The 144,179-nt window shown below is 42.3% G+C and overlaps 3 protein-coding genes across 7 annotated transcripts in view; all 3 read right to left on the bottom strand.

Moving 5' to 3' along the window:
* Positions 1-78,666: 78,666 nt before the first annotated feature.
* Positions 78,667-108,946, bottom strand: KLKB1 (kallikrein B1). The gene is made up of 15 exons (XM_044455810.1): positions 108,834-108,946; positions 108,011-108,069; positions 101,470-101,629; positions 101,143-101,246; positions 97,804-97,963; positions 92,965-93,074; positions 92,348-92,507; positions 90,281-90,390; positions 89,985-90,144; positions 89,755-89,870; positions 83,563-83,734; positions 82,915-83,090; positions 82,606-82,701; positions 80,694-80,833; positions 78,667-79,408 (listed from the first exon to the last, which is right to left on the bottom strand). The coding sequence occupies exons 2-15, from the start codon at positions 108,066-108,068 to the stop codon at positions 79,253-79,255; spliced, it is 1,878 nt and encodes a 625-aa protein (XP_044311745.1). The 5' UTR covers position 108,069; positions 108,834-108,946; the 3' UTR covers positions 78,667-79,252.
* A 2,976-nt stretch (positions 108,947-111,922) lies between these two features.
* Positions 111,923-135,366, bottom strand: LOC123036294 (cytochrome P450 4V2). 2 transcript variants are annotated; one of them, XM_044455435.1, is made up of 11 exons: positions 135,105-135,366; positions 128,617-128,729; positions 125,395-125,480; positions 122,645-122,835; positions 121,781-121,850; positions 120,721-120,847; positions 119,646-119,837; positions 116,134-116,236; positions 115,261-115,395; positions 114,993-115,172; positions 111,923-112,485 (listed from the first exon to the last, which is right to left on the bottom strand). In XM_044455435.1, the coding sequence occupies exons 1-11, from the start codon at positions 135,331-135,333 to the stop codon at positions 112,313-112,315; spliced, it is 1,599 nt and encodes a 532-aa protein (XP_044311370.1). In that variant the 5' UTR covers positions 135,334-135,366; the 3' UTR covers positions 111,923-112,312. The 2 variants fall into 2 exon arrangements, with proteins under 2 accessions (XP_044311370.1, XP_044311371.1); XM_044455436.1 differs by lacking the exon at positions 135,105-135,366 and adding an exon at positions 134,519-134,669.
* A 6,225-nt stretch (positions 135,367-141,591) lies between these two features.
* FAM149A (family with sequence similarity 149 member A) overlaps positions 141,592-144,179 on the bottom strand; it is a 19,828-nt gene continuing 17,240 nt past the window's right edge. For all 4 annotated transcript variants that reach the window (XR_006417144.1, XM_044455687.1, XM_044455684.1 and 1 more), the window contains one exon: positions 141,592-144,179. This exon is cut by the window's right edge and continues 44 nt beyond it. Coding sequence is in view for 3 of the 4 variants with exons in the window: in XM_044455686.1 (XP_044311621.1) it covers positions 144,143-144,179 (37 nt within the window). In the remaining variant the exon portion in view is untranslated.

Here is a 144,179-nt window from a genome sequence, read left to right as displayed (position 1 = left end):
TAATAACAGCATACACAGTTATAAAAGTTGGGGTCTTAAACCCAGTAGCCAATGGCCATTTGATGTCCTGTCAATGTGTTTTGTAAATTAGAAGCATACACATGCACACTCCAAACCTTGCAATTAGCTCTGAACATTAACTCTGATGGGAAAATAGGAAGGAGTGGGAGGGGAGAGTGCTTTTTAAAAAATCATTATGGTAAACAAGATTCCCTTTATGAGCATCCATCCAGACCCAAGAGAGTTATTCGCCTGATCAAGGAGAGTGAGATGAACTGCAAAGAAAGCATGCTGAAGGCTCCTAGATTGGATATTCAAATATAATTATTATGATTTTAAATTGCACATAGCTGTGTGTAAAAATATATCACCAGATCATGCTCTTGGCTTTTGATACTAAACAGTCCAACACAAGCAATAATATATTCTAGAGCAATCTTCCCCCCACCCTTGTTTAACATATTTGCTTGATATTTTACCATTTTTATAATCACGCCCGCCCACATGCTATTCCCAAACCACCCACTCTCACTGTCACTTTGTCAGATGTTGTTCTCCACCATGTGTGCTGCCATGTGCCTGGCAGCCTTTATACAAGAGAGATGTCCTCTTTCTTGATTCATTGCCCTTGAGCATAACATTACAGAGACTTCCTGGTAAGGGGACTTCTCACAGCCTCCATGTTGGTCTATGACCTCAGATGCAATGTGAGTAACTATATTTGCAAATGCTGCTTAATGATTTCTCAGGTGCAACAAGTTACAACCTGCTCCTCATGCGCTTGTGGTTATTGATTTGCTGACTTTTTGCATGCAATTGGGAACACTGGATGAGGTTGCCCACACATGGTCATGTGCGTGGCCCACCAAACCAAAGCTAGCCCAGCACCGACATTCCAGTCAGTGAAGTGCGCACTGAGAACAGAAAAGTTTCTTTCTGGGGAAACATTCATTTTGCCAAGTAGCAGGGAGAGAACATAAGGACAAGCTATAGCAGAAATCACAAGTGCCTACTCATAGTAGACAAGCCTGTAACTTCTCAGGTAGTGTTCAGAAGGAAACAGAAAATGGGGAGTAGCAGTTGCAATCCCACCAAAAGGAAAGGAAAAATGGCCTTCTGGCCACCAAAAGCAAAATTCACTTTGTGGATCCCAGCTGAGCAACAACCATGTCAGAAGCAAAAAAAAAAAGGGGGGGGAGGAGGGGTTGGAGGAGAAAGCAAGATTAGAAGTCATTCCTTTACCTAGATATTCACACACTTTCCATCCTCAGGTTCATACAGCCCAGCTGTGCAGTTTGTCACACCACCAACCCAAGGGCTGCGGTGGCCAGTGGACAAATAAGATGCAGGCTGTGAACCATAGTTGGAATGGATAGCATAAAACCTCCTACAAATTCCATCCTGAGGATAGCCAATCAAACAACAAGCAGGATGCGAGTTAGTTATGAGCTTTGTTGAGCTTTCTGCTTAAGATAAAACATTCTTTAGAGTTGTTCTTCAAAGGACAATCTTACTTTCATGCTGGCACATTTTCTTTTGTTGTTGCTTATATTAGGGTAGTCCCTAATGGATGTTAAGTAAAGCAATCTGAGAAGCACATGGAGCAAATATCACAGTAACCTTAATAATTAAAGTACACATCAGGAGGGAACTTTGGTGAGTCATGCTGCCATGAAAACCAAGAGGTTACATGAAAAAAAAAAAATAGCCAGTACTCTTTGAAGTTCATAAAAGACAATTCAACAAATATTTTTTTCACAGACACAAGTGTGTGCTCTGAATTCCATTCTATTCATACCATGTGTGTTAATTTTGTGATGGCTTACGGCATATCAGCACCCAACAAAACTCTAGATCCAGTGAGTCCCTATGTAGTATGAGATTCATCACCGTATCTTATCCATTGTGGGTGGTTAGTTGGGCTATCAAACCCAGTGATACTACTTCGTTGATTCTCCCTTTCCTGATAGTTTAGGTTATCTGTCCTCAATCTGAAGGTGGAGAGGGAAGATTTTACAGTTCTTACATGAACAATCTTGTGGGGAAATGAATCATTCCAGCAACAAGAAAACATTGAAGGCCACCAGGCTGGGGAAGGCTGCTATAAATCAAAACTTCAGCACCACTTTTGGTAGCCAATATAATTTTAACATGAAACTTACATTGCACCAATTTGACGGAGATGGATGACAGGGCCTATTCGGATGATGCCTGATGAGCAAGGAGACTGTAGTGGCCTGGCTTCTTTCCTACACTGTTCAAGTAATGCCAGCAGCTCTGGACCAAATGGAGGCAGTCCCTGATGTGACTCTTCCCTGGCTTCAGAAAAGCTGGGCTGCTGCCAGAAGGAGCCATGTGGTGGAATTCTCCCCCATGGACCCAGTAACAGAGCTCAGCCCCTTTGGACGATTCCTGACAGAGCCCACTGCCAACCCTGTGGCCAATCCAAAATGCTGGGTCCTGCCACACCAGGCCAGAAGACCCTCCTCAAGGGGCATTTTAATTTCCTCCCCATACCACTGGGCCCCTGAAGTAGCTCCAGAACAATGCTATGGTGGAGCCCCAGAAGCATGGTGAGGTGATTATGTAAGAGTCTCTGTCAGACTTTTTGTGGTGGTGTGGTGTGGTGTGGGTCGGTTTGGTCCAGGGGGGAATTTTTAAAGTCCAAAATGGCAGATTTATCTTTGACAAGCCCATTTCTCTCTTTGTTGCTAATTAAATTTTTCATTCCTTCAGCTCTAGACTCCTATTACAACTGTGACATTACCTACAAATAAGGCACACTGTCAGATATCATCAAATCAGTGCTTCTTAAAATAGTGAATCTGTGTATTAACGGGACAGTAGCCTTCTTAGGCCACTTGCAAGAAAACACTTGCAGGAAGTCACAATTATGCTTATATTTGGTCACCTAATTTTGTACAGTTAGAAACAAAGTGAGTCAGAAGGGGCCTCCTGGGCCATCTAGTCTGACCAGTTATGAAAATCAAGACTATAATGCATGCCTTCATTTATAGCCTGGAAAAGTTAATGGGAGGAAACAAATCAGCTGCTGAGAAATCCAATTACATTTCCTCTTCTAAGAGAGGTATCCTCTGAAAATTAGAAGGGAAGCAATGTAAATATATCCTCTTTCTCTCTCTCTTAACAAACACTTGGCCCTCCCTGTCAATGCAACATTATGCCCTTCTCATAAAAATTGCTTCCTGACTAAAATAGCTGCAGGTTTGTAAATTATATATCAGGCAGCCTCTGAATATGTCCAGTTCTATGTCTGTAAAGCAGAACTTACAGCTTCCATGATAGCTGGTCCATGATACTAAGCAGGAAAAGATCCATATCCAGTGATTGGGTCTGGTTTACAGGATTGGCCGTGCAGGTCTTAGATCTTCCAGGGCAACACAATTTAGCCAACCCTGCAACACTGACATCTGATACTAATGTCATATAACCCTTCAGTGTTGAAAGCACTTCTCCTAAATTATCAGTCGTTGAAACAGCTCTCTAATTACCAAGTAGTATTACTAGTCCCTTCAGAAATACAAAGTACAGCATAATCTGTCCCCCTACATTGTTCACTTGTACTTTACCAAAAATGGAAGGCATGGTGGTTCTCCAATACTGAGACCCAGTAGGGATGAGAGGCTTGAACTTGTTAAGATTCTCTGAGTTCCACCTTAAAACTCAGTTCCTGTATGTGAGATTTTCTCCCCAGACCCCCAAACAGAAAAAATGTGCACACTGACCTGTGTACTCCCCCCACCCTTGACTAAAGCATGAAAATGTGCATTTGTTCAAAGGAGAGAATGTTGTACTGCCACTCAATCCATTCTGTGAGTGAGACAAGACCTAGCATTTGCAGAATGGAGATTTAGCACTTCCAGGAGAAATGGAAATGAATGCAAATGCTCCTTTCTAGATTACGGCAGTCAGCAGACCACATAAGGGGGCTCCACTGACCTGTCCCAGTCTAGAATGAATATTTCCACTCATTGCAGAGTTTCCTTTAGGAAGTGCTACATTTCCATTGTGCAAGTGATGTGTCCTGCTTGTACGACCCACAACTTGTGCAGTAGGATTGGTGGGGTACAGTGGAATTCATGGGGGTGTAAGTGCCCTATTGGGTACTGCCTCAAATGTACTTTTTGAACACTTTTTTAATGAAGCATTTTGTAAATGCGAGTTCAGGAATATGCACGCTTGGCCCCCAAAATGCACTCACATTCGGGCATAAAAATGCGGAAAGTTTGGGCGCTTAGCAATACGAAACAGAATTTGCTGACATTCCTAATATCCCATGCCTCTCTTCCCTTGGAAAGGTGCACATGCTGTTTATGTTCATGAATACTTGGTATTTTTATGCACTCCGGGGGGGGGGGGGGGGTACTGCATGGAGCTATGGCCTCCAACTGTAGCAAATGCAGTACACAAGCACTAAGTATATGTGACCAAAGGCCAATGGAGCAGGAAAAGTCAAAAGGCCCAATCGAGCCCAATAGGCATCCACTCCCATGTGTGCAGCATGATGTGCATATAAAGTTGCATGCATGGAGGGGGGTTATGCTGGAAATCACTGGAGAGCCAGTGTGGTGCAGTGGTTAAGAGCCTGGGACTGGGACTCAGGCGACCAGGGTTCTAGTCCCCGCTCGGCCATGGAGCCAACTGGGTGACTTTGGGCCAGTCGCAGACTCTCAGCCTGACATACCTCACAGGGCTGTTGTTGTGGGGATAAGATGGAGGAGGAGAATGATGTAAGCTGCCTTGAGCCCTTTGCAGGAAAAAGGCAGGCTACAAATCGATAAATAAATAAATTATCCCCATTACTAGGAATGGGTGAGAATACTGTTTCAGCTCGGTTTTGAGAAGCATATGCCAATATTCACAAACTACCAAATATCCAGGCAGCAGAACTAGATTTTTAGAAAATTCCAGAGAAACTGAAGCTGTTAGTCATCTATCCAGGCTCAGGGCTTAGTTCTTAGAAATCTGGGTTTGAGTCCTTGTGTATTCAATCATGTGAGTCATTAAGTAATCAAGGTTGCCCTACACACACACACACACACACACCCTGCAGACTCCTCAATTTGAAGAGTTGTATGGCAGGTTGATACCTGTTCCTCTCTAGGCTGGCTATAGAAATTGAATGGCACAAAGGGGGGGGGGGGGCACAAGTCAGTTCATTGTCATAAGAATTTACAAAAGTTCTTCATATTGTCATAGTCAAGGGGAAAAGAACTTGGGAGAGGGTTACAATCTAATTCTGGAGACTGCAAAATAGAACGGCTCAATGATTTCTTCCCATAGTAAGATAACCTTGTTCAATTTCCCAATAGCTTTATGTCAAAACATAAATGTTGAATTCATTTGCTACAGAAAGTGGGGAGTTCATTTAAAACAAAGACAGTCTTCTGAGGGCAATAACTGTTTAGTGACCAATATAGATTATTTGTATAGAAACATGAAGTAAACTTATTATTACATTACATTTCTATACTGGCCATAGCCAAAACTTTCTCAGCAGTTCACAGCCTTTTAAGTCACCCATCCAGATTTCAACCAGACCTGACCCTGCTTAATTTCCAAAATTAGGCAGGATCAGGCACTTCAAGCTATAAGGAAGCTACAAATATGACCCATTTGACATATCAAAAGGCCTCTGAAATGATCAAAACAAGAAGTGGACAAATTGGGGTGGAGTGAGTGAGTGAGATAGGAAAACCTGAATGTTATGTACTGAGTTTAAAGGAAAATATGTTACAAAGGGAAATGGTGAATGCCTTTGAGTCAGGGAAAAAGTGAGATTTAAAAGATGCGGTGCTGAAAGTGGAGATATGGTGTTGCTAATGTAATGAACTTTGGAAAGCTAAAAGATTTACAGCGCATCACACACGCACACTGTCTTCATAGTAAAGCCCCTCCTCTTTCAGAAAGCACCATTGTGGTGATAAGTACTTTCTAGCATGGCACCTCCCATAGGCTGTAAAGCAGGGGCAAGCAACTAGTGGCTATCCAGATGTTTTAGCCTACAACTCCCATCGTCCCTCACAATTAGCTAGTATAGGCAGTGATGCTGTAGTCTCTTAGCCCACAACTAGCCAGTGCTTGATATCAAGTAGAGAACGGAAAGGAAAGGGAAAGAAGTATCTGTGGATTTCACTCCGCTAACCGAACAACTACAGGGGTGGGGCTCATCTCCGTTTCTACGGCAATGAGCCAGTGCAGTCCACAGATGTTGCTGTGGGCATGTTGCCAGCATGTTGTTCCTGTGGACATGTCCTTCCTCCAAATGTTCTCTTGGCTTTTCTCTTCTCTTTCTCTTACAGAGCATCCTGGGAAGCATATATGGCCAGGCAAGAGAAATGCTAAAAGTACAAATGTCTAAATACCAAGAAGAGAGCAAATTGCAGCTATTCAGATACAACACATCACATGTGAACCAATTGAGGCATCCAAACATGGAGGAAAACTATCATTAACCAAACCCTGGAGACCTCAATTGTAGTGCTACCCATTGGACCAATACGCTTCTCCCTGGAAAGGATTACAATGGATCTTCAAATAATAAAGTCTACAGCAAGGAAAGGAAATGGAACAGTGTATTGAAAAAAATCAATGTAATCTTGCTACACTATCTCTGACAGTTTTGCTCCTTTAATAAAATATATTTATAAACCATTGGCTGTGTACTGCTTGGAACACAACACAATGAGTGCAGTCAACAATGATAACAAGAGAGAACTAATCCATTCCAAACAGTGAACACTAATACAATGCTTCAGATTCCAAATGTGCCCCTTCAGACAAAAAATCCTGCATGCACACACGCATGCAAGCACATTTGCACACCTCCTTTTATCTGTTTAGCAGAAATAGCTTATTTCTGGCAGGCAGGCAGCCAGCCATTATCACAGCACAGCAGCACGCTGAATCCCAGCTGAGATCCCAATCATGACAATCCTTGTTCCGAAGTACTTACAGTTTGCCTGGATGACACACTAAGATGATGTAAAAATTACCTCCACCGCCACCATTGTTTCTGTATTCATGTACTTATCTTAGGTGAAGCCAGCTTAACAAAGGTTGCTCTACAGTTTGGGCACAAGAGTTCTGAACCGTGTCATGAGAAACTCAGAGGACACAAGAGTCAGGAAGTTAGTCAAGAACGGGATTGTCTTTCGTTAAAGAATGGAAAAGCGCCAAGAAATGCCTTACTGCCCCCATCTGCAACTCAGAGCAATGCCATCTAGTGACACTTGGATCCCAAAGAGCAGCTGCAGTTACTGCTTTACCAGTGCTTATGGTAGCAGCAAAGCAATGATCAGGCCATGGAGGAAGGGACTAAGCTGACCCCAGTGCAGATATGGGAGAGCAAGTATGTAGCCCACATGTGTGTAGAGGGAGTGCCCGACTCCATTGCAATACCACATTTGCTCCCAGGACCAAAAATGCTCTGCACCTCTCTGGTTTGAACAAATAGTCAAATAGATCTGCCAAAGTTTGGTACTTCCGGCCATCCTTCTCTCATCTCAAAGGCACAAAAGTTCTGAAATAAGTTGACTGGAGTATCTTATGATCAGAGTGGTAACATGGTTGGCAGTCTTGTGTGCAGACTTGGGCATTTGTTGACTGTACCTATGTTCTCAGTAACAGGAAGAAGATGGCCTTGATTTCTGTTCAGTATGGGATAACCAGCTCCAATGGAATATGATCCAGGTGGCTTTCCTTGGTCTTCTGTTCCATCATCAAGTCTGATATTAACTCTGTTTCCTGAGGGAGGGGTCTCAGCCAGGGCCATAATGGGCTGGCTGGTCTAGCAAGCCAGACACAGCCCACAGCAGAGGTTTACATCACTGATGTCCTTATTTAATATCATATTTTAATCCCACCTTCCTCTTGCATGGAACTTGAGGTGGCTTGCACCATTCTCTGCCTTCTGTTCCCTCTCTTTTCCCCACTACAACAGTCCTGTGAGGTGGGTTGGACTGAGAGTCTGTCTCTGGCCCAAAGTCACCCAGTTGGCTCCATGGCCAAACTGGGACTAGAACCCAGATCTCCTGAGTCCCAGACCCTACACTCTTGAGTCCCATGGATGGAAAAAGGCAGGATATAAATATAATGATAATAAATAAATACATAAACAAATAATTTCATAGTAAATAATAAATAGAGGAGAAACACACACTCCCAGGCAGCACAACTGACTGGGTTCTAGTCTTAGCTCATACATTCCTGACAAGCACTTTTGAAATGCCTTTCTGAAATGGCCATATCATGAACAGCCAGATATTATGTTTAGTTGAAGCAGCAGTCAGCAAGAGAGCATAATTTCAAAGCAAAAAGTCCTACACTCAATTCCTGGCATCTCCAGGTAGGACTGGGAAAGGTCTGAGACCCTGGAGAATGCCATCCAGACAGAATAAATATACTGAACTAAATGAACCAGTGGTATGACCTTGCCAAGGCAAATTTCTGTGTTCCCATTGTGAAGTGAAACATATTTCTGAACAGGTAAAGTAACATCTCAGCATTTATTCTAGGTTGCTAGCCATGTGTTGCTTAATATAAACTGCATGGTATAGGCAAAGAGACCAGATTATACAATTGGTTACCCAGAAACTTTAGTTTTTGCATGATTTTAAACGTTAGAGTCCCATAAATATTAAAAGGAAGGTCAGCACTCCAATATTTAACCTTTTCACCCTGATCCTTTGAGATCCATCTTTTTTTTTCATCTGTATTTGCTATTCTCTCCTTGCCTGTTTGCTTTTGCACTGGTGCAGTTTGCTAAATGAATCTTTTATGGGAAACCTTTGTAGTTCTCCGTCCTTCTATGAACTCAAAATGGGCAAGTTCAGGATTGCCACCAGCATCATGAAATGTACAAAAGGCAAATTGCAATGTGCTGTGCAGGCACGGTAAGCTGAAAGCTGTAACTCGAGGGAAGAAATATGCCCTGTTTGCATCCTCAGTAAGCATTACTAAATGTGCCTTCCACTGCCCAAAATTCTCACACTGAAAGATGTTCCTGCTGGAACCAGTGTCAGATTTCTTTAGCAGGCTAATGTGAGTGGAAAATAGGTGAAGGACATCATTCCTTCAGGGAGGGAATGACCAGTAACTGCAGCATTATATTCCTTCAGAGAAACAAAAGCAAACTTTTTACCTATTGCCTGATGATGTTTCAGTCTGATCTTTCTCAAATATGAAACTGTTCTAAATACTGCTGCATGATGGTTTGAGTTAGGAGATCCAGGTTCTAGTTGCTGCTCGAATGTCTGTTTGGGCAGACATTCACTGACTCTTGGCTTAACCTACATCAGAGGACTTTTGTTGTGTCAATAAAATGGAGAGGATTGTATAAGTTGCCTCGACTCCCTTGGAAGTGGAAAAAAGGCAGGGTATAGATATGTTAAATAAATACATTCAAAACATTGTTAAGTTTGTTTCAACAGTATTTCTTTTTTTGTACCCCTTTCCTAAAATTATTAGCAAATTAGCTTGTGTTCCTCTTATGACGTCCCCCCCCCCCCCGATGGCTACCTCTTCTATACAAGATAAATAGCATAGACATTTGCATGCTTGCTTGCTAGCTGCTAAGTCATGGCCGACCCATCGTGACCCCATGGACAACACTCCTCCAGGTCTTCCTGTCCTCCATCATCCCCCGGAGTCCACTCACGCCGACTAAACTCACTCACGCCGACTGCTTCAGGGTCTCCATCAAGCCACCTCATTCTCTGTCGTCCCCTTCTTCTTTTGCCATCAATTGTTTCCAGCATCAGGGTCTTCTCCAGTGACTCCTTCTTTCTCATTAGGTGGCCAAAGTATTTGAGTTTCATCTTCAGGATCTGGCCTTCTAAAGAGCAGTCAGGGTTGATCTCCTCTAGGACTGACTGGTTTGATCACCTCGCCATCCAAGGGACTAACTAACATAGACATTAGAAGAATATTATTATAAAAGCTGCTTATTCTAAAGGATTGAAATGCTTACTGGATGCATCTGGATCTGTACTACCTTAAAGGATTTCTGTTGTTTGTGTTGGGCCTAAGGCAGTGCACCCTTTTCTCTAAAACTCGTCAAATATATTCAGTAAATGAAATACAGAATGATATTCGAGGAGGCTTAGAACTTGGATTAATCCTCACCTGTTGTTTTATTTGACTAGCAACCTATGTATATTTAGTAGAAAGCAGGAAGAATTGAATTCATTTGGATTTATCCCCATGTTAGTGAACATAAGCTTGCAAGAATGGCTGTGATTGTAGATTAGTATTATTGGGAGCTAAATTGCACATTAGAGACACATTCAATATTAAAATTATTACTGAAGGCTAAATCGCACATTAAATTGGAATGTGTGTCAATGCAGACTGAAGCACAGTTTGTAGCAAGAAACTGGTGGAAAAGGAAGGAGAAACACATTTCCATCCAGTACACCACTGTTCCTGATTGTCCCAAATGGCTTTCCTATTTAAAAGGGATCACCAGGCTACATTTATATCTGCATTTATATGCCTTATATGTAGTTTGGTCCTAAAATCAATGCACTTAGTTCTTGTAATATTTTAGGGTTACTTACTCACAACTAGAATGATTAAACAGAACTTTTGTTGTTGTTGTTAGTTGCGAAGTCATGTCCGACCCATCGCGACCCCATGGACAACACTCCTCCAGGCCTTCCTGTCTTCCACTATCCCCCGGATTCCACCTACGCTCACACCAACTGCCTCAGTGTCTCCATCTAGCCATCTCATTCTCTGCCATCCCCTTCTTCTTTTGCCATCTATTGTTCTCAGTATTAGGCTCTTCTCCAGGGAGTGCTTCCTTCTCATTAGGTGGCCAAAGTATTTGAGTTTCATCTTCACTATCTGGCCTTCTAAAGAGCAGTCAGGGTTGATCTCCTCTAGGACTGACCGGTTTGATTGCCTTGCGGTCCAGGGGACTCACAGGAGTCTCCTCCAGCACCAAAACAGAACTTACTGTTAATTAAACATTAATTCCCTTTAATTTTGAAGTTTGCTTTCAAGGAAATATTCTGATGATCTGGTTGCCAAGAATATAGGAATATAGAACAGAGAAGGGATGTTTAATAATTCTGCAAATTTTCTTTATGTTGCTATTGATACCAGTGACCAAAAAGAAACAAAAATCACCCTTTTTTACATGTGGGAGCGGGTGTGCAGATCCTGATGACACCCAAGATTTACTTGTATTTATTTTAAGATCACCCCTGACCTATTTGGCCCATGTGTGCATGTGTACCTCCATCTTCCAAAGACTTCCCTGCCTGTTTCACCTGACAGACAATTATCTTGATTACCAAGAAATTCCAGCCCTTGGAAAGCCTTGGGCACATTGTAATCCCCCCCCCCCCACCGTGAAAGACTGAGATCTTAAATATATATATTAAATGCTTTGGGCCCTTTAGATGCCTCAAGCAAACATACATTATGCTTTTATCACACCTTTAAAAAGATTCAGCTTCTCAAATGGGCTGGCAGTTGATGGAGGAAGCTTGCACTGGAAATGTCAAAGAAAAATCCAGCCCAAGGCGTAGCTGCATAAAATCAATTTGTCTGATTACTTATTTTTTATGTATGTATTTAATTAATTAATTTCTGTACCACCCAACAGCTGAAACTCTTTGGGCAGTTTACAACAATTCACTAAAACACAGTCTAAAATGCACTATGATATAAAAATCATTTTAAACACACACACACAGAGAGAGAGAGAGGGAGAGAGAGAGGGAGAGAGAGAGAACCCTCAGGTACTAACCAGTCTTTTTCTATCACCCTCCTTTGCCCTGCTTTGAACTCAGAACCCCATACTTAACCATGGTGTATATCTTAGAGTGTATAAAGAAGGTTAAACAAGAGTTACTGCCTACAAAAGGTGATAAATTGGGCTTTCATTCACTAATGTGAATGAATGACTTAGAGAATATAGTCAGAGAAAGTATAGATAGAAAAATACATATGATTCTGTGTCTTAGGGAGCTATACAAAGAGCATTCTGTAAAAGAATACTGCTCAGTGTATATCAGGCACAGGAGTAGACAAAAATGTGCAGATTAGGAGAACTAAAATAGATAGGATTTTTCATGTATAAGGACAATTACCCAGCTCGACATTCACCAGCAATGTCTGGTCAACAAAGGCTAGTAGTTGTAGGATTTCTTTTCCTGCCTAAACATGCATAGGATCACACACTTTGGAAGAACTGATGGAGGAAACTGGGTTGGGTTGGTAGCACAGCATTGTACTTATGCTGCTATTAGCTTTCCCCAAAAGCATATTGAGATTTATCCAACAATTCTTTACAAAAACTAATTTGTTTTATTTAAATCTGCAGCTCTACTGCCACATCAAGATCAAGGCTGCCTCGGTTCTTCCAATATGCGATGAGCTCAAAGGCCTGCAAACAAGATGAGTCATGGCATTGTTCTATTTTCATGAAACAAGAGATATCTATGCTGAGGGTATGTGCACTTGTGCATAAGAGAAAGAGAGATGACCCCAGAAAAAGTCAGAGGAAGATGAAAGAAAGCCACATACAGATGAAAACACCAGCCTATCTATTCACATGGCTCCCTCATTCCTAAAGTGTGGATTGTAATCTATTTGTCCTTTCCTTTCAAATGTCAGATCTCATTATAATAGCACAAATTTCTGAGGAATTAGCTCAGAAACAAAACCACTGAAGTGGTTCTCCAGCTTTTTAAATAAATGATGTCACGTTATGGCAAATGTTAAACAAACTATCTGTGCATTGTTTATGCATAACTATCTCTACATTTTGTTATGGAACATAAGGGCCAAGTGAAGAGAAAGTCTTCTTTGGTCTTGTAGATTCTGTTAGCTGCAGGCGAGGAAGTAATAGGTTCTGCTCTGGGTGAACAGAAGTCATGTTGCAAGTGTAACTATCTTTGTCCTGTTGTGTAAGGCTATTCTACTAACCCAAAATGAAAATCTGAACCCTTTTGAAATTAATCAGGAAAAGTAGGCATAAATGCCTAGGTCTTCAAATGCCATTTGAAAACACACACAAGGATGAAACTAATGGATTTCCACTGGAAAGAAGTTCCACAAGGACTTTCTCATGTTTCTTGTGCTTGCCAGTCTGATGAACCACACTGGAGGTTCAGGTTGGTTGTTAATCAAGGGCCCAGAAGCCACATTTAATAGCCAAGCTGACTCCCATGAGTGCAGGTGGGGATGCAGGAGGAAGGGGCTTTAACATTTTTGCAAATATTAACATTCCAGTCTTATGCGTACTTGCCCACATGTAGAAGTGCATCCTATGCATTTTTGCTGGCTAGGACTTACAGGGAGTTGTCGGCCTTTTCTTCTGTCTAAACCTATAAAGGATTGTACTTTCAAGCTCATCAGACACAGCAGGATTTTAGGAGAAGCAAACATCTAAAGCATTACAGTTTAAGCAAATGGGCATTGTTGGAAAATAAATTAATAGTTTTAAAACAACAAAAATTTGGACAAAACTAGTGCTGTCATGCTCTCGACATAGCAGCTTTTCTCCCTGACATGAAGGCTCTTTTAATTAGTTTATAATTATGAGTCCTAATGGGATGCTTCAAATTTGCTGTTATGTTGCCCTCTAGATGTTTCCAAGCAAAGGCCCGAGAAATAAATACTCAACAAATGGCAATTGCATTTGTGAGACAGATACAACAATGGTTAGAGTTGTATTTTCTTCAGATGGTGGGAATATTTAAAGAGAAATCCCCATGATGGTGAACGTGTGTTGTTGGGGGAGGGGGTTGTTTGGTTTGTTTGTTTTTCAGGACAGGAAAGTTTTACCAACTGGATGACATCTGCCAAGCTGGAGTTCAGAACTGCAGGGAAACCAGGCATTCTTTTAGCTACAGGATACATTTGACATTCATTATTTTTGGCATTCCTCTCAGTTCCTGTCCTTTTCAAAGTTCTCTGAAGAATTTGTATTGGTAATGATAGCCTGCGCAGCCCCACAATAGAAAGAAACAACGCAGAAGAAGCAGCAATGACATCATGCTTTCAATGAAAATTTCTCAGAGTAGAATATATATTTTATAAATTGATATAATGTATACCCACAGCTTCTGAAATGGCTAGAATCTCTAAGAAGCAAAAGCTACCCTGTGTTAATATGAAGCACCACTTGCCATTGCAGCTCCAGAAATATACATTTGATTAGCAATGATAAAATGTTTCATCAAATGTGTTGGGCTGGAATTTACTAGAGATCAGATGAAAGGGTCTATTCTTTAAGAAACTGATGTTTTCCTTTACAAGATGGATAATCCATACCTTACCTTTGTGGTGTAGGTACTCATCTCTTTTGTGGTGCTGCAGCATTTAATTAAAACAATCAATTTTCTGTTCATTCTCTCAGAGTCATTGGGATATCTATAGAGATGCTTGGCTCTAACAGTGTCATCTGATATTACTTTTAAAATTGACCAGGCTATGCATAGATGCATAAACCATTAAACCACATTAATATGCATAAATCAAAATTACATTCCAGCCAACAAAAGCCAGGACAATTTTTTTAAAAAGTCTTGCAGCTGAAGGTTTACAGTACAGAGAGAAGATTGTGCCAATGAGTTCATTTAGTTCTCTAAGTTACACTGAGCTATCTCTGGTTAATAATAAATACAGCCGCTGACCTTCAGATTGGATTTGGACCTGAGGCTACCTTTTCAGTATGTTTACTTGGTTGCTTCAGCAACAGATTCCACAAACAGGCAACATTCTCACTGAAGAAGGATTAGAATCTGTAGGAAATAGACTCTAGCATTATCAGTTACAAGGAACCATTGCAACATTTGGTATTGACCAAAAAAAAAACGCATCATGGAAAGAAAGAAAAAAGGCTAAATAACAGCAACAACAAGTTGGTTTCAAGAAGGGAAGGGAAGACAAGTGATTTTATAATACATCCAGAGATGCAAGTACTCAGCAACAGAGTGACGTGATGGAATTCTATACCACTTCAGATCGCCAATATTGCATGGGTCATAGTTTTGGAGACCCATTCATGAACTGTTCTGTATTTGAAATCTGGAGAAGTGGAGAAAGAGCTGCTCTAAAACTTTCTTTTGTTATGGTTTACCACCTGCAGACAAATCAATTTGTACAGGTGAACATTCTAAGATGTGATCTCTCCATTTGTGCAAACCTGCATATGGAAATCAATGTCCTCTTCATCTTCTTTTTGGGTCTTGCATTTCCTCTATTTTCGAAATTCATAAATGGCTATTTTAAGGAAGGTCTAGTCAGGAATATTTAACTAAAAATAGTTTAATTTTCACACACACATATGTATCTCACTCACTCTATCCAAGAAAATATTCTGTGAAAAATCAGAGTTGCTAAGCATGCAACCCACCAAGTTGCCAGGGGTGTTCTTGGAGCTTTTAAGATATTTTTACTGCTGGGTTTTTGTGCTGTTGCTGCACTCATACACAAAAGAGATGAAAGACACAATTCTTTATTTCCTTATTCCCTTTTAGGGGCAGCTGGAGGGAATAAAAAGAGCCCCTGGTGCAGCTAAATAACCATGCTTTTCCTGTGCTTACCTAAGGAGAGAAAGCATAATAGACATTGAGTTCAAAATATTGCAGAAACAAATGTTTTTATAGATTTGCACACTGTAAATGATACTTTGAGTTTCAACAACTTACATCATCATCAAGCTTCCTGTGTTTACAAATGAGAAATAATCTTTTCTGACATAACAGTCTAGGAAGATAATGTCAAAGGAAATAATAGATTAGTCATGCTTTAAAAAAGAGCATATATTCTTTAATTGCTACCTTGTGGTAGTAATGTATTTATTATCCCATACCACTGGCTGCCTAAATTCATAGCACTGCAGAATATGCCACAGGAATGTGATTCATGCTCTCTAGAATACTCTCGTTTGGCCCTTATCTCAATAAACACATGGCCCTGTGGGAAATCCTCTTTAAAATAAGCTAGCAGCTTTATGCAGCTTGTCAGAAGATATACACCTTGAATAAACCATTTGTGGAAGTGGCTGGCTTATCTGTAATGTACTGTAAGGGATATATGGAAGGCAAAATGTTGGTTTCATCTTCCGTTTCAATAATCATAATACAAATGATCAAATGTCTTCTTCCTGCTGTGCTTTCCAGAACATGCTGAAACTTGGTCCTGTACATCCAAAGAATGTTATAATGTACTGGAATAAAAATGCTAATGATTTAAAATGAAATGTTCTTAGAAGAAGTGTTTGTGCCAATCATGCACTTCTGTAAGGCATTGAAAAGGAAGTGAATCATCAAAAGCCTTCCATCGAGTAAATCTGCAAGAGCAAAAACTTCCAAGACTTATGTGGCACCTTATTGTCACCTTTACTGTCTGTAAGGTTTGTGGACTAAAGCCCACAGTCTCCAGTCCAATTTAAAGGGTCAGAGTGCAGATAGATCCACCTTTCCAGCAGAAAGGCCACAGGCTGAAATATTGGACGGCTATTGCCAGTCAGAATACACAAGACTAGACTTTATGGACAAGTAATTCAAATGACTATGAACCAGCCTTCTGTTTCATCCTCAACTTTCTTCAGATTCTTTGTTATCCTTCTCTAGACAAATTATCACCTTGAATACAATGCTTTTTCTCAATAGATTCATTTCAGTCATTCAATCTGTGTACAGATAACAAGTGGAATATATGAGCCAAGTCCCAAGAGCAAGTAGATATGGGAATGGGTACAAGAGGAGACCAACTTATCCCGTGAAGAAGACTCTGCAATTATTCAACTGAGGACCTGTGGACAGCAGCATCTCCTCATTTGAATTGGTAAGCCATGGGCTGCAATCCAGCACAGAGTTAAGTATGCCTTAATTCACACAAACCCACGGAATTTTCTTTGGTATGACAGCAGGAGGGGACCACTTAAATCTCCCCTCCTCTTTGCCAAGGTCCAGAATTGAGGCAATGGATGCTTACACACAGATAGTCAGATACACAGTTGTGGTAGAAAAGCAACGGGGGGTCATCCCTGGCTGCAAGAAGCAGCCAAGGAGTCTTTTTTTTAAGTATCAAAGAAATAAGATAGATAAAACTCTCAAGCACCTTGTCATAAAAAAATATGGAATGCCCCACACATGTACATTTCCACTCCAAAAATTAAAACTCCAGAATTTTAAAAAGTATATATTTTACACATTTTATATTTTGTATATATGTTGTACGTATTTTATATGTGTACAAATTTTATATGTGTATATTGGCATTTGTCAATGCAGGTCTTTTCAAGACAAGAAAGGGAGCAGGGATGGCAGAGAATCTCATCACAGCAGAGGTATAGATGAGTTGTGTTGCAGGTGTCTCTGGGATAAATCATGGTAACAGGTGAGAGGAAGAAGGGAAAACAAACCATGGGAAGCCTGATCATCCATCCACATCTTTGCAGCTTCCTGTGCAATTACCCAACACACCATCAATTGCTCTGAGTGTGAATCCTTGCGATTTGGGAACACCCTCCCAGCAATCGTCTCATGTATGCGCAGCACTGTGTTTCATTTATCAGCAGTGATCATTCTCTTCAGCTTGGTGGGTCACAAGCTGCATTGGAAAGAATTTCTTCTGCCTTTCATACCCTCGACCCTTGTCCTCACAGATACAGAAACAATGTGCCCCTGCAAGACACTGTTTGTACAATAAATAGCCTACAGACTTTGTCTGTGGTTTTTAATCTTTCTTAATGTTACTCTGCTGCCTGTTGTTAAACCTTTTTAACCTTTCCTTCCTAGTTTTGAAGTTTGCTCTTTTAAAGTTCACTGCTATTGAGAGACTCTTCAAGAGACTCATTCATTGTTAGCATATTTAATCTAATTGTGCATAGAACATCAATAGCCTCATGTTACCTCTTGTCCGTACACTAGCTGTTCAAGGCGGGGCGGGGGAGTAGAAGTGGTACTATTCAGTCCCTGTGCTTCTACCTTTGAGTCAGGCACACAAACACACACCTGCTATGTGGTCTCTTCTTCCACTGCCAAGCCTGCCTCTCCCAGAGCAGCAGCAGGGAGGGGGAATGTCATTCTGCTTTAAAACAAGGTGTGCTGGTACCCTTCAAAGCAAGGTGCTGCTTCCTTGGATGGAAGCACAGTTGCATCTGGGGAGTTTATTTTGCTTCCAAAAAGGTGTTCATTTTGAAGCAAAAGTACTGCTTTTTTGCCACTACCTCTCTCCTGAGTTTTGATAACAAATTCAGCAGCAAAACCAAAGGGCAGGGATGCATTTCCCAAGCAGATATGCGGGGCCAAGCTGCTCCTGAGTGCCAGAAGCTTCTCATTCCTGATTGTAGTGATCATATCAGTATCCTGCCGTTCCTCCAAAGATGGGGTTAATCCCTTCATTTTCTTTTTCACAATTTTCTTGTGAACTAGGTTGGGCAGAGAGGTGGAGGTAGACCCAGGGTCACCCCAAGTGCTTCACGGCTGAAGAAGGAACTTGCTATCCATGTTACCACATTCATGGGGAAAGCAGCTGGGTGAGAAGGCTTTGCACACACATCATGGTATGTGATGGTTCCAATTCACATAGGGCCTCACACAGGTGGATTTTTTTAAGGTTGGTATCAGCTATGTTTTACACATTTAATCAGCATGCAGCTGAGTTTTGCAATGTGTCTGCAAAAATGGATATATATTTCCCCCAAAAATACCAGAATGTGGAGAGGAGAAAGGAGGAAGGGCACTGATAGCAGGTCCCTCCTTTTTATTTAGGGTAAAAACAAAGAAGGAACTCATCAGAGGATATTCTTGTGCAAACTCCAGGCAAGAATATGTCTGAAATTTTTCATGCTTCTGCTACTAAGAAGGAGATACTATGTCCTGTACCCAGTATTAACCCTTCTTATAGTAGAGTAATTGAAAGGAATAGGATTTAAGTTAGACAGGCTTCAGATATGGCCTTGTACCTACCAAATTAATCCAATTTTGTCATAAAGAAAGAGGGAAAAGAAAGCTTATAACTGCTTGTCAGTTTCCCAAAGACTGCAAATGGGGAATCACAAAGCTTTGGATTTTTGTTTTCATTTGAATCCAAGGTGATTTCTGAAGTTGTCTGAGCCATACTGGACCATTTTTCAAATCATCAAAGCAAGTCCAAGCCAAATCTCAAGATCACTGCACACATCTGCAGTACATTGCACAATAACTACTATATTGATTTGAGTCTCATTCATGATGGCTGAAAAAACAAAGAAAAGCCTGTTTTCAAGCCCATGCATGGAAGCCATAAGGAGAAAGAGATCAAAGTGTTACACGCAAGGCTATCTAGCACACTGTGCTCAACGTTTTGCAACAGTTCACACATTTAGCTGTGATTCATCAACTGCTACATCTCCAAGTGCGAAGATGCCAAGCAACCAAAATGCTTGTGTGTATCAGCCAAAGAAAATGACTTCAAGAAGCTCTGTTTACCCATTTGCGAGCTGGATGGCCTGGAAGCTCCAGTTACACCTTTCTCACCAAGAGCTCTGCCTCCACTTGCAAGACCCAAAACCATCATGGCATTCAAAATATGGCGTATGAATTAGCTTGGGTTCTGTCTGTCTTCCCCTAACCCTTCAAAGCCAGTCTTACAGAGTCTTGACTTATGCTTACAATAACAAAATTTACTACTGCTACTCTCATACAACTGGGAAAGAAAAAGGCTTTCTCCTTTGATCAGTGATCAATACCTATTCTAAGAACCTGGTGGGAAGCATCCAGCATCTACCTTCTAGAAAAGGAAGGAACCTACTTATGGAAGGTCCCTCTGCCTGAAATTTTAGGATCCGCATCTCCCAGCACACCACTGCCCACACCATTCAGCACTGTCTCCTAACTCTCTATATGAGTGTTTTCACTACCATCACTTCATCCAGCACAGTAGAGCCAGTCTATATCTGTTCCAACCCCACTGACCCTGTGAATCAAATCGCAAGGATATTTTTGCTTTCCATGCTCCCCTGGAAAGATTTATTTGCCCAGTAGAGGAGGACAGAATAATAGTACTGAGCTAGGAAGAGAGCAGATTCAACAAATAGTTCTCTGATGTTGCACTTCTCCTACCGAGCACACATGTTTTCAATTATTGATATTTTATTAGTTGTTGGGTTTATTTGCCTTACAAGTTAATGTGAACAAAAGTAACAATGGATGGATGTCTGTTTCTTTGTGTTTCTCCCACATTCCTTTTTTATTTTTTAATTAGTTCTTTCTGTTCTGTTTATGAAGAACTTTGCACATCTTGCTGAGTTATCAAAAATGAATAGAACAAAAATCCATTTCCTGAGCTAGGACCCTGTGTCTGTTTTCCAGCTGTGCAGTGTGGATGGGGTGGGGTCAGCATCAGCAATAAAAGGTGTCCACTAGGACCAAATACTGATACAAGTCCAGCCTCTTCAACAGCAGAAGAGCATCCAAAGCCAACAGCCAGCAGTTGGGGGGCGGGGGGTCCTTCCTCAGTGCAGCCTCCAGATTGCAAGAGTCTTGCAGAGTGCAAGAGAAGCTCTTATAACAGAGCTTGTTTGCATGGGTTTATCTGTCTAGGTTCCCCTAACTCTCAGAAAGATTCTTGGGATCTGTGATGACTGCTAGAGTTCTAAACACTGCATAGGCTTTCATTTATTACAGATGAGTTTCTCAGGCTGAACCATGGCAGAAGCAAGATTTGAACCAGAGACATCCTGTTCACATCTCTGTTTCTTAGCTATTTTCTTCAGCCGAACTCTGAAAACACAAATGGGAAAAGAAGACATTTTGGATTTAAATTTCTCAAAGGCAAAAGGAGGAACACAAAAACTAACAAGCTGTGAAGCAACTGTCTAATACTAGTGGAAGTTTAGCACTAACATGCAGGCTTGCACATGGAGAAGATTTTAATGAGAAATTCCATTTTAATACAATGTATCCACTTATCCAGATATAAAAAGGAAGTTGGAGGAGAGAAGCAGCAAGAGGGTGGGGAATGAAGGAATGGTTTCAAGATATAAGCAGAGTTCCTTGGATAGGTTATGGTCTGACAGACAGCATCTTTAGCCACCTCATTAGCTGTCATTAAGAAAGCCAGCCAGAGATTAAAGTCACACACTTATGGGACAACTGAGATCAGCAAATGCAAGCTTCTTGGTGTAAACTGACATGTGTTTTGCTCAGTGGGACATTTCAGATTTTAGTGGTCTAGCCAGAAAATCAGAATATTACTTAGTTGAGGGGCCCACCTTTTAAGAGACCTGCACTTGAATGATAGAAGTGAGGGATGTGTCTAGCTGGACAAAGCATTCTTCAACTGCCCTGAATTTCTTGAATTGCGCTATTCAAAGCAAAAACACAACCAACAAAAAGAATGTGTGCCTATCCAAGTGCCTCAGCAGGATGCCCACGCTCCAGATTCACTAGGGAGCACTGTTGAGCTGCGTCAGAATATACAGGTTTGTCCCTGGAACCAATGAACAGGAGGAAAAAAATCTGAGTTTTAGACTGGATTGGAGGTCCCTGCACATGCAGTGGTTTGCTTTCAGAGGAGGATACATTTTACAACCTTGTCTGAAGTACTGTTGAGTGAACTGACATTTCAGATGAGCCCAAAAGTCATGTAACATGCAACTGGAAGAATAAATGCTGTCAGCCATAGGTGACTGCCATGAAGAAGATGCAAGCTGAAATTTACTGGAAGTGCAACTGAATTCCTCCTCTGAGTCATGCTTATGAGTCATGCCTTTTCTGGAGGGGTTTAAAGGTACACTGAGGTTGTAAGAGGACCTCAAACTGCCATTTAAATAACAGAGTAAGGCACTAAACTAGAAGAGTCAGGGTGGAGGGGGATACACATTCTGGTCTGGAATGGGAACAACTGACTGGAACACTGAACGTATTCATAACTCTTGACATTATGTGGCTGTACAATTCGCTTGCACCATGTGAGTATGACGGAGTTAATAATCCTAAATAAGGAGACAGAAAAGGTGAAACACTTTTCAATCCCCGTCTTTTGTTCCATTCTTACTCTTTGCCTGCTGTTTTTCCGTACTGTATGAGTTTGGCTTCTGCACCGGGGTGGGGATGATGGGGCGCTCTGGAATGTTCTCCTACACATGTTGAAGGCTTTTTAAAAAATCACTTTGACTTATAAGTGATTCCTGTCATTTTGACTTTCTGTTGGTTTTCGGATAGCCACAGTTTGTTTTCTTATGTTTTAGGATTGTGCCCTCAGTGCTCATTTGTCCCCAGACTGAGAGGCTTACAAGCATCCAGAAGAGAGTGGGAAACACTGCGAAGGTGATCTCTACCTCTCCACTCCTCCTACTCTTGTATTTTTGCAAGGATATCCACCATTTTCCATTTTCCACCATCTAGCTGAGGTGCTTCAGAAAGAAAGGAAAGAAGGCTGGCATGTCCACACACTACCTCGTATCCCGGTAGGCTCAGTCTCCTCCCTTACCCTCAAAACACTACCTTTGCCACCCCTCCAAGGTTGATTTTCCAACCTCAGTGAGGCAGTCAGCACGATTCTTTCAATACTGGCTGTGGGTGGGTGAAGGACACTGGAGACTGGAGCCCTGTCTCCAGCCTCAGGCCTGGGGATCTGAATTATCCTAGGCTCCTCTAGGTGAAGCCTAGGGGCCATAGGATCGCTTCCTCCTTTACATTGCATACTTATATTTTCAAATTTTGATTTAATCTGATATACCATCTGGATATATTTTATACTACCTATGGACAGAAGGAATAAAATCTCTGTAAATAAATTAAATCAATAAATGCATTCCCAACTATCAGCTCAAGGGGGTGATGGAAGTTGTGGTCCCATAACTTCTGGCAGATAACAGGCTCCCTGGATCTGGATGGGAGGTTCCTTAGGTGCCACAGACAATAGCAGCTTCTCTGCAATGTCCCTTCCTCTGCAAGCTGGTGTTCTCCTGCTTCTGAACCATTTTTCTAGTGCAAATGGAAGTAGCAGCAGCTGAAAAATGGGAGGGAAGCAATAGACCTGCAAACTTCTTCCTTGTAGTTGGAAATCACATCTGCTCCCCTTCCTCCTTGCCAGACTCTCTTTCCCAGAAACTGCATTAAATAATATGATCGATTGCTTTCTCCTGCTCCAGAGAGTGGAGAAAGGGCTTTTTTAAATCTATTTGCTTGTTATTATCTTTGCATTTGTCTTTCCTCTGAGGAGCCCAAAGGCACATACATGATTCTACACCCCTCCATCAACCCTCTGAGATAGGTTAGGTGGGAGAGACTGGCCTCAGGCTTCTTGACCAAGTGGGGACTTGAGCCTCTGCATGCCCCATCCAACATTCAAAGCACTACAACATGCTGGGTCACAGCCAATGTGCACTGGAGCATAGGATGACAGGACAGGCAGACTTATTTATACCATTCTGGGAATATTGTGGATTTTAGGAATTTTCAAGTTATAAGGAGGGTGGATCCATTAGCAGTGTCCATCATAAGCTATGCAAAACGGAAAGTATCTTGTGACCCCATAATGCATTTTTTTTTCTTGGTGTTCACTCCAACAGATAAACCGATGATGCTCTAACAACACCCATGAATTCTTTAAGCTATAATTGAAACAAATGAGCCATCTTTGTACGGATTATTTTGCTGGGACTTAGTAATTAATGCAAGGCATCCAAGCAGACAGGCTAGTGAAGTATTACTAATTAAATGCTGGAGTTCAACTTTTTATTATTTTGTTCCAATTATTAACATTAAATTAGTTCAGCCTTCATAAAAACCACCTTGTTTCAACAGATATGGAAATGAAAGTATTTCACAGACCAGTTCAATAGGGCTTCTGCTGTAGTTTAACTGTTTGCGTTTCAACTGGTCATTATATGCACTACTATTTCATTTTAAGATGACTTGATTTGCTTTTTTGCCCCTTTTTCTTTTCCCTTCCTATCCCTTTTTTCCTTTTGTGCCATGCCTTTTTATGATTTTAATCCTGTGGAACTGTCTTATTTCCATTGATTACATACAAGCTGCTCTGGGATGGGCCGCTCTGGATCAAAGAAGAGGGGCAGCGCTAAATACAGAAAGAGTCCCAGTATACACCTGTTTTCTTTTTTAAAATATCACAAATTAAAATGGAGCAGTATTGGCATAGATAGCCATGCTCACAGCTGAAGTCAGCCTTTAGGCCACTTAGCCTAATCTTTTGCGATGAGACAGGGTCCTTTGTACCCAAGCAATCAAATATTCCAGCTTTTACCAGAAAGGGCATAGCTAAATCTCCCATAAACCACAAGGTTAGCATAAGAAATCCATTAGGATCAACAGGACACACTCCCATTCTTCCATGATGCTGGCCTGGATCTAATGGGCAATACAGCTGGGCAAATGCCAGCATCCCAGAAGGGACCGCTCCTCCAACACATCAGTACTGTCCGCACTCCACACCTTAGCATCACCGTGACAATGATCTGTAGATCTGCAGTTAGGGTCAACACCAGCGCATACAGGGCTGGCACGTGGATTTGGGACTCTACTCAGCACTGCCCCCATGGGCAGGCATCAAGGCAGGTGCAAGGAGTGGGCCCTGGTATGAAGGGCCCACCAAGGGCAGTTTGGGCCTGCTAGAAGCTAGAGCCATGAGGACTAGTCTAACTGAGAGATGTGACAGCCTGACTAATAATAGGAATCAGATGGTCTGATCATATAACACCAATTCTGGCCCACCTGCACTGCCTGCCTGTATCCTTCCAAGCCCAATTCAGGGTGCTGCTTTTAACCTATAAAGCTCTGCATGGCTTGGGACCACAATACCTGATGGAACACCTCTCCCAACCTTCATCTACCCACACACGATGATCCAGTTCTGGGGCTTTCCTCCGATTGCTGCCTCCAAGGGAGGCTTGAATGGTGGTAACAAAGGGTAGGGCCTTTTCAGTCGTGACCCCCACTCTTGGAATGAGCCTTCCACCAAGGCCCACCAGCTGCCAACTTTACTATCTTTTCAGTGCCAGGTAAAGACTGTCCTCTACTGCAGGGCATTCAATTAGTTACTGGGCCCTGCTAGTTGTTAGACAAGGTTTAATCAGGTCTTCCCAACTTATTATATTTTTTCTGCTTTAAACTTGGTTTTAAAACTTGTACTGTTAACTTTTATGATGTTGTAATGGCGTATTTTATATTGTTTTTAAATATGCTGTTGTGAACCACCCAGAGAGCTTCTGCTGCCAGGCAATATAGAAACAAAATAAAATCATTTTCATGATCCGGTATCTCGCATTTATCCAGGGTCACTAGATATGAAGGAGAAAAGCACAATTCAAATAATCTATCCCAAAGCATTTTGCATGCCAGTGTTCCTTGTAGCAAGATCAGACTAATTTCATCATGTCTTGTGCCAAGGCACGGCTTCTGCGTAGTTCAGAAGGGCCAGTTGAGAAGCAGTTCACAATATTCCTATCAGCAGCATAATATGATTGAGTAGTACAAATGACAGAATTAGTTTGGGCTTGATTTGGAGTCTCGCAAATGTGTGTTTCTTTTCTGAGGTGGGGGAAGAAGTTTTAAACTGCATTATAATCAGTAAGCCGTATGTGTCAGCCAAGAAGATGACTCACTCTTCTCTATTTGCTGTCTGGGTTGCATCGATGGTGATAATATTGCGTGAAATTTTGTGACCAATTCCTTTGCCTACTTCCATGTAGCCGAAATGTCATTCTTCATGACATTTCCAGAGCCCACACATTTTTTCACATATTAGGCTGTAAAGTCTTAGAGTAAATAAGTTCCAACATAAACAGGAAACTCCCCTTGAGTGAACCGACTGGTTGGGAAGCAGAAGAATTGGGCACCCTGAGCATATGCTTTGCCATGTGCGTCTGCCAAGTAGCAATTTTGGAGTTTTCTCTGATGACAAAGGCAGTGAGGACATCAGGAGGCTGAGAAGCAGCTAGATCATGTAATATAATTTCACTGTTGATTAGTGTGAACTAGAAAGTGACTGCATTTTCTCACACTGGTGGCAGCCTAATCCTTATACTGAGACTATGTCCTTCCCAATGTTGTTGCTTCTATGACGCATTATTGATACTTGCAATCAATCTCTGGGCCTTGCAGGTTAGGAAGGAGTGGGCAAACTGGAAAAACCTCAGAGGAAGGCAACAAAGAGCACCAGGGGACTAGAATCAAAGCCTGTGAGTAGTGACTGAAAGAATTGTCATGTTCAGTCTTGAGAAGTGAAGACTGCAGGGAGGGAGGGCTGGTGATGGGATAGCATCTTCAAATAATTGAAAGGTTGTCACACTGAGGAGGGCTTGGATTTCTTCATCCCAGTGTGCAAGACACAGAATAATGGGCTCAAGAAGCCAGATTCTACCTGAACATCAGGAATAATTTCCTGAGTGTTAGAGCAATACAACAAGCAATACAACACCTGCAACCCTTCACAGAGTAGGTGGTTGGACCTTATTGGTCCCTTCCAACTCCACTGTTCTATCATTCTGTTTCCATTACATCTGCAGACCTGTCATTTGTAGTATATGTACAGCAGAAGTGCATACCTAGCCAGATCTAGTTCTTCTGGCGTTCCCCAGATGGCCATGATCCCTTTCGCTGCACCCTCCCCTTTCCCCCTGACTATCTATTGTTGGTTTCTTGACTTCTGTGAAGCTTTTTCCCCATCCTAAATGGTTCAAATGCCAGGTCTAGCTACTGCCAGTAGAAGAGGTAAGCTACAATAAACTACTGCTGCTGGAATTTTAGCTTTGCCCCTTTTTTCTTGTGGAAAAAGGTTTCACCTGCCACCTGAATTGCCCCGACAAGTTCTCCAAAGTGAAATTTGGCCCTTGGACTGAGAGCTGTTTAACATCTGTGGCATGCATCTTCTTTCTGGCTGCCTTCAATTCCCTTCATTCACACTATTTTGTCAGTATAGTATACATTAAAGCCACTGGAAGCAACTATTTTGTCAGTACATAGACTATTATTCTATTTATTTCTTTACATCAGTTACTTTGGTTTTATACTGTAGTTTGCCTTAAATTTTAATATCTATATGTTATACTTTATCATGTTGTGCTTTATGATTTTGATTCTAGTGCACTGTCCAGAGAGTTTCAGGTAGGTGCTATTTGCTGCCCTAGAATTGGATGGTGGTATATCAACGTTTTAAAGCAAGCAAGCTGACATGTGCTAGATGAAGGATGGTCAAGCGTCTATCCTTGACTATCCACAATCACCAGTGCATCCTCAGGCACCAGCACATGTCCAGGAACTTTTCTAGACATGCCCTTTTTCTCACTTTAAAATATTTCTTTAATAACACAGTTCCTTGCTGTCAGCTGGAATCACTTCCGTGCAAAGTGAGGACTTCTGATGGCTGCCATCTTATTTTCCCATGAATCCCTCCAAACACATGGGGCTCAGAGATAGTTCTTTATCCATGAAGGGGAAGTCAGAGATCTGACTCAGTCCCTTTCCCATCACAGCTGATGGGCAACCTTGGAGGAGAAGGAAAGGGGATATTCCAGAAAGCAAGGACAGGAAGAGACCAGAAAGGACAGGACACAGGTTATCCTGAGCTTCCTCCAACTCTTTTCTCACCTCTGAAGCACCCCATCTAGAGGAGCTGAAAAGCCTGTCTGGCAAAAAGATCGGAGCCTGAGGAATCAAAGGTTGTCTCAGATGCTCCTTGTGGCTTGCCAGAGAGCACAGGAAGCTCAGATTTCACTGGGACAATTCCAGGTAACTTTGCAGCCTTTGGTGACTTTTGCAGCAAACCTTCTGCAACTGACCTTTTCTTTCTCCTTCCTTATGTTAAGAGTTTCTACTTTGTTATATTTATAGGAAGTATATAGGGATGAAGTGTGTGTGTGGTGGGGGGATTTGTTGAGTTCCTATTCAAATTCTAATTTAACTAATAGCTTTTTTTGAACCATCATGTGATCCAAATCTCACTTATCCTAAGGATAACCCTTGCTTTTCAACTTTTCCAAACGTGTAGTTCTCCAAATGTCACAGTGGGGATCCCCAATCAAACACTCCATACACAAATGCCTATATTAGGGGAAACAATATTCAGGAAGCATTTCAGTAGGAAAATAACATGCACGAATTCACAAAAATATGTATAAGAAACAGAAATGAGCACACACGCAAAAACTTTATGAAAGTTCTTGTAGCTTTTTAATCCTCTACATTCAGGAAGAACTGAACTTAGATCTGGGAAACTAGGAAATCAAGAAAAATCCAAATGGACAGAACAGACCATCTGCAGAATTATGGAAGAGATAGGCTGAGCAGAAACAGGCATTGTTCTGAAAGTCCATTCCAGATTTCCCATGTCAACTGATGTCTTCTCCTTGTTGAGGAGTGAGAAGCTGAAAGGATGTTTCTTCTTGCTGAGTGGAGACTCTTGTCCAAACAGCAGGTTAGAAATAGAATAAGTAGGTATTCTGTCCAAGGGAGTTCTGAGCAGAGAAAATTTGCAAAGAGAGCTATCCGGTATCTGTCATCTGAGAAGGCTGTGCCCAAGAATGCTATCCCTTTCTTCAAAAACGAGCATATGCAAGTGAGATTCTTAGTCAAACTCTGCTCAAAGTTTATAATTTCTTTGTACAGAAGGTTTTGTATGAACTTTGGATGGCACTTCAGTACCTGTTCTTGGGATTTATTCACACACTCCACCTGTTGTTATTTTTATTTATAATGAGGAACCAAGGGTGGATTCTGGATCCTCTTTCTGCAAGAGGAAGGACACATCCATAAGAAGAATGGCTATCTCCATGGACGGTCCATCAGCCTGAATTTTGGAAATACTCCACACAGCACACCTCTCTCCATTCAACAGAATTTTCTTACTGCCTGTGTAGAATTTTCAGGAAGGGAAGAGGCTGCAGTGGAAGGGAGGATAAGGCAAAATCCACTTCTACCAGCAGATTTGATCCTGGATAAATCTGGATCCAAGTGCAAGTGCTTTAAAATCACACTTTTAAACATGCTCCACACAAGCTTGCTATGATGATTTTGTTTTCATGCATATTGCCTTGCACTGATGTATGACACAAACCTCAGCACACAAAAGGTGTGCAGTTTAGATAATCACTGTGAATACGAAAACATTGCTACTACAAATTGTTGCCTGGAGCAAACTGCGTGGCATGCAATGGACATAAACTCTCCTCAATCCAATCAGTTGTCCCCTGAAGAATTCCACTCATCTATATATCTCTCTGTGCGCAGTTTGTAAAATGACAGGGTTAAGTCATCTGGCATCACTTCCAGTTCAAACTGTTGGCTATTTGAAGGAAATGCAATATTGACAGGAACAGATCAGTTCATAAAATTGTCCTAAAAATTGATACTGCAGTGTAAACCTCAATTTTTCTCCACTGACAGGGTGAGTAATGTTCCAGAAAGGATCTATGTAGAGAGTTCCCACATTAAAGAGATCTAATCCTACTGATTATAATTTTCAGCAGACTAGCAGTAAACTTTAAAGTACAGGTACTCATAATGACAGACATGCCCTCAAGGAGAGTCCAAAATTGTAGGGATCTATGTTGATCTATATCAACAAACCACTTCTAGCAGTGTTCACCTGTACCAAAGCAGATAAGGTTAAAACATCATAAATGCCCATTCAAGGCCAAGTCAGCCACAAATACTTTCCATTCCAACAGTCACTAATATTAAGTTGTTGGGAAAATAAAGTTCCACCCAGCTCCTATAAGAATTTCAAATAAGCCCAGAGGGAACAGATAATTCAGAGGGGGTTGGAGCTGGCATTAGCATTCCAGTTGAAAAAGAAAAAAGAAAAAGTGCCTGGGCAGCAACTCTGAAAGTCTTGACTAGGCTACAACATGGGTGATTTTTCCAGCTTGGGCTGGTAATTGTCAGACTAGATGCAAAAAGTTCCTAATGAAATGGGACATCCAGTATGCAGACATACAACGAGGATGCAGAAGTAAACTGCATATGCATATGAGTTCTGCATGTTTGCAATCTCCCCTGAGTAAAGATTGAGATAGTTAAGCCCACAGAAAGCAGTGGTTTAAGAGTATCTAACCAAAAGCTGAATTTTGATAATAAAACCCTAATTCAATTGCACGAAATAAGCAAAGGAATCCTATTAGGAGGGCCGTGATGAAACTCAGTGGAATTCCTCTCTCTAACATTCACAGACTTCCTCTTGTGCTCTGCCTGGCCTTAGAAAGAGAGCCAAGCCAAGAGAAAGCTTGTGAATGCTGTCAGATGAAGGATTTGCAAATGGCAACCTTCTTCCACTTCAGGTGCAGCAGCACAAAATGGTGCAGAAGAGGGGTGCTGCTTGCGCAGCGGTCGTGGGGGGCTCTATTCCTGGAGGGCCCCTCTAAATGCTGGGCACATTCACGAGGAACTTGGATTCAGGGCCAGGACAAAGTAGATCCAAGTCCAGGAAAATGAGCTCAGGGCATCTGTTGGATTCCCACCCCCAAATAGTTTCCTCACACATCCCTACATAAGGGACATTTTAAAACGCCAAAAGCCATAATCGGTGTAATACCTCAAAGCTCACCACAAATGTGCACACTTCTTCATCAGACACAAAATAACAGTTTTTCAGATAGTGGAGGGGGGGTGGGAAAAATAGAGTTTTCCCACCCCCACCCTCCATTAATGCAAGAGAGAGTGTGACTGGATGTTGCATAATGCTCTTTGCATCATGGTCAGAGTCAGAAAATGAATGAAGAATGGATGCTTCCCAACATTCAAACTGAAATGTACCCAGTTGCATGATGTTTTTGCCTAGCGCTTCTCCTAAGATTGGTGGGAACAGGAAAGAAGTAAACTGTGGTTAATGTTTGAAAATACAACATCCAGCTGTTACTCAAGTTTGGGTTGTTTTACCTAATAGCTGGAAGACATTACTCCAGTGGGTAAATGGTTTGATCGTGAAACTCACAGTGTAATGTTGCATCTATACGGAAAGTAAACACTAACTCTGGGCTGCTGATATTTATGTTGGATGGAATTAACATGGCTTGAACCCAACCCACAGTTGTTATGCTTAAGACCTATTATTTCAATGGTTCCAAAAAGTGTGTTTCAGGGTGTGTTGGATTTAGGGCCATGTTCATTTATTGCCAGTGTGCAGAATTGTTATTAGAAAATGCATACTTTAAAGAAGCATTCTAATACAATGGTTTTGCTCCATGGTACCTGAGGCTCCTCTTCTTGCTGTTGTCCAGGCTTTCTACTGGGGTATTACTTAAGATATTACTTTCTAACTCAGAAGTGCTATCCCCTAAAGTTATATTTTTTGTGTGCCAAAGAGTGGTTCTGTGCTTAGTAGATCTGACTTCACCTCTGTCTGGTACTGAAGATCTCGGGCGAGTTATTTTTCATTTAGATTGCTTTTTTGGAAATGAGTACGAGTATTTTATGTTAAGCCAGGCCCCCCATCCCCAATTACACACTGTCAAATTTCCAGATGTGCACAGCAGCACAAACTATTTGAAGACCCCTGTTGCAATGTAAAGTACCCATCATATGACTTTGCTAATCAGCTCATGATGGATAACACTCAAATGTGTTGTCACATGATGAGGGAGCTGCTGTTTAACATGCCTTTCTGCTGCTGATTTTGGTGACAGAATAAAATACATAGTGCTGAAATAAAACTATTCTGATCAAGAATTCCCGTTCACTTTTAATTTTAAAAAGTGATTTTGAAAACAAATCAAAAGGCAAAGAAAAATTTGGTGAAATCCTCATGGCCAGGATGGACGTTTCTTGTACTTAGCTTTTTTATAGGGTGGCCAAGGGAAGTGTGTGTCCAGCTTTCCTGGTACAGTCCTATTCCTGGCCATTGCCCATGCTAGCTTAGGTTTGTGGGAGATTGACCAAAACATCTTGAGGGTGCCAGGTAGAGTTGGGATGAATCTGCTCAGAAACCACCCTTCCAGCACTTGCAGACTTCCTCTCATGCTCAGCCTGGTCTTGAAAAGCAAGCAGAGTCCAGAGGAAGTCCACAAACACTTGTGGAATGAAAGCTGTCCCACAGCAAACCTTCTTCCACATCAGGCTACTGCATGAAGGCTGTCTCACATCATGTGGAAGACGGTTGCTACTTGTGTAGTGGTTGTGCAGGATCCATTTCTGCTGAGCCTGCAAGAACAGTCTTCTTCTGTGCCGGGGAAGCAGCACAAAGGTTGCTACACTTGGCATGGAAGGAGGCCTCTGCTTGGGTAGCACATGGTGCTCTGTTCCTGGAAAGCTGAGCACACTCTCCAGGGACTCGGAGCGGTGACCAAGCAAAATGGACCCTGGGGAGCCAAGCTGAGGATTTGCAGCCCAAGCCGGATCCTTCACACATGCCTAGTATCAGGCTGAGGAAGGCTGCTTTTAAGGGCAGGTACATCCACAGAGTCCAGCAATTTGTCCACAGCCTTGTGCAGGGATCTTACCATGTCCTGTGACAGGGCTGGCCCTCTTATAAAGCACAGTGAAGCAGCTGCATCCGGCAGGAGATGCTCGAGGGCAGGGAGTAGCAGAGCGGAGTTGGAGGAAAGAGCATTGTGTGGTCATGTGGCCTGGCCTGAAGCCCCTTCACTAGCCTGCTGGCTCCTAGCTGCAGCACAAAATGCTGGCCCAGTGCCAGTGTCAAAGGGAGATTCAACGGCCAGTCTGGTCAGCTTTTGGACTGCAAAGGGAGAGAATGTCAGTATGTTCCATTTTGACCTCCACCTCCGGTTGGAAACTGCTTTGGGCCAGATCTGCCCTTCATGAAAGCAGCAGTTTTTGGCAGCAAAACCCTTCACTTTCTTCAGCAAACAAAGCAGAGCTGTACAGGTTGCAGGCTGGCCATATCATTGGGCAAAGTGAAGCAGACACTTCAGGTAGCAGATCCTGGAGAGGTGGTAGCAAGATACCATGAGAGAGACTTTTAGACTCTGCCACCCCTAGCTTAGTTTTCTGTCTTTGGGTGCAGCAGAAAATATTATCCCATCATCATTGTTGAAAATAGCTTCGGCTGTCAGTCCATTCAGGCTCTGCACATGGCATGAAGGATGGTTCTTCACCTCAGACCACAAAATATTTGGGCCAGAATATCTTGGGAATATCTGCAAAGGTTGGTGCTTCAGTCTCTGCTTTACTGGAACCCTTGCAGGGAGGAACAATCCACGTCATAAATATGAAAACTCTCTGTATCATTTTACCTGCACACCTGAGCAGCCAAACTCATAACACTTGCTCTTCCTAATGTTACAGAAGTCTGCCTTTATGGGAAGATTTGTTGTGGCTGCAGCTTCTAGACTTGGACTAGACTGCTGTGCATTGCTAAAACCATTAAAAAGTTGTTTCACGATGAATCACATTAAAAGTTAATCATCATTTAACCTTTCATTTATCGAACTCTAATGAACCTGATCATTTTGATTAAAAGGTTTCCATTTACCAACACCATTTGCAATATGTTTATAATCCCAGAACAAAGTATTTGAATAAGCATCTGCTTGAGTTGCACTTCATCAGGAAAATCAAATTTAGACCATTACACACCAATTTAAAAAAGACAGTTTTGCATTAGACCGGAATAGAACACCAGCTCGCTATGTCATGTATTAATGTCGTGGTTAGCTGAGAGATGAGGTTAGAAATGTTGCACTAATGAAGAAACATGTCCTGCACAGGAAGACTGGAAATTCCATTGAAGACAGAGTTAGAGAGCTTTCCGTTTACTGCGATGTGTTTATCAAAGTGGAGTTCGCTTTTACCTTGACATAATATTTAAATAAGAGGCTTGTTGAACTGAAAGCTTCATTTTGGGAATAAAAGACAGACTGACTGATTTCACAACAGAGGCCTGCAAAGTGAGGCAGCCTTCCTTGCACATGCGTTCCTCTTGGTGGCTAACACTGGGATCATAACCTCAGTCACACCACAATGGTAACCTGAACATATTTTAATTGATACTGGATGCAGTTGTGGAAACGTATCTACTGACAAGGCTACCAGCTGCCACATTCAGCTAGTAATGAAGATGTGGAAACCATTCAGCAAAGAGAATTCATTATGAGGCACAATCCTTACTAGGATGAGTGATCTTTTTCTAAATCCTTGATTCCCTCAGAGCTAAGGATACATGAATACTGTTAAATCCCATCTATGCTTTGCTGATTGTCAGGCACCTTTCATTTTCTCAGTCCACTCACTGCAGGAATTGGGTTGTGTGAAAAGGCATTCATCTGCATTTGTGTAAGTTGGCACTCCCAAAAATATACAAATCCCTGAAAAATGCACATTTTCATACATTAGTATATGAGGGAATGCACACTTTTGGTTGCAATTTATATTACTATATTATTATTTTTCTACAACTAAATTTTTAAAATAACCGTTCACAAGACTGAGGAATTTATGTGACCTGGAAAAAGTCAGTCTATTGAAAACTGATCGGCCACATTCTGAGACATTCAAACTCATTGGAGTCCATTGTGGATTTCCACATCAGTGCTAAGGAAAGCATTAACAGAATTGCATTTTCAGACTACGTCTTTTACATATCTGAATAGGAAATAAATAAACATTCCATGCCTTGTATGTGTGAGGCACTTTAAATAGACCTCCTCCTTCTTTTTCCTCTTCGTCTTCATCTTGAAATGTATGCCAATCACAGGAAAAGATTTCTGGCAACTCTTCTGCTGGAAATGTCTAATAGAACTTTGGCTGAGCCAAAAATGTTTGTAGATACAGATTTTCACGCACCTAGTCAAGTAACCATATTCTCAGTGGCTACTAAAAAGATTAAAGCAAAGTTCCTAAGCATCAATCACTGCAGTCTGAGTGCATAATGAACTAATCTGAGTGGCTTGTTCAGCTATGTTTCTTTTTTGTGACAAAATCATAAGAGTGATTACATTCAATAAAATCAACTAACTATCTCTATCACAGACAGAGAGTGAGAAATGCTCACAACTGCTGATATATTGTTGGACTACAGATCCCATCAGCCCTAGCCAAAACAGCAAATGGTGAAGACTGATGGAAGTTGTAGGTCAAAACATCTGGGGGTTCACATGTTCTCCACTTGGTCTAAACTGTACCTGACAAATGGGTCTAAATGATGTCTGGCAAGTATCTGTACCTATGGACAAGAACAAGCTATTAATCAGCCTGGAACTGGGGTTGAAATTAGTTTGCTTTGCATGGAAATGTAGACTCCACACTTTTGAACTAATACATGAATCAAGACCCAGCTCTCCTCCAGTATTTACATTTGTCTGAACTTTGGAATGAAGCTTCCCAATCAAAAAATTCATACAAATCGTATGAATTACAATTTGTAATTTGTAATCAATTTGGAATTTGATTTATCATTTATCAGGGGATCAATGAACGCAATAATATGTATCAGGGACAATAATGTTAAACAGTCATAAAATTGGGAAAATGAATTGCAAACATTTGTATATTTGGCAAACTTGCATTCAACAATGTGTGTCATAGAAATTTATTTATTTATTTATTTAGCAGGCTTATATGCTGCCCCCTCGCCTAAGCCTTGGGGTGGCTTACAAATAAATAAATATCAGTAATACAATAAAATACAGTTGGAGACATCCTGGCCAAAGTTGTTAAAATCAATAAATAAAATCAACAATTAAAATGACGTTTAAATAAAAAGGTCTTGGCCTGGCGCCGAAAAGCAAATAACAACTGCGCCAGGGGGACCTCTCTGGGGAGCACATTCCAAAGGTTGGGCGCCACCGCAGAGAAAGCCCTCCTCCGGGTGCTCACTCTCCTAATGTCCTTCACGGAGGGCTCCCGGAGAAGGGCCTCTGCCGCCTATCTCAAGGGGCGGGAGGGCACGTATGGACGTAAGCACTCCTTTAGGTAACCAGGACCCACAATAGTGCACACAAATTTTCGTGCTGGCCCTTTTTTACAAAAATACACAACAATCAGGGAGAAGTGAATGTAAAGTTGGCAAAATGAGAAACAGAGAAAGAAAAATCAGTAGAGATGTCTTTCCCTAAAATAGCCAAGCCGTAGAATGTTTCTAGAAAAGCAATGCTTCCCAGATTGCTTACAAGGTGGGGATGGGTGGATAAAACCATGGCGTTTAGGGTGCATTATACCTCTAATTAAGGGATGCAGGTGATGCAGTGGTTTAAACTGCTGAACTGCTGGGCTGGTTGATCAAAAGGTCGCCGGTTCGAATCTGCACAACAGGGTGAGCTCCCATGCTCTGTCCCAGCTCCTGCCAGCCTTGCAGTTTGAAAGCATGCAAATGCAAGTAGAGAAAAAGGTTTCACTTCAGTGGGCAGGTAACAGCGTTCCGTGCACTTCAGTGTTTAGTCATGCCAGCCACATGACTACAGAGACCGTCTACAGACAAACGCTGGCTCCCTCGGCTAGGAAACAGAGATGAACACGGCCCCTTAGACTCAGACGTGACTGTACTTTAATGTCATAGGGAAACCTTACCTTCTTTACCCTTTTATACCTCTAATTAGGGGACAATTCCATAGAATTGCTGTGTTTGCATTGCCTATCATTTCTTCTCATGGAGATACAGGTCATCTTCCATGATTACAAGGCACGGAAACATGCAAGTGGGACTGCAGCATTCCCTCTCCTCACACTTTTGCTCTGTTCAGGTCGCTAATGTCTGAACTGTACAAGAAAAGGTCCACCTAAATAATACTCTAATCACGTCATATGTGGCCGAGGTTTGTCTTTACTATGAGCACAAGCATTCATCAGCTCAAAATGGATCAGATCCATGATGCTTGAGGAGAGGAGAGTTAAATTTTCCATGCCCTTTTTCCCCTCAAATTATCTCCCCCAACCCTATAGAGGGAAATGTTTAGAGAAAAGGAAAGAGGGTCTTGTCATTACTTGGTGTTGTTGTTGTTAACACATGCACAAACACATACACACTCACTATGTTGGAGGAACTTTAAGAGAAAACTTCCTGTCTGCGTGACTCTCTTCTGTATGCAACACAAAATGTGCTTAGCAGTTCAAAGTTAAAATAAAAAATAAAAAAGGACTCAGCTCAGAAGAAATCACGCTGTATGCCCTTAATGAAGTAATGACCCTTTGCAGCAGAATCTTGATTAGCTGTTCAGCTGTGTTGGAAAAAATACTGCCTCTCCTATTCCTTTTCCCATTTCCATTATGTAAGTTTGACACCCAGCATCTGAGAGAAAATTAGAATGGATATTTTTCTGGGGGAGGGTGGTGGACATACTATTAGAATATTTGCTTAACCTCAAATCACCTATCATAGAGAGCTGAGGTTTTGTGGAGGGATTTTAAGTCCAAGGATTGTTGAAATAAATATAAATGGAGGAGAAGATTTGAATGGTAAAAGCAGCCAATTTCCCAGAAGCTATCAAAGAAGTTGCATGACAGGGACAAGAAGAGGAGCAGGGAATGCAGAAACGTCACTGCCTGGGTGACCACATGACTGACTGACCAGCAAGTCGGGGCCAGAATCTGTGCCATGGACAGAACATGGGGTTGTTCACCATTAAATGTGAACCCAGCCCCTGTGTTCAGCTCAGACAGCTACTTGTATTGCTTGAAAGCTTTGCTTGACCAAACTAAGGGCTATTTCAACCCACATGAACCCAGGTCCATTTGCTAGCATATAATCATAGATCCACATAGCCAGCTGCCTTTTAAAAAAATTCTTCTTCAGGATGTGGCTATAGGAAGGGTCATGACAAACACCTGCATGTCCTAATTTGCTGCTATACCACTTAACAAAAGTGTTTCCTCTTCCTCTTTCTGAAGTTTAACAATGTAATCAAAGATGCCTAAAATGAGGCTTTCTTTGCTTCACAGGCGGACTGGTTAAGATTCTCCACATGTTTCAGAATCATGTGAAATTTTCTTGGAAAAGGATAGTGAGGGGTGACAGCCCAGGGTGATGCTACAAGAGCTTTTAGCAGAAAGAGGGGATCCAATTTGCCACTCAGTCCTTATTGAGCTGCTTTTGGATTCCCTCTTTCCATCAGGTTTTTTCCCAAAAAATATTTGAGCAAGCAGATTTTCCCTTCCTTTCTTGCATGGATGATGCCACTTTGACTACATAAGAACACCCACTCAGGAAATGAATTTGCTCTTAATACAAGAGAACAACACTTGTCTGATGTTAATTATAGACATACTCTCTTGATAGTTACCTGGGAGTAACCTTAATTCACCAGCACATAATCTCTCAACATGAAACCTGTGTAAAAATTAAAAGCCAGCACAACTTGTAAACCTCTATAGTGGAACTCTGGGGCCAAATGAATATGGAGACTCTGTTCTGTTTTTATTGTTCTTTTTCTGTGTGTGCTGCACAGGATTGTATAAGGCTTTGATTAAAACCCACTAATTTTAAAAAGGGATCTGCAACAATTAATAGTCCTTTGATTCTCATATCATTCAGTTTAACAGCACCAAAATAAACGCATACTGGGGAGAAGACAATCCAAAGATGTGTGGTTGAACATTGGGTGATGGAGCTGTCATTTCCCTGATAAGGGCTACCGTCCTCAATTAGTGTACGAAGAAACTATTCAATAAGTGAAGGAAGTCAGTAAGGACTCCAGCCAAAAGGTGGCCATTGTTGCCTAAAATTTAAAAAGGGAGAACCATTTGAAAAACCCCAAGCAGGATCAGAAGAACAACAAATATATGAACAGGTGCAAAATCCAGATACCATTCTGTTATTTGCAGACTGTATTGACTAAGTCATGGGCCACTGGGAAGGCAGGGGATGGCACACAACAATAGCACTCTTCTGTTTTTATTTGTGGACTGAGCCATTTGTGGCATCATTTAATTCACATTTGCCAGTCTTGCCTAATCCTCCAGTGGGGGGAGAATGCCATTCCCGAGAAGTGCTATTGTTCTGGTGTTCAGCTATTCCTTTTATGTCAGTGCACAGACAGCTTAAAGAAAATAACAATGCAAAAAACGTTCATCCATTTTTTTGCCTAATGCACAGAAAAGTCAAGAAGGTTGGCATTTGGCACCTTAATGACATTGGTTTTAATCCACAAACTGGTGTACAATTTTGCAAAATAATATTAGGGACTAGTAGTCAAAGTAGCCTAAGCATATGTACTCAATGAGCTATACTGAAGGTATCTTCACTGGAGAGCCAGTGTGGTGTAGTGGTTAAGAGCATGGGACTGGGTCTCAGAGGATCTGGGTTCTAGTCCCCACTCGGCCATGGAGCCAGCTGGGTGGCTTTGGGCCAGTCACAGACTCTCAGCCCAACCTACCTCACAGGGTTGTTGTTGTGAGGATAAGATGGAGGAGGAGAATGATGTAAGCTGCCTTGAGCCCTTTGAGGAAAAAGGCAGGATATAAATCAAAAAATAAATAAATAAATGCCTTAAAATAGAAGATTCTGTTTTCAGTCCAGTACTTACCTGGTCTCTCTCAGTCATACTGGTTATGAGTTCCGTTGCTTTGCATGCTTGTTGGAACAGATGGAAGGCTGTGTAGGCTGCTTTGCATTGCTTCCAGAAGGTTATGTTCTCCTTAATAAGAAGGAAATTGTTTATCCTTCTGCCCCCAAAAACAGGAGCTAAAAAGGCAGGAAAGTTGGAGTAAGTTCTCCACACTTGGGACAAAAGGCAACTCAGTATAAGTATTAAAACACTGAAAGAAGACTTCATGTTTTAAAAATGGGTATAGAACGTGGAACATTAGTTCTTGGATCCTGGTCATCTGATTTGTTCTGCTCATCCTTCACAAATTTTAACAAGAAGCAAATTTACTTATACTTAAAAGGAGCATATAGATGCAACATCTCAAAGGTCTTCCCTTTCCAGCAAGAAACTTTGGCTTGCAAAGCTTCGAATCTGAAAAAGATAGATTGGTAAGTCAAACATATTTCAGAAGTCCCTGCTCAAGGGAATTGTATATGATTTAAGGCATAGAACAAATGGGATAATCAGAAAATGAGAGTGAAACACAATCAAATAAAAAACCTCCTGTAAACAATATTGAAGCAAAATTGTTCCAACTATGTTTGCAAAAAGATTTAAAACTGTAGATCAGGTAATTGCATTGTTGCTTTTACTGAAAGCTAACAACATGAAACTTACAAAACAACAGTGTTTAAAGAAGAAAATTTCTTAATATAAAGCTACCTTTAAATAAAATAATTTATTTAATTTATTTAAACTCCTCCCAATTTATTTATTTAAACCCCACCCAAAATATATTTACAGGATTCAGATGTATTAAACTTCATCTAAATTTGAATGCACTGAGGTCTTCCTTCCACCTCTTTTGATTCTAGCAGAATAACATTTCCCCATAATGCACTGTCTAGAGTCTGCAGAAGATTTGCATAGGGTGAATATTCTGAAATTTGATCTAAAAAGCCCAAATAGCTTGAGGCTGGGGGCAAGCCACCAAGGAGGGGCGGACCTGCCCGTCTTGGTGGAGGTGCAAAGACAAGATGGTTGCATTTCTCCATCTAGTTTTGTTCCAGATTCTCTGGGGACAAACTTTGGGTTTCTTTTATCATTCTGCTTCATTGTTTACTTTAAAATGTCCGTCATGCTTTCCTTTATTGTGGCACTATTGATTTCTTGCTTTATTTGTTAACTTGTAGAAAAACTGCCTTCTCCCAAGGGAGACCATTGGTCCAGCTACATTAGGACTATATATACCAGATGAATCCTTTTCAAGGATTCAGACAGAAGCCCTTCCCTGCCCTACTTGACTGAACCTGGTACATTTTACATAAAAAGCAGGTGCTCCTGCTAAGCTGCAGACCTTCCAACATTTGACTACCAGATGTTCTGCCTTCAGTGAAACACACTTTAAAAGGATGCTTTTTGATCTTGGTGTACCTCGTACAGGTGAAGGAACAGATTTCGCATGACTCATGATTAAAAATCCGAAGTTAAAGATAAGGTAGACTTTTTTCAATATTTTTTCACACACACACAGAATATAAATATATTAAATATAATATATAAATAGATACCATTTGTTCTTTATCAGAATGCAGCTTGCCTAAGATAAGCAATATTAATATTTTTCCTCCCTAATGATTTTGGGCTGGTCATGCTGCCAAGCATTACTTAAGCAAGAAATTGATTCTCCCTAATGGAACTAGGTCACTGTCAAGTGTATTTTTAGCATTTTTAATTTTCTGTCTCTAATAAGCATTCAGCCTTTTTGAAAGTATGCACAGTACGCACATATAGAGTTTAAGCACTCCCTAATATTTCAAGGCTTCAACTAGTAAAAAGAACCACATCTAGCCATACCTAGGAGTTGTTACTTGAATATTACAGACAGTGGAAAAGAAATTTAAGGCTCATGCATCACTAAGTTGCAGCTGCTCAGAAGACTAGTACCTTCCCAAAGAGAGGACCTGTTTGTACTTCTCCTCACTCATTTTGTATTTTCCCTCCCATTGGATAGGACACCGTATCTATCATGTTTAATATACCATCCCATTTATGTGTTAAATTTCTATGCTGCCTTTTTTCCTCTTGCGAGGAACCCAAGGCAATGTGCAGGGTTCTCCTCCTCCCTGTTTTGCCCTCACAGCATCCATGTAAGGTAGGCTGGGCTGAGAGTTGGCAAACACAAGCTCTGTTGCCATATGAAGCAGGAGAGAACTTGCACCACTGAGTACCTTCCTTCTTGTTGCTGCACAATCCATACCTTTGCTGGCTGTAGGAAGCCTCCTCCCGTGCCGGACGAGGCCTGGCTCAGCTCTCAGCCTGGCATCTCACAGCCTGGCCAGCCTCCTGCAGGATCAGCTGGAACAGCTTCCTTGGACCAGGTGGTCCTCACGGCAGACCTCCCGCTGGCTGCTGTCTTGCTGTGGAAAATGCCACACTGGCTGATGGGCCCACCACCCCACACCTATTCTAGCCATCACTCCCAAAAGAAAGTGCCAAAATTTTTGGCAGCAAACCATTAGAAACAAGCACTATTTGGATATTGCAGGCTGCTTTCGCAGTTTGGCATCAGTTTTCAGCAGCAAACCAGCAACAGTTTTTGCCATCCCAGGTACCCCATGGGGTGAAGTTCACTCAAGGAAGAGACTGAGGCTGAAAATGGCCTCTGAGTTGTTCATCCCAGATGGATAGATAGATGGTTTTGGTAGTTTTGATTGTTCCTTTGTGGAAACTGACTATTTTTGCCAATAAAATATAATTAAAATGACATTTTGCAAACAAAAGCTTGCTTGTAAGAATGGTCCATTAAATACAAAGCAATCAGAGAGTATTGACTCCTCTATTGATCATATTTGTGATTCTACTGAAACTCCAGAGCACTAATTAAAAAGACTTTCACTTGACTCCTACTTTCTCTTGATTCGTTTTATTTTTGTACACTCTTTGAAGCAGCATGGGGAGCCAGAAAAACATTTAAATAAAGAGACTATATTATATATTATACGTTCAATTAATTTGCTATCTGGTGACTCTGGAAAGAGGCGATCTAATAGAAATGAGTGGTGATATTTGAAATGAGTGCTTGATGTAAAGTTGCTTAAGGAAATGTTGTTCAATGTATAGTCCTTTTGTAATGGAAAAATCTAATACATTCATGCTAAAATGGCTAATGCTGGGAAAGCAGCATCCAGTACTAGCTTTATCCTCTAAACCTCCATTCTCATATCGGTATTCTTGATTATTTTTGGAACTAAAGGGTTGAACATGTCAAGGCCCAATCCTATGGCTTCCCAACATTGTCTAGGGGGGCATAGGACTAGTCGGACTGTCAAAGATTGTGAGATCATGGAACTGGGACTCTGGGTGCTCAGACCCCACCCTGTCTCCCTCACAGTTGGTGCAGAAAGAAACACATCAGCTGCTGCCTCCAAGATTGCACATGTGCCTCCAAGGAGAGAAAAGGGGGCATTTTGGAGGTGGTAGGGAAGGAGGCTGAAGCTGGGGACTTACACAGATTCCTATCAGTTCTTCAGCCTCCTCTTTCCCCCTTCCCTGGCTAGATATCCAAACAATGGCCTTCTAGATAAAATTCAGGGTGTAAAGCACTGTAGTGACAGAGATATCACCATGCCTCATTCAAGTGTAGGATGTACAGAAGCCCCCAAGTTCAGAGGCTTGTGTTTCAAGGGCAGGGGTGATAGGTTTGCACCTTCAGCCTCTGATGTCGCAGTCCTACATATGCCTGCCTGAAGAGTAAGTCCCACTGAACACAAAAGAACTTACCTGCAAGGATTCATGCTTAGGACTGCATTTCATTGCAAATTATGTTGACTCATGCTGGGTATGTCTGGCTGAGATGCATTCCACTGATATATGCCCGGTGATGACCAGGTATTGTTAAAGGTAAATGTTTAAATATGCCTTGTCCAGGGATAATATGACATTGTATTTCTCCCAAGCAGAATCTTCCTTGATTCTTGGTTGTCATCAGAGAAATGGAGGTGAAATCCCAAGGTAAATAACAAATGATTCTGTGCAAACAAAGGTGGCTCACCTGTATGCCATCCTCTTTCATCCTTTTTCTCTTCTATATACATTTTTATTGATTGATGGCATTCTTATTACATTGCCTGTATGTCCAAATTAGACTAAAAGCTTGCTTGAGGAGTAAATCTCACCATTTTCAATAGATCTCTAAGTTCCGCACAGGCCTTCTTATGGCACCATCCAGTGGAAACCCCCAAACTCCAAGGATTGCAGGCATCCAATAGAGGACAGAAGTTGCTCAGAGGCAAGCACTGCTCCTGCTCTCCTGAAGACTTAGATGGCTGATTTTGGTGTAAGCCTGGGCAAGTTTAGGCAGAAAAAGCCCTGCAACTCCCAGCATGCCCTAGCCAGGCATGTATCTCTTACACTTCCATACCAAGGATTAGTGGCCAAGGGTTTCTGGGCAGTTCACAGAACAAAACTTAAAAGTATCGAATGCATTATAGCTTAGCTCTGCAACAGCTTGGTTTAATAAAATCAAGATAAGTAAAAGCGAAATTTAACAAACAAACCTGGCAGTCTTATACAGCGAACACTTTTCCTGACTCAGAAAGAGACCAAAATTATATGAGATTCCTGGTATGATTAAGGGCACCATTTTGTGACTGTCTAGACAGTGTCTCAGCACCCATAGGATAACACAGTGTCCCAGCTCCAACCTTGAAGGAGCGCTCCAGGGTCGGAGCTGGGGCTCCACATTCAGAAACCCTGGCTTCACTCTCACCATTGCTGCCCTCCTGCGTCTGCCAGTATGGCCTTCATGCTGGTGCTGCAAAAGCTTTCCAGCCACTGGGAATGGAAGAGCAAAGTGCCAAAGTGACATATGAGGGAAGACAGTGGCAGAGGATGTAACATGGCTGCAACAGCAAAAAGGGTAGTTTCCAATGAAACCAACAATGTTTTGAAGCTGAAGCAGTGAACTGAACAAAGGCATCCCGACCCAAGTTGCTTATGGCACTGTGTTATTGGCTTGGGTTGCCAAATTACAATGTGGAGATCCAGGATAGACTTATATTCTTTCATCCCAGGGGGCTCTCAAGTAACTGTCACAGTAAAGCAAGGATATAATGCCATTGAAAATAAAGATCATAGCTAGCAGTGTTGCAAGAATACAGCAGCAGAACAAAGAGTGCAGTGGGACACTCCAATCCAAGCATATGACAGAGCACAAGGGCTTTGGCTTTTCCAAGACTGTCACCAAGAATTTCGCAAGGCAACATAGAGAACAAGCCACTATAGAAATGCTGTGCTCCCAATAAATGGCAGTATAACTTCTGCTGAAAAGTTTCCTGTTTGGAGTGGGAAACTCCTGAAGGGGGAAGAAGGGGCCCTCTTGAGCATTCCAATGAAAAACATGAAATGGACCACAACAGCATCTTGATCTTAGCATATTTAAAGGGCCTAAGAAACTGGAAGCAACACAGCCAAAGTTGCTCACTAGTCCCTTCATCCTTCAAATTCTCTTGCCTGAAGTGAGGAAAAACTGGGGTCCTACATGCACAACAAGCAAGCACAAATGAAGAGGCTGGATGAAATGATGGAGCAGAGGAACCTATTCTAATTCATGTTCCCACTTTCTCCAAGAGGCATGGACAAAGTAGTCTCTGGACTGAACCAATTGCTTCCTGCCATCTACCTTGGTATATGAAATATGAATGGTCTGTACAGTATGGGACCCACCAATCTGAACATAGCTGATCTATGCATTGCGGACTTCTAGGGTCCTGCTCACCTCAACCCTGCCAGGGTGCATTCAAGCAGGGACACACTAGTTGTGTCATTACATGCCTATCCTGCCACCCCTCCTTCATGGAACTGAAGGCCACAGATGCAGCAGTGCCAAAGATGGCCGCCCAGGTACTCAGCAGACCTAAACACCCACAGCTTCAGCTGTATCCATGGACAAAAAGGTGGGATGGAAATTAAATAAAGATAAATAAAATAAGCTCTGCTCAGAAAGCCTGTGACAAATGCAGCACTTTGGTTTTGATAACTACCCAAAGATGGGCCTTCCAGTTGCATTCAGCAGGTACATCCAGTTCTATTCAAGAAATACCGTTTGGGAGAATTTGCCAGCCAGATGAAGAGAACACAGCAACAGGTCCCGGTGATCTGTGTGATTACATCTGAAAAGCAATGTTCTAATTTGCCAAGAGTGAGGAACATTCTGTTTAGATAGCTTGGAGATGGAGTTGGGTTGATGTCTTAGCACAGCATTTAGAGCTGTCACTAGACAAAGACAGCTGAAATACCTTTCCGTTTGAATTCACTTGCAGATAGTACTGTTTGCGTTTGTCATCACACTGTGTCCCAAAGGGCAGATCATGCAGCGAAGAGTGCATGCACCAAAGGTATCAAAGCGGCCGTCTGGGAGGCAGAACTATGGAGCACCCATCACACCTGGAGGGGCTGCGAGAATTGCAAACAGACATGGCCTAACAATGAACAGCCTAAAAAGTCCATTGCAAACAAAACAGCAGTTCAAGGAGAGAAGTTGATTCAAATAGAGAAGGAGAGATGCAAATAGTGTCAAATTTGACATCAGGCTGGGTGGGGGCATTTCTGTCAAATGACACCATGAAAAATAGAAAATATCTTCCCAAATAAGGCTTTGTTATTGGGAATAATGTGTGTCTGAGATGGGCCTTTGAGGGCCGGAATGCATATCTAACACGGAATGCAGAATGCAGATGCAGGAATGGGAAGGAATTTCTTTCAGTTTGGCTTTAATAAGAATGTGCAAAGTCAAAACATACCCAAACATGCATTGCTGTTTATTCTATTTTTTTTTAATGCATGTGAGCGAAAACCAAAACTGACCAATCTATTCAGGGTTAGAGATTGAGTGCTTAGCTCTGTGTATGCAACTATTTCAGTGCTTAATTGGGGTTGCCAACTCTTTTTTTCTGACAGGTTCCCTACCTTTAATAGCAAAACATCTAGGATCCTTAGCCTCATCAGTCCAAGGGCTGGATTCCATTGCAAAGAAGCTCCCAAGGCCACTTTCTTGTGGTAGGTAAGGCCAAAGGCAAAGGGCTGGGACCGAAAGCAAAAGGGACACTGTCAAAAACGCTTCCTGCTTGCTTTGCTCGCTCACACTTAGAAGTAGGCAAGTTCTTCTTGGCTTAATTTAGAATCAACATATTTATGAGCCTTTCTGTTAAGCATTTAGAAAATGAACTTCTGAAAGATCTTTCGTGTCTCATTAAATTTCCAAGTCAATTTACCTTACTGCATTCTTCCCTAGTATTCATAGTTCCCAGCACCAGCCATGGTAGGAAAAAATCAACTGCCACTACTCATCCTGACACTACCACCAAATCAAAGCTTATCTGTAATCTATCCAGGTATTAACAGCTGAATTATTTCATATCCCAGCCACAGTGTTTGGCCGTGTATCTCTTTGCACAATACCTGATCCCTCAGTTAAAGGACTGCACTGGGAAAGCATTGTACCTATCATCCATATCTGCAAGTCATCCATTGATACAGATGTCAAATGGTCCTTAGGTAAAACATGAGTACCACCACTGAGACTTTCACAAGACGGGAACACATATTTCTTTGGTCACAGAGAAGCAGCCAGAGCTGATCTCTCCATGGGTCCTGATCCTTGAGAAAAACATGTTGAAACCATCTTATTGCAGGTCTTTATAACCTCACCAACAGCTGCTGGAAATCTACTGTGGGACATGAAAACTTACAGTGGCATGGTACCAGAAGTACTCTGTGTGGCAAGTATGTCTACATGATGGTCAGCAGGACTGTCGGTCAGTACAGCATTTTAAATCCTGGGCTTAACGGAGTTACTGTAGGAGTGGGTCTCTCTTTAGACAGTGGCATGTATTACTTCACAATGTTGTAAGTCAGCCCTGCTGTGTCTGGGAGCTCTCCAACATATTCTGTTGACAACAGTCTTGGACTTTTCCTTCCCTGGTGCCACCATTGGAGATCAGTGACCAATGGAAAGCCATTTTGAATCAGCTCTGCACAGCAAAATATGCTCTAGCCTCCCATTATCTGCAATGCATCATGCTTTCTTTTTTGCAAAGTAAAATGTGAATCTCACATTACTGGCTTGGTGGTATCCGAGGCAGGGGGCAAGAGTCCAGAATTGTCATTGCTGTGCAATATTAATGCACCAAGCACATTAGCAGCGTGAGCATTTCATTCCAAGATTGCCTGCTAGCCAGACATCCAGTTAGTTAGAAAGGAATTAATGAAAATAATTATGGACTCCATTCTGCTTGTAACTTTCATACGTGCCCTCCCTTTTCTGGGATTCTAAATTTGGTTGAAAGCTGGTAGAAATTAATAATGAGCTCATTTACATTTCAATAGGTTCATTATCATTTCAGCTGCTGCTAATTTGTAATTCACAGCAAACAAAGTCTTCCTAGAAGCTTGATCATCTTCTTCCTGTCTGCATCACCCAAATATTCATTAAAATGCTCTATTTTCATTATTTATTCATTTATTTTTGCTGCCGTATTAAATTTGCATTTGAAGAGCTGCATTGGCTTCCAAGCTATGTAATAATAAAAAATCCTTGCATTGTTATTATTTCAAAAGAGTTTTGTGCCCAAGTGTTATTTTGAAAACCAGTGTATCCTAAAAGCCAATTATCAGGTTAACTACCAATGATCGCAGGCTATACCAATATCTAAATATTATTAGTGTTGTTAATTCTATTATTTTTATATTATTTTGTGCTCAGAGGGTCTCTTTATTGGAAACTCCCATGACACCTTCCCTCTGGAGTTCACCCTCATATGGCTTAGAGAAAACAAACAAAAACTGATGGTTGATGCTGCTGAAAGAACCCAGGACTGTCTCTTCCATTAGATATCATGAGATATCATGAAAGGGTGGCAGATTCTTGGTCATTTAAGAGCATATTCCTTTCAACAGGACAAAATGAGCTACGATTAAAGAGAGATGGGAAGTATTAAAACAACAACAAAATGAATAAGCTTTTCTCCTCATGCTCAGTGATTCCTACCTCTCATTCAATGGAGGTAGGTTTTCAATACTGGAATTATGAGAATGCAAGTGAAGCTTCCAAGTGGATTACATAAGCAGTTATTCCATAATCATTTGAAATGTCTGTTTTCAATGAGTGGGCTTGCTGCTTGGAGGAGGGCCTTTTCTGCAGCTGCTCCCCAAATCTGGAGTGCTCTCCCCAAGGAGATCTGCCTGGCACCTTCTATGCACTTCTTTCTGCACCAGGCAAAGACCTTCCTTTAAAAAAAAAAGTTTGCTAAGTAATGCCATTTGGCCTTTGTTTTCTAATTCTGCCTGTATGTTATTGATATTTTATTTCAATATGTGGTAACTGGTTTTATTGTGTTTTCACCTCATGTTGTGAGCCACCCAGAGGTGCTGTGGCATGATTGGGCAGCATACAAATGTTTTAAATAAATATTTTTTTCTTTGTCAGAGAAAAGGTGGGATGTAAATTTAATAAAAATATGATTAGATGTCTGCTACTTTCTTGCAGGCATGCAGCCCATTCTAGTAAGAAGCAATTAAGGCAACAATGGGAAGCAACTTGTGGCCCTCCAGATGGTTCAGTTCAGCCTTCCCAGAGTCTCACAGCCACGGCGATCCTGGCTGGGGATGACGTAGGCTGAAGGGCCGTAGGCTGCCCACAGCAGCCGTACAAGGAAATTCCATGAACCCAAGGGATGCTTCATAAGTTGTTCAGACTGCACATGAAGATGTGACACTGATCCGAAGATCAGCTTTTACTAAATACTAACTGACAGAGGCTCACACTATCTCTAAATCTCTACCCTATCTTTCATGGTCTGCTTTGTAATAGATCAGGTTTGCAGCTAGAGCTGCACCTGGGGACCAAATCCCAGACCCCCAAAGCTCAACACCACCCAAGCAACAGCAGGTGATGAGGGCAACAGAAGCAAATTGCATGTTATTCCTGAAATCTCAATGGTGCTATGATTTAAATGAGCTTAAGATGCAGAACTACGCTTGCTCAGGGTAACCAGGTTTGACACTGTTGTTATTTAACATATTTATTTATTTTATTTATTAAAACATTTTTATGCCGCCCCATTCGCCGAAGCCTCGGGGCGGCTCACATCAATATTAAATGAATATAATTAGTAGTTTGTTTCACAGCTACACTAATACATCTGGCTGTCTAAGCACCCCCCCCCCCCCCCGCAAATCCTTAAAATTTAGCTAGCTTGACCATTGAAGGTTTGCATTCAAATATTTTTCAATTGCTATAATACATGCCCATTTTAGAAGGAAGAAAGCCAAAATTAGCATAATGTGTTTTCATCTTTTGAGCAGTTCTAGAAAAAAGAGAAAGCTTTGCTTCTAGATCTTTCAGTAATTCTATAATTCATTAGTATTCTGAGTAGTTATAGTGAAAATGCAATCTGATTTCTTACTACACTTTTAACTTCAAAGGCAAAACTTATCACAATAATGCATGTGTATAACAGAGATAGAATGAGTATTTTGAAAAAAGGCTAAATGTAAAGTAATTTCTAATCATGTTAGAAACAGAGTGGAGGAACTGTTTCTCTGATAATTTTCATTTTATTTTAAAAATGTTTAGTAATACTTTCAGGGAAGTTTGCAAAAACATGATGATATACAAACTATCAAAATATTGTAAATGGTAACATATTACAGTAACTATCCATTAAAAATTCTGGGAAAGCAAAACAAAAAAACTAGTCATGCTGCTGCTGAAAATAAGCATTACAGCTGCCACATTGGAGAAGACCTCATTTCTGGTCTCACCTACTTTACTCCAATTGGCAGTAATTCTGTCAAGTATTCAGGAAGGTTGAAAAAGGAGCAAGGATCCCTTCAGCTGCTGGTATGTCCCAAATCCTAGGGTTTCACAGGTAAGGACCAGTGCTTTCAATTGTGCACAAAAAGAAACTGGTCAAAAGTTAAGTTCTTGGAGCACTGCTGTAATATGTTCAGAATGACCCATCAGAGCTCATGACTTAGCAGCTGTATTCTCAACCGGTTGTGGTTTCACAGGCAGTCTTCTGTTTTGATTGTATTTTTCTTGTTTTCACTCTGCTTTCACCATTTGTTAATAATGCTTGGTTTTTATTATGGGTTTTCTTATTGTACACAGTGGAAGGTCCCCTACCTTGAAGAGCAGTCAAGGAATATTTGGACTGTCTTTCTGGGAGTTCCACCCCTTTAAATGCTATGCTTGGCTTCCTAAGAGCAAGTGCCCTTTTCAGAGCACCAGGGATGTTTTGGAGGAATGGGCTCTGAGTAATGTTGATATACTTGGGAAATACTCCCTAGGGCCTTCCAAGGTCCATCTCCTTGGAGTTAGAGATTTCCCCAGGATTTAGAGGATGGATGGTGGACCTCCTTGAGAGCAACCTGTTCCAATCCCTCCTTGGAGCTATTCCTCCTGCTGAAGAAATCCTGGCTCATGATATTCTGTAATTTGAGCAATAGCTGAATCACAAACATATCTTTTCCCCTTCTTCAGCCTACTAATGTATTTCTTCCCACCATGGTGTCCCCCTAGTTTCCTGCTTGCTGCACGGATTTGTGGACAACAGCTCCAGCTTCAGTATTGTGGGCTAGAATAAATGACCTTCAGGCAGATCTTGGTCCTACCAGTCCATAACTCAATATCAATTATGAATTGAAATGTATAGAAAGGGGATTAGATTTGAAGCTTCTGGCCCAGTCGTCATTTACATGTATTCTTCAGAACGCATGGAAAGAGCTTTATGCCGAAGGAGGTAAAGGCTTCACCTTGCAACTAGGACCCTTAATTTCACATCATTGCTGTTCTTGTTTATTTGAGCATAGAAAGGAAATACGGAATCTGCTTACATTATCCAATCTCTTCCGATTTTGGCATTTCCCAATGTAAGCATCTTGATGATGCAAGCTGACCTCTGTGCAAAGGAATAGAACTAGCATGGCAAGCTGTGGATCAGCTGCCATCATAGTCCTCAATAAGGAAGGTACCAGAAATGATTCTTCATTGAAATGATTTTGTTCACTGTCTGTTAACCAGATGATGTGCCATTTTATGGTATTTGACTCAGGGAAAGCATTCACTCAGCATGGCTGTCTATCCCCATCTAGTGCCAGAAAACATGCATAAGCCTTAGGAAATGAGTGTCAAAATTTGATGAATAAATCAACCCTTAAAATTAAACTCTGCTGGGTCATTTGCACAGATGGCAGTTCCTTGAAATATACACTATGGCAGTGGCTTGCAAATGATTCTCCAGGGAGCATGGGAGTTCCACTAAAGTTTATCAAAGGATTTTCATTTAGTAAATCAATAGTGAAAGATGTGCTTCCCTAAAGACCAGCTTGTCTACTAATCCCAACCTTCCAGTAGACTATACAGAGAACGATTCTACAGGGTCAAACACACATCTCTTTTCATGCGGCACAATAAGGAAGTCCAACAGAACTGGCTAGTACTGATTTGGGATGCTGGTTAGGAGTGATGTAGTGATACATTTTGAAGGGCAGTCACTCTTCATTCGGGACATCTGAGAATTTCATTTCTGTCTCCAAATTATCAAAACTTGCCCCATTCACAACCCCACACCCAAATGTGAATATAGCACTTTCATTTTCTTTTTGGAAAAGCTTGCAGACTCTGAATCTTGCAGTCATGTTCAAAACATAAGCGGGGTGGGTGAGTATTTATTTTAATTTTGGCCAATGGCAGAAAAGTGGACACTTCTCCATTCATGAAGAATGGCTTTGGAATGAGAAAAGAAAATGCTCGCTTTCCTCATATGACCCAAAGAAAAACTGGTCACAACCAAAAATAGGACTGAGGTAAACTGAACTTTGAAGTGGAGTTTGGAGAATCACATCAAGCTGAAGCATCCCTGGTTCTCCTAGCTGTACTCATCATGACAGTCTCCATAGCAACCTGAAGCCAAAACTGCAGACAGCTGTGTTCATCCATATCAACAAACCAGTTCTAGCATTTTCTATCAGGAGCAGGTCTTTTGTACAGCTAACGGATCTTAATTACTCATTCACCACCAGGCCACACCAACTTTCTTTGCATTACAACAGCGAAATAATCATAGAATTGTATAATGGTAGATTTGGGAGGAGGAAATAAGGTACTGGGTCCAAGCCCCTGCTCAATGCAGGACTCCAAGTTGGTGAAACCCTTGCCAATGGCTGTCCAGCTGCATCCTGAATGGTTCCCATGTGGAAGAACGCATGACCTCCTTAGGTAATTGGTTCCATGTTGTATTGCTCCGCAACAATAGCTCACAACTAGGTATTGTTGAGGGGAAAATCCATTCTCCTCCCTTTCAGCCAGCACACGCAGCCAACAGCTACCATGATAATTACTGCTCAGCTCAAAAGGAACAGGGCAGCCTGAGGGATGTGGCAGATGGTATCACTGTCCATGCCAGCAAAATTAATTTTTGGAATCCCAGCAGTAGTCCCTGCAGTTCCAGCTCCATGATCCCACCACTGCTTAGAATGTCAGGCCTAGTGTAGGGAAGGGCTGGGTTCAAGTCCCCACTTCAGGGCATGATCCTGAGCCAGTCATTATCCCTCAGCCTAACCTACTTCACAGGGTTGTTCTGAGGAGAGGTACTTCTCCCTTCTCAGTCAACTGATTCTAGTCTGCATATGCTTCCTGCTAACACCTTGCCAGGCCATATTAAATCAGCCAGGGGTCCAAACTGCATTTAAGCTAAGCTGGGGGAGAAAGTAACCTTAGAGGGAAAAGAAAAGGAGAATCAGCAGGGCACATGAAGAATTAAGAATCCTTTCCTCCCTCTAATTCTCTCCTGTCTCCATTTTGGTTATTGGAAAAAAGCAAGAACTTGGCAATCTTTATTTGCCTATAGAATATGTTGGTGAATGCAGTGTTCAATATGGATGTCAGATCTTATAATCTGTGTAATCAGATCTTTTACAGAAAAGTTGAAAGAACATGGAGATTTTATGCACACACCATGCATGGTAGGTTTTATGTCGAGGGGAAAAAAGCAGGTACATGCAAATAGCATTGATTTTTGCTGTTGGGAAGAGAACCATACAAATTATCTGTGACCCTTAGTATGGGAAATGGCACTGAAAGATGATTGAATTGCAAGAAGACAGTTGATGTGAAACAAATTGTTTTTCTGACTCCGCTTCTGTTGTAGAGATCCCATCCCTGGAAGCCTAAACAATTTGCAGGTGTTGTGTCTTATCCAAAAGAACGTGCTTTCTTGGAATGTAGGAAGATTCCCTCCAGCGGCAGCTGGCCTCTGTCCATTTGCCTCAGCTTCTCTTAAGAGAGGCACAAGACAGTATACCTGCTATCAGGCTGATAAGTTGACCTTCACAAATAGGCATGTGCAACTACAAATCCAACTTAGCCTTCCAGGGTTGCTAGTATATAAGTCCTGAGAGTATCATGAGTGCTGAACTTCGATACAGACCAGAACTGCGGAGGTGCTGTGGGGTGGATGCCTTCCGCGTCTCTCCAATGCTGCTCTTCAGGGAGTCCCAGCAACAGAAGGAATTGGACAGCTCTGATCAACAATACTGCATCTTCAGCTATAGCCTTTTTGTCTGCTAACATCTAATAAGATGATGTACTGTGTTGTTCAACTTCGTGAATTAACCATTTAATCTTCATCCACTGGTGCATTTATTCCTTCTGGATCCAAATAAAAAGGGACACTTGCCTCCTGGCAAGGTATCATCTGGCAAATTGTGTGTTCCCAGCATGGCCACTGGTCTCACCATTATAAATACAGTTCATACAATAGGGCTTGGTTGAGTTTCAAAACATTCTTGCTAGTGCTTTTAGAAACTGTAGTTCAATTGCATTTGCCTTAATGTTATCAAATGCTTTTATGGTTTGATAGTACTTTAGTCAGGCTACCTATAATAAAGAAGTAAAATATATATCATGTTATTGTAATTATTATAAAATAATTATATTATATAAACAGTATTATGAAATAATAATAATAATGGCAAGGATGATGCTGATAAAGCTATGCCATCATCGGTTGACTGTCCCAGGTGTTGCCATCACCTCTTCAAGTACTTGCTGCGCATTGTAATGAAAGCAAACTTAAAAGCCTAGCAGATATAAACGAGCTTGCTGGCTGGCTGGCTGTAACAGCAGCTCAAAGCATTATTGATTGTGAGTGTACCCCATAATCTTTTTTACCATGCACTCTCAGTAGCTGTAGCCTATTCCATCCACGAAGACTCATCCTTTGTTTCTGAGTGCCCATATTGCTTGGGAAGCATCACTGCAGGGAGAATGCAGCTCTTTTCTCCTTTCAGCAGATTGTCCTGATGGCTTTGAATGAAATCCAGCACAGGAAAGGAAGTGGGGGCAGGGAAAGCTTTTACAGCTATTAATCCAGCTGCAGCCACTCTAATCATCTCACGGGCATCGCATCGTTGGTCACTGCAGCGACTGCGGATGTTTTCTGCTGCTGCAGCAATCCCTTTCCCAATTCATTCCTCCACTGCTGTGACGTTCGTCTGTGACAGCGCTTGCGTTGCACTCAAAGAACTTGAGTTTGAGAAACCCTCGCATGCCTTCTAAGGTCTGCTCTCACAAACTAACCTTCCTCTACCTGATGGGCTACAAGTTTGCCTGTGTCCTACTTTCATCCCTACCTAGCCAGTCTAGTCAATGGCAGCCCAACACCTCTGCCACCCAAAACTAAGATGGTGAAAACTGTGAAGGAATGTAAGGAAGGAGAAAGCTTATGGGCTGCTCTTAGAGGAAAAACCACCACCTCTATTTCTTCAAGAAGGTTAAGACCTTTTACAGAGTCAAACCATTGATGCAGCTACCTCAGTGTTGATGATATTAGTATTCCCCCCCCAACCCATTTTAGTGCCCTCCAAATATTTGGCCTAGTTCTCATCTGCCCCAGCCTACGTAGCCTATGCAGTCTAGAACTTCTGGAGGGCACCAAGCTAGGAAAGTTGGGCTATGTTGATAGTCACCTGTTTGCTTGGTAGTAGCCCCCCAGTGAAGACAAAGGTTAGTCCCAGGATGAAGGACTGAAGGTGGTGTCTCCATTCAGCTGTCTCCCCCATAGCAAAGGGATGCGTCATTTACTTCAACAGAAAAGGTAGCACTGCACAGACAACCCTTTATGGGTGCAGCGGCACCCTCTCCATTGTAGCAAATGGATGATCCATATCACCAGCAGTTCTATGTAAGTATATAAGCACACACACTGCCAGGACAGGGTAGCTCTCTTCTTTTATCCTTCTAGATGAATGTTTCAAAGGACCACAGAGCTCAGCTGCTGGAAATTGCCATCCTGAGAGAGTGGCCATGGAAGCATGTAAATTCATATTGAACCAAAAGAGAAATGCTTTGGTCACAGTACAGATGGGAAGCACAGATGGGAAGCATGTGGTAGCTACCTAGTCAAATGGCCATTGTGATCAGAGTGTGCACTGGGTTACACTTCTGCATTTAATCTGCATGCGTATTTACTGACCCCTAAACAGATCCACATAGAGAAAATTCCTTCCATGTACCAGTCATGTTGGACAGATCTGGATGGTGTTGCATATCTCACTCAGTTTCTGAACAAAGCTTTTTAGCAGTTCTTTCCAGTGACATGACCCAGTTTAGTGTTCTCTGGCATTTCCATGCTGCATATTTTGAAATCTCAATCATGTTTCAGCTGACATGATTTTTACCAGCATGATTAATAGCAGTCTCAAGAGTGGTATCAATTGCTTTTCTGCTCCATGTGCTTAATATTGCAGGAGTATTTTCTCAACATTCACTCATACATCTGCTGTTTGTGAAAGACTTGACAGCTAGCATTATATCAAAATTACATGCCTGTTTGGGAGTCTGTGATCTTTTCTTCCCATCATTGGCTGCTGTAGTTCTGATTCATAGTCTTGTTTGCTGTCAGAGGCAACAGTGCTGAGCAGGAACTAGGCATTTACTCATCATGGAGGAACAGTGTTGCAGTGATAAATTTTCAAGTGCAGGAAGCACCAAGGCTGTCCCCATAGCCTCCCCCTCAAGAGGAGTCCTAAAATTAAACTTGCTGTGTTGCTCTCCATGAACAAACTAGTTCCGGTGTGAACAAGTCTTTGGGTCTTTCCAATGAATTGCCTATTCGCAACCAAGCCACCCCTAAATATTGCTACATTACAACTGGGAACAAAATCTTGTTGCAAAAATGTATTTCCTACCCAGTTACATTAAGGATTGCACTAAAACTCAGGGCAAACAGGGGACTGCAATGGGGTTGGCAGATGGTCAGTTTTCCTGCTAATAAAAATGTGCTGGAAAATGTGCCACCTCCCTACAAGCCCAGTTTCCACGACCACACGGAGGAGGAAGCAGCTGCTGGAGCCAGGGTGAACAGCAGCATGGGATCCAACCTCAGGGTCTTTCCATTTGTCTTTAATGGCTTCCTGCATAGGAACTCAGCCATGCCAAATTACAAAGGTGCAATAATGAGTTGGGATCAATGAGGCATTCCTTCACATGTGTCCGTTCATAAATGAAAAATAAGTGGAAAACAATGCAGATGCAATGGCATGCCTTTACTAACATCGTGATACTTTTGCTGGCCTAATCCAAGTGAGATTCCAATATTGCCCACACAGCCTTGGCAGTAATTCCCACTGGAAATGGTATGAGCTAAAAATGCACTTGTGTGATCCTGCACTGTGCCAGGGCAAAACTACCTGATACAGAGGAGCTCCTGGACTGGAACTTCCTACGTGGGTTTCTTCTTCAAAAATCAGCAGCTCTGGAGATCCCAGCCAGAGTCACAACATGTGCGGGCAACCCTTTCCCACAGCAACCCTTCAAAGTGCCTCATTAAGCTTCTGGAGAGCAAGAAAACAGAGACATCAATTGTCCTCATGTGCTTTCCCCTTTAGAGCTAACAGCACCTTCAGGGTGTAATTAAGGTCACACCTTGACCTTAGCAGGGACAAAAAGTTAACTCAAACTCACCACAGCCCCAGTCCAAAGTGCAGCTCTTATGCCTATCCCCATGACAGCTTTTGGGAAGAGAAAATCACATGGGGAGTTCCAGTACAATGCATACGTTGGACCTTAGATTGATATCAGCCCTATATCTATGGCAAGGTTCAGGAACATTAGGCCTGCAATGACTCTCCCAAGGTTTTACTACTGGCAGCAAGTGATGTCATTTAGCCAATTCATTCAGAAGTAAACTATCCAGGTGCCTGCAAAAGTCAGACACTCCCAGATTCTGGGAAGAATTCTTAAGTCAAAGCTGAGAATAAGCCATTACCAGTTGGCATGTGAAAAGCAAGCAAGAGATTCCTCAGAATCTTCCATCCAGACAAGAGGGAGAGGAGGCATACTCCACTGAGAAAGAAGTAGGGTAGTGACTTTCTCTTCCAAGAGGGCCATCAGGATCAAGTGTCTCTGCAAGCAGGGGAATCTGAGACAGGCCCAGGAGAGACTGCCAAAGGTTCCTCCAGGACAGGTACCCAGATGCATTTTTTCTCCAAAGGGTATGGGGAAGGAGCCCTGATACAGGCACAAGAAGAGCTTCTCTGCAGACATAAGTGAGTCATTAAGGAACCAAATAGGCAGCTCAGCACAGATCTGTGCTAGCTTGAGTGTATTTTTCCCTTTTATTTGTGTTTGCCACTGCTTTGCTGCTTTGAACTGCTGGTTGGTTTGAGCAATGAAACTGATTTGCCTCTTTAAAGCGCTTATTGGCGTGCTCTTAGAATCTGGCCAACCTTTTTCCCATTCTGAGACCCACAGCCAGTCATTTGCAGTGGACCAAGAACTGAGGAGACTAAAGAGGTTACCTGCAGGCACAGGTCACCACAGAAGTCCTCAGGCGGTATATGAATTTAGTAGTCATTTGCAGCAACTAGCATTTAAAGGCATTCTTCCTCTGATGCTGGAGGTTTGGGGAAGAGAGAGAGAGAAGCCTTGAGACCTTTTCTTCCAGCACTACTTGAGAGAGGTGCTCTCCAGCACTGGTATCATAGACCTGGAAGGACCCTTGGAAGCCTTCTATTTCCATCACTTGCTCAACCCAGGAAAATTCAGAGCTAGTGAATCCCCAGCAATGCTGCCCATCCTCTGCCTGAAGAAGTCTGCTTGAATGTGACTGCTATTCGCTTGCTGCTTCTGCTGTCCCTGTGTCTTTGATTGAGTCTTTCAATGTTTCTTGATACTTTGGTATATAAACTGCTTGGGGAGGTTTCAAGGACAAGTGGTACATAAATGTTTTATTCCTTTAATGCAAGCCATAGAGAGCTCATTAGCCCCAGTGATGCTGCCCCACTCCACTCCACTCATTTCCTGCATTATCAAAGCTCACCACTAAGAAGTTTCTTCAAACGTTCAACTGAAATCTAGGGCCCTCTAAGCTGAGCCCAGCAGATCTTCTGCTACCCTCTGGGGAAGCCGAGAACATTTTTCTGATTGATTGCCTATCAAGGATTGGAAAATGCTGTCAGGTCTTCCCTCTCACTTTTTCTCCAGGCTAAGCATATTCTGTTCCTTCAAACTTTCCCGACAGGACATGTTTTCTATTCCCCTGGTACTGAGTACCTTTCTCTAAGTAGAGATCCCTAGAGTGCAGGACCCAGACCAAATTTGGCGTCCCTGTTTTGCATCAGTGCCACGCTGCTGACTTGAGTTCTGCTTGTGACCAGCTACAACTCAGAGATCTTTCCATGTGTGCTGCTGCCAACCAAGATATCTCCCATTATATACCTCTGTGTGTCATTTGATAAATGCAGCAGGACTTTGCATATCCTGCAATTTATTTGGTTCCTATATTCCTGCCTCCTCAAGAATTAGCCACTGCAGGCCTTTTAAAGATAATTGAAAACTTTTAAATTTGTTTGTTAAAAGTGGTGTAGAGAAAATTTTGATGCCCAGTCCCATTCCTGGCTGCAGATTCTGGGTAGGCCCACTGCATCCATGCATTCCACTGCCACAGAAAGGCTTCTGCACATTCAGACACAAGGAAAAGGGCTCCTGGTGTATGCTTTGGAGCTCCTCCACATGTGGGAAGGACTATGGCTGAGTGGTAGAGGACGGAGGTATACCATCTCTCAGTCAATGGAAGTTGCAACTATATGTGTTTGTATGTGGCAATGGAACAATTGGCTTCGCAGCTTCAGCTGTAACTGTGGTTATCAATCACATGAGCACCTTTTGGTATTTTTGCTTTTGACCTTTGTATGGCATTACCAGGACAGTGTTTATAACTCTGGCCAATGATGCAGGAGAGCTATCTTGCTGTTAGTGTGATTTAAGGTTCAATTATAGTAAAAGGTTGTGCACAGTTGATGGTACACAAATGTTGCAGATACCTCAGAACTGTTTGATGCTATTCAGTAATTCGGTAATTCAGGATCAACATGGATTTTATTTTGATTTTATTCATTAGATTTCTATCCTGCTTATTTCTTATAACATTCTCAAGCAGCTTGTATCATTCTCTTCCTGCTGCTCCCAAAACAACAACCCTATGAGGTAGGTTGGGCTGAGCATCTGTTGGCTCCCAGGCTGAGTGGGGACGAGAACCAGGATCTCCTGAGTCCCAGACCCACACACTTTACCTCTGCACCCCACTGGATCTCTCACCAACTCGGATGTTTAATTCTTTAGTAAAACTTTGCCTTTCTAAAGCTTTGCACCAGATTTCTCTAGAACAGGTCATTTTACACCTCCTGTTAAGACCTGTCAGATTATTTTGATATCCAGTCAAATCTTGCTTTGACCTTTTCTCTCTGTATACAATGGGCTACTGCATTATGTTTCTGAACGCAATCAGAATTTATCAGAATAATTATTCCTGTCAAGTTACTTTAGCATTACTTAAACTAATGTGTGATTAGACTGCTAATTCTCTGCTAATGAAATGACCTTTTGATTTTGTTTCTTTCATTACTCTTTATGGAATCTTAAATGCCTGAGATTGAAGTTTGAAAGACAGGATGAAAACTCTAATTTAAGGTAATATGGCAATGGGAAAAACATTTTAAACAACTGGAAGGATGCTGCTTTTGGCACTGTTTCTAGAGGTTCTGATTAGCCACAGAATAGGTAGCAATTAGGTAGCAAGGAAGTAGTTTTAGTCTTCCCATTGGAATTGATGTTTCTTATGAGAAAAAATGAAAATTATTTCACCGGTGATGTTGCCCCAAGCTAGTAAAAAACTTTTCAGTGAAATTCATGAGGTATTAGGAAAGGAGTCATAGGAAGGACATTTTCAGTGGGGCCAGATAGCCCCCATTTGGACAATTGCCCCACATTTTGCTAATCATGGACCTACCGGGTCACTAAAGCTATAAATAAGGCAGCTATGTGTGTGCTGCTCTTCCTATAGCACCTTTTTATCTCTCCACTGTTTAACACCACCAACTTTTCCGTATGCCCCCTTCAAATGAAGCATGATGCAATGGTAGTTTGGAAGCAGGCTTTCTGAGATAGCCTCGCATTGCATACTTTGGGGGAATGCATTCCGCAAGGAACACTGCATGGTAGGAATCATTTCAGCACCAGATAGACATATACTTATTTTCACAGGTGCTGGCCCAACTGGGATGCATTGCTTCTGTGCTGTCTGTTCTGGATTGTGTGGCCAGCCAACTATTTGGTTACCTCACTTTTACTACCATGGTATACTTAGATTGTTTTTATTGTATCTATTCGTACTTTTGTTATATAGTCCTGTTCTTGTCATGTGCCATCAAGTCATCTCCAGCTTATGGAAACCCTATGAATGAATGTTCTCCAAATTGTCTTGTCCTTGACAAGTCTGCTTAGCTCTTGTAAGCTCAAGGCTGTAGATTTTTTTAGGAAGTTAACCTTCTCATGGTTGGTCATCCTCCTCTTCTTCTGCCTTTTACTTTTCATTGTATGATTGTCTTTGTTGGGAATGGAAGGGGCAGTTATTCTTTGTGGAGGTTCCAAGGTCAGGCAGATACAGACCCATCAGATGACACAGGGCCCGGGGAACCAGAAGTCTCAGATGATGAAATGGTAGAAGCAAAGGGGTTGCCTCAAGGGCATCCCCAGGTGATCAGGTGAACATGGACAATAGTCAGGATTTACAACTGCAGGGAGGGACATGGGAAAGGAGTCCACCTGAGCTTGGCACAACTCTTGACCCCATGGTACAATGTTGGGAAAGAAGGGTCAAGCAACTAGAGAAGTGATGGACAGAGAAAAGGCTTGCCTGTTTCCCAAAAGGACAACCCAGAGGGAGAAGTCTCAGGGGTCCTCAAGAGGAGAATGCTCGGAAGTAGTTGTAAGATTGTGTTCTACTAACCATGCTGTGCATGTTCAGAGACTCATTCTTTGTTGGTTCTGACTACTGGAAGTGCACTGGACAATAAACTTTTGTCAATTACGATCTGTGTTTTAGAAGTGTGAATGGGGGAAACCTGGCTCATGACAATCTTCTTCAGTGACTCTTGCATTCTGCTTTGGGTGGCCCTGTAGGAGGCCAGCCTAGTGAGAAAGCCTGGCTTCCGGTGGCATTGCTCTCAGCTCCTCAGAAACTCTCAAACCCCCTCAGACGCCTTCACAATTGAGTTATATGGCTCACAGGTTTATTGATTTTGTTTTCTTTGTTATATTGATTATAAATGTTATATACTTCCTTGTGCAAAGACATTGTTTTTGTAGTGAGAAGCAAGGCAAGATATTAATCAATGATCGTGAGGAGGGAGACAAGGGAGCTGCAATACACTTGTGAGGAAGACACACCAAACATGCCTTGCAAACATAGATGTCAGCAGACTAGAAAGCAGTGAATAGGCAGATGGTGCCATCTCAGGGATCTCCTGCCTGACTGGTTGATAGATAGGAGTACCCATTCTCAGGAAATAACATCTTGTTAATAAAGGTATAAAAATAGTTTCATACTAAAAAAAAAAAAAAAGAATTTCAAAGCTGCATTTTCCAAGATCACATTTGCCATATGTACAAAACATGACACTTCCAAATTATAGAGTTCTCTCCATAATTAATTTGTCCTTTCCAAGCACTGGAAGTAAAAGAAAGAAAATCATTTATTAATAACCTCTGAAGTGGATGAAATGATGGGACAAAATGCTCCGCCTAACAGCATTTTCTCTCACGCAAAATGAGTGGCATCAGCTCATCTGCCAGCTGCAGGCAAAATGAGGAGCAATTAAGAACATTAATCATCGCTCTGAAAAATGGGTCCCTTCTTAGGCACACAGCTTTTAGTAACATGCATATTCTGGTCTCAGTACTTTCCCCACAAGATGCCGCGTGCCAGTTTTGTTTTTAACTGTTCCATACAGCGCAAGAGACTTTCCATTCCGTATGCAGTGTGTATTAGCTTCCTAACAATGGAGCATGTATGTGGTCATAGTATGGAAAACTCCCTTCTCTCAGTTCAAGGTTTTAAAAGCTCAAACAAAAGCTCAAGCCAGCTAGGTGAGGACATTTCAGAACCCACCCTGGGCTCCACAGGATGGCTGCCATCTACATTTCCTTGGACTGTCCCTGAGCCTCAATCACTGGCTTGAGGCTCTCACTTTCTTTTGAACCAATCCCAACTGCCAATGAGAAAAATCCTTGGCAGACACGAGATGCAATGTCCAAAGGGCATTGATGCACATGGGCTCAATATTGCCTACCTCTGATTTAGGAAAATCCCTGAAAGATCCCATTATATTTCCTGCAGAAGAAAGCTGCCTTGGGTGTTATGAGAATGATAAATGCCATATTACTCATGAGTGCTCTGTAGGTGGCCTTCTACTCACAGCAAGGAACAAACAAAATGTCACAAAATACTGACAAAGCTTTTGATTTCTCCACAGTTCTTTTTCAAGCAAAGGTGTCCAACAATGTGGGGGGGGGGGGGGCGTCCAATGAACAGTTGGCAACCAAATTTAAGAGAGTGTGCCTCTTCCTCAAATGTATTAGAAGGAGCTGGAAAAGGTCATAGAGAAAAGATCATAGAGTGATCCAGAGTTGGGAGTGCTACATCTTTAGCAGTTGCATAACAAGCAGAATTCATCAGATGATGCTTTTGTCCTCATAGCTTCTTTGTAAACAGCTACGTGATATAAAATCCTTCAAGGAATGTGGGATAGAAAAATTAGGAGAGGGATGACTGATATCAAGGAGTGAAGGACTGGTGGGTGGAGCCAAAGTGAGTAATTAAGTCACTTGATTCAGTTGAGAAAGTCACTTAGAAGGTGGAGTTTGAAGAATTGGTGGGATCAAAGGGAAGCAAGAGAGAGAAAAGACCTAATGGGTAATAGATGATGATAAGAATACTTGTTGAAGAGGGGGGTCAGCTATGTTAGATCTATTTCTCATACTTTATCACAGTATTACTTTTTTGAAAGTTGTGTTCCATAAATACGTTCATTGATTTAACTACTTGTGTTCCCATCTGTTCACATTTGGAAATTAGTATACCTTACCACACATTCTAGCTTTTACTTTCACAGGAAAATATAAAAGGGAAAGAAAAGATTCCAGCCAGTTGATCTGCTCACACAGAATTTATAGGTGAACCTCAGAAGAGGCAAACACTTTGCTGGGGAAAAATTGTTCTTAAAAAATGTCATTGTGTCTAGCAGCTGCCTACCACATCAGGGCTGCAGGCACAAAATGGAAACATAACTATTGTTATTTGATAGTTGGGCAGAATTTATTTTATTTTTGTACTCAATGTTCTCTAGCAATTTATTGAGAAAGTACCAAAAGCTGTATATATGTAATGCTCATGAATGAATTACAGCTTTCCACAAAAAGAGGGAAACGCACTGAATAGCCCATTGAAATTAATTGCATCATCTAGGGCTTGTATTGCATGCCCAGTGTTCAGATTTGTATCCTGCTGTTGCTTGATCGGTTACCATTTTGCACCAAGAGAGAGTCCGATCTTTAACAGGAGTTCTTCACAGATGTCCAGATTTGCATGTCTACATGCTGGTGCAGCCTCTGCCCATGTGGGGCCCATGGGTCTTCAACTTGGCAACTTAAAACTTAGCCAAGACGACTCTTCCTTTCTCAGAAGCACATACAGAGAGAGGCATGCACATAGAGCGGGTCATTGCTGACAACAAACAGAGCAAATAAATATGCTGTTAATACAAAAATGATGCAGGCCATAGTCCCTCCTAATCTGAAGAGAAATGTCTAATTCTTGCTTGCAGTATGGTACTTAGCCAGCCTAAAGATTCATCTGGTTCACCAAGTTGCTGGGCATTTCACTTGCTCCTCCACAGTCAGCTTTCATTCCAAGCAACAGGACAATAACAGCAAACGGCAATGTATAAAGCATGGCTTGGAGGTGCTAGCCCAGCCATAACAATGCAAATATAACGAATTCCAGAGCTACAAAAATGGATTCCCTGTCCCCTAGCAATTAGGCCATGCATTCGACTGACTTTATGCAACGTGATAAGAGTCCCTAATTATTCTGCTTCCTAGCATTCAGGTTTCCCATAGAATGAGATTTGATTCTATTCCCAGTTCTTCCAGAGGGGTGATTCTGCCCTTGAGGACTAATCCAACCAGTTCAGAGACATTTGAAGAAAGTCAGACTCCCAGTTATGGGGAGTATTGTCCTCATCTCTGCTAGCCATGAGAACCTGGTCAAAAATTGTGTTATTTGAAAGCTGTAATCCTAAATGCACTTACTAGTGAATAAGCACCAGATGAACATATGTGGTAAATGCTGCCACATTCTCAGGCATGTTTTTTTCTATTGTCCATTCACCAATCAAAACAGATGAAGATGAAGAAATGCTTTCTACGAATGCCAATTTCCATTAATTAATGGAAAAATTCTCCCAAAATACTCTCCTTCAAATACACAGGTTAGATTCATTAAAATTTGAACTCATTTGAATTCTTTGCAGATTTCTCTAAACTCATTACTCCAGAGTAAAGATGTGTAGGATTCCGTTACATGTAACCACTGGTCCACCATCAAACTGAGAACCTATTTTCAGCTAATGTTAAATGTCCAACTCTAAGGGTTACTAGAGAATCCTTTATATATGGTGGATGAGGATTTAATCTGATTTGATTTGGAAGTAATGGCTAAGGGAATTGACATATGGGTGCATATGTATGCTCAAGGTAACACATGATATATGAGCATTGAATTGATTTTTCATGGCACAGTGCTCTACCACATATGCAGGAAGGGTTGAGTATGTGGCTGGGGCTATAGGGAACAGAAGCAAAATCTAAATTATTACTCTCTGAAATTTGCCAGCTCATATGCCCCCACATAATTCCTGTTTGGAGTTATCTCGATACTGACTTGTGCATATGCATATAGGATGGATCTTGTTTTACTCTGATTAAAGATGGGAAGGAAAATTGTACTTGAAATACACGTCACAGGGAGGGGAGGTTTCGCATCCCCCCCCCCCCCCGTGAGCTTAGAACATCCTCATGTGCAGCTATGTGGCTTGAACTTGTGCGTAAAACTGGAAGGAGAAAGCCATTGATTCACAATCTTTCCATTTTAAAAAGGGGCATGTGTTGCTGTTTTTGCAATTTTTGTGAAAAGGAAATTGCCCAAAAGAGATGTTAATGACAATTCAGTTTGATCTCTCTTTAGAAAAAAGTTCCTTTGATGGGTAAGGCAAGGCAGCTTCTTTATTAGGGGAGAGAGAGAGAAGCAATTTCACTAGAGCAGAAAAGACAAGCTAATTTAAAAGCCACAATACTTTATACAAAGATTCTTTTTAGATATTGGAAGTTTTTGTGGGAAACAGGGAACAGAAGATACTATTTTAATAGTGTTTCTTTGTACAAGTGTTGGACAAAGTATGCCTTTAAAGTATAGCAACTATCTTATTAAAATCCTTGCATGCTACACCAGAATAATGTTGTCTTAACTTGCCAGCCCTTTAATGTTTAGCTTCCTTTTTAAACATTCTTCTTAGGTAACTCAGCCTGAATTGCAACATCTGTGCAAATCTAAAGAGGCTTTGGCCTTGTGTTCTTTGAACAGTAGTCCCTTTGTTGCAAAGCATCCACTTTTTAAAAAGACCACCTTTTATGTGCCTGTATCCTTTATTTTAGCTTTCCCTAACCTGTCACCCTCCATATGTTTTAGACCACAACTCCCACCATTCCTGGCTATTGGCCATCCTGATTTGGTGTGATGTGATGCATTTGCTATCCTATCCAATTGCACTTTTAAATTACCGTAAGTACTGTTGCTTGTCACCAAATGAACAGCAGACCCAACAGGCCCACCCACAATTCATCTGGTCGCAATTTTCTGTGCTATCATTATTGCTATTATATTTCTATACTGCCCAATAGCAAAATAGCATAGCTATAACTATAGTGAGGTCTACTACATTTCTATTTAAATAATTTAGATAAATTTAAATTATTATTTAATGTAAACATTATTACTTAAATTATTTTGAATTATTATTTAATTATTTTAAATTCTTATCTGATTATTTTAAATTATTATTTAATTTAAACATAAATAATATTTTGATGGGGATGCAGGTGGTGCAGTGATTTAAACTGCTGTGCTGTTGGGCTGGTTGATCAAAAGGTCGCCGGTTCGAATCTGCACAACGGGGTGAGTTCCCGTTGCTCTGTCCCAGCTCCTGCCCACCTTGCAGTTCGAAAGCATGCAAACACAAGAGGCTAAAAAGGTACCACTTTGGTGGGCAGGTAACAGCATTCTGTGCACTTCGGTGTTTAGTCATGCCGGCCACATGACCACGGAGACTGTCTGCAGACAAACGCTGGCTCCCTCGGCTAGGAAACGGAGATGAGCACCTCCCCCTAGAGTCAAGCATGACTGGATTTAACGTCTTCTTTGTTAGACGTGTTTAATCAGAAGCTTAATAGCTAGCTGTAAGTTATTCTGTAGTGGTGGTATCTCTGCATTGGTAGGAGGTGCACTAGAAAGCATATGAAGTCATTCCAACTACAGTATGTACTGTATATTCAATTATCTAAATACATTTTCCTGCAAAATATGCATTTCTAGGCTTATTTGCTGTCAAAATGAATTTCAAAACATATTTTAACTATTTTTGAGCAATAACTGCAGTGCAAATGGGATCTGTTTCTCTGTCCCAATCCATATACTATTTGGGGAAAGATAGATGACAACTCATCTTGGAATTTGCAAAGATCACATTCTTCTAGCTTTAGTTCCTAGTTGTGAATCTGCACAACGGGGTGAGTTCCCGTTGCTCCGTCCCAGCTCCTGCCAACCTTGCAGTTTGAAGGCATGCAAATGCAAGTAGATAAAAAGGTACCATTTCAGTGGGCAGGTAACAGCATTCCATGCACTTTGGTGTTTAGTCATGCTGGCCACATGACCATGGAGACTCTCTGCGGACAAACACAGGCTCCCTCAGCTAGGAAACGGAGATGAGCACTGCCCCCTAGAGTCACACACGACTGGACTTAACATCAAGGGGAAACCTTTACCTTTACCTTAATATTTTGATAATATTATTTATTATTTAAAATTATGAAAATATATTTGAATTATTTACGCTTGCATCTATACACATGAAATTAGATATGCAAATTCTATGCAATCATGTGCTCTCTGTTTTGGTTTCTCTTTTTTGGTGATTTCTGAATGGCTACCCTATTTGACTCTGAAAAGAAAGCCAATAATATGGAAAAGAACATGGTTAAAAATAAATCCACTTGGCATACCCAAGCCCTTAGGCACACCAGGGCAGCATTTTGCATTCCAGAGGGTAATATTTTTGCAAACAATTCTGACAACTGCAGAAGATTAAATAGGAGCTGTTGTCCTATTCAGACATTAGGAACCTCTGGAATGCTTTGAGAGGAGGGTGTCCTTCATTCCTCTGCTTGTCAGCCTCCATCCAATGATAAAGGAGGCTCTCCCCTTCAGAAAGTCACCTTCAACACATATGGCTTGATGAAAACAGTGATGTGGAAGCAGGGCAAGTACAGGGCTGTGCACACACTTTAGCTAATGAGAAACTCCCTTGCTGGAAGACTATTATCCTTGGGCCTGTTCAAACCAGCTTCCTCTGCTGGAAGGATACCAAAGTGTCCCATATCACAATGCTAATGAGCAGCCCAAACCGTTAGGGGCTTGTTCAAAGGAAAAGAAACGCAGGTAAATTCCCAGTGAAGGCCACCCAAACTTCTCCTTCCCCATTTGCAGGCTGCCTCTGAGGCCAGGTCAGGCTCAGCAAATTTAATGTCAAGCCAATAAACGGGCAAAGCACGGCAGGAGGGCAGCTGCGGGCAGGGTCATCAGTAAAGAGAAACTGGGCAAAAGCTAGGCAAATGGAAGAGCTAGATGAGAGAGTTCAGGGCATGGGCAAGGTCCAGACACAGGCAAGCAGTTACACAAGCCCAGGAAGCAGAGTCAAGCAAGAGTCCCAAGGTCAATAACATCAAGGATCAGTCACAGAGCAAGGTCCAGGAAAACAAAGATTCAAGACTCCAGAGCTGGTAATAAAATGTTTCCAGCAACTAGTATTTTTTATCAAAAACAACTGTATATATACTTCCCTAAGCCCCAAGAAGCTGCATCAGATTAGAGGCTTCTGTAAGAGTTATCCTGATAGTTATTATATATTACATTTATACTGCAGCTTCCTTCCTTTTGCAAGGAAGCCACGTGACTTGTATGGTCTTCTCTCTATTTTATAACAACCCTATGAGGTGGTTTGGACTGAAAGTATGCGACTGGCCCAGAATCACCGAATGAGTTTCATGCGTCTTTCTCATCCCAGTCTAACTTTCTAACCACTGCACCATGCCGGCTCTCAAGAAGCTCTCCTGATGTGAAGGGTCTGGCACACAAGGAGTTCTTTACTCACAAGAGCTCTCCTTAGCAAGCATGCACTGCTTCTCCTAGCCTATCCTAAGGCACCAACAGAGGTAGAGAGTGGTTGGATGATCCTGTGTGCCCCAGAAGCTGCTCTAACCCAGCCCAGCCCAGCCCAGCCCAACCATGCAGGGCTTCAAAAACAGAAGTGTGGAGACAATGGAGTGGGAGCTTAGCTTTTCCCATGAGACAAGTCGGTCCAACTAACCATCAGGCATGGAGGATGGAGTTTTATATCGCCCAAATCCTGGGTTCACAGAGTGCTATGCAGGTACCCAGGACTTCTTGCAACAAAGATGGCACCCTTGGAGGAAAAACAATTGAACTAAATTTTCAAATCTCCTATCTTGGTGAGACTTCTATTTTATTTTCAGGACAGCTCTTTAGAAGCCCTCACCTCATACTTTCTGTCTGCACACTCACTTTTGAGTAGAAGATTGCCTAACACTATTTTAAGTAATCACAGCTGACTAAACCTGTAACTGTAGATAAGAATCAGAAGCTTGTGAAAAGTTTTTTTTAATGCTATTGCTGGGGAAAATGAATAATCAGAAAACCAGAGCCATAGAAAAGTGAAGTGTCAGTCCATCCTTATTTTCAATTTAAAGCTGTTTCCCTGTTTAATGTCAATTGATAACTGAACAAAACTGTGCAAACAGTTCTGTACAAGAAGAATGTGTGTGAGGTTTTTTTTTACGAAAAAAATCCTTTGTCATAAATGCCTGAGCAGGCAAGCATAATAATGTTTCTCAAGAGACAATCTGTACAATCTGAAAAAGTACATTCCATTTCAGTTTTTAATGCACTAGAGTTAGTATTACTTTTTGCCCATGCTTGCCTCAGTCTAGCTAGGGGCTATAAACTAATGCCAAAACCATCTTCAGAGGGCTGTCTCCCGGTTGTCCTGCCTATGGTAACTGAAGGGCACTTTTTCTGTTGCATTGCCCAGCTGAGAAATGCTTTTTCTTAGTAAGGGTCACTTGTCATCCATTTCGCTGTCTTTTCTCATCAAATTAAATCCACTTTATTTTCCACTTTGTCATCTTTTAGGTCTAATTTGCTGGGTTTTATTCTGTGTGCTGCTGCTGATTTGATTTGTATTGATATGGATTGTGGTGAGGCCTTGATTTCCTATCATTGCAAGATGCTCTGAAAGTCTTCAGACTAAAAGACTTAGTTTGCACATCATGGAAGGAATTAATTAATACTATCGGTTTGTTTAATCCATAATCATAGGGATGAGTGCAGAGCATTTGGTATGCATTTATTGTTTCTGTTTATAATCCATAATGCAGGAATGTGGCCCATTTCTGGACTGTTGTGTAACATGCAAGTTCAGGAACTCTGAGTTGCTTAAGAGTTAAACAATCCAGTTAACCCAACTATGGAAATTGTATGATTAATTATTATTGATTAATGATTAGTGTGGAGCTTACATGTTTCTTCATTGCTACAATTCCTGGATTAAACAACCCAAGAATTGCCACTATGGCATATAAGCCAGGCCAGTGTACAGGCTATTAAATGAACAAAACAAGCTAGTATACTGTAGTGCCTTTTTGCATTTTGATTTAAGGTCATCTAAGTAACCTGGCAAACAAACAATATGGACATGCAGGTAGCTATCCAAAATAATCCCACATTATGTGGTATTCTGAAGTAATGAATGGCTCATCATGAATGCCTTAGGCCCTCAAAACCATCATCATCATCATCTATCTGGGTAGCCACCATTTTTATTTCCAATGATGACCCAGGGATTGACACAACCTGCAGAACATGGTGTAGAAATGCCACAACTACTCTCACACTGCCATGATTTGTGGTGGTAACTGGGTTGTTCCACACAATTCCCTAGAAATCAACTCAATTTCTGGGGCATTTTTGACAAAACATATGGCTAACCCCACAAAAACACCATGTTTGTGTGGAAGGTCCATGTAATCAATGCTCAAAGTGTGGTGGGATACCATCCCACATCCTTTCAGATGACTATGCCATGTTGGTGTTACTTAATTGTCCAGCTCATACCACCATTCTATGGTAACAATGACATGGATTCTTTTTTTTTTTTTTTTTTGGGGGGGGGGGTAAGGTAAGGAAATATTTGTCTCTTTACCAGCAATGATATGCATGATTTGACACCTGCTACTTGTTGTTTTTGTTTTTATACTGAATAATCTATGTAGTCAAAGTTGCAGATTCCCATGCAGATCATTCAATTATATGAAATTCCAAAATGAAGTCAAAGGGCTCTATCCTATGGCTACTAGACCCTGTCTAGATGGTCATAGGATAGGTCGGAGTCACTGGTCTGAGCTCAGAAATACGTTTCAAATTCAGAGATGGCACAGAACACCCTTCCTTTGCTTCCACAGCCAGTATGGATCTTTCCACAGTTCCGGTGCCACAAGAGCAACTTTGGAGCCTGCTACAAGTGAGGGGAATTTCAAGGGAATAGGAGGGGAAAGGAGTAAGGGTCCACCAGGATGCAAGAAAGCCTGCTAGTGCCTCAGCTTCTTCTCCTTGCAAGCCAGAAGACACATGAAGGCAATCCTCACATCCACGCTCCACTCGTGCTTCACTGGATATCCATAATCCTCTCAGTTTGGAGGATTCAGCACAGCCACAGAAGAAGGCAGGGTGAGGAGTCGAGAAACCAACTACAGGATCCCTTCTGGGTTCATAGAATCATGGAATAGTGGAGCTGGAAAGGCCAGAATGGCATCATGTCCAGCCAACTGCTCAGTGCAGGACTCCCAGTTGAGCCATCTCTCTCACTCTCTTTTGGCCAGCAAAAATTCCCATTGCCCACCTGAAGTGTGATTCATCCCATTTCAAGTGGCACAGTTTGTCACCACAAAAGATATGTGTATCGTCTTCATGTGTGCTTTAGCAGCCAATAGTCTGGAAATGACTGAGCTTACACAGTAGCACAACTGTCTAGAAAGCTGCCTTACGCTGAGGCAGACCAGGTGTGCCCCTGCTGTTGACCTGGACTGTCAACAGCTCTCCAGGCATTCAGGCACAATTTCTTCCTAGCCCTGCCTGGATATGCAAGAGATTGAAACTCAGTCTTCCACAAGCAAAACACAGGACACTCCCTCTGTGATATGGCGAATATCTCATTTCTGCCCAGCTGGCATGCGCTTGCCCTAACCATCTATCATGTGGCGGTTTCCTGGCTTACGTGCAGATTTTCCACCATTCTAAAAGATGGAAATGCCTCCCCTATGTCCAAGCTAGGAGCAGTAGGAATTCTAAGCTAAAACATGCTGGTACTTTTGGTATTGTTGCCCTTGACCACTTTTGTCTTCTGCTCCACTCCAAGAACATCTCCAAAATGGAATTTGACAATCAGGCTGAAAGAGGTTCTGCACCTTTAGTTTAGGGGGCTGTTCTCTTACTGCTTAAACAAATGGGACTCAGAAATCCTTGCTGATCTACTTCAAACCATGCATCAGTAGATTTATTCTGCCCATGCCTATTTCACCTGGCTCTTCAGCTTGCAAGAAAGTGTCTGCATGCCTGCTTGAAAATACAGAGAAAAGCTGGAGTGAGCCCAGTGGGATTATGTCCAATCCTCTGCAGATGTAGTAAGAGGTTTATATTTGTGATGTTAAATTGCGCCAACCTTGAAAACAGGCAGCTGCAAGGGAAGAGCTCTCAGCTCAGCTCTGTGTGGTAATATCTAAATGAAGTTCTGTCAGCTCAGCAGCATGAAGGCTGCATAAATTGTTTTCCCCAAGATAGAGGTGGAGAAAAGGAAGGGAGGCAGGTAGGAACAGAGCAGAGGGGCTGAGTGATACCTACCATATTAAATAACTTTGATCTCCTGTGCATGATAACTATTGACCTTCATTAAATGGTCCAAGAAGGAGACAGCATCTTCCAAGCTTATCTACATCTCTGGGTTTGTCAAATCTCCTTTAGGAGACAGCATAAGACTGCCCAGGGTTGTTCTTCTTTCTTTGTCTCTCTCTTTTATGCATACTTTTGCAAACTGTAAAAATAAAACAGAATAACTAATTAGAGCAAAAGCACCCTCTAGTGGCAACAGGATAAAAGAATGCTTGTGCAGAGAATGTGGGAGAGAGAATGAGAATTTCCCATTCTTTTGTTATTTAATTAGCGGTTGTGACATACCACTAACCAATAATGAGCCACTTTTCTGCCTTACCATTTAAATCTATTATCCTTTCAGTTCTCCATGTTTTCTCCTAGCTTTCTCAGTGTCTGTGCAAATCTGCCTGCATTCTGAGGTTTCCAGGAAAGGCCTGCATATGTTCCTCTCCTCCCTGGAAAGAGTGACATGAGCTGGCCTTCTCATAGGAAGAACCATAGGCCAGTACTTTGTGGGCAGAAGGTCCCAGGCTGAATCCCCACAGTCTCCAGGTAAAGCTGGAAAAGGCCAATTTCTGAAATTCTGGAGAACAGCTGCTAGTCAGTGGAGACCATATTGAATGAGATGGACCAAACATCATGTTAAGTCCCCCATCCAGATTTCAACCAGGCCCAACCTTGCTTAGTTTCCAAGACTAGGCAGAATCAGGCCCTTCAGGCTATACAGAAGCTTATCCAACATGGTAAAGGCTGCATGCTGTTTCTATTACCCACACTAGTTATAGTATTCCAGGCTCTAGGAGTTTTAGCTCTTCTCATTTTTGAAAGTGTGCATCTGAAAGTCCAGCACATTTTTGCTTGAACTTGTGGCATTGTCAAAATATATTTATTTTTGCATTGCCCTTCTCTTTCCAGACTTCTATTAGTTTTGCACTACTGCATCTTGATTTTTGCAAGTTTGACCACTTGTTCCATTGCTGCTGTTCGGCTATTTGATTGGTTTGGTTATTAGGCTTGATGGCTTGTAAGTCACTCTGAGACACCCTACTTGGATGGAAGATGGATGATAGGAATATAATAAATATCACCATTATGTGTCTGCTACTGCAGAACCTGAAAGACAAATCTGGTTCATTCTGCAGAAAAGTGGACTTGAGAAATAAAATATAACTGCACAACGTTGAAAGGGCAAAGGCTGAATTCACACATAATGACGAGACATGCTGGAAAGCATGCAGACACGGCTTGGCATTATCTGTGTATTCAGCACCCATGGTGAAGTGTGCCATGTCTGGTTCCAGAAAACCACAAAGAGAAACAATGTTTGCTGTAAGGTAGAGGAATTCACTTTCCTGGGATCACTGATTACTCACAGTAGTGAACACAGCCCAGAAATAAAGTGATGAATTTCACTAGGTGACAAGTGTAAATCAAGTGTGAAGAAACAAGAACATCAGCTTAGCAACCAAGTGCAGACTGGTCTGAGTGATCGTTTTCCTATTGCAACCTAAGGTTGTGAAAGTTGGACACTGAAAAAGCTGGACAAGAGGAAGATTCACTTATTCAAACTGTGGTGTTGGTAGAGGCTCCTGTGCATTCCATGGACAGCAGGATTCGGGCCAACGAGGGAGGCAGACAATGCAGGCAGGAACAGTGTATGCTGGGATTGATTCTGAGCTGCGGAGGCTGATGAGATACATGCCACCATTTGGAGGGAAGATGGAGAAGCATGGAAACCATGCATGCATGGAAACCGCACAAATGTGTGAACCTGGGGCACAAGGTGTGATACCATTAGCATTGCTTAGCATTTATGCGAATGCAGGCACTGAATTGGAGACCACTACAGCCTCTTGATTCATGACTAATTTGGTGCACCACTGTCCTTTCCAGACTATTAAAATATATTTTTTTCTGCATACAAATGTAATGCAAAGGAGGACATTCAATAAACTATGAAAGGTTCATCCTGTGCACACATCCAGTTCCACCAGTACCCATGGTCACCCTATCTGTCCATGCACTTGGTTCATAGTCTGCGTTTCTGCACACAGACTAATGTACACAGTGTATGAGGGAGGAGCTTCATGAGTTATGTCACTCCATAGGGAATGGCTCTCTGCAATGTGCGCTAGCAGGCTTGGTGTCATGGTCCTTCTGGTAGCTGTTGGTGGACTGCTCTGTTGTCCTGAAGGAGCAAGCAGCTGCGTGCAGTCATTAAGATTAAATTACAGTTGTAAGGCAAACATTTGTAAATTTCGTAAATATGTTTCATCTCTCCCTCTCTCCTTCCCTCCCTCTCTCTCTCTCTCTCTCCCACACACACACGCACCATTGTGACTTTCTACCTGGTTTCATCTTGGAATAATTATGCTGACAACAGCCAGGTTCCCATGATCATGGAGGAAAAAGAAGCTGAGCTGAATTTTTCCCCTCCCGCAATGCACCAGCCATGTGCTGCGCTATGGCCTCCTGTGTCATCTGAACCCAGTGTGATATGCAGTGGGTGGGGGCACTTCAAAGCAACCTCAGCCAGCACATCTTCCTAGTTCAGACAACCTAGTTATCCACCTTGTTGCTTTTGCTTTTCCTGCACCTCTCAGCAGCTTTCGGTGCCATTGATCGTGGTAGCCTTCTGGATAGGTTGGCTGGGCTAGGAGGAGGAGATAGTAGTTCTGCTCCTACTTGACTGGCCGATTCCAGAAGGCAGTGCTGGAGAATTATTGCTCTGCACCATGACAGTTACGCCATGTGATACAGCAGGAAGCTACATGAAGCTGCCACATGAGCATCTGCATGAAGCTGCTGGGGGAGGTTATCTAGAGGTATGGCCTAAGACAGCTTCAATATGCAGATGACATTCAGGTCTACCTCTCTTTTTTTATCAAACCCAGGTGAGGCAGTGGCTGCTCTGAATCAGTGCCTGACCATGGTAATGCGTTGGATGAGGGCCAACAAACTGAGACTCAATCTAGACAAGGCAGAGGTGCTGTTGGTGGTGGTTCATCTGTCCAGATGGGTGATATTCTGCCTGTTCTGGATGGAGCCCCCCAAAATTACAAGGTTTGTAGTTTGGGGGTACTCCTGGATCCAGAACTCTTACTTGAGGCACAAGTGGACTCAGTGGCACAGAGCACCTTTTGTCAGCTTAAGCTACAGTAGTCCATGCTCTGGTAATCTCTCATTTGGATCATTGCAATGTCCTGTATTGGGGCTGCCTTTGAAAATAGTCCAGAGACTTCAACTGAACCAAAACAGGGCAGCAAGACTGTTAATGGGGACTGGTTTATGAGAAAATATTATGACAATCCTCTTCCAGCTGCACCGGCTGACAGTTGAAGTCCAGGCCTGATTCAAAGTGCTAGTATTACTATTCAGTAATACTATAGTAATACTATTCAGTTATAGTATATTTTTATTACTATACTAGTAATAGTAATACTATTCAGTTGTGGCACCCCAGCTCTGGAATTTGCTCCTCAAAGAGGTGTGCCTGGCAACAACTCTGTATCCTTTTGCCAGGTGAAAAGCTTTTTTTCCAGTATTTTTACAGTTAACTTTTTAACATTTGTTTTAATGTTGCAATTTATCCTGTCCCACTGCTGTGCTGATTTGGTTGCAATTGCTGCATTTTTGTTATCTGACGTTAATTTTTTGTTTGCTCTTTCTTGTTTCTGTTTTTAACTTCTGTTAACTGCATAGAGAGCCTAGGCTTTTGGGTGCCATTAAAATGAAATAAATAACATGGGGAGCCACATACCATGAGAATACTTGGGCAAACTGGCCAACCTGTGGCTAGCATAGTGAGTGGAGAAAAGTCGCCATGATTAAGTAAACCCAGCCTCCTGCATTAACACAGAAATGTATTTCTTACCTGTTGCCTCCATTGTAAAATAGTTTCACAGAATGGAGGAAAGCAATCTGAATGCTCAGGAGATAAAAACTTGGCAGGATTCTTCTTGGAGCCACAAAAAGGCAAAGCTCTACACAATGCAACATGTTGTGTCAAAGGAAGACTGCAGGGGATGTGTCTAAAAGTAACAGTTGCTTAATTAGCTTTCTCATTATACTGTTACCAGAGGCAAGTGACCTCAGGTCTTGTTCTCATCACAAAATGTTCCACAGGAATCTCAGACATGGGGAAGGACGGAAGACTCTGTTATTCTGTAGCTCTAGCCTGGTACAGGTAGGCCTGAATACAGATTACCTCTACTTTCGTATAGCAGTCACCGACTCTTGGGACTTTTCCTTGCATCATTTTTTCACCCTTATTAGCAACAAGTAACTGCTAATTAGTTGCATGGGGTTCAATGAACTTCTCTCATGGCCAGCTTCATTTGTGGGAATAGCATATTTCCCCAACAACACAATATTGTATTACTGGGAAGAATATGTTTTCATCTGTTTTCTGAGGGATTATATGGTTAAAGATATTTTCCTCCACCTATGAATCCAACCCCCCACCCCATTGAAAAATCACCAAGCTGGAGAATATTGGAGAAAGTAAGAGTGGTTTATGCCAGAAGCAGAAAGGAGGAGGAGGGGACTTGATACTTAGCACAGTTCTTTCCCATGGACAGTGTCTGTGCAGGTGAGTCCCAAAACTATATCTCAAAACTGAATAGTCTGAACTTTTGTTAGGTAGTTATATTTTAAGGAACTACAGCTTAGTTATAGCTATTCCCCCATTCTGTAACCGCTGCTAGTTAAAAAACAAAACAAAACAAAACTGTAAGGTGGGCAAAGTAATTGAAATTCACCAAGAAAAATGTGGATTTCCATACAGAAGCAAATAATTTTTTTTTTATCTAGAAGAATTCAGAGAAAGTGTATGGCACCTACATCGTGCTTAAACACCAATGTGGCTTGAAGGGTCAACTGTGCACGTACGGCTGCAACCATGCTTTCAACCTAATCTGGTGTCCTTGTGTACACCGAACCCACTGAATTCAATGCACTTAGGCAAACCCAGCTTTAAATTTTGTGGGAAGCACTTGGGAGCAGATATGTTAAAAATCAGACCACAAGATGCACTGATTTGAACTGGCTTGGGACACAATCCAGATAGGAGGATAGCAGAGATAAATGTTGCCTCTCAGCTCCTCCTACCCTGCAGAGCAATAGCAGCTTACTTTAACCTTCTAACTGCCATACTTCAGAGGGGGAAAGAAGGAGAATGAGGCACCACCAGGGTACATTGCATCTTGGCCCTTCCAGCGCTCTCCTCTTTCCACCCCTTATGTGCCTTCAAAGTTACTTGTACAGCCTCGGAGTAGCAGCCAGCATGGTTCTGTCCAAGCCAGCTGCAGAAGGTAAGGGTCTTCCGGGCATGGATGCGAGGTTTGAGCTGTTTTCTGACCTCAGAACTGGCAAACCAAACCACCCTAAGGCCCTCTAGATCTTCTCCAAGAGCCATAGGTTGGCTTTGCACAGTACACTTTTTCTCTGTTACACCCACAGAGAAGGATACACATGGGTCAGTATTTGGAATAAATAAAATGAAACACATTTTCCACCTGAACATATTTAGAATTAACCTTTTAATTGGTTTTTAACTGCATCTGCAATTTGTCGGTGAATTCAGTATCTGTTTTAATGCTGTTAGTCTTTCTAAAATCAAGAGGTTTACAGGACTTCAGATATTTCTCACAGAAGGTCAGAGTGATTAGTCTGTGGTCATCTTGCAGCTATAGTTGGATCAGTAATAGGGATCCTTGAAGAATTTGTCCTTTTCTAAATTCTGGTGCAAACTGACCCAAACTACTCAACATGACATTATCCTTTGTATTTCCATATTTCCAATTTTGTTGGACAGTGTTCAGGTCAAAAAAATGTACCAAAATGTGTTTTGAAACTGGCATTTTAGAATAAAATTTATTTAGAAAAGCAGTCTTGAAGATAAAACATGTTCAAAAATGAAAATTTGGGGTGAAAATGCCTGCAAAAACCTGTATGCAAATATAAAATTTTGTGCAGATTTAAAATAATAACAATCACAGATGAATATGGAAACATGTCAGAAGAGACTTTTGAATGAACACATGTGAAAATGACATGGAGCAGAAATAGATTGACTCATCTATCCTTAGTCACTGGACATTTCTGAGATCTATGAAATATGTTCCATAATCCAGTTTTCAAATTTAGCCACATTAGTGTACACTCCTGGTTGTCCTGGACGAGCGCATCCCTCACCCCAGCTGGTAATGCCAACTGCATACCAGTGCATCTCAAGTTTACATTGCAAAGGTCCACCCGAATCTCCCTAAAGAAAAGAAAGACAAAACGAAAGAAAATGCACATAATCTCAACATACTAGATGAGGGCATTTATCTTGAACAAGAACTGCAGAAACAACACAAGCCACTGAGGAAATAAACATAGCACAAAAGGTGCAAACAGATTCTTCATCTGAAGCCTGGACACCTCATATAGCTAACATGAATCTGAGGAAATTCCAGCAGTAAATTGCCACAAATACAGTTCCACATTCCATATGTGCTACGATGAAACAGGACTTTGTAGGACCAAAGCACAGACCCACCATCCATGTAAAGGCAGACACCTGTCTGCCAGGACACAGTCAAGATGTGCATTCTTAGACCAAAGGGGCAGTAGGGAGAGGCACTTAAATTATTACTGCTGCTACTTGTAAGGTCCTCTTTGGACATTCCTTTCCAAGGAATGCAGGAGGCCTTAACATGAATGGGGCCAGTGCACATGGAAACACTAGGAGCCACATGTGCAACCCAATTCCTGTCCCTCCTTTTAGCTGCCATCATCATCATCATCATTATCATCATCATCCCTTTCCAGGAAACTCAGAAAGTGTGTCTTGTCTTATCTCTTACCTCTTACTTGAAGAGATAAGAGACAGTGACTGGGTCCAAGCAACTCACACTGAAGACTAGGTTGAATGTAAGTTGTTGTTCAGCCATGGGTGGTAGTCAAAACATAGGTAATCTCATTGTCTGACCCCAGCCAAGTTAAGAAACCATGGTGATCATCCCACAGTACCCAACCCAGCAAGAAACCTTGGGTTCTCTTCATGAGTTGTTTGTGCTTAATGAGATGTGGTTCGATAGCACAGTTAAACTCAAACAATAGCCATGTTTCAGCAACCCACACTAAGCACTTAAGTGTGGGCTGCTGTGTTCTCTGATCCTAGTCCATGGTTCAGGGTCACTCCAGATCCTACAGTTCTACACAGTCCAGATCTAACCACTACACCAAACATGTAGCAGACACATTAGTCCTATTCAGTGTATCCATATATAAGTGCAACACTGGCTTCCTGAAAAAGGGGCAGAGATGGACATGCTGCTATAGATTAAATAGATTTAAAAAGTCCAATCATAACTGCACTTGGAAAATTATATTGGAAGAGAGCATATTGGGGGCTTTTTAAAACCAGTAGTATGTTTCACGGGTAGTGGGGGGAGCTCCTCACTTGCTAACAGAATTCTCAACATCTTTACCAATTCCCAGGATTCTTTGTCAAAACTGACGAAAGTGTGTAGTGTACACAGAAACGGAGATGAGGCCATTACCTTACAAGCATCCCTTCCACCTTCTTGATAGCCAGCACAGATCATTTTGTCAGTTATTCGGTGTTCTTGATAATATGATTGGCATTCCGTATTTGATATTAGGGGGATTCTGACCTTTTGTAGAGTATCTTCTATTTGACCTGAAGTAACATGTATAGAAATAGGACACATGTGAGGCAGGAGAATAAGTCAATGATAGGTTATCTCAGGAATTCCCAGACTGTGCTGGGACACCCAAACACCCGCCTGCCCACCCAGGAGGCTGCTTGCTTCATCTGGACCTTATGGACTGCACTGGTGTTCTTTCCATGCAGCATCCACTCGGAGTGGATTGCCCACCTGTGCACAATGGCTGTTTCTCTTGGGCAAACCCCACCTAAAAGCACCAAGAGCCTTCTAATATCAGATTAAGAAGTGCTGATTCAAAGTGGATGGACCCCACGCTGGTGCCCCGTTCTCACATTATTGTTATTTGCATGTCATTGGGCTCTTCTGTAACTTGAATGGACTTTCCTAGGATGGCACATATGTACCCTACAGACTAATATGAGTCTAAAGAACAGGATGCATGGCAGGTATTAAAGAAAAGGATAATTGCATTATGGTTTGAAATGAATAGGGACTAGATGGTTTGTGGTCATGATGCTTTTCTGTGTTCTGCTCTTGCAAGGTATGCTACTTTGGGCACATCTGTGTGCAAAAGTAGCAAACAAATAAAATCATTATAATAAACATAATCCTTATATTAATCTGGGTGAATTCTATAGGCTCTTAATATTGCATGATGAGGACTGTAGATTTGTTTAGAGTCCCAGGTCTGATGTCCTACAGACTTGAAGTTGGAACTCTGAAAGCCAAGACGCCACCCAGCCCCCTCACAGTCAGTGTGGAAAGAATGGTGCTGGCTGCCTCCCCAAGGTCTCAACTGGTGGAGAGGGGAGGAGTTGGGGGTCAGTGGCTTCTGGTGCTTCCTATCAGCACCTAGTCCACTTCCCTCCCCTTCCACCCCAAAACCACCTAGAGCAAAGATGTGACGGGTGGCATGTCAGTAGCAAGGATCACTTCCCCTTGCACTGCTTGCATGCAAGCCTCTGGGTTTGGACGCTTCTGAGCATCTTCTTGTGCCATAAGCCAGTGAGCATGCACACAGCAGGAGCACAGCCATCTACCACAGGACTCCCCACCCAACCCTATGTGCATATATTCAACCCGCGGAAGAGAGCCCAAGAAGAACCACTGGCCTCTGTACCCCTGAGAACATAACTATGAGATTATACCCCTTTCGAGATGTAACCCTAAGTTTTGGATAGCATTAACCTGAGGTCTGCATACACTTCCATCCCCTCCTTTTCCTCTTTCCCCTCCTCCTCTGCTGTAGCATCAAGGAAGAGATCCTGCACCTAAACAACCCTGACTTCCCTGTTACATTTGGATTTGAGGAAACTCTGGTGAGCTTAAACCAGGGATGGGAAACCCGAAGTCACAGAAGATGTTCTCACCCATGTCCTCCAATTTCTGCCCCTGGAAGAATTCTCAATGATGTTGTGCCCAATATTCTATATGTTCTATAGAGAGCATTTATAGCCCACAGTGATGGTATTTGTGTTTTCTCTGTGGCTTCTGGTTAATATGTTTATGATGAATCTATATGAGACACTAATCCATACTAATTTTAATGGGACAGGGATATTTCCATGCTCATTAATGATAATGGGTAATCATTGTTCTGCTGGATATGCTATACCATCTGGGAGTTCACCTTGGATAAACAGAGAGTCACTTGTGTCAATGATCACCTTCTCCATCCACAGAAAGAGCAAAATTCCCTATTCTTCACATGTAAAAATGTATTATCTAGCATCACATTATCATTTGCTATTATAAGCATTGTATGTTTTGTTGTTTTAAGTACCTCTCTCTCTCGTGTAACCCCATCCAGTCACCCAGCATTCGGTGTATCTTGCATTCGTTTGTTCTCGAAATGGCAGACATAACGGTTGCTGGAAGTCTAAATTTCCATGTGAAAGACTTAGAAGGTTGGACAGGCTGCTTTCATTTAAAAATACATCATATCCCTATTAGAATTCCAATCCTATTTTCTCCTTGGGTGGAACAATAGTTGGTTAAAGTGCAATCAACTTACTTTCACTTTAGATAAAGCAATACCGAGTTCCTTAAGAGAACATTAAAGATTTGGGCATAAGCTTTAGGTTCAACATACCACTGAAGTTCATGGGTCTGTCAAGTTTCATTAAAGCAATGTCATATCCACTTTCAGAATACTCGTACTTAGGGTGAACAATAATCTCTTTGATGCTGAAGAAGGAAGTATTATCTTTTATTTCTGATTGTTTCCAAGCACCGGTATAAACACGCCAAAATTCAGGGAGCCCAAAGCTAAATAGAGGAAAGAAGAAAGCCAAGATTAAGCATGAGTATGAAGATTCATACTTTTCCATTCAGCTGTGCAGCGTATCTCCTCCACTCCCCAAACTCAGCACAACCCCAGTTATTCCATATCCCTTCAGTTCTTAATAATTGCATTATTTTGATTTGTAATCTTTTCAGAGGTGGACCTGATTAATCTGTGGCAGCTAAAACAACAGCTAGTCTTGGGACCCTTTAAAAACCAGTGTATGGATGATCTGGATCAGGTGTCTGGTGCCCAATTCTAAAATAAAAAATGAAGTTTGGGGGAAAATGGGGGTGCAGTAGAATTTAAAGCAGTATCTGTTTTGACCCTCCATGTGGGTATTACTGAGCTGCACAAACCAGTCGTACATGTGCTATCATGCAGACCACTTTTCCTACTGCTACTGTTTCCATCCTTTAAAAAGTAAATCCCTTCTGTTTACTTAGTTGTACTTACTCTTCTATGCAGTGGGCAGCAGTCATTATCCACTGGTTATGAATGATTGAGCCTCCACACATATGAGTGTAAGAAATTTGCTTCACATGTAAACTGACTTGCCAGGGCCATTCACCAAGCAAAGAGTCGGTTCCTCCCACAATCCTTGACATCTTATGCTCCTGCGGACATCCTAAAAGAATATCACCACGCGTTGAGACAATATGAAGTGGCCAAAGTCACCCGATCATTGCTAGGATCTTGTCACCAGTGTTTGTGGATGGCAAGACAGAAAGAGTTAGTCAGGCCTGTGCAGGAACTTGTATGTGCACAGGTAGGGCTAACAGTGGAGGATGCATAGGCATACGTGTATGCCTGGCTGCTTATTACATTTTTGCCCATTAAACACAAGGGTCTGGAAAGCCCTGCAGCCGTGCTCAGTCAAATGCATTGCTTGCATCGGGCTCAAAACTCTTCATTATCCACATTCGGTTTGCATGGCTCCAAGCAAGGGGCACCTAGTAGAACCAATCAAAAGATTTTGTGTAGCTATTCTGTTTCCCCTCCCTTTGGTGTGCCTGTAAGCATGTGCTTGTGCCTGTGTAAAGAAAAAAAGAGGCAAAATGCAGTCAGAAGACAAACAGGTGGAGGATGATGCTATCTGGATTGCCCATAACAGTCTATCAATAGAGTACAGCCATTTCTTGGCAACCAGCTCATCTGGAGGCAGTGTGTATCCACCCTGTGTTATGACAGTACAAACTTGTGTGTCTCCCAGACTACATATCTTGCATAATGAAGCTACACGCCCAGGAACACTTTTGGCTACCATGGAATGCTCTTGCATAGTTTGAAGGCCAAACCAAACACAATTCAGGACATTAGATCATGTAATGTTTTGCTATTAACCTAGCGACAGCTACAGCACCCACTCTAAGAAGCAACTGCACTGGATGAATGTGTGAGTCTTTTCCCTCTCTCTGTTTTTCCACTCTCAGTCCCTCATCTCTGCTATGAGTCCTGGTGTGGAAAACATTGTTCCAAGGTGGGCTAGAACATCAGATTTTTCACCATTCTCAGCCCACATCCCACTTGTGTTTCCCTCGTAGGCCTGGCTGCAGTTCAGAGTTCAGCTGAAAATGGATGCAGAAAACTGGTGTTGAGAAACAGGCTGAAATCTCCACTCTCCAGCATAGCTGCCCTGATGAAGTTCAGGAGAGATGGAAGCTGTGTGAGGTTAAACTTGAAAGCTTTGGAAAGGTGGCCCTTTATCTCATGCTTTGGCCCTAGCAGGTATGGAATCTAGAAGCACAAATGCACCATCAGAAAGCAGAGCTCACTCTTCTCTTCCAGGGAGGATATGTATGTTTCAGATGAAGGCATAATACCTCTTTCCCCACAACTTTGCTATAGATGGGGATGTTGGATATGGGAGGTCTGAGGATGTAAAAGGAAGCATTGTGGGGAAAGAGGATTCAAACATGAGGCTTCTTTGCATCATCATCATCTCTCTGCTTTGGGGAGGGAGAGACAGAGAGAGAGAGAGAGAGAGAGAGAGAGAGAGCGAGCGAGCAGTTGTCTTCTTGAGCTATAGAAAGGGTTTTCCTATTGCTCTTTTCTTTATGCTATGAAGTATGTATCATTCAGGCACAAAATGTTTGCAGGGTTTGAGTGTGGTAGAATTCCAGTTGCAGTAAAATTGTTGTTATAATTATTATTTTCTTTTCTGGGCAGTAGCCAAACTGCCAAGTGTGAATATGGCAAGCACACACTTGCCAAGATAGGCAGCTGCACCCAGAGTATCAGCAGCACCTTTGGAGAATTTGGCTTGCCTCTACATCGTGCGCTAACAGCCCTGGGACCTCAGAAGCAAAGCTCGGAATTCACAGGTGAGTTACATGGAATAATGGTTGTTTCCATTAGAGCAAGCAGGTGGAATTAGTAGAAACAGGGAGGCGTTGGTGTCTCCTTTTCAAAAGAGGATGCAATAAGCAGGTTTGATTAGGTGGCTTATCTTCCAAGTTGTGATGGGAAGGCTGCTTCCCATGTAAACAAGGAAGTGCTGCAGGACTCTGCGTGCTTCAAGGTGATGGGATGCCATGTCGAGCAGGCTTGGTGACATTCCCTTCTGTATTCCACCCTGGCATTCAAAGCAGGCTTAGGCACTGAGCCCTGGTAAGTCCCAACATGAATTAAGCCCAAAGTACCTTGCTCCATGCAAGCCCTTGTAAGAAAAAGAGTAAACACACAGCGGTAGCAGCAAACAGAAGCCGACGGTCACTTGATAGCTAGATAGAGCTACCACATGAATGTTTGCGCAGAAATGTTTGTACAGAGCTAGCGCAGAAAGTTCAGGGACATGACCACAATTTTGAGCAGCTGCAGTGTGGTTTCTAAAATGGAAGGAGTCTGCTTTACAAAAGCTGTAAAGGCAGCAGTGGATTTCTCTCTCCCCTCACACAAACTGGATTAAATAGTCTACCTGTATAGGACGTTCCTTTACATCACTGTTTAATGTAATATGCACACCTAGACCAGAAGCCTACCAATAAAGGGATTAGAACACTTCTGTCTCTAGTGGGGAGACAATGGAGAAATAACAGGCGCAAGTTGTCCCTGCCAGATAATTGTAATAATATAACCATGTTTAGATGGGCTGTGAGTTGCGCAGGGTTCCACATAGCCACAATAAGGTGTGCATGGCAGGGTTGGATCTACAGAAAACCTGAGTTAGTGGGACCAGAAATCCTTTCACTTGAGTAATGCATGAAAGGGACAATAGAATGTAGGCTGACCAAATCGAAGGCAACTTCCTGTGTGAAAGGAGCTGATACTCGAACAAAGATTCAGAATGAACTGAATTGACCAATTCTGACAAATTTCAGATAGATTTTGAATATGACATTTTATCTCAACATTCCTAGAAATCCAGATTCGTCGACACCTCTTGGTTATTTCAGCACATCATAAAGAATCAGAGTAACATGTACTGTTGAACATAATTCATTATATTTCATCAGTGTGCTATTCATAAGTTCTTGAAATTCAATTTTATTGAATTTTCATTAAATGCATGAGTTTATATTTCATATTGTGCTTGTTGTGTTCTATTAATTGTTGCTTATCCCCCAGATTGCTTCAGGTATTGTATTTCTATAGAAGAAGAAGCAGCAACAGCAGCAGGAGAAATAATGATAATAATTTGTGTATGCTAACTATAAGTATGGCATGATTAGCTACATATGCTATAAACTAGCTTTATGTCCAAAAGTTTGTTCCTGCAACTAGGGGCTACGAAACTTGTAACAGGTAGCAGAGTTAATTTCTGGAAGTGAAAAGCTGATTACCTCAAGAGGAGGTGAACCTTTGCAAGTTACTTCTGAAGTAAGCTGTAAGTGCTGTGGCATTTTTGAAAGGGCCTTCTGAGGTCATGAGCAGGAGCTATGACTGAGTCCAAGAAGTCAAGGTGCAGAGGTGGGTGTTCAGATTAATTAAGTAGAGCTGCTGCTAGGTAAAAAGTTAAAAGTGGGCCGAACATGCTTCCTATAATGAGGATAATGATGGTGGTTTATTTATTTCATTTCTATACCACCCCATAGCCAAGAGTCTCTGGGAATTATTATTATTATTTTTAAAGTTAGGAAGCATTCAATTTAATGAATTTTAAAACTATTCATATAGTTTTAAGACTATTCATATATATTTACAAACAGGAAGAGTATCATAGTACCTTGATTTAGATAACTGTCCATATTTAATCATAATGATATAGTGGTAGTAATACACTGCTATTGTACTTTTCTGAATGCTATATTTTAAGGGATACATAGATTTCATCTTAAATACAGTGGGGTGAGGTTGTTTGTTTTTGTAGCAATGTAACCTCACAGGGATCCATGAGCAGGCCTTTGGACTTTGTTAAATTCCCTGATTGCCTAAGCTCTGATGACACTTGCCAAATAGATTCATATAGGATTTTAATGATGCTACTGTGAGAGCAACAGAACTGAAACTCTGCTAAGAAACATGCTAGCCACTGTATCTATGGTGCTACTAAACTTCCTAACTGCAGTGTGTAGCGATGCGTATCAGCACATTTTATCATGGCAATGTTCTGATATTCTCTAGTATTCTTTGAGCAATAAATATATATTTTGTGATTCTATGTTGTGTTATTTTTTTTTTTTTGAGGGGAGCTTCAGGGTCCACAACCCAAATAAGCCATCCTCTGATCCCTGGATGATTATTTTAGGGACCATGGAATGGCTCATAAAGTCCTACTGAGGTCAAAAGTGGCACTCTTGACCTTGGAAGGAGACTACAGAGTGGACCACTGACCTCACCTCATCATAGCCAATGCAGAGATAACCTTGCTAGCTGCCTCTCTGAGTCTGGTAAATCAACTTCAGAGAGGAAGAAAAGGCAGTGTTCTACTGAGAGGAGACCAGAAATACTACGATTCCTCCTTTGTCTCTTTCCTTCCCTGCCCAAGGATGGGTGGGAAAAGGTCAGCTCTGCCAGTCCTCCCAAGTTATTTCTTGAAGCCCAAAGCACTCTGCTGTTGCTCAGTGGGATCCAGCCAGCCAGCCACTCACAGACACACCTTTTCAAGTACAGGGAACATGCTAGTCTGATGCACCTCGACATTCAGTATGTATTTATTCACCTGCCATGTGCTAAATACCATCCAGTCAGCTGTCAGTTACTGTGAAATGTGACATGCTTGCTTCGTGATAATCATCAAGGTTTCTCAGATGCTGAATAAATACAAAATGTCACATATTAAAATCTAAGGAGCACTACAGTTTGCAAATGCAACAGAGTGCTGCAATTTCAAAATATCATAGGATGTCAAAGTATTAAACTTCAGTGCCTTTTTGGCAAATATACAGGTATTTGGGTAATCAAGTAATTTGGCAAATATTTGGAAAATACACAACATGAAATCAGAAGAGAATTTGGATATGAAATGTGGCGGGAGAGGCAGGCAAAACTGTGTTGTTTCTAGAAAGTAGTACCCTAACAAGGTACACATAGATTTTTTTTAAAAAAAATCAGAATTTAAAACTTTCCTCTTTTAGGGTAGCCTTCCCCAACCTGGTGCCTCCAGAAGTATTGGACAGCCGTGCCCACTATCCCCAGTGCTGCCGCCCTCACTTGCTGAGAATCATGGTGCTTGCAATGCAGCTGTGTCTCAATGCCCTGCAACCTGGTGGAGCTGGCTCTTCTGCTTTCCACAGAAAGGATGCAACAGCAGTCTCCACTTGGTGAAAACTTTTGTTGTGACTTTTGGAGTTCACAAACAGGAAAGCCTCTTGGAGCAAGAAGCCTGCCAGATTTGGGGAAAGCAGCCAAATTGCCAATGTCCTCTACATCTGATTAAGTTCCTTCCATGAGCTCAGCTCATATGCATTAGTTTCATACTATGGTTTTCTTTCCTTTTTAGTATCCTTCCACCCCCTTCTTGATATTCTAACAAACATTTTCTCTTAATTTGGGTTGGAGACATAATGTGTCGCTTCTTAACTGAGAGGTTCCTCTTTTCCCACATTGCCTAACAACTTAGCACCACTGCCAGAGTTCTCAGGTTTCTGTGAAGGGGGAAGGGGGGCCACGTTGCTTTGGCAGGCACAGATGAGCTCAGCATGGTGCTTCCCCCCAACTCAGGCAGATTACTGGCTCCTAACCCCCATCTCCTCTTTTTCTAGTGTTAGAGAAAAGGAGGGAACCACCAGTCAGCCTCAAACTGAACATTTTTAGCCCTGGTGGAGGAGAAACTGTGGCAGACCACCATCCATTGCAAGCTGCATTCAGAGATCTTTTATTATAGTCATTAAAATAAAGCACACTATACAAGCCTAGCCTTTAAAATTAAGCACATAATTGAAGACCAAGCTACTTTGGGCGCATCATGATAAGGCAGGACTTGCTGGAGAAGACAATAATGCTGAGGAAAATCGAAAGCAGAAGAAGAAAAGAAAGAGTAAATAGATGATGGATCAATCCCATAAAGGAAGCCAGAGCCTAGTTTACAAGAGCTGATGGAACATTTTGGAAGGAATTTATTCCGGGGGCTTACCATAAGTCAGAGGTTATTTGGTGGCATGTTACAGCAGCAACAAGACCAAAGATTTACTATTCCAGTATCCTGTTTCCAACAGTGGTCAGTTCACAAGCAGAATAAGCAAAGTGCACACTCTCAGTTTGACTCACCAGAGCTGTTCTTAGTTTGACATAGTCTTAAAGAATAGCCAGAAATCACTCCAGGCTTAAATTCAATGTTATTTGGATGCCCAGTTTCGGACATCTTTAGGTAGCATGGGCATTTACTGTAAAGAAAAACAACTAATTACAGTAGAATCACCCTAAAAAGATGACTTAGCATACAACTAAATTGCAAATTGAAGTACTGTGAGATATATTTCTTTTGAAAAATTACTTACCCTCCTTGTTGGCACAGTGTTTCATTGGAAACATATGTAAAAAACTGGCAGCGGACTGTGTCTGTACAAATCTGTTGACATGTCTCCTGTTCGTTAACATACTCCACACTCAGTTGCTCACCCAGAAAGTGTAAATTGGGGTATGTTGGAAAATGACAGGCTGCGACATTTTTGCAAACAGTGTAAAAAAAATCAGTAAATTAATATAGCATTGGGCAATACATTGATAGGTTATGAGATTTGAATGGTGGAAATTTGGAGTGGATACAGGGAGACAAGTATAATTTATCCATTACCAGGTATGAGTCTTGGGCAGTTTACAATACTGAAGCCTGAAATAGCATTTTCCATTTGAAACATTTTATCTGGCATTCCACTTCTTGATGTCATCATGTGACAGGTATACCTAAAATAAAACATTAAATAAACAAAAAACTGTTATTGATCAGTAGGCTCTCTGGGCCTTGGCTGCATTGATACATCACATTCTTCAGCCCTTCAAACTGTAGTTGGACTAAATTTTGGAAAGAAGGCATCCCTAGTGCTTTTTCCCTTCCCTATAACCATTTATTTCTATATTTATTATATTTCTGTGCAGTCCAATAGCCAAAGCACCCAAATGCAACATGATAAACTATTTTTTGAAATAGAACTCCAGTATAAAATAAAACAAGCAAATCTAACAAAGCAGCAATGCATAGATTTAAAATGCAGTAAAAGAGCTGAAACTGGAAAACTAAAATGCCTAGCAAGCTTAAATGTCCTTCACCTTGCTCTGAAAAAAACAGTATAGGCACCAGATGAATCGTGGGAAAGACCCTTTTCTTTGTAGCCACTCACCTCACTACCTTTGGAGTGGACTCCTGGGAAATTACCAATAAGGATGGTTTTATGTTCCAGGCATGTGTATATGAGAAGAGGTGATCCTTCAGGTCACCTGACACCAGCCCTTTAGGGTTTGAATGTTAATACCAGCACTTAGAATTTAGTTTTCATCCTTCCCTAATGCATCCGGTTTGACAGTACAGTTGCTGATGTGTTAAAGTGGTTGGATGGTCCAGCCAAAAAGCAGTGTGTGACTAGATGGCTTTTTATTTATTCCCAGCAGTGATTTGCTCTAAAAGTGATGTTCTGTGTGTGTGTGTGTCTATTACCTGCTCCAATGTTCATTTTCACCCTTTGGTGTCATCCTTTCACTTGAGAAAACACCACACCATGTTTTCCCTACCACCACTCTCAATGCCACTGCATCTTCTCCGTCCCCATCTCCTCCTTGCCTTCTCTACACCATGAGCATCTTTGTCCCTCTCACGCTACCTTTAGATCAGCCTAGATGCCTTCCCTGGACAGAAGACAAATGGCTAGAAGTGGCAGGACCTGTACTCAGACCAGGTCAGGTGAGATGTGCATCATGCAAGTGGACCCCCACAAAGCTCTGTACGGATAGACAGACACTGATACTGCCAGTCTCTAGCAACTGGAGAAGCTGGGTGCAGGCTGCTGTGTACACACACAAGTATCTCAAACCAGAGCAGTGATTATCTATTTCACATAGACCATTATCATGCCTTCTTTCCAATGTGCTACTAGAAAGCAGGACATCTTCAAGCTATGGTGGACATACTTGTAACGCAAACTGGCTTAAAGCTCACTCTGCAACAGAAGAGTTAACTGACAAACTGGGCAAACTGCTGCACTTGCCAGGTGTTGGTTCAAGGAGACAAAGCCACAGGAGGGCCAGACAGGCCTTGGGAATGCAAAGGAGTCAGATATTGTAACTTAGAGCCGAGGAGAGGAGATTGGGAGAATAAGGGCAGATGGTCTTCACTTGGCTCTCCCATATAGTGTCACTCCATGTGCTATCTGGTGGACAAGGGGGAGTAAAAGAAGGGAGCCGACAGGAGCTTGGGGTACCTCTTTGAGAAGAGGCTCCATCCTTGCTTCCAGAGGCTTTGCCGAAGAATGCTGTGCTCCCCCAGATCTTTGAACTATGTAACTGGTGTTGTACCCGTGTGCGTAGCTAGACTGGGAAGCTTTGCTATTTTGAGTCCGAGGAGACCAACCGAGCCTGGGGTCTTGGCAGGGGAGCTTGATTGCCTGTGAAGTATGTCTGTGCTGCTCTCCAAATCCCCTTCTCCTTTCCCCTTTTGTGTAACTGTGCCTTGTGTGTTTTAGCTGTTTTAGCACCCTCCACCTTTTCAGCCTTTTAATAAAATCCTTTCCCCCCACCATTTGGGTTTTTGTGTGCTGAATCCAGGGCCTGGCCTGGGATCCAGGGCCAGGGGGTACTTGGGTGAAGATTAAAGCCCCATGTGCCACAGGGAGGTGGGGACTCCAGGGCAACTGACCACTACAATACTCACCTTTTGATGGTTACCACCCATTTACTGTTATGAAAGGTAAAAAACAAGCACTTTGGGTTGTATGTGCAAAATATCCTACATGCAAAGGCATCAGGTGCCCAGATGGTTGCAGTGGTGATACCAGAAAATACAGCATTTTGGAAAATGTCCATTCGACAATCTGCATAGAAAAGGAATTGATAAAGTCAAAGTAGTCCTTCAAATAATCCAGCAAATAATACACAGAGCCACTTTGGGCTGTGAGCTGTGAAATCAAATTCTCTATACTTTTAGAATATGTGTTCTGTTACAAATTCCTGCACCAAGTGTTTGTGTCACTGCAGAATCTTACATTATAAGGCCAGTAACTTCCTAAAAACATATGTTCAACTCTGTAGGTGGAGCTCATTTTGATCTATCTTTCAGCATTGCCCACCTCACAAAACATAATGTAACAAGATTAGTACCATTCTGGATGGACTCAAATGTGAAATGACAGTGGTTCATAATAATTTCCTTGTGCATATAAAATTCTGCAATAATTTAGACTGCATCTTGTGCGTAACAGAATTACCCTACATGCACTGTGTTAACGATATCTGTCCTATTTTTCTTTTCTTTAGGATTTAAATATTTACCTGTTTCAGCCTCTTGACAGGTTCTTAATGAGAATCCAGATATAACATTTTTCAGGTGCCTTATACGGGTTGGTGTTCCTGTGTTGCTGTGCTTCAAGTAGCATTTATTTCTGAATGAGAAAGGTAGGAAGGTAATATTTACAAATGCATACAACAGCTCAAATCCTTTGGTCTGCACAGTGTTTTCAAAGGAAATGTTTTTCTGTCTTTCTAAAACTCAGGATGGGACTCCAAGTAACAGTGCTTGGCATGCAAGGATGCAGTGCTGGGCACTAGATTAGGGTCGGAGTATACAGTAATGATTCGATAGCTCATAGCTGTGGCTTGCCACTTTGACAATAGAGTAGGTATGCATGGTTTCATTCATTCAGATTGGAACTACTTTACACACAAATAAACCTACACACCATTTGCTTCCTAAAATTCGTTCACATGTGTGTGTGGGTGTAAAAAAGTGGGAGAGAACTCTTGATTACATAGTTTTAGGAAATGTTATAGATGGATTTATCAGTGAAGGTTAGCCATCAAAGCTAAATGAGGTTATATCATTCTTTTCTTCATATCAAATGTTGAAGAGAAAGGGGGGCGGATTTCCTTTATTTTTAATTATTTTCAGAGTGTGTGCTGTACAGTTTATCATCAAGCTTCCTGATTATTTGCTTGTCACACACACACACACACACACACACACACCCTTCTTGCTTTGTGGAACTTTAGGTTCTTCCAGACAGAACTCCTTAGTGCTACCCCTCAAAAGCTAATGTGCACATGTTCCATCTCTATCTCCTGAAGAGATGTGTTTGTGGTAAAAAATTAAAAATGGGCAGGACAAAGTATGAATAAATAGTGGAGAGATCCAAATAGGTGTTGTGTGCACCACCTGTTAAAGTCTGTGATTAAGCCTCATTTGGGAGCAACCTTAGATCTTTACTCTATCGAAACGTGTGTCAACTGTTATTTGGATTGTTCAAATTCTTTAAAGTAGGGTTTTGAATGTTAAGATAGATGTATAATTAGGGAAGCTTAGACCTAGACAGAATAGGCATATGAAGCTGGGTTGGCTGTAGTGGGCTTCCCTGCTCCCCTCCACATGGCAGCCCCCTGAAAATCCTACACAGAGTTTGGAGAACCCTGCTGCATAGGATGAGCATAGGATGGGGATGGGCTTGAGGGAGGTACTATAAGTTGGGCGGAAACACCTACGGTGATCAGAGCCCTTCCATCCACAGAAGGCAGATCCTGGATCTAATTCAGGGCTGCTATCCTGAATTTATTGGTCAATTTCAAGTTTCTAATTTCCCCTGAAGGACCAATTCCGTTCAAAGAGCTTTACACAGAACACATCCAGAATTGCTTATTGCAATGTGTTTTCCTATGTAACGTTTCTTTTGTTTTCCAGCTTTTCTTTCTGCAACTTGTTTGACACCTCTTAAAGTTCACAGTGGCTAGCTCAATAACCAATGCCATGGTTTATGCAACTATGCTCATTTCCGAGGAAATCCCCCACCTCCAGTCCCAGTTGGTCACATTATGAGGGCTCCCTGCTGCGCCACTGGAACACAGCAATGTCCATCCATCACCTGGGTTGATAGAAAAACTGCACACAACAGCAGAAGAGAAACTCCAACTCTAAAACTAATAACTTTTTGCATGGATTCAAACTTTAGCCAAATCTGACCTTTCAAGCCTGAGCATTTAAATTCGGCAATCTGACTTTTAAGTCAGGTCAATCATGTTAATTATTGCTATATTCAGTAGGTTCTGTAAAGGTCTGGAGGAGGAGGGAGTGAGCAGGCATCTGGCAGCCTGTGAATAAGCTTCCCCTCCATGTATTTCCCCAAATGCATGTAGGTCTGGGCAGAGACCAGCCTAAAGAGCCTCCTTCAGCCTGAGGGCTGCATTGACTTTGGTGAAGGATTCATGGGCCACATTCCAGTCATGGGGTCCAAAGTGGGGCCCAAATTTTAGCTTCAAGCTCTTACTGCCACTGACTACGTCTTAAGAGAAGAATATCAGCCTATTGGAACAGGGGGAAACTACCAAAGGAGCAGTGACTGGGGGAAAGGGTACATGGCCAGGAGAAGGGTGTGTGGCCTTCTGGGAACTGAGTTTCTACAGCTCTTGTGGAGACCTGGTGGAGACGGGGGCATCGGGCATGCAGCTCTGCCCTGCCCTCTGCACATACCTCTGAAAGCTCAGAAGGAATTTCTAAAGAGAAGAGGGACTGGAGTAAGGAATCAATTCCCTCCACTTTGCACCCACCAGTCGATATAAGGGGGAGGCTGGGTTGTGTAGTGATCACAAATAGGGTGTGTGTATTTTGTTAAATCTGTTCCATCTGTGTTTTGCAGATTGCCAGGCAGCTTTCATTCACTCTTACACTCATTACCCAAATCAGATTTCCCCCCACTTGCAATAGTTCACTAATGTGCACTTCCACTACCAGGCAGTTAGTGTGAATTCCCCACAAAACTGGAAATAAATCTACAAGTCCACCTGACCTGGAGAAAGCCAGTCTGCTGTGGCATCCGCAGCTCAGATTCAAAGACACCCAAACTCACTCAAATCCATTAGGAATTACTCCAACATTCCTAATCACAAAGCAAGGCTGGCTACAAAAGAGGGTAAATGTGTGGATCCCCTATAGTGTTGTCAATGAAGGGAGCCCTCTTTGCCATACCAGCACAATGGGTGGAGCTGGAGGGGATATTCAATCAGTTGCTTTGGATCATGCGAGCATTCTAGGGAAGTGGAAAAAAAAAACACCAAGGGATGGATGAACCTGAAGAAAGTGGGAAGGGAGGCAGGGTTGAGAAGGTGAAGCAAAGCTATAGGCAGGAGGCTTCTGGAAGATGAGTAACACGGGGTAGCATCAATATCAGGCTTTCACATGGGTCTCGGCATTTGTCCAATGGAAAACAGAGCACTCTCTGCCTGTCGAAGACTATCGAGGACTATCGAGAGTTTCCAGGTGCATAGATTATAGGATTGTAGCCTGGGAAAACATTGAGCCAGAAGGCTACAGCTCATTTACTTCATTAAGCTTCAAATCACTTGCACAATTAATAGAAATTGTCCACCCCTGTATTAGAAGAACTGTGTGATTTCTGATTGAAGCTTAAACTCAGAGTAATAAATGTGGTGACTAATTTGAAAAAAAAAAATCTTCATGTGAATTATGTAGACTCTCAAGTTTGAATGCATTTTTGGCCCCAGTCCAACTACAGACAGAATTAAACTATATGCTGTGTTAATTGTAAAAGCTCAGGGTTTTCCTTTTTTTACTCTAGTGTAAGCACATGATATAGACTGGGGTCACAGCCTTGAAAAAGACAGGAAAAAACTTTCCCCCAGTAGCATTTTTCCCCTTATATACATTGGGAATGTTTTTCTTTCTGTGTTCAGGAGGAAAAGGTGTTCAGAGATTTAATCATCCTCTTCTAGAACTTGGTATTCCAATCCAAATGTGGACCATGTGCACTTACATTACAGTAAATAAAAAGATGGCAACAATGAATGCACCAGGAAATCATCACATGTAAGGACGTTTTATCGCAGACCAAGGCCAAGATTATCCCCACTTCTGTATTCCTTGTTCGCTATGTATAAGCATGAAAGCTGGATAGTGAAGAAAGCTGGCAGGAAGAAATGGATTCATTTGACACGTGATGCTGGAACACCTTGGACCGACGGAAAGATAAATAAGTCGGTCCTAGATAAAATCAAGCCAGAACTTTCCCTAGAAACATACGTGAGAAAACTGAGGCTGCCATACTTGGGGCACATCATGAGAAAGAAAGACACAGTGGAGAAGATGATCATGTGAGGAAAGTTGGAGGCAGAAGACAAAAGGAAGGATCAAATACGAGATGGACTGAATCCATAAAGCAATCCACAGCCTTGAACTAGGAAAAGCTGAATGGGGCTGTCATGTCCAGGACATTTTGGAGGGCTTTCACGCATAGGGTCGACTTGATGGCACAAAACAGTGAAAATAAAAAGATATCCCTGAGCTACACACTGTGTGATCAGCATAATGAGAGGTTTTTCTCTTGATTGTGACTAAGTTCCACTGGAACCCAATAGCAGTGTCTGTTCTCACTCATTCATGTCCCATCATTTTCGATCAACTAAGTGTCAGCTAACTATAGCCAGACTGAAGATGAAGATTTGACAGTCACAGCTGAATCGTATGTACTGCTCTGCTGAGACAGAGGATCCCAGGGTCAACACAGCGAACTGTTTATCTGCTGGTACCACTGCAGGAAGTTCTGGCAACCCTTACATTGGCACAACGGAAGCTGGATACTTTGCCAGCTCCCTTATTCCCCGGTGAGGCAGAGCCATGCCAAGCAAGCAGTGTCAGCAACAATCTGTTAACATTTAATTGCATATACACTTTGTTGATCCTGGAATCAAGAGCCAGTGCCACTGTTCCCTTCCATGGAAAGCACACTGGAGAAGCCCTTCCAAGTCTCGCTTGCCTCATACAGCAGATCATACATGGAACAAGTCACCCTTGGGGTCCACCAGGTGGGCTTGAAGGTCCTAAAAACATGCTATTTCACTCTGGCCATTCTTGATGTGATCTGATAGGATGCATTGCTGGTTATGCCATTAGCTTATCCTGCTATGTTTATTATTTTAAATAGTATATCAGTTTTACATGTTTTATTCCTGTACACAGGCTTGAGAGGGCTCTTGAAGAAATATTCTAAATAAATACATAATATTGTTTTAATTGCCACAGGTAAGATACTGTTTGTTGATACTCGAGTATCAAAGTGCCCATCATTGCCTCCCTGGTCCTTTCAAAGGAAGAGTCTGAATATTCATTACCGGAAGTTTGGTGTGTGAAACAATGCCATGGTGTATGTGAAAAAGTGACAGTGATTATCATTGGTGCATCTTCTTTGGCAGTTGTGATAGTTCGTCTCAGTAGTTATATTGTAATTTTGTCCTTGCATGTCCAATCCTTCAAATGTTTTGGTGGTGCAGGCTGGAGAACAAGAGACAGTAGTCTGAAGATGTGGAAGAAAACCAGTTGTAAAACATCAGAGGTCTTTGAAGTCATGCCCTGGTGTCTTACCTCTTATGCCAGCAGCCTTATGTGAACCAGAAGGCTAGAAGACAGAGGTTTGGGTTTTGAGGACAGTACCAAGTGATCTCAAAGCCCAGCCCCAGTGAGCCAGATCTTATAAAGCCTAGAGCTAACTCCTAGTCCAAACAACTGATCTGTATAGGGGAAAGTCTCCCTAATTCCTTCTCCCTTCTGCTGCCTCCAATGATAATTCTTATTTATTAATTATAGTTATAGGATGCTTATAAAACAAATTCAAAAGTATGGTAGGAGCTGGTACTTCGCAAATGTTTTCTCCATCCCAAATAAATAGACAGCCAAATAAATGAATGAATGAATATCCCCTCCTTCCTCCCATCAATGGAAGGGAAACGCTTCCACTTGGTCATGAGCACATCTACATGTTTCCCAGGTACAAGGTCACAGGCTGTGGGTCCTGTCAGAGAGGAAGAAACCTAGCAAGCTTCCATCGGTCCATTTCACCCAAGATTCTCAACATGGACCGGCAGCTGCAGTTTCAGGCAAGTTTATTTTTTCCCATCTCTACCTGGACATGCTGAAGATAAAACCTCTGGTCCTGTGAATGCAAAGCATGTGCCCCCCCTCTCCACCAACACTCATTTCTTTCCCTTCCCAAACTTGGGAGAAGGAGCAACTATTAGGTTTTCTGCACTAGCTGGGAGGGTCTTGCAGGGGATGGGGATGCAAAAACGGAGCTCTTCCAAAGTTTCTTATATCAGTTAACTGTGTCTCTAACCTGAGACCTCTGGGACACTGCCCAGGGTGTTAGGATTGTTCTGTAGGTGTCATATTTTTTTAAAAAAATCAAATAAAATGGAATAGAGCATGATGCTCTAAAAGTACAGCATAACATAAAAAAGTAAAAATACAAAACCACATACAAAGGCAGCATGATAGAATACACAGATAAAACTGAACTGATACAATGCAGTAAAAATGGGAAGATAAATCAAACCAAGAATTAGACAAGACTTAAAAGCCATATATATCAGGATATGTATCAGGAATTAAATAGAAAGATTTAAGATAGAAAAGATATAAAAGTCCTGGGAAACAATAAAAGATAAATATCACTGGCACCAGGGGAAATTCCCTGGGGAAAGTATTCCATCATGCAGGATCTTTCTCTGGTAGCCACTGTCTGAGCTCCAGGTTGATGGAGGGATTTCAAGAAGGGCCTCTAGAGATGACTTTAGGCTGCAGTTAGTTACCTATGGGAAGCAGCTTCCATCAGATATGGACAAAGTCCCAAAATGCGAAAAGCTTTGTAAGTCAAACCCAGCCTGACTTGACATCATGCCTGCTTCTGGACCTTGCTTTTGCTGTCTCAGTTCTCCTGCTTCTGCCCCTCCATACTCAGATCTTCCTCCCCTGAAACTTACTGTATTTTTCCATGTATAAGACAACACTTTTCTTAAAAATATTCACCTAAAAATGGAGGGGCGTCTTATGCACAGGGAGCAGAGAGGAGAACTGGGGAGGGGGGCTCAATCATGGGTGCACTTGGGGGGGAGGCAGGTGCAGGCACGATCGAGGGGAGGCGGGTGCGGGTGCAACTGGGGGGAGGCAGGTGCGGGCACGCAGCAGCAGCAGCTTGCTCACTCGGAGATCAGTAAGAAAAGTGGGGGGGGGGATCCTATACATGGGAACGTCTTATAGCTGTAAAAATACAGTAACTGTGTTTTAGACCGTGTGCCTGCCCTTGTCTTTGAGCAAGCAACTAGGACTCAGTGCTCAAGAGCCGTTCTCAGGCCTGGCACCAAGTCCTTTCTGTGCCAGCTTCTTATTTTCCCAGATTTTACTATTTTAAATTCTTTTTCTGCTTCCTAGATCTTGCCCAACAGCTACTCTGTACTGCTATTCTAACTCAGGTTTTATGCAAGATTTATGCTAAGCTTTACTTCATTATAGAATCTTAATGTTTATTGCAAACCCAAAAACTTTGTTATTGGTCAGTATATAAATATTGTGAATAAATTTAATATAAGCAAACCTGTGTACACCTAGTCAAAAGCAAGCTTATTGGATCCAAGGAGGCTTATCTGCAAGTGTCTGAGAAGGATGGCAACCATAATTAATTTGATAAACTGATTAAGCATCTTTGGATCAACTAAAGGTGTTCCTAAGTCACCAGGTAGCACGTTAGACATATATTTAATGCAATGTGTAAAGCCTACATTGACTAGTGTCATTTTAAACAATATTTTTACCCTCAAACAGTAGAGGATACCTAGCACTGGCTACCATAACACATGTGCATCATCTAAAAGCAAGAAAAGTAAGCCTTTCAATTCAAAACCGCTCCTTTTACTTATATGAAAGGTTACCCATTAATCCGTTCAAGTGCATACGATTATTCAATAAAGTAACATTTGTTCTCCTCTATTTGGACTGTGTGGAATAAAAGCCTAAGGCCCTGATACTCCCAACACAGCCTCTTCCTGAATTTTTCATAGCAAAGGAATGCACCAACAGGAAAAGTCATCATTTCAAGTGGTCAGAGCCCAGAATGTGAATTGCTAACTAATTTTTTTCAGCACCCTGCTGGCATTCTCTTTTGTGCCCCACCCCATCAAGACCACCTTTGCTTACTCTTAAGGGTCTCTCCCTCACTTTCTTATTTCTGCTGCACTGTCTCCTCTTCCTTTTCTTTATTTACCTCCCTAGTAAGTCACACCACAGACTTAGTTTCCAAGACCAGGTTTTCTATTCCACAGTTATGTGCCCTCAACCATTTCCTCTGGCTGTTCCTTGCCTATCATACCCAATCCCAGCATCTTCCCAGAAGCTGAGCAGATCCAGACTTGGCTAGAAGTCAGATGAGACTTCATCTGTTTAGTATACACATGAGAAATCACCTGGGGAACACCAGATACTGTAGGTTCTGTGTTAAGAGAATGGGTTTGATGGTCCAGGTGCCCTGGCATCTTCACAAAGGGCTGATGAAGACTCCTGTCTGAAAGCCATGAGACATGCTACCAATCATGGTCCACAATACTGAGCCAGAGGGACCATTGTGTTGACATTCCTTCATTCCTTTGATTACATTCTGTGGTTTCTGAACTACCAGATCTTACCAGTGATTTGAGGGCATTGTTTCTGAGAATGTCCAGAGATTATTCCTTCCTTGTGTATCTTTGGCAAATCTTGTAAATTAGCATCTTTCAGGAAGCATGAAAACCTGAGGTTAAGCATGGAAAAAGCACCTTATTGATATATATGCATTTCTGATTTAAGCCAATAAAACCTGGGGAAACCATGATGATGTCAAGATTTAACTATAAGCTGCTCAATACAAGAACCTTTCCTTTGCTTATGTTACATTACAAAGTTCCTCATATATTGACAGCACTATAGACATGCATCAAGAAAACTTCAGTCAGATACGGTGACTTAGGCATTACCTTTCATCAGATTTTGCCCAGTTTCCTGGCACGTAGGAGAATACTAGACATCGTGGGTGATACGTGCACACTGTTTGACAGAACTTGGCATTTGGGGCATAAAATTTAGCAACATCGCCTCCTTTGAGATAGATGTTTTTGTAGATATGAGACACACATGCTGAGGAAGAGAAAGAATGCACAGTGTTAGCAACACTCATCCATGCTCAAAGGAGCTTTGTTTTGGCAAAGAAGGACAACGTTAGGCCTTGGCCAATGTGCTGCCACTGCTCAGTGAGGTGCCACACTGGCAGTCACAAGACAGAAACCTGAAGGAGACTAAGGGTGCAATCCTGTGCATGTTTACTCACAAGAAGTCCTATACATTCCAGCATTCTCCAGCCAGGGCTTTTGGGGACTTTTTTCTGTCACAACATGCATAGGCTTGTACCATTACTGCTCTGGTTCCTTCTGGCATTCAGTTCAGACCAGTCTTTCCCTCCATTTTTGATGTTCAGTCTGTGAGTATGGTTTCTTGTGGAGACAAAAGACAACAAGTGGGATGTATCTAAAGGCTTGTGGGGACCACAAAGCTTTCAGACGTTCTAAATATCTTGGAATTGGCGGGGGGGGGGGGGGGGAAGGGGGAGAAAACACCTGACAGAGAAACCTAATAACCACTGAGCTTACTCAGTCACCGCAGAATGCTGAATGACTATTGGGAAAACACAAAAGGATAGAATAGCATTCTGGGGGAATAGAATTCTGAGGATAGAATTCTTACATTTGGTTGAAGTTCCTACCTGTGTGCTTGAAGAAGCCATTGCATTTTTCTAGATGAGGCTCTTAACCCACTGCTTCACTGTGGTTTGTCATTTATTTATTTATTTATTTAGGAGACTTCTATGCCGCCCCATTCGCCGAAGCCTCAGGGCGGCTCACAACCATAAATAAACTTCAAAATAGGATAATATAAATTAACAATATAAATTAAGTTGCCCTGGCCAAAGAATAAAATGAATAAATAATATTAACAATTAAAATAACATTTGAATAAAAAGGTCTTCTCCTGGAGCCGAAAAACAAATAACGACGGCGCCAGGTGGACCTCTCTGGGGAGCGCATTCCATAGATTGGGCGCCACCGCAGAGAAGGCCCTCCTCCGAGTACTCACCCTCCTAATTTCCTTCATGGAGGGCTCCCGGAGAAGGGCCTCTCCCTCAGATCTCAAGGGGTGGGCGGGCATATATGGACGTAATTGCTCCTTCAGGTAACCAGGACCCAAGCCGTTTAGGGCTTTATAGGTCATCACCAACACCTTGAATTGGGCCCAGACTTCAATGGGAAGCCAGTGAAGCTGACGGAGGACTGGAGTCATGTGAACATAACGCCCAGTCTCCGTCAGCAGCCTGGCAGCTCTATTTTGAACCAATTGAAGTATCCGGACCGTCTTCAAGGGTAGCCCCACGTAAAGCGCGTTACAGAAGTCAAGACGGGAAGTCACCAACGCATGTGTCACTGTCACCAGGCAGTCGTACTCCAGGTAGGAGCGCAGCTGATGGATCAGCCGAAGCTGAAAGAAAGAGCTGCTCACCACCATTGTCACCTGAGCTTCCAGTGAAAGCTCTGGGTCGAGGAGCACTCCCAAGCTGCGAACCTTGTCCCTAAGAGGGAGTGCAACCCCATTTAGGAGTAAGTTCAATTCACCCTCCCCAAAGCCCGATCCGCCAACCAACAGGACCTCCGTCTTGTCTGGATTGAGCTTCAGTTTATTGGCCCTCATCCAGCCCATTACCTCGGCCAGGCACCGGTTCAGCACAGCCACTGCCTCACCTGGATTGGTGGAAAATGAGAGGTAGAGCTGGGTATCATCAGCGTACTGGTGATTCCGCAGCCCACACCTCCTGATGACCTCTCCCAGCGGTTTCATGTAGACGTTAAACAGCAAAGGGGACAAAATGGATCCCTGCGGTACTCCATGGCATAGCTGCCTTGATGCAGAGCCATAGTCCCCCAGCACCACCTTCTGGAATCGGCCATTGAGACAGGAGCGGAACCACTGCAAAGCAGTGCCTCTGACCCCCAATCCCGCTAGCATATCCAGAAGGATACCATTGTTGATGGTATCGAAAGCCGCTGAGAGGTCCAGGAGAACCAACAGGGACACACTCCCCCGTCCTTCTCCCTGCACAGGTCATTGTACAGGGCGACCAAGGCAGATTCAGTACCGTACCTGGGTCTGAAGCCTGACTGAAATGGGTCCAGATAATCAGTTTCATCCAAGAGTGCTTGGAGTTGTTCCCCCACCACCCGCTCCTACACCTTGCCCAGAAACGGGATGTTGACCACTGGTCTATAATTAGTGGCCATCTCTGGATCCAGTGACGCTTTCTTCAGGACCGGTCGGACTACTGCCTCCTTTAAAGGGCAAGTACCTGACCCTCCCTCAGAGAAGCATTAACCACTTCCAAGATCCAGATTCCAATCCCATGCTTGACGTTGTTTATTAACCAAGATAGGCAAGGGTCCAATAGGCAAGTGGTGGGACGTACTCGTCCAAGCACCTTGTCCACATCATCAGGCCGCAATAACTGAAATTCATCCATTAATTTTGGACCAGATGGCAACATTGGTATCTCCCCAGAAGCCTCTGAATCACTAGTAGAGTCTAGCTCGTGACGAATCTGAGCGATTTTCTCCCTGAAATGCTTGGCAAAGTCGTCACAGTGGGCCTTCAAGGGTGGAACCAGATCTTTCTTAGGGCCAAGGTGGACCAGGCCTTGTACCACTCGAAAAAGCTCCGCCGGACGGCATTTTGAGGAGGCAATGGAAACGGAGAAGAATTTCTTTTTCGTCATTTGGGTTTGTCTAGAACATCTACACAAAATTTTCCTTCTTGTTCTTTATATTCTGCCACATAAGTTCTAGCTGGTGCTGTGGTATAGTGGAATTGCCCAACTGCACTAGTGTTTGCCTTTCCCCCAAAATGCTGGATCAAAAAAACCCCAACAAAATGTTCAGAAAGTACAGAAAAGGGCCTGGAGGAGGGTAGCATAGTGTAACTGCCAATAAACAACCACGAGGTGAGAACCGGGAGAACAAATTGTTTCATTTGGCTCTTACCCAAACATCCTTGCTCACTACATTAACATTTCATTCTTCTTGCATGTGCCAATATTTCGGATCACCCTTCCCTTTTCATTTAAATCTAATTTCAGTTGAGGTGGACAATGATTCTGGGCTTTTCCCCATTGTTTATATAAAATGTGCTCAAATTTCTAATAACAACCCACCATCACTCACTGCTCCCCCAAATAACTTTTCTCAGTTTCATGTTGCTTTAGGCAAAGAACTCCTTGGTCTAAAACTCCTTGTGTCTGCATCATGTGCAGGTACAAGATCGATTCCTCTCTGCCTTTTGCAGGCACAGTTTGCTACAAACATGAGAAAATCTATCATCAAGTTCCCAAATAAATCTCAGATTCACAGCCAAACTAGCCAAGACCTCCCAGAGGACAGCAGTACTTGGGTGAATGTTTTTTTCACAAGAAATTGCAGAGGCTGAGGGGGAAGAGGCTGATCCATATCAGAACTATAATGTATGTGGGGAATTTAATTCCCCGCACTCCCACCTCCACTAAGTTCCCTTTCCTGCTATTTGCAATGAAAATTGGAAGGGAAGACAAATGCAAATAGCTGACAAGGAAGAGGTGGATGAATCTGATGGGGCCACAGTGCAAGACAAAGGGTTCAAGTGCCATGCCCTTACTCTAGGATCCCAGTTCAGGTCTGAGACCTCACACCCACAGTGTATGTTCACCCCTAGCTACTACTCGGTGCTAGTTGAGCAACTAGTTTGGCTTCCAGTTTCCCAGCTAATTCACTCTTCCATTTCTGATAACTGTTAGCCCCAAGGAGTTCATGATTGAATATACTAATCTGGAGAAGCTTTGTTTGCAGCAGAATCCAAATGGCTCCAGCTGTTCCTCCTCAAATGAGATGTGACTTCACAAAAAGCTAACCTTCACCACCTCTTCCAACAAGGGTTTGTAAATTTAAACATAACAATTGGTCTTATATGTTCCCCAATTGGTTAGAAAAACAGGCATTGTGAATACCAGATTGGAATAATTTTCTAATTGAATTTTGCAAATCAAAGCAAGTAAATAATTGACACTGAGAGAGGCATGGCAGAACTCCTACAGCATCTTAATTCACAGCAAGGTTCACTTGCTTAAGGTTATTGATGCTTCCCATGGAAATCTTTTCAACTTAACAGTATGAAAACACTACAAAGACTGCCTTCTGCAGTCCTTGCTTTTAAGGTATAATACTTTTAAGGCTTATAAATAGCCACATGCATAGTTAGTTGCAGCATAGAAGGATCACAAATGAGCCTTTTCTGGCAGAAAAGCTCTACAAAGAGGCTTTTTCTTTTCTTTCTTCTTCAAGACATAATTGACTGCATTAAGTGCAATGCAGGCAGGCAGGCAGCCAGTCAAACAATGTGCAAGCGAAAAATGAGATCTGCACCAAAGCATTGCAGTACAGATGGCTGTTCAGGGTTCAAACCAAGCAGTCATGACTTTCTCCAAAATACGCCATTCCATCCACCTTCCCTCTGGCCATTTTCCACCCCACCAGCCATGGACCATACTTAGTACTCATTGTGCAGTTGCAGACAAGGAGAGGGAAATCCTTGGTAATTTCCCAAAGAGTTTTTGTACTTCTGTATCAAACCTGCACCTACCTTTCTCTTGGCAGTACATTGTGTTGTTTGGCTACATAAGTATCTATACACATAGAGCCAGTAGAAGTAGAAGAAAAGTCTCTTCCAAGAAGATGCCAGCTGAAACATGACCTTCCATTCTCTAAGAATAGCTGTCATATGCAAGTCAACATATATCTAACCATTTGAACTCATATAATTAACTTAAGCACAATCCTGTGAATCTATGTTTGCAATCAGTTTGCCAAGTGAGGGCCAAGCACAGGAAGCCCAAAGAACAGAAAAGGGCCAGATCCCAAAGAGATTATCACAGTCCTGGTAGTGGCAAAGGACAACAGTGCCCTGCTCATGGAAAAGTGCCAGTGCTGCGTCCCTGTGAGCCTTGACTATTGTAATCGTGTCGGATACTATTGCCACTCATTTTCAGAAACTTGCATTAGGTTCTTTTCTTCAGTGCTAAGCTTTGAACTCAAAATACATTTCAGGGCTAGTGCAAGACATTTTACTATCCAAGGTAGAACAGCAAATATTCTTCCATCAACTGAAGTTAATGAAGCTTCTTCAAAGCCAGTCAAGTTTTGCTGGTATATGTATGAAACCAAAAATCCTACAAGCACTTCCCACCATCCCAGCAGAGAAAAAATACAGTCCCAGTGAATTACAGTCCCCCATTTGCCACCATTTCATGATCTGCATATCTGCTACCAGGGGCCACTGACTGGTTTCAAGCAACCTGGGCTCAGTGTGGGTTGAGGGTCAGTTGTTGCTGAATCCAACTGCTCTCACAAGCCATGGCTTGGTGACCATGAACAACCCTTGTTAAGAACCCAGAGTTTATTGCTTGGTTGTGAACTGTGGGTTGTTTTTCATGGTTTGATATCCTAGCAGGTTTCAAAGAGCACCATAACTCCTGTTCCTGCAACAACAACCTACACTCAACCTTGAATCCAGGTACTGTTTCTCAGCTCAAGTGTTTTGATAACATGTTTCCCTAGGCTTTCTGGGAGGCTGGAATAAAGATGAGGAGGACAGGAATTGGACTGCATGTGCTCACCCCTTCCCAGTGTTTCCTTGTGCAGTGGGTCCCACTCCTTCATTCCCCCACCATCAATGACAACTCACACTCAGCCCATAGGGAACCCCTGAGTGTGAGTTACTGCGTTGCCTGAACCCAGCCACTCTGATCCCAGCTTGACTGGCAGTGATAGCTCTATGCACTTCTACATTCATGTGTTCACTAACATTAACCCTTCTATCCAATTTTAAGTTTGGTTAAAAGCGTTCTCATCTCCATCAAGATTCCCATATTTCCTTGGGATTCTATAATTTTCATCAGATCCCAAGGACTGTATCCAAGGGGATAGGCCATACAAGCCAAGACACCCTATTTTTACCTGTCCTTCACTGACTACAGCCTTCTGGGACATATCTCATGTTGTTCCAGAGGGTCTCCCACAACCACCAAGAACTGGCTTTAGCTATTGGCTTGCAGCAATTTTAGGGTGAACTCGCCTCGATCAGGGTTTCCCACAAGCAGAGGTGCTGTCTGCTAGCCCCAAGAAGCCACAGAATAGGATTTCAAATAATCTGTCAGAATTATCTATACCGCAGTTGCAAGCTGGTTTGAAAAAGCTCTGTTGAAACCTGTCAAATATTCTGAAAAGTTAGGAATGATCCCAAAATCAGAAAGTGTTTGTATCTACCAGGTTTATTAGCTAAATAAAATATTAATGTTCCAAATTTTAACTGTTGCGCTTGTTTGGAAGGCAGGGCTTTGGTATATCTTTATAAACCAGTGAATATAAGAGAAGGAACTGTTTATATAGAACTTACCACTGCGTACTGAAGAAAACAACACAATGAAATAAGGTATTTGTGAAATCCAAGCCATCCTAAAAATAAATGCAATAAAATGCTTTAATGCCCATTTTGAAAGTGTGCTGTAATTAATCTAGGCTTCAGCAGAATTTCTTTAGAGATTTTCACTATCACAGAGCAACCCAGTTATGAATAACACTGGTCAGTAATGTAAAGTGTAGCATTTGGTTATACAACAATAAACCAGTTTTGTTCACATCTCTACTTTATAAATCTGCTTAGAATTACTGCTAAATCGGAGCTTTAGTTTAACATACCCAACACAATCTTTTTATGCTAAACCAAGCATTGTCATTTCATGACATCCAAACCCGCTGTTTGAGACAGCTGCCTAATGATAGGTCAGCCCTGGATCAATTGTTTTAGTTATTAATCCATCTATTATTTTTTCACTTAGTTAAAAACAGTAGTTCAAAAGCACAGAATATTCTTTTCCTGTTATATGGGATGCACATGCGTTATAGCAAGCTTAGAAAGACCATTCCCTCTGAGAGTGAAGGGGAATGTCTCCTTTACTTCTTTTTATTAAGTTCTGTTCTCTAAATACTCAGAGGCAGCATTTTAATTAATTGAGAAGATTTCTATTAACTGTCTTATTAATTCATTCAATCCTACAGTCCTATTAATAAATTAAAGTACAGCAGTTAACCCTAATCGTTACTGATTTCTTATATTAGATCTCTGGCGGGAAGCAATTTAAAAGTAAGCCACACTGAGAAATTGGATTTCTCTCTTATTAAAAACCAAATGTATCTACTGGATAAATGAAGTTCATTACCTGGAAACCACTGCTGTGATCGTTGTAACTTTGCTGTCTGTAGAGATACAGGATGCTAAAAACAGGGAAAGGAGTACTAACAAGAACGGGGGGAAACGGTTTATTCCAGTTTTGTGAAGTAAGGCAGGCCACTGCGCTAATGTTTATTCACCAGGGATATTTACTTTCAAGGAAAACTCACACTGTAAACATTGTTTCTGCCTCTGGGAAAAAGAGGTGCTATTGGCTGAAACCTTTGAGCTCCACAGACAAAGAGAATTGCCTATTAAAGAAATCAAAGAGGACTCTTCTCTTTAGTGTTATAGAAAGTCCTCTGCTGCTTATTGTGGCAACTGCAAGACATGGGCAAAGGACACCTCATGGTGTTATGCGGCCAACCCTCACTTTCCTACCTAATAGCAAACCACATGCATGCACGCTTGCACACACACTCACACCGAAAGAGCCCAGTTCTTTTTGCGGTTTGGTTAACAGTTCTCAAAATCTATTTAAATCTGCTTAGGACCATCCGGTGTGATGTCCTGTTTTGGAGCTATCTAAATAAGTGGAATTCGACAACGGGAGTTGCCCCGACTCACATTAGCCCTGGCAGAAACATGTGTCAGTAACTAGACCCAACCTTCAACGCCCAAGGGCAACATGAGGAAGGCAGAGGTGGTTCTTGTGCTCCCTCCCCTACCAGATGCGTCATGAAACAGCCTCTCCACTCCAGCCAACTGTTCTCTGAGTGGAAGTAAACTTTTGTGGTCACTTTCTCTTTAGGTAGGTTTGTGAGGGCCCAGTCTCAAAAGCAGATCCTTCCAACCATCCAGTGCAGGATAAGAGAAGTGGCAAAAATAATTTCCACCTCCCAGTCCTCCTGCCCTGCATTTTTACTGGCAGATTATTTTGCCCATCTGGTGATGGCACATTAGAGAATGAGAGAAGACTGCGACAGCTTGTTTCCTGGTCTTCCTGGATCCTTCCTTCTCACCTCTGTGAGGGTGATTTTCCATCCTTGGAGAGGCATCAGGAGCAATTGTCTCCATACCCGCTGTGAGAGGACAGGGCAGGGGTCAGACCTCTGACTCCTTCTGAAAGCATTCTCTGACTTTAGAGGGAGGAATCTCCAGGAACCTACGGTCCCTCAGTGCCTAGGAGGCCAAGGATGGAACCCTAAAATGACTTTAGGTATAGAATTTCACCTTCCCTAGCCTTCATTCTTGTGTGTCATGTCTTAAAATTAGATTTCAAGTCTGAGATCAGGGACATCATGCTATTGATCTTTGTAAGCCTCTGAGGCTTAAGGAACTGGTGTTTAGAGTGTTTGAACGGAAAGAACTTCCCTATATCCTTCCCTTTTAGCATAAAGGACAGAAAACAGACCTTATCAAATGGAAATAAAACTAGGACACTCTGCCCTGCTATTTACCTCCCAAATGTTACTGTCATAATCCACATTTCTCTTTCTGTTGTCCTTAAAAGACCAGGTTATAAAGCCAGAAAATCTCTGTATCTGGCTTTAATTCCAAATATCCATGTATTTCTCCACATTTAACCAAGCAAGGATGCATACATATTGCAAGGCCAGATTGATACCTCATGCTCTGAGTTCACACTATGGTGTTTCAACATGCTGAGTGCAACCTGCAATCTAGCTGTGCTCTGCTAAGAACACAAGCAGGCTGCAAAAAAGCCCAGCACAAAGGACCCCAGTGGGATCCTTGGCCAAGGAACTGAGCATACTGTGCAATGGAGGAGACTGGCTCTGCTTTACTCTAGCGGGCACTAGAGTTGGGCACTAGAATTGGGATGAGCCCTTTTGGAATCCATCCCTCCAGAATCTATGGATTTTTCTCCTGCTCAGCCCAGTCCTGCAAAGTGAGTCAAGCCAAGAGGAAGACCCCGGTGACCCCCAAGTCATGCAACCAGCGCCGTTCCCCAGTTGCCTTTCTTGGTGGCCAACCTCCCCTGCTCACTGCAGCAGGTGCCACATCATGGAGGAAACCTGGCAACGAGCACATGCACTGACTGCCTTTCTAGTGGCCAAACTTCTTCCCTGCTCGCTGCTGGTGGTAGTAGATGTGGGCATGGAAGAACGATGCTGCTTGCACAGCACATGGGACTTGATTCTTGGCGAGTACCCAGCAAACCATGGGCACACTTGTCAAGAACTCGGACTCTGGGCAAAGTGAACCAGAGTCTGGAAAGCCAATCCCACGGAATCTGGCATTTTTTCCACCTAAAACATTCCTCATGCATCCCCTGTGGGCACTGCTGACCTTGCATCCTGAGATAGGGTTGCCTGCAGGTACTAGATGAACACAGAAGGTAGAAGATGACCTGATGAGAGGTTCAGTTTCAACACAGGATTACCAATTTGGCTTCCAGGAAACTCTATTGTCAGGGAGAAGATCTGGGGTTGTATCTTATGCTAGTCCTACTTAGAACAGGCTCACTGAAATGAACAGGACCTCACTGGATACAACCCTATGCAAGCATTCAGCCTGCATATATGAGAGATGTAAGAGTGTACATGCAAGTTCCACAGGCAGTATTTCTGTATTTGCTCTCTCAGTCCCTGACTTTCCTACATTAAGAAGGAAAATCTGCAGAGGCTTCCTACTTATGTTGACTCAAGTGTGAATAGAAGCCTTAGTATAAACAGACACCCTGCTTTCTACGCAACACAAGGTTAGGAGCTGAACAGGCATGGATACTGGGGAAGAAGCTTGCACGCACCCTCTCACTCCTAACACCCTTTTAGCCCTCATGTGAACATCCACATAGGGCTTCTGTCCAAGCAAAAATACCAAAAAGTATAATTTTGCTAAGATTCAGTATCTTTCCCACTATGTGTTTTCTTGGGTTCAGTGGATTAGATTCCATTGCTATGTCAGATTATCTTGCCAAGTTTTCAGGGCTGTGTGCCAAATTTCACCAAGAGGACCATGGATATATCCCAGGACCATGGCAAAGGTGTTCTCCAGTCTAAATTAATGGGGGCAGGAGAAGAAATGTGCATGTTTCTGTCACTGCCCGGCTGCCAAAGCAGGACTCCCGTGCCCTGCCCTTTTCATGTTCTATCTGACTAGAAAGCACGAGCCCAATTTCACACACAATTTTCAGAGCTTTTAATTATATTTATACATAATTACACTATTTAAAATCTGCTCCATTCCTTATAAGTATCATGTTGGTTTAAACATAATAATACATACCAAATTTAGATATAGTATAATAAGAAGTATCAACCATCCATTTAGATTTAATAATACAAACTGAGGATGCTAAAGCCAGTTTGAACATTCCAGCCCCTGAACTTGGCTTTTCTGTTGCTTTTTCGTTTTTGGTTAAGACAACTTTGGTGCTGGCTGGTTGTGCATGTGTTTTAACAGTCTGTGTAAGCAATCTGAAGACTCCTACTATGAAAATTCAGAATCTTTACTGGACATGATCCAAGTGCACTGGGATATAGACTCTTCCTGTGGTTTCTTATTTTAAGAGCCAGCAGGTGATCTTCTTTTCACCTGAATCCAGATGCCTCTTTTTGGACGAAGAATCAGTTCTCCGACAGGGCAGAGTTCTGTGCACCTCTGCTTAGTTTGAACTGAAAAGTGCCGCAGGATGGTAGCTAGAACTGCCTTTTCTTCTATCTGTGCAAATCGCTGACCTGAATTGCAAGAAGGGTTGTTGCAGTTAACTACAGCAATAATCAGTATTTATTATTCAACAAGAACGACATGCACTGGCTGATCAGAAGCCCACACAGGATAGAGAGAAAGAGAAAGAAGGGTTATCTGTGCTGCAGAAGGAATCATCTTTAAACTGGAAGTCCCACCTTGTTTTGGTTTTCCTGATGCACAATGATTCCTTCCTGCTCCATAAACACTGTCTTTAATTATTGCATAAGCTTTTTGTTCTTCACCATGGCCTGGATTAGATGTAACAGGAAAGTATGGTCACTGCTGATGTGAATAAGCCTGCACAAGTGTCAAGTTCACTTGCTCACCTCACTCATCATCTGTAGGGACTAGGTTAGCTTCCCCCAAAATACAGCCTTCCAAGGTTGTGGACTCCAAATCAGAACTGGAAGAAGTGGAGACTCAGAATTCTCAACTGAAATACCAAGGCCAGCATGACCCGAGATAAGCCGAGAGGCAGTTGAACTGACAGAGCCAGGCAAGGGCAGATGTAATATGAGCAGTCCCAGTGTCAGATCAAAAGAGCTGACCACTTGAATAGGGTCTGATATCCCTACTGTCTGGCCCAGAAGTTGCAGGAACCACCCTTAAGATGAAATGAATTCTTTTCTATAGGGAATATAGGAGAAAGATTCGATTTGGAACCAACTTTTTAGCATTAAGCTATATTTCCATACTAGCTAGTATTCTGACTTCACTGGTTTCTTGTTTTAATTATTTCTACAATACTCTTCTTTTTTATTAAATGCAGTTTTATTTTTTCTTACATTAAAGCCAGTTTTAATACAATAAAGTCTGCAGAGACAAATCCTGGGTTGTTTTGACTAACTAGTATTTAATCTAATACAATGCCCCAAATTTCAGTTTCATGGGCAACTGTGGTTTCTTTCAAAGTGGAAGTGAATGCTTCTGACCACTTCTTGCATGGATGACAGAAGAGAAGAAAGGAAGGAAGTGAATGTTCACTTGCTAGCTCATTCATTCATCAAGAAAACTTATGTATGAATCCAATCATCATCCCCAAGGCTTTGTCCTCTATAAAACACAACTAGATTACAGTCAATTTATTCAAAAGTCCCCTGACTCATAGTCAGAATGCTAATTCATGGTTTATTTAGTCCACACTTTTTTAATGCATAGTTTGTTGTCCTACCAAAGGTTTTTCTGGCAAAAGAGCAAACAAAAATATGTTGTTTTCTCGGTCCTTGCATTGTTTGTTTCCCTGCTCTTTCACCTGCTCCTTCTTTACATCCCAAATGCCTCTGTGATGTTGTGGAACAGAAATATAGAATGGCAGGGATTTTATAGTATTCTTACAATTGTCTCTAGCCTGGTGAAACAAGCCATGAACAACCATGTTTCTACATTCAAACTCAACTGGTCATGGTTTGAACAATTCCGAGTTTACAATACAACATCAAGCCATGTGTTCTGAGATGTTCATAGATGACAAATCATGGTTTGTTAGTTTGGCTGCATTCACACATCGTGACAACCCAGTATTACCCACATCAAGGGTTAATGTTATGTATAAACCAAGCCATACACTCACTGGCAAATAAGTTTAGCCTTACTCCTAAATTCTTTTCAGGCAGGGGATTCTTTCACCCCTTTCTTTACCACAAGGAAGAAAGATTCTATGATGGTATCCCATGAGCCAGATGCTGTACAAAGGAGGAACTTGTTTTGCTCTCCAGAATAAGACTGAAATGTCAAATATGAATACATTTTTCAGTCTTGCTCTAACTGCTAAAACAAAATTTTATTTTGGAAGATCTTACACAGGAACAGAACACGGGATGCTTTGGCATTCAGAAGGTATATGGGGCTACCCTTGAAGACAGTCCGGATACTTCCATTGGTTCAAAATAGAGCTGCCAGGCTGCTGATGGAGACTGGGCGTTATGTTCACATGACTCCTGTCCTCCATCAGCTTCACTGGCTTCCCATTGAAGTCTGGGCCCAATTTAAGGTGTTGGTGATGACCTACAAAGCCCTAAACGGCTTGGGTCCTGGTTACCTGAAGGAGCACTTACGTCCATATATGCCCGCCTGCCCCCTAAGATCAGCGGGAGAGGCCCTTCTCCGGGAACACTCCGTGAAGGAAATTAGGAGGGTAAGTACTTGGAGGAGGGCTTTCTCTGCGGTGGCGCCCAATCTATGGAATGCGCTCCCCAGAGAGGTCCGCCTGGCACTGTCGTTATTTGTTTTTCGGAGCCAGGCGAAGACCTTTTTATTCAAGCGTCATTTTAACTGTTAATAGTATTTATTTATTTTATTTTTTGGCCAGAGCAACTTATTTTATATTGTTAACTTGTTTTATATTGTTAATTTATTGTATTTTAATTGATTCATTTGTAAGCCGCCCCGAGGCTTCGGCGAATGGGGCGGCATAGAAATTTTCTACATAGATAGATAGATAGATAGATAGATAGATAGATAGATAGATAGATAGATCTTTTACTTTTATACGTACCAATGCAGTTCCTGGGCCCAGCAGAGAAAGGTATGTAGGCATATGGACTCCGCCCAGCTGAATTCTCAGCGAAAAAACGCTCCGGTTTAAATTCTTCAGGTTCTGGGAAGACATCGGGGTCTCTATGCAGTGCATAAGGCACAATGACTACATCGAGCCCTTTAGATATCTTATATCCTCCTGCCAAGAAAGAAGGCACATGCATGAGGGAGATACCTCACAAGGCAAATTCTACAGCAGCAAGCTTAGGTGTGCTCAGGCTACTTACTTATACAGCAGTCGTCACTCAGAGTGCGGGAAAATAAGGGAACAGAAGGGAAAAGGCGAAGAGCTTCTTTAACAACACATTCCAGATACCGCAGTTGCTTCAAATCATCCAGCGTGATGTGATGGTCAGAGTCCCCTGGTTAGATAACAAGAGGCAGTCAGAGAAAGATACACTTCATAACTAATACAACGCTTACCTTGAACTTGAAGGTTCTGATAGATGTTTTAAGGTGACAAAGGTATTTTGGCTCTGGCCCAGTTACTGTTTCGAACAGAAGTCTTTGGTCAATATGTTTTCCCAGGCCAAAGAGCATAAGATTAGCCTGCACTGATGCTGCAAAAACCACTGCAGAAAGAGCTTTGGTGTAGGGAATTGCCAGCTACTAAAGAGAGGCTATTACAGCAAAGGATTCCTGTATCTTCCAAGCACATGAAGGTGGCTTAGTCACCTGTAAGTGGGGAATTGGGTGCAGTCCTTTGACAGTCGCCTCAACTCAGGGAACTGAACTTTGCTGGGCACAGGGCCAGAATGCCTATAGATCACTGATCATATCTGTAACAGAGTCAGCTGCAAGCCTTTGAAGATTATTACATTGCATTGATGATATGCAAAGCCAGTACAAATCTTTCTGTCATAAATATTAAGGACAGTGGGTAATATTCATGAGTACATAAGGATAGACAGCTTCTGGCCCTCAAGATGCTTTGACTTACAGCTGCCATCAGCCTTAGCCAGTGTGGCCAATGAGGAGGGATGATGAGAGCCCTAGGCCAAAACATTTGGACGCCTCAACTTACATGGAAATACAAGAGCATACGAATAGCATTCTGCCCCCAGTTGATACTAACATGTCCAGAAGAAAAAGAAACATACCCAAAACTTCATCCAATTCACTGTGAACTTTTCTTTGGATTTCTGGATGACATGCAAGCAAATAAATTGCCCAGGTCAGGGCAGCAGCAGTAGTATCATGACCCTAGGAGGAGAATTCTGAAAGTCTAGCTTTTAATAATATAAACATTGGAATGCTTAACTCTTCCAGGATCTAAGAACGTATCTTAAACCCTTTGACACCAGCACCAAGTTTTGTTCAAGATAATACCCAATTGGCAGGCACCAGCCTCCTGCACAACACTGCATGTTTCAAATGTTTATACACAAAGTTTTCCATATTTCTGGGTAATGACAAAGCAATGCTCCCAAGTCATATCTGAGGAGGCCTTGAGAAGATAATGATAATGTCAGTAAGCACAAGTCCCAGGTTTTAGAGAACCTGGCAGCATATCACAGTCAGAAGTTGTGATGTGTTGTTTCCTAGTGCCAGTCCTCCTCCTAAAGCAGCATGGCATGCTAACTAGCTGAGAACCCCTTCGCCTTACACTTTCTGGCATTCCATAACTGCTTACAATGCTCTGCTCCTGAACAGAGAGTCTTAATCTACTGGGACCTTGTCTGTAGCTGACAAGTCCCCTTTTGAGAGTTTCTAGATCTTTCTCTTGAGTCAGTGTCATTCCCAAGAGCTGGGAGATGATGCCACCTTCTGCTTGGACTACAAGCTCTCCTGCTATGGTGACAGAATATTGAGAGTGTCTGTGAGGGTCCTGGCTCCTTGGCCAGTTTCCGGCCAGCTCCGGCCTGACTTCTCCAGGGCAGAAGGCCTCCTGAGCCAAAGACTAGCCTTCTCCTGCTGAACCAGAGTCCTGGCCCAGAGGTAAGTCCTCCTCTTTTCAAAAGATGCAAGTCTAGCTTTCATCAAGGAAGACTAGCCTTGCCTGCTGATTTATTTTTGTTCCTTATTGTATCTTGTTCTAAAGGCCTAGACCTGGCAAACATTGATTTGAATGAACTAGAAAGTCCCCATGGATACCCCATCTGGGGTGGATCTGCATAACTAAGGGCCACAAACATGCCACATTCATTGTACTATTTTCATTCTTCTGAATAAAGGGAGGTGGGGAAACACCCAAGGTTTACTTTGCAGTTGTCACTGGAATCTGGAGAATCCCATCTGAGCCAATGGCAGTCAATGAGCTGAAGTCATTTTTTCCACACCCATTTCCCTTCCTAGGTCTACTTTAAACTGTAAATTGAGCGTAGCTGAGCTTCAGGGATTTGGAATATGGTGGATTACGGCTGCAACAGCCTCAGTGCCTCCAATCACCACCAGAGGGCAAAATAACATGGTCTTGCTAAAGTCTATCTTTCACAGTATGCTCTTATGCATGGCCTCTCCCCCACTTAATTCTTGGCACATACTCCCAGAGAAGAGTGTACAGGCTTGTCCTTCAGAAAGACTGTGCACACTCACACAATCCAACACTACGCGTTCCTGTTTCAAATCCACCATTAAAAATAAAAAAATTAAAAGGTGCATGCCAGAAATTCTTTACCTTGCCTCCACTCTTGTAACAAACACTGGAGAACTAGATAGGCCATATAATGGAAGTGAGAATCTCCATCCACAGCAGGACTGGGAGAACCTGTGTCTGCCCAGGGGCCAAATTCCCTTTCATAAAACATTTGGGGGCTACTTTCCAGTGGGAGAAGGCAAAAGCAAAAGGGCAAGGTTGTAAGCAAAAGGTGAAGAGCCAAAAGTAGCAGCATGTTTCATCTTAAAACTCTGTACTGAAAATAGCTATGCCCTAGAGAAGGCATTTCAAACAGTTAGAACAGGAAAACAGATGCATAAAACTGGGAAACTGCTAAATGATGGGTGCAGAGGAAGGGGTAATGGCTACAGAAAAGAGTGTGGTTATCAAATGAACCCCAAAGGGTTGGTTTAGGATCCCAGGAGAATCGCGGGTGGCTGGTGCTTCTGGAGCTTCCCCTCTAGTTTAGGAGCAATTTCAGGTATAGCTCAATACATCGGGTTTTTACACACATTTTGCTCAGCAGTGAATATGTGTTTGACCTTGCAGTCACACTCATTTCTAATAATATACTTAACTCAGAACTGAAAAGCTTTATATTTAAGAGCAATATTGTAGTTCCCACGCTTGGGCCAGAAGAAGAGCAGCATTTTGATGCACCAGGAGGAACAGGAAGCAGTTCTTCCCTATTGATCCTGGACTTACGCATTAGATTTGGCATGAATAAATTTCCTGTGCCCCATTCTCTCAGTCTAATCTAGGTCACCAAAATTACCATTAAGAATGCAGCTAGTGTTATCCTAAGGGAAATAGGACAACATACAAAATCTGTAAGAGTGCATTCCAGATGCAACCCACATCTGCTGTGGTATTAAAGTATTTGTTAAATGTTGTAAAAACTTAAATAATGAGTTAAAGAAAGAATGCAATGAGATAACTAGAATTGTTTCAAGCTCCTTACAGAAATGGTGTGATGCAAATTTAACAAACGTTACAGCCCTAAATGAAATATGCCTGCCTGCATTTTGAGATCCTCTTCAGAGTCCCTTTTCTAGGTTTGTGCCATTTGAGCAGGTGGCTAATGGCAACAGAGCATCTTCAACAGTGGCACTCCAATTTAAGAATGCACTCCTCAGATGCAATAGGCAAGATCTTTTTTGTAATCCTAAAATATATCCTTATAAAAAAACTCTTTTTATCCTTTTAAAATTCTTTTTATTTCTTCAAACTGTATAACTTTTTGAGTAAACATTTCAATGTTTTTCAATGTTGTTCAAAACATTTCAATGTTTTTGTTGTCCTGTTTGATTTGGGGACTGCTTTTACCAAGCTGTCCTTATCAAGTTGCTTATTTTAATGTGACCATTATTTGAGGGGGTGTTTTGTATTTTCTCATGAGCTGCCCTGACCATATTGATTTAAGGACAGGCTAAGGCATCAAACAAATCAATAAATAAATTGATTTTGGGAAGCTACCGATAAACAAGGTATCTTCAAGTGTAAAGGACATTAATAAGAGATACCAAAACAGTGCTTTAGGGGTTTCAATGTCTTTCATGTTACGATCCCCAAAATGACCCCACAGAACCACTATTATGATCCCCATATGGCAAGGGTACGGACCCTCAGGCCCAGGGTACCAAAGCAGGCTGTCCTGGCGTTCCAACCTGGCACCTCCGGTTAGTCCCATACGCTTCCCTTGGCTCTGTTCCCTTTCCCTCCCTGGAAGTGTGTTTCCAAGTTTTTGCACACTTTACCCCTCTTTGAAAGTCTGAGATACCTTTCCAGGGGCTTCACTACCAGCTGTAAGAGCTTGAGTTAAAAAGGCCTTTGGTACCCTGCCCTGTCCACCACTGGAATTAGGCCCTTTAAGAATTTCTGCTTTGGTAGAAAGAAAGTTGGGCCAAGGGTGGGGAGGCTCAGCTAAGCCCACCCAGTGGCTGTACAGTCAGCAGAGAAGAGATTCTGGCCCACGCTACAGTCATTCAGCCATTACATCACAGCATCAATCTGTACCTCAAACATGAACGTATCTACTTCCTCTCGAATGTCCATGTAGCTTAACTTCTTCCCATCTTCATCAGTGGCATTCAGCAGCACATCCAGAAAAGCTCTTCTTTTTTTGCCCCACTCTTGCTCACCACTGCCAACAGATTTGTTCTTATGCTGCTCTTCTTTTTCGAGCTCTTGAACCTTTTCTGCAATCACCTTAGATATTGAAAAACAAAACAAAGTATCATACACCAAGTCGGATCCTCCAGTGTGTGCACAGTGCAGTGCTCTGGAAACTGATTAGCTGTATCTACTTATCTACTTAACAAGGGACTTGTGCTGTATGCATTGCAAACAAAGCACAGATCTATTAGCGCTCGCACAAAAGGTGTCTCTGCCCTGCAGTCCTGCATACCCGGGCAACTTAGATCTATGCAAATGCACTTAGGTTCAATACCAGGCTGTAGCTCATTTAATTTCTCCATGAAAAGTGTCAGGAAAATCATGCACCATGTGAAAGTAGCTATCCAATAGGATAAATCTAGCAAGGCCTCTTTGCGCGCTGCACTGAAGAATGAAGTGACAAGCCCTTATGGAAGCAGCTACTTGAAGCTAGCTGAGCCTGATTTCTCTGATGGGCTCAAAGGAGGCCATCAGCAGGAAATCAGTTTTGAGAAGCCAGACAGGTAATTTAGGAACTGACATATAAGTAGTTGATCATAAGAAGGAAAAGAGTTTTCTGGAACTAGTAAACCTTGAATGCATTCCAGCTTTTCAGTATAGACAATTCTGGTGGTAGCATTAACGAATCAGAGCCACTGAGGCCTGAGGTCAAATTCCGACTCAGCCGTAGGGTGTGCTACATAACCTGAAGGCTGAGGGTTCTTTTTTCTCAACATAACCTAACTTGCAGGCATACAGTGAGGACAAAATGGGAAACCCCCACAGATGCCATCTTCACGATGAGATCCTAATGTGGCTGATGAAGAGATGGAATCACATCACAGGTCATGAGGCCTGGGAAAACCGTGGTTGAATCTTGGTGGAAACAATCTGGCATTTTTGTCCCTGCACCATTATGGAAAATGCTGCCATTTACGCGATCCGTGAAGTTGTGAAGTATCTTCAGATTCCTGGAATGTTCTCTTCCTTCTGAGAAGAAAAGGTAAAGGAACTCAGGCCAAAGCCATGGGGTCTTCTGTCTGTGATGAATCAAGTCGCCCATCCTGGGACAACAAAAAACAGTGCTCTTCATCCTTCAGTTAAAGTCTTGAACATTACAAATAGCCTGAATTTCTTGCTGCTGGGCTGAACAAAATGCAGCATCGTGTAAAAGGAAAGATGTTTAAAAAACAGTTTACACATCGTGAAATATGCCGCACAGCTGGACTGGTACTGAACTGGCATGCTGGAAGAGCAGTGAAAACCCCTCTCTCCACACAGCCAGGTTTCCCCATATGCATTGGACTACAAATCCCATCATCCCCCAGTCAGTTCAACACACCAGGTAACAGAAGGCTGCACTATGAAGATAGCCTTCACTGTGGAGTGGCTTCTGCATAAACACCAAAAGAATGTAGGGTTGTGCCCAGTTTTAGTCCTACTATAAGTTAGGTTAATGCCGGATACAACCCCTGGAAATCCTTTCTCATGCATTCTGCCTCCAAGCATAGGGAGCAGGGGTGTGACCCCATATCAACCGGCTGCCTGTGTGAGTTTGGCACGCAGACAACCAAGTTCATTCTGAAGGTCAACTGAGCAGAAAATGAAGGGCTTTTTCACCAAACAACCATCTAGTAGACGGCATCGCTGATCAAACCTCTACTGCGGCATGAGATAGCCCAGGCTCAGGACCCACATCTGGTCCCGCTGGGGTCCCCAAAGGGACACTTCCCCTTCCCAAGGTCTCTCCCCTTCAAGCCAATCATGAGTCTGTGATTTCCTAGCTTTTGTGCAGTTTTCCCTCAATCAAAAGATAGAAATACTTCTCCCAAGTCTTATATATTGGTAGTAAAAGATTCACAATTGGTGGGGGGGGCACTTCTTTTGCCTTTAGCCCCACCCACCAGCAGAATGTAGCCCCCAAGAACTTCTCTTAAACTGACTTTGTCCCTTGAGTGGAAAGAGGTTCCTCACCCCAGCTCTCCCCTTATACATACCTACAGACAGTCCGGACATACTCTGAATCCTTATTGTTTTGCGCCCCTATGCTCTTGCCCATTGCTGTCTCTAAAAACCGAAGAGAGAGAGAAGTCGGTACAAGATGCCTTCACCTATGAAGTGACAATGGGCTATACAGTGGAAGGCAAGGAGCTGCCATAGACTGAGTGGTCCATCTAGTTCAGTATTGTTGACACGGACTGGCAGCTGCTTTCCAAGGTTTTAGACAGGGTTCTTTTGGAGCCCTGCCTGGAGATGCCAGGGACTGAACCTGGATCTTCGGCAGGGAGACCAGGTGCTGATCTGCATTGCCAGTATGTTATGAAGTACTCCTGTAACTCATCACTGTGGCCATTAGCCCTGTGCAGGTGTTCTGATGGCAAAGGATTTCCTATTACAAGGAGGACAGCAACCTTGTTCAATCAACCTATCATCCCCTTTTGGACCTTCCAGCTTAACTCAGGAAGAATAGACTAAGGAAGCAAAGGGAATGTACATGGGCACAAGACATTCCACTCAGAGAGTTTCTGAATGCCTGAGTAGGGCTAATCTCTTCCAGTCCTCCCACCGCCCCTTTCCCCGAGTTCGTGCATTAATGCTTCCCTGGATGCACCAGATTCCTTTCTCTGTCGAGATTTTAAGTCCCCATTCTTGGCCATGCATGAATGAATCAGCATTTACAGAATACCAAGTCATGACAATGAGTTTAGGAAGGAACGCACCCCAGGTAGATTACACGCGGCTCTCTTTTACCAGAGAAACCATTTATTTGATCATTTGTCAAAATCAGCTTCATTTTTGCAGAGAGGGAATTCTTGGGCTCCAGGTCCTGCAGCAACCCATGAGTGACCACCAGGACTCACCACAGATTATATCAAGCGCACAGAGTGCGATATACGGAAAGCAATCAAATGGCTCTTTGTCCACGTGCTCGTCAAGTTTCTGAACAAGGATATTAGCTTGCTTGTTCATCACCTCAAGAAAATCAGCCAAGATGGTGAAGTGAAAGGTTGGAGTTAATATTTTCCTTCTGGACCGCCATTTGTTTCCAGTGCTGTAAAACAAACCATTTAAGAAACAAAGCCCCTCACAACTAAATTCTGCGCAAACTGTGTTTTGCACAGGGTGAAGGATGCAGTGTTATCAGGGTGGATAACAGATTGATTTAAATCATGATTTAATTCAGTAATAAGACTAGATTTAAATCATGGTTTTCCACATGCCTGCCTTACCCACTGGTACAGGAACATTATTAACATATTCCCAAACTGGGTCTCTTTTACATCCTGCTGCCATTATAGGTTTTATCCTCCAGGGAAAGAATAATATGATAAACCTTAGGCTATAAGCAAAAAGATCCAAAGGTTTATGGAATATGGAATATCAGAATTTTCATTTTCACTGCTGCCGCCCCCCACTTAGATTCTTATGCAGATCTATTCCACTCCCAACAAGCATTTTCTATTCATTGAATTTTTGGAAACTTAGCACTTAAGAGGTGAGGGATTGAGTCTGTGTAAACGGACTTGCAAAGGAACAATGGGATTAAGGTCTTTTTCTCAACTCTGTGTTTATTTTATAACATGTTTGCTCTGAAGAAAAGGCATGCGATCTCTGCAGACACAAATTCACAGTTTTGAGAACTGTAAAACCAAGCATCTGTGCTAATTATCTTCTAGACAGAAAAACTGCCCAATTATCTTACAGAAACCTCTGGAAGAGCAGGACATTGTGAATGGATTAATGGAATTCATTTACCCTAAAAAAATTTAAACATTGCATGAATATTAAGCCACATGCTACATAATTAAAAAACTCTTCCTTATTTCATGATGAATAACCCTTGGACTATAGTGTATCTTAAATAGATTTTTCCTCAAAAAGCATTTTTATTTTTTAAATCCAATTTAAATTTAAAAATCCATTTTTTCAAATCACTGATTTTTATCCACCCAGAATAATATGCACGCTTAGACAGAAAATACTTTCAGCCCCACCCAGCCAACAAAGCAGGGTAGGGAACATTGGGAGTGGAGGACTTTTCTGTCTAAACAGTCCTAGGATGGCAGCCTAAGGGCAAAGTACTATGTTGTGTCCTCAAGGATGCTAAACTGCAGAACTCAGAGGCTTACAGTCATCACGGGGCAGAAGGAGAGGTAGAGATTATGTTCAACTCCCCACTGTGCTGCCTTACACTTTTCATTAGATGGGCATCTAGCTGACAGGCTTTGGAGCAGGATGGAAGGCTTCAGTAAAGCTCATAGCCTAGCTTCTCCAGTCTCCTTGCCTCCCTGCCCCCCAAAACATCCCTTTCCCCACTTCTCCAAGGTCACTGTCCTGAGCTACAAAAGCAGCTGGAGCCCCTTTTTCTGTGCTGGCTGCAAGGGGAGTGTGATTGGATTTCCAGTACCCTGCCACATCTGACCTCAGATCTGGGAATCTGAACTATGCTATGGTCCTTCAGATGCTGCCAAGGTACCACAAGATTGTTCCCTAAATGTCTTTAATAACGTTCATTATTGCACAAACAGTTCTCAAAACTCCCTCTTCCTGCTCTTCTCCTCCAGAATAGCCAACAGGAGGAGTATGGCAGCTCACCCTTTTCATTTGGCTAATCCAACTTGTTCTGTTGTCCCAACTCAACCTACAGTGGTTAATCTTAACTATGGTTACAAGCAATCCCCGGCTTAAAAAGATAGTTTGTTTCAACAAGCTATATTTAAAATTAACCACAATTGACCATCAAGACTACAGATTAAACTGGCTCTCCCTAATCTAGCGCTCTTGAATGTGTTGAATTGCAACTCCCGTAATTCCCAGCTAGTAACTCCCACAATTCTTTGATCTATCTTCAGTATTTAGTTAGATTATAAATAAATTATTACATACAGACATATTATAATATTATTTCAGTGAAGATAGTTTAGGCATCTTGATTTTCAGTGTTAAAAGAAACAGGATATTAAAAAGATGAAGAAGGTAGAGTTTGAGAGGCTCTCATGAGCCTCAACCTGTTTCCACCACCCCAGCATCACACACTGCCCTGGAAGTGCTATTATTTTGAATGCCTGATGTTTTCCAAAGCCTTCCAGCACAGGCAGAGTATGATTACCATGTGAAACATGAGTTCTTGCTATGCTGGCTAGGGGTTTATGGGAGTAATAACCCAAAAGATAAACAACTGGCTCAAGACCATCAAGGCAATTAGTGATCTAATTAGTGCTCTGTATGCATAATTACTAAGAAGCCCATTTCTCCCTTCAGTAGGATGGAGGAAGTTGGGAGCGTGCCAGTGGCAAGCCAACCTCAGGGGTGTAGCAATGGGCCCAATCCCACTTTGCAGTGATATGTGCAGAGCAAGTGTGAACAGGACTAATGGCTCAACCAGCTCTTCACAGGCCAACTCTGTTTTCCCAGCCTGATGCTTCCTTGATATTCTGGGCTCAAATCCCAGCAAGCCCAACTCACATGGCTAATGCTCAGGAATGCAGGGAGTTGTAGTCCAAAGCACTGGGAGGACAACAGGGTGAGGAAGGCAGAGGTGGACTCCGTTCCAATGGGCATGGGAAAAATACAATCTACACAAACACACCCTAGGTCCATTTTACTTTACCTTGTTAGAAGTCCTGTGCCAAGCCAGGGATGAAGGAACTTGTATAGATAGGGTTTGTCTATACTCTTTGAGCTACTCAAAATGACCTGCCAAGAGATGAGACCAAAATGAAAGATTTCTGTGTTTATCTGTTACATTTTGCCTTAAAGGCCAACTATCTGAATAAATTTTGCCCAAGTTCAAAGTGATGAATAAGCAGCCTTGACAATTAATACTCAAAGTGGTACTTGTGACATTGAGCAGCATCTTTAACTTAGTCTTTTTTTTACAATCTGCACAAGGTAAACCAAACATAAAAGAAATTATGTGCTCAGTATAAATTGTGCAAAACAATTTATTTTGCATACTGTATTCTGGGGTGGATTTATTTTTTACTAGCGTACTTAAGTTACAAGCTAGTATAAATGGGGATTGCAAAAAACCTTAAACACTGTGCTGAAGCCCTGCCTCCTTGCTGGGAGAACTGTTATCCTGAAAAGTCTGTCCGCAGGATCCAATCGTGCAACTAGCTGAAGACATGGGAGCAGGATCATGCCCTCTATCCCACCTCCAAATCTCCACACATTGATCCGAAACTCTGACTGGAACCCTTTGCACCTAACAGGGTCTCTGTGCACAGCTGGTGCTTTGCTGCTGCTTCCTCTTTACTGCTAAGTTTGTTCTGGGGCCAGAAAAGGTTTCAGGGAGAACAGGCTGCTGGGAAAGAGGAAGAGTCCCATCAGGGCTTTGAGAAAACAGCAGCACTTCAGTTGCTTCCTTCCTCCCACCCTCTCTCGCAAATGCAGTGCTGCTTCCCCATCTCCTCCCCTGCCCTTTGAACAATATAAATTTTGCAAACCCTTTTGAAGTTTTCCTTATGGTCTCCTCCACCCTCTTGCCTCAAAGAACAACTAGCTGCAATGCATGTCTCAGAAGTGAATCACATTATCTTCAATGGCCTTAAACAAAGTCAAACCACAAGAGACCAAGTGGGAAAGTCAGAATGGGAGAGCAGCTACACCGCTTGCTTGGGCGAGGGAGGTGGGGTTGATCCTACTGGCTTCACCACAAGGGGCAGAAGACTAGCAATTTCCGTGATTTTTTGCAAGGAGGCAAGAGGAGCTCCGTTTTTTAATGTATCCTCGCTTTCACATAGCCAACTGAGGTTAAAAAACAAACAACCACAAAAGCGAATGAACCTTAAAGGGCCATTTCCTCACACAGAACCCTTTCCAACTTGTCTGACTTCTCCGGCAATTGCATTTGAGTACGGCACACAATGATGTTTTCAACACCAAGCTGCTTTCACCAGCATGTGCCCCAACTGTGGTAGCTGCTTTTTGCATAAATACCATGAGTGTGCTCCCTCGTAAACCGAAGGGGTACTCCCAAGCTCCCTCCCAAGTGTTCCTTACAGAAGGTGTGGAGGGAGCAGAGGCATATTATGGGATGGGGGAACAATACAACTGCACTGCATGATTTAGATCTTGTGTCCTGCATAGGAAACAACTGCCCTCTCCCTGTTCAATTTGGCAGATGCCCATCATTTTGCTTCTTTCGGCTGGATGCAGTACTTTGCAAGAGATGTATGCGTCAAATTCTTGCAAATAAGTGTACCCTACTTTTAAAAAATCGGGCAGATATCAATGATCTCAATAACATTTGTTAAATGAAAAGAAACAACACTCAACAACACACAGAGGACAAGCAATGCTTAAGTGAGGCTTTGAAGGTGGTGGATCATTAACACAACCCTCATACTGATCATGCAAAATAAAGGTCAAGGTTTTTGGCAGTCCAAAATTGGACAAATATTTTTTTACCTTCTCATCTTTACCTAACCACTCTGCTCATGTTAGTAACATGACGACTTTCAAAGGATTTACTTCCAGCTAGGTATGCATAGGACACATGAACTGAAGAATAAGCACAATGATTTCTGAGTAAACTTGCATAAGAGTATACTTTTTGGACCTAATGCCACTTGTATTTGAGAGAAGATGAACTTTACTAAGATATACAGAGTGAGATATATTTACTCCATCCTCCACCATAAGTTTAATAAGATCTACAGAGCATCATCCATTGCCATGTTTATCTCCATGCAGTACCTTGAATCAGATGCCTCTCAACTCCCTTCCCTGCCCTCCAATATCAGAGTTAGCATACAGCCCTAAGGACTAGTAGCCATTGATAGCCTTCTCCTCCATGAATTGGTGTAGGTTAGCAGTGGGTAGAAGGTACAACTCCAGATGTTGTGGACTGTATCTCAGCAGCTGAAGTCCTGAAGACATATCCTCTGGAGATACGTCTTCTGCCCATCCGTGTCTTAGATCACCAAACAGAGGAGAGCAGGGGAAACAAGTGTGTTGAAAAGAATCTTCTGATCTAAGCTACTAAAAATACCAGTTGTGAGGGAACTTGGAAAGGAGAGACCACCTGCTTGTGGACTTCCTGTGAGCAGCTGGTTTGCCACTGTGTGAACAAAATGCCGAATGAGATAGATCCTTGTACTGATCCCATGGTTCTTATGCTCTTAATCTATGCATGTGCCAAAGTTCTTCCACAGTGCAATGATAACCAAGATGAACTTAAAACAGTCCTACAAAACCTGGAAAACAGCCCAAGAGCCAAGGTACTCCTTCCAAAGGCTTAGTTGCCTGCCTAAACTGTCAGAGGAGGAAGAGGAGGTTGTGAAGCACCTGGAGCACCACAGTACATTGCTGTTGGGTTAAGCTCGGCTTTGTGTGTCAGATCTTATTTAGCTCATTTAGTTTTGTAGATTTAAATTGTCTTCATGGTTCGAAAGACCAACTGTCTGAACTCTCAGTTCATTTTTAAAAATATGACATTATTTATCAAACAGTTTGGAAGTCATTCTGTTCATCTAAATGGGGTGCATGGAAGTGATATTTGCATAAGGTTATAGTAATACAAGAGACTGCTGGTTTGTTAAACAACTACAATGTCCTCATACAAACTTGTGCACAATTCCTAGCAATCTTCAGTACATTCCTTAACAGACTGAGGCCCAACATTTTATAAATCTCACCAGTTGCAATGTAGATGGCTTTGCACATTTTTATTACCATTCTGTACTTTTTTTCAAAACCTAGGTCATAACCTACGTACAGTAAGATAGGATTAATTAGACCCAGCTTATGTTACTTACTTATGTTCTAAATCAACAGACTTAAAATCATCCAGTACATTCAGTAAAGTCTAAGTCAGACAGACTCTCACCTCTACGGTTTCTGCATGATATAAGATCAGAAAAGGAAGGGGTCCTATCCAAAGCTTTACCAGTGGCATATTCCGGAATTCCTCAGAGTAATGCATCAGTTGCTGAAAGAAGCCTGGAAAACATGCATCGTGTCTGAAAATGAGAAATTCAGAGATCCTACATCTACGCTAGCTAAAGTGGCTTGCATTAATTCTTATGAGAAGGCACATAGGGTGACCCCAGGGTGGAGAAGGCTGCTCTGAGCTAAGATCTCTAAGGAACCCAGCAGCCACATAGCGGGAGCAGACATTTGATCATGAGTGCTATCAGCAGATAAGCCCCTATCTCAGCAAAAGGTTTAATTTATGTAACATGTTTAATTATCCCCTGTGAACATCATAAAGACTTGTATCAACCTTCAGGGACAGAGCCAAGGGTCTGCTGACAAAAGCTTCCTGGACTTGTCCTTCCTTCAGTTCACCACCACCCTCCACCCACTGCGACCTCAGCCATGCACAGAGTCGTTGCCTGCACGCTCACTGGCCAAGCAAGCGAAGCGAGAGCAAGCAACGTGGAAATACAGGCCAAAAGAAAAGAGTTAGGGAATATCTAAAAGGAAGAAATACAGAGAAACTTAATACCTTTGGAATGAAATGGGCATGGTATGGAATGGGCCTCCATGGAAGGGGGCTGAAGCCCATCAGTGAGGGTGTTTAAGGATAGGCTGGACTTGCACATGTTAGGCATGTCATGAGCAGAACTGGCTGGAGCTGGGGGTCAGACTAGATGGCCCAGGGGACCCTTCTGACTTGCTCTGTTTTCTCTGTTTCTATGTTTCTACACTTGAAAAGGGATTTTTTTGACTTTAGTAATAAGAATTCAAGGTTGTTGGCCAGGGCCACACAACAAAAAAGAACTAAAAAACTAATTGGAACAGTCAAGGATGAAAGAGGTAAAAATGTAATTTAACAAAAGAAAAATTTGGACTATTTTATTGATTTTATTCTAAGCGATATGCAGCTGGAAAACTCTTGATAGATAAAATCAGGTTATAGATCATAGATCCTCAAACTATGGTTCCAGCCCACCATGCCCATTTATCCACCCCGCCTGAGAGGTTTTGGACTCGCTTGGAGAAAACAATTTCCGAGCAAGTCCAATCCCTCTGAGCTGGTGCAGGCCTTCTCAGAAACTGAGCAGAGAGAGCCAGCGCATGCCCAAATTGCAACAGCTCAACCGCACATGAGCTGGCTCCCCCTCCCCCCATTGCATACATATGCAGACCAGGAATGCGGAGCGGGAAACAGAAGAGAGGCAGGTGGAAGAGAAAGAGAGACGAAGAAGATGAAGAAACTAAAAAAGGATTGAAAGTAAATAAAATAAATCCATTTTTAATTATGTGAGCCCTGGGACAGCCAACCGCCACCTTGCCGAGCTTTGGGGCAGCCAGCCACCCCCCACCCGCCGCCACTGCCTTTCAATGGAAAAAGTTGAAAAAGTTTGAGGACACCTGTTATACATGATTCCATTTATTTGCATTGTAAGTTTTTTCTTTTTAATTTTGGTATTGATGTGTTTTTGTACTGTATTGTATTGAACACTGTGATATTATTTAGCAAAAATTTATAACATTAAAAAACAAACTGGGAGCAATAAGAGACAGGCTCACTGATGGACATTTTGAGGACATCTGCTAAAGGACCTAGAGCTGATATTTTATTTCAGCTCCCACTACCCCAGCCAGCATGGCCTAGGGTCTAGAATGATAGGAGATGTAGTCCAAAAGATCGTGAAGGCTTGAACTTGGGGAAGGTGGATGTATACAATTGTTTGTGGCAGGTACTCCCTACCCTCCTGGCAGGGGTAAGAGTGACATGGAACAAGTCACCTCTCCTTCCACCCAATGCCCCTGAATACTTCGCCCTGCTTTCTGGGCCTGAACAGTTCTGGGGTTATGCTGCAAGAACAAAAAGGCTTTTGCCACTTGTTCCCCAAGAAGTAAAATTAAAAATGCTGGTGAAGCAAAGAAAGCTTCAGGAAAAAACAAACAACCAGGAATGGATTTTTTAGGGGAAAGGTTTAGGTCAAAGCCTATAAGGATTCAAAACTGCATAAAATTTCCATAGATTAATTTTATATGCAATTTAGAAATATTGATCGATTTACATTTCACAGAAGGCAGAACCAGCCAAATAAATTCTCATTCAATTCAAATCAAATGAATCTATTAAGTTGATCCAGACATTCCCAAAGCAGTAGCTTTGGCTGTAGCTAATGGAGAGGAAGGGTTGACCTTTGCTACACTCTTCCTGGAAAATTGTTCCCTGCATGTCAATTAAGGTGAGAAAAAAACTCTTCACTGGTGATACTTGACAATTAGGTCTCCAGAGAACAGGGCAGTTTAGCAACATAGTGTCCCTTTGTATTATCTAATGTAAGTGCCTCACATAGCAAAACAATTCTCAAATATCCCTGTACAAGAGACTATAGTATAAACCTGTTCTTGCACATGGGCAAGGCAATAGCAATAGCGACATGGCTAGAGACAGAGCAAATGAAGTGTCGCTAGAAAACACCCACGGAGCTCATGATTGGCATGTGATATGAATCAGGGACTTGTCCTAGGACTTTCACGACTCAAGCCACAGCACACAGGTGAAAGCAGAAGGAGGCTTCCCTCTCCCTACCTCAGCATTGATTTTCCTGACTAAACCCTTCCCCAAGCCCTGCTATTTGTCCCACAAGACAAAAACATGCAGATTTTTTTCCATGTTGTAGAAATGACAGCTGTGGAACAGGAAGGAGCTTCAATCCACAACGGTGTGGTGGCCAATGGCACAGCAACTGACCCCATCGACACCCCTGCCTGCTGTGTGGAGAAAATGGACAGGGAGGCATTTTTTTTCCTCTCTCCTAAGAATGAAATTCAGTGTCATCCCATGAAGGTGATCAGCGGGAGATTCAGGACAGATGAAGGAAGTTCATCCTCCCATGCTCCTGTCGAGGCTCTGGTCGAACTGTGGAACGGAGAGATGACCAGGGCTGTGGACACGATCGCTCCTAAGCGTCCTCTCCCACCGGGCAGAGTCCGCTCTTCCCCTTGGTATACACCTGAATTACGGGCGATGAAGCGAGTTGGGAGACGGCTAGAGCGTAGGTGGAGGAAATCACGGGATGAATCTGACCGAACACACTTGAGAGCCCACTATCGGGCCTATGCTGTGGCGGTGAAGGCGGCGAAAAAGAAGTTTTTTTCCGCTTCCATTGCCTCCTCACAATGCCGTCCAGCGGAGCTTTTTCGAGTGGTGCAAGGCCTGGTTCGCCTGGGTCCTAAGGAAGATCCGATGCCACCCTCAAAGGCCCGCTGTGACGACTTTGCCAGGCATTTCAGGGAGAAAATCGCTCAGATTCGTCACAAGCTGGACTCCACTAATGAATCAGAGGTCTCTCAGGAGTCGCCAATGCCACCGTCTGGTCCAAAATTATTGGAGGAATTTCAATTATTGCGGCCCGATGATGTGGACAAGGTGCTTGGAAGAGTACGTCCCACCACTTGCCTATTGGATCCTTGCCCATCTTGGTTAATAAATAACTCCAAGCACGGGATTGGGACCTGGATTTTGGAAGTGGTTAACGCTTCTCTGAGGGAGGGTTGAGTGCCTGCCCCTTTAAAGGAGGCGGTAATACAACCGGTCCTGAAGAAAGCGTCACTGGATCCAGAGATGGCCACTAACTATAGACCTGTGGCCAACATCCCGTTTCTGGGCAAGGTGTTGGAGCGAGTGGTGGCGGGACAACTCCAAGCACTCTTGGATGAAACTGATTATCTGGATCCTTTTCAGTCCGGCTTCAGACCCGGGTACAGTACTGAATCTGCCTTGGTCGCCCTGTACGACGACCTGTGCAGGGAGAAGGACAGGGGGAGTACATCCCTGTTGGTTCTTCTGGACCTCTCGGCGGCTTTCGATACCATCGACCATGGTATCCTTCTGGATAGACTTGCGGGATTGGGGGTTGGAGGCACTGCTTTGCAGTGGTTCCGCTCCTATCTCGACGGTCGATTCCAGAAGGTAGTGCTGGGGGACCATGTCTCTACGTCATGGCAGCTATGCCATGGGGTACCACAGGGCTCCATTCTATCCCCTCTGCTATTTAACATCTATATGAAACCGCTGGGAGAGGTCATCAGGAGGTGTGGGCTGCGGAATCATCAATACGCTGATGATACCCAGCTTTACCTCTCGTTCTCCACTAATCCAGGTGAGGCAGTGGCTGTGCTGAACCGGTGCTTGGCCGAGGTAAGGGAATGGATGAGGGCCAATAAACTGAAACTCAACCCAGACAAGACGGAGGTCCTGTTGGTTGGCGGATCGGGTTTCGGAGAGGGTGGATTTGACCTGGTCCTGAATGGTGCAACACTCCCTCTTAGGGATAAGGTCCGCAGCTTAGGAGTACTCCTCGACCCGGAGCTTTCTTTGGAAGCTCAGGTGACAGCGGTGGCGAGGAACGCCTTCCTTCAGCTTCGGCTGATTAATCAGCTGCGCCCCTACCTGGAGTACGACTGCCTGGCGACAGTGACACACGCGCTGGTGACTTCCCGCCTAGACTTCTGTAACGTGCTTTACGTGGGGCTTCCCCTGAAGACAGTCCGAACACTTCAATTGGTGCAAAATAGAGCTGCCAGGTTGCTGACGGGGACGGGGCGTTATGCTCACATGACTCCAGTCCTCCGTCAGCTTCACTGGCTTCCCATTGAAGCCCGGGCCCAATTCAAGGTGTTGATTATGACCTACAAAGCCCTAAACGGCTTGGGTCCTGGCTACCTGAACGAGCGCTTACGTCCGTATATGCCCGACCGCCCTTTGAGATCTGCGGGAGAGTCCCTTCTCCGGGAACCCTCCATGAAAGAAATTAGGAGAGTAAGTACCCGGAGGAGGGCTTTCTCTGCGGTGGCGCCCAACCTATGGAATTCACTCTCCAAAGAGGTCCGCCTGGCACCGTCGTTACTGGTTTTTCGGCGCCAGGTAAAGACATTTTTATTTAAACATCATTTCAATTGTTAAAACATATGATCTGGCCTGGGCAACTTCTTCTTCCTTCTCTTTCTCATCCTATATTTTTATTTTATACTGATAATTTTAATTTTGTATTTGTAAATCAATGTATTTTTTGTATTTTTATATTTAATGGTAATTTATTATGTACTATTGTATTTCAATGTATTTTATCATGTTGTAAGCCGCCCCGAGGTTTCGGCAAGGGGCGGCATAGAAATGTTATAATAATAATAATAATAATAATAATAATAATAATAATAATGTTGCATAATTCAACTACCTAATTTGCTGTCATAAGATTGCCAGCAATCTGGTGGCTTTCCCAAACCTCTCTTTCACTGTTGGACTCTAGTTCCCTAGTGTCAACATCCAGCAGAAGAACAAAGAATTTCAAAGCTACAGAAAATCAAGGCCCGACGGCCATATTAAAAGGGCAGCTACTTTTGCACTAGCAGTTCTAATTCCCCTGTTATTTGTTATATTTATATCCTCTTTTTCCTGCAAGGAACCCAAGGCAGCTTGCATATTTTCTTTCCTTGAGTGGGAACTAGAAACCTGCTCTCCAGGGTCCCGTCCAACATCCTAACCGCCACACTAGACTGGCTCCCAATGCCACCACATGTACATTATTACAGTCTGTGCAAATTAATCTGAACTAATCGCACACCCCATTCCTAAGCACAACTGATGAGCTGTCCATACTTCACCCACAAATATGCACTGCTAGAATGAAGGAAAGCTCTTTCAAAAATGTAGAGGTGTTAACAGAAGTTAAGGTAGAGACTAATCTGCACGTGTGGGGAGGTTTTGGCTGTCAACATGAGCCCAAACACTGGGGGGAGAGTAATCTAATCCAGAACCACACCTCAGCTGTCCTTAAGTGAATGCAAGAGGATCGGGAGCCCATCCTTCCCCAACCCGGTGCTCTCCAGATGTTTTGGAATTCAAGTCCCAGCAGCAGAAGCCAATACAGCCGATGTTCAAGAATGCTGGGAGTCCAAGTTCCAAACCTGAAGGCCAATTCAAGTATCTTCCTTTACTGAAATGGAATAGGAAAATTAAAAAATGGCTAACACATTGTCAGGAAAGAAATGGTACTGAGATCCAGAGAGACTCCCGGGGCAATTCTGCGGACGTAAACAAGCTTCCTTCTGCTTAGTGAGACTGACTCTAAGGGAAGGGGGGATGGGACTGCAGTCACGAAAGCGCTTCCTTGAAAGGCTTTCACTCTGCTGCTTTTGAGAAATGTCGCTAAATTTTATGAATTTGTGCTTGCGAAGCAGCCATTTGCTGTGCAGCAGCGTGATCCAGTAACGGACACGCCGCTCTGAGGACTGCTTGCAAGCGTTTGGAAAGCCTGGAGTTTCCCCTGCTCCCCCTCCCCCCAGTTCATGCAAAGGACCCCACTGGAGGGCGCCGGGGCTTCCGGGAGGGGGGCACGATGCCTTTACCTTCCCCGTCGCTCTCAAAAAGTAGGACGTTGCCCACCAGCGGGTAGCAAGGGCTGATCCCCGGGACGATTTTCATCTCCTTCCATCGCCAAGCGTAGTCCTTCAAGAAGCGAACGAGGCGGGCAACCAGCGGCACGACGAGCAACGCGGCCGCTGCACCGACGACAGCGCCCCACCAGGAGACGGACCCGTCGCCGGACTCGCCGCCGGCCCAGATCTGGAACCCCATCGGCGCCTGTCGGCTGCGGCTGCAGCTGCAGCAACCGAGCGCCGAGTGCGCTTCCCTTGCTTCGCGAAGGCGGTTTGTTTTGCCGCGGAAGCACGTGGTTGGCTGAAGGCGGGGCCCGAGCGCAAAGCGAAGGAAGGTCGTGGCGGAGGAAGGGCCGGCAGCTCACAGTCGAATCCTAGCGGAGCTCCTCGTGAAAAGCTTTGCAGGTCTACTTAGAAATAAGCTCCATTCAGTCCGATGGAACTTACTCCCAGATGAGCGAGTACACGGTGCAGTCCTAGGCAGATCGCCCCAGGAAAAAACCCCACTGAGTTGAATGGGGTTTACTCCTAGGGAAGGATATAGATGTTAAGACAAAAAAAGGGCTGGGAGTCGTCGGACTTTTTTACTTTTGTCCACCAATCCGTTGTCCAAAAGGCCAATTAACAAGCGCGGTTCCAGCGGAAAAGGTCAGGCTGCTTGACCTAACAATTCAGCGCATCAATCCCCATCTTGACAGATGTCCCCATCGATACTTTTCTTTTCTTTTCTTTTCTTTTCTTTTCTTTTCTTTTCTTTTCTTTTCTTTTCTTTTTTGCCTTCTAGGCTCGTGAAGGCGACGTCTTTCACCCCGGTGTGAGTTGTTCTGGATTAGGGAAGAGTTCCTTCCATCAAATACATAAACGAGATGGCAAAGCTGCACTTACTGACCTAAGTTACTGCATCTCTTTGTACTGCTAGATTTAGAGGATTCAGGACCCAGGTGCATAGGATATAAATATGCAAGAATTCTGCATAGATCTAAAACCGTGCACTTAGATCAGTTTATGTACATTCAGAAATAATTATTAGGATAATCTGCCCAACTGCAATCCTCCTTGAGAATTGCTCCCCATAGACAGCCCTTAAACTGAGATCCTGTGGAATGGGGTGAGCTGTGTGATGTGGAGGAATTCCCCAAAATTGGGGGAAGCCATCTTCTGTGGATGGCACCCTTCTGACAACTGAAGGGAGCATCTGGACCCAACTCATTACAGCCATCTACCTCTTCCTGTGTCATCTCCAATGGAGTCTTGGAGGGTGGCAAAAAGGGACAGGGCTTTTCCAGCATCCCACCCCCATTATTCAGCAATCTCCTCACTGAGGAGTAGCAACATGATTATTTTTGCAGCAGCAAAGACCTTTCTGTACCCTCAAGCAGTTAACTAATTTGTGTTGGAATCAAACCTAGAGTGCTGTATTGCAAAGATTTTTTTTTGTCCAATACATGTCTGGGGATAGTAGGGAAATGAATATTTGTATGAATCAAATAATAGTGATATAGGTTGTGCTGTGAAAACTGCGGTTAACCTCAGAGGAAAGTTGGCAGATGAGCTCAGTATTGCAGCAATAAAGTAGCAGCACTGTTTTCCTGCAAGTCCTGAATCCAAATAGAAGAAATGTCATAATGTAACAGTCAGTTCCTGCTGTTTTTTATGCTTGTGGCAAAAGGCATTTCTGTTTAACTTTTGCCCAGTAGACTCAGTGAGGGACTGGATATGGCAAGCAAGGCAGGGTCAACCCAACCATGGTGAAGATCGGTATTCAGACCAAACCCACAACCTCTTAGAAAGGTAGCATTCCCTTGCCTTGAAGGCTATTTATGCGGCACGGGCATGATCTCCAATTCAATACGACTCAAGAATGGTGTGATGCCAGTGGTAGCCAAGAGCACCTTCCCCAGCTTTGCTTGGTGCGCCATTTGCGTCTCTTCTTAGGGAAGCTGAGTCTTGCCACAATGATCCTTGCTTTCCTCACTTCATGTTTAGGCTACTGTTGCATGTTCTCTTGGAGCTGCTCTTGTAAACTGTCTGGGAATTTCAGGTAACCCAAACATACAGCCAAACCTTTCTCAGTTATGCATTGGATAAACAAGCATTAATCCTTAGATAGCTGCACTGCATTCCAGTTTGTTTCTGGTCTCAGCAAAAAATGCCGACTCTTACCTATGAAGACCTAAACAGGTTGAGACCAGGATATCTGAAAGACCACCTCTTCCAGTATAAGCCTGCTTGAAATCTGCATTTACTATCTGAGGCTTTCTTGCATATCCCACCTCCTAGTGAGGTGAACTTGGAAGGTACATAATGCAAGGCCTTGGTGAATTTCCCTCTATGTTTTTTTCTCTTTCATTTCTGAAAGGACAGTTTAAAATATTGTTTAGAGGTCTGCATTATTATGTACTTTTATTTATATTTTATTGTACATTGTTTCAAGAACTCAATCAATGGAAGGTTGAATATATCTTCAGAATATATTAATATTCTGAACAAATATTCTCGTGTCAGGCTGCTGTTAAGGATCTAGTCAAAGAAAAATATGGCAATTATATTGTTTCATTGTTAACAATCTAAAGAAAACTCATCTGTCCAAATAATGTTAAAGTGTTGCTTTAAAAAAAAAAAAAAACCTCTCTAAACACATAAATAATATAAAGCACATATTCACTTAAGCCCAGTTCTACAAGCAAGCTAAGGCCTCGTGAAGGCAAACATAACACTTCAGAATCTGTAATAGATGACTCATAGGCTCTAACCTCAAAATATTGAGCTACCAGCATTGATGTCCAAGTATTTTAAATACAGTGGTACCTTGGCTCACAAACTTAATCTGCTCCAGGACTCTGGTCCTGACCCAAATTCGTCATGAGCTAAGTCAAATTTCCTATAAGGTTCAATGTAAGTAAGGTTAATCCATTCTGTAACTACTTTTTTGATCACAAAAATTTGAAGTGGATGCGCTGGGGGGTGGGGGGAGACGGGCACAATTGCAATCATCACCTGATGTGGAGTTTGCGACCCGAGGCAAAATTTTTCAGAAATTTCTGTTCGCAACCCGATTTGGTCGTGAACTGAGGCATTTGTGAGCCAAGTATATACCTGTGTATACTATGCAGAAATCCTGTTGAGCTGATACTGCCACTGCTACATACAGGGCAGTGTAATATTATATTTGTATTTCCGTATTGCATTTGTGCGTCATCCAGTTGCTGTTCCTCCCTCTTATGCAATGTTCTCACATGCAAACTCAGTCTATGTCCACATGATAAGATCGATCACACAGGAGCTGGCAGCTGGCACTGTGTGAAACAGCCTCTCAGGCTGAAAGCTCTTCAGCGCAATCTCCATTATGATAACCAAGTTGTGACCGCTTACAATATCGCACGGCTTTAGATCAATTATCAACATTTATATACTGTTTCTCCACAATGTCACCAAGGAGATACACAAGCATACAAATGGAAAACAGTAGCACATACAGATGAAATCGTTTCAAAACATTAAAACCATTATTTACAATGGATAAAGGACTCTTGACTCTTGTTCAAAAACCCAAATAGAATGAGAACTAGTTTTAGCTCTGAATGGCGTGCATGCCACATTTTGGGAGCAATGTCGGAGAAAGCCCTTTCACCAGGCACCCAAGTTTCTGCATGCACTGGGGGCTTCAAAAGTCCTCTCTTGTTGATCTTTATAGCTGGAGAGGGATTCCCTTAGATGGACAGGCCCTAAACCATTTAAAGCTTGAATGCTAAGTCCAGTACATTGAACTGATCCAGAAAGTAGTTGGTGACCAGTAATGGGTGATTGTTCAATATAGGGCTAATGTGATCAAAACCCTGTGCACTGGGTAGCAATCTACCTGTTGCATTTTGCATCAAATAAAGTTAGAAGTTCTTTGAGGTAGCCCCAAATAGTGTATGTTGCAGTAATCTATGCCATAGCCATTGATTCAGGAATGGTCACAAGTAGCGTACACAGCTTGCTACCACTTCCACCTGAAAATCCAGGAACAGTGCAACTTCCAGGAGTACTCCCAAGAAATGAACTTTATCTTTTGGATGGAGCACAGCCCCTTCCAGGACAAGTTGAATCCCTGCTCCCCTACTAATAGCACCTCCTTCTTGTCTGGATTTGATATGCATGTGTTGAAGAACAGAGTAAACAGTACTGACTGCTTCAACATACTGATGGTACCTCATTTGAAAGCTTTGGGTTCCCTGCAAGAGGCAGTGGGGCAGCCACCTGTGAGGGCCGCTTTGACTAGAGTCCTGCAGCAGGTTGGATTCCATGGCTTTATTGGCCTCTCCCAACTCTACTATTCTGTGATTCTATGAGTCTTCTGTCAGCAAAGCTCCATAATGCATAATTGGCCAAACATTTAATTTGACCCATTAGAATGGTTGTCATCTTTTTCTTGAACAAGCGGTTCTCTTATTCCCACAAAGCCCACATGTCACATGGAAAAGTATGGAGATGGTGAATGGTTTATGACAGGTCTGCAGTGTAGTCTAGACTTTTATCTGCGTTTTGAAAGAGGCTGCAAGTTTGTGGCTTACCCTGCAAAGTAAGTCCACTGTTATCCCCAAAATACCTTTTGCAATAGGGGTCCCCATCACCTGTATCATAATCTCCATACTGATAGATCCTGAATTCAATATTAATTAGAAACAATTCCCTATTTACATACAGAAAAAATAGTGCCAGGTCCAAGAGCAACATCAAGACCAACAATAAAGAATTCTTCAAATATATTGGAAGCTGAAAACCAACTAGAGAAACAGTTTGACTCTTGAATGATACTAGAGTTAAAAGAGTACTCAAGAAGCATAAGGAGACTGTGGAAAACCCAGATGAATTCCTTCATTTGTCTTCAGTGCAAAAGATACAGGGCAGAGAGCTCAGTTTCAAATGATGTATTCAGGAAGGGAATCTGAGGAACTGAGGCAGACTGTGGTGACAAAAAAGGAAGTTCTCAGCTTTATTGATAAACTGAAAGTTGAGAAATTGAAAGTTTATAAATCCCAGACAGAGTTCTTAAAAAAAAACCCTCAAATCTGAAATTGCTGATCTCCTAGCAAAAATATGTAACATGTTGTTAAGAGCAGCCTTTGTACCAAGGAACTGGAAAATGGCCACTGTGAAAAGTCAGCCAATGTACATGCAGCTTTAGAGAAAGCTCACTGTTTAGGTTAAGAGTTGCTTGGTCCATAAGGCCATAATACTACAAAAGTAAAGATTACTTAATGGGAAGTAAGTGCCATTGTACTCAGTGGCACTTCTATACAAATAGCAATGCAACAGGATTGTGCTGTTAGTGACAAGGGGAAAAGCAACAATTTTGTCGCAGTGCAACATGACCCATTTCAAAACACCAGCAAAAGAAACCAGAGCAGGGAAACATGATAAAGTTTATCAGGTGCATAGACCTATGAAATAGGCAAAGTCAACAAAACCATAACATTAAATAGCAAATACTGAGAGGTGATTGAGCCTGATTCAATTACAATAATGCTTCTATTTGTAAAGCAAAACCAAAATTACTGAAATAGTTATCAGTTATGTATTCCTATCTGGCGTAGAAATTTCAGATGCGGTATTCCACTCTGCTGTCGCCTCTGTTAAAACAAGTTTGCACATTAGCTTGCAAGTTGGTATGAAGGAAGCTCTTGAGCAATTTTGGCTAGGACCAACTTATGCGCCAAATAGTTTATGGATTAGATGCAAATTCCAGATACAACTGTGCAATTCTACAATAGCATGACCTTGTAGTAGCACTTACTACCAAAACACGTTTTACAATGCTACCATGCAGTGCTATACTAACAACACCATAAAGTATCAGCTACTCATCAGAACATGTTACACAATGCATTGTCTAGCAGTCTTGCCAAAACTAAGTCCTTTCAAATATTTTGACCTTATTAGCCTGAATCTGATGTGAAGATATCACATCCAAAGTAATCAAAAAATCACTCAAAAGATTCAGGACCCAGGCCCATAAGACATATATCTGTATAATATTTGCACATGCTAATGTTTGTGCAAATTTTATAAGTTACCACAATTTATTTGCATTCCACAGAAAGCAAAACCATTTAATTTCTTACCTGTATCATCTAAATAAAAGTAATTGTATTTATTTGCACCTCCCTCATATAATCCCAAATCAGTTGTTCCTTTTAAATGAAAGTAATTCACAAATTCTTCAGTTAATATTGTAATTAGTAAGAATTAACTAGTTAATTATTAGTTTGAATTGGTTCTAATGCATTCAGTATAAGAAATGCAGTGTTTTTCTGGACTTTCGCACATCCATACAACCAATTAGTGACCCACCAGCCACGACCAAGCTGAAAAATAAAAATACAATGTGGATTTACACAACTGCAAAATAAGACATGACTACCAGTTTGAAAGACAAATTTATTTCCATGCTTAGATTTTATTAAAATATAAGCATTCTAAGGAGTCATCATTTCTATAGAGCAAGACCACTGCTATTTTACCAAAATACTGTTCCCATGTCATTTTTATCCTTCTGGAGTGCTTCAAACCATTCTTTATTTCTAATTATACAATGAGCTTGGAAGTATGTTGTGATATCTGGTATTGATAATCCCTTTTCTTGGAATTTTTCAATGTTTCAAATTTAACTCTGACCTTTTTCTTAGCACAGAGAAACACACTGATTAGATGCCAGCAATCTTTCATGTGAGACTTCACAGGAGGCCTTCCGGGTGGCAGTAACCACCCTCATGTAGTTAAGGAGCCATAAAGGTAACAATCTTTTAGAATTTCCTTTAAAAAAAATTTCTCACCCATCTTGGACTCCTTGTGTCATCTTTCTGTATGTGAACACTACAGTAAAACTCATGATTTTCATTTTGGCTGAGATTCTACTCTAATCACTACAGTAATTAAAGCAGAGAACATTTTAAAATGATCGTGCATATATCAAAGCCATATATACCTGCTTGGTCCCGAAGATCTTCAGAGACCCTGCTTGTTAGGATGCCCACAACAAATTACATTAAGCATGTGATTTCTAAGGGACTTTTCAGTGGTGGCACCCCTGTTCAGGAATACCCTCCTCAGAGAGTCCACCTGGTGCCAACATTTATCTGGTGATCTTTTTGACACAGGCGTATTCTCCCTGGCATTTTTGTTCTGTAGATGTATTGCTTTTACATCTGCCATTATATTTTTAAATGTTTACCTTGCTGCTCATTTTTGCATTATATCTAGTTTTAAATCTGTTATATTTTATTATGCGGTATGCTAGGGGTTTGTAATAGTCCGGGGAACTTCAGTTATTGAGCAGTATAGAAACATAGTAAATAAATATCAACAGATTCATTGACTTATGAAGCATATTTTAATTAGTTTGCTGCTGTAGTTGATAAAATAATTTGTTTTGCATTAGTGTGTGACATTTTAAAAGTTTTGGAAGGAAAAACTTGATAAACAGAACAATATTTACAGTCTGGCAAACAGGCTGAGTTACTGAGGGCCTGTCCAAGGTATAATTTTGCTGGATTGCAAATAAACCTTTTTCTGAAAACAAATTCATTGAGCCTGTTCTACAATTCTTTTTGTATCAGTTACAAGTAAGTTAAGCTCAGCCTTCTAAATCACCCTACAAGGAGTGATGTGTCAAATTAAAGACAATGCACTGAGGAAGAGGAGCCCATTTTAAAGAAAGAGAAATTGGACAATTAGAGATGTTAAAGTGAATACTTAAAGATGCTTTGCATAATCAGTGAACAGACTGAAGAAGAACATGAGGGACACACTCTGGTTTTAGGGATTCTTGTTTGCAAAGTGGAACCAATGTGTTCAGGATCTACTATTCTTCCATTTTTTAAAAATGGCCAAAGTTGGTTCAAACCGCTAGCCATGCATTTCTTTATGACAAATTATTTAGGTGTACTAGTGCATATGTGCACTGATTAAAACACCTACAAAAATGAATCCTGGTTCTTCTATGCACTGTGATTTAACCTATTGCCATGAATACATGGGTCAAATTACTTTGCAAACAGAAGTTCCAAGAACTGTTTTTGCATGTTGATTGAATCAGGGTGCAAATGCTTTGTTTCCGTTTTGCAATTCCAAGCAATACTTAAGAATTGCTTGTCCCAGTGAAACTAGAAGGCAAAGATTCAACCCATGGAACCATAACAGAATGAAATGTGGTTATGGGGACTATCTGCTCATCCCTAGGATAAACTTTAAGGACATAGGCAGGTTCTTTATACAGCTGAGTTGAAACTCTGGGCTGTAAGCAGTGGAAATACTACTATTTAGAATAGACCCATTGGAAAGAATGGAACTTAAGTTAAACTAACATTGAATATAATCCAGTCTTGGCTTCATGCTCATTCTTGTTAAGAACTGCTTCCTTTTTTTTTTGGCTGTGCTTTTATGGGCTCCTTCTCCAAGAGGTTTCAGGAAGCTATGCAGTCCTTGAATCCAGCTGTCCAATCTAAGAAAGCTCTTCCACAGGACTAAGCTGCAGCTAAATGCTTCTCTGTACTCTTTCTTCCAAGGCTTGGGAGTCCTGAAGATTTACGGATTGAAGCCTCAAAGGTCAGGATTGGAGAGCTTTTACACCGTTTGCCCAGATCTTCAGCAAAAGGCAGGGAAACACGCTGTATTTTCAATTTTCATGTAGTTTGCTTGGCTCTTTGGTCAAAACTTCTCTATTCATTGTAAAAAAAAAGTGGGGAGGGTTTAACAATTTGGCTCAGCTGTAGCTGTAACTTATACCTGGTCCACAGAAGAAAACAGAACTAGGAAGGTGCTGCCCAATTAAACTTATCTTTAAAAAGCAAATGGTGCCAACTTTCACTCCACATTCCAGACATAAGCCATTGTCTTTATGTCCTGCCTTCTACTATTATTTCCAGCCAGTCTTTTGTGAAGCACTTTGCAAGCCACAAAAGTGCAATACTGATACGTTATCCCTCCTAATGGTAGGTGGAGTGCTGTGGCTATTTTGTGCTGTATTAAATGTTATGAAGCAACTTGAAATCTTCTCCTAGA

Source organism: Varanus komodoensis, unplaced genomic scaffold (genome assembly GCF_004798865.1).
Source record: "Varanus komodoensis strain SLA01 unplaced genomic scaffold, ASM479886v1 scaffold8, whole genome shotgun sequence".
NCBI lineage: Eukaryota > Metazoa > Chordata > Lepidosauria > Squamata > Varanidae > Varanus > Varanus komodoensis.
This window is presented reverse-complemented; position numbering and strand designations above follow the sequence as displayed.

Excerpts from the sequence above, each read along its gene's own strand:
- KLKB1 (XM_044455810.1), bottom strand. The coding sequence starts at position 108,068 with ATGGCTTGGATTTCACAAATACCTTATTTCATTGTGTTGTTTTCTTCA. Across the intron at positions 89,871-89,984 it reads ACACTGTGCCAACAAGGAGG|TAAATGCCCATGCTACCTAA; the intron begins GTAAGTAATTTT and ends TTTTCTTTACAG. Across the intron at positions 82,702-82,914 it reads CAGACCCATGAACTTCAGTG|ACTTCCAGCAACCGTTATGT; the intron begins GTATGTTGAACC and ends ATGGAAATTTAG.
- LOC123036294 (XM_044455435.1), bottom strand. The coding sequence starts at position 135,333 with ATGGGGTTCCAGATCTGGGCCGGCGGCGAGTCCGGCGACGGGTCCGTC. Across the intron at positions 128,730-135,104 it reads TTTTGAGAGCGACGGGGAAG|GCTTCTTTCAGCAACTGATG; the intron begins GTAAAGGCATCG and ends CATGTTTTCCAG. Across the intron at positions 116,237-119,645 it reads TAGATACGTTCATGTTTGAG|GGTCATGATACTACTGCTGC; the intron begins GTACAGATTGAT and ends TTCTCCTCCTAG.